The sequence below is a fragment of the Ranitomeya variabilis genome, chromosome 5 (genome assembly GCF_051348905.1).
Source record: "Ranitomeya variabilis isolate aRanVar5 chromosome 5, aRanVar5.hap1, whole genome shotgun sequence".
Taxonomy (NCBI): Eukaryota; Metazoa; Chordata; class Amphibia; order Anura; family Dendrobatidae; genus Ranitomeya; species Ranitomeya variabilis.
This window is the reverse complement of record NC_135236.1, coordinates 664109650-664253828: the sequence shown is the minus strand read 5'-3', so window position 1 is coordinate 664253828 and position 144179 is coordinate 664109650.

Genomic DNA, 144179 nt, shown 5'->3' with positions numbered 1-144179 from the left:
AAAATCAACAATATCCCATACCTTCCGTCGTTTTGTCAGTCCCACGATGTAAATCCATCTGAAGGGGTTAAATCATTTTACAGCCAGGAGCTCTGCTAATGCAGTCGCTCCTGTCTGTAAAATGTTGTGAATGAATGGAATGCAGGGGAATGTCCTGTAGTTACCTTGAGTCGCGGTGATGTGCCCTCTGCTGGATGTCCTCATATGAACTCGAGCCTGGGAAAAATTTGTCATAATTGACGCCTCTCCATTATTAATCTGGCTTAATGTCACCTTACAATAGCAAGGTGACATTAACCCTTCATTACCCCATATCCCACCGCTACACGGGAGTGGGAAGAGAGTGGCCAAGTGCCAGAATAGGCGCATCTTCCAGGTGTGCCTTTTCTAGGGTGGCTGGGGGCAGATGTTTTTAGCCAGGGGGGGGCCAATAACCATGGACCCTCTCCTGGCTATTAATATCTGCCCTCAGTCACTGGCTTTACCATTCTGGCGGAGAAAATTGCGCGGGAGCCCACGCCAATTTTTTCCACGATTTAACCCTTTATTTTACAAGCTACAGCGCCCAAATTTTGCACATACACACTACTAACATTAGTAGTGTGGAATATGCAAAAAAAAGGGATATGAGATGGTTTACTGTATGTAAACCATGTCTCATATCATGTCGGCTTTGTGAAGGAGAAAGAAAAAGCCGGCAATTGAATTACCGGCTTTTCTATAGAACACCGGTGCGTATTTCTCGCAGGTCACACTGCTGGTCTGTGTGTAATCCGTATTTTTCTCGCCCCCATAGACTTTCATTGGCGATTTTTTTGCGCAATACGGTGACAAACGCAGCATGCTGCGATTTTCTACGGCCGTACAAGACCGTATAATACGGATCAGTAAAATACAGCAGATAGGAGCTGGGACATAGAGAATCATTGTACCGTATGCAATCCATATTTTCTGCACCTCTCATACGTCCGTAAAACTCGCTAGTGTGACACCGGCCTTAGATAGGCATTAGGTAGCGTTCACACAGACGATGTAGTTCGGCCCGAACAGGTGCAGTTTTATTGCTGTCATAAATCTCCAAGGGACCAAAAACAGCTTCTTCTGGGCAGAAAAGTGCAAGCTCACCCGAACAGATTACATTTCATTCTCCCAGAGCAACACAGAAGAGGTACGATCCCACCAGTCGTGGTATCCCCTTCATCCCATGCTCCAGAAGCTTCCAGCTCCAAACATAAATGTTCAACTTTGGGAGCAATTCACAATAAACAGGCTGCGACACGGATCTATGCTGCTCCAACACACAGACTGTTCAGCTTTCCTGGCTGACCCATGCAGTCTCCATTCAGAGAGAAACCCTGACATGTCTTTCTCCCAGCTACAGCTCACAATTTGGCTGGTCACTCACCAGAAGCACACTCGACTCTGCTCCATTCAGCAGACTGACTCAGATAGTGAATATTGGCCCTGATTCTAGTAAAAAGCTAGGCTGGTGCATCTCATCAAATCCTGCAGAGCTAGGACTTAACCCTGTCCCAACTGGCTATGCTACAAATGTTATTTCTATTAACTGATGGAAAATTATTGCATGCAACAGTGCCATATAGTGCAAAGAAAACAGTACCATACTGTCTCCTTCACCATTATCCTGTAGAATGTAAGCCCAGAAGTGTCATATAGTAGCTAAATAAAAGTGCCATATAGTTTCCAAAAAGCAATCCATTATGGTGCCCATAAAAATGCCATACAGTTCCCAAATAAAAGTACTATGCCTATATAACATTGCCTTACAATGCAAGGAACGGGCTGCATCATAGCGCATTCAAATACCAATGTCATACAATATTTTTTTTTAAACCAAGAACAGCGCCACCCTTGTCCATGGCTGTGTCAGGTATTGCAGCTCTTCCTTATTCACTCACATCACAGCTGCTTAATGAGAACAAGCGGAGGATCTCCATAATGGCAAATAAAAAGTAAGATTCGGATACTTCTGTCCCTGGCAGGAGCCAGATTCATGGAGGGCAGGAAGATATTCTAAGACACTTTTTTTTAAAATAGCCCCCTTTTTTCTGTTGGGACATTAGACAGTGTGTAATAAGGTTACAGTGAAAACTTTTGAATTTGGGAGAAAAAAAAAATCGAAAACAAAAAAATCGAAAATAAAAAGATTGTAAATTCTATTCATGTAACAAAAGCGGCTTCCATACTCCGGGACAAAGTGGCCATTGTGCGAGGCGGCAAGTGGGCACAATGTAATCGTTATGTGGGAAATTGGCCTCGGAGTGGAAAGTGCCTTGATTCACACGAACTCGTTATCACTATGTTTCATTAGGTAAAAGAAATCATATTTGTGTCTGTATTGAACCCTATAGACCTGGCAAAAAAAAAAAGATTTCTAGAAAAGCAGGGTGACAGATCTACTAACACAGCTGACAAATTGCTGGTATAACAAAGAGCTTAAGAATGAACTTCTGCCCTTGAGTCACATGCAGGGGCTGACTGGCCCAGGTGGCAAAGAGGCAAATGCCCCCCGGGCCACTCCCCCAGCAGCTGTTCAGGGCCGGCTGCCTGGTGGTGGCTACAGCCACACAGCAAATTGTGCGCAGCCATGTCCGCTGTACTGTGACGCGGCCGGCAGCAGACACAGCCGCATCACAGTTAGCACACACGTCTGCGCTGGGGCCAGGAGCTATGCTTGGCTGTCACCTTGACAGTTGCACAGCTTCTGCTCCCTTCATGTTCTCTATACTTCCAGGTTAGGTGTCGGGCATGCGCGATGGCATCCTCACGCACGCGCCGACATGTCCCGAATGCTAGAAGCAAAGAGATGCTGCAGGGGAGCGACTGGTGAGGTAAGTATGAAAAACCTTTTTGTTTTCTTTATAAAATAAATTTAATTGTGGGTAACTGCAAGTGATTAAGTGGGGGGTTGTAAGGAGACTGCACATGATGGAGTGAGGGGGTAAGTGGGGCTGCACATGATGAAGGGGGAGTGGGGCTGGACATGATGGAGTTTAGTGGATAAAGGAGACTGCACATGATGAAGTGGGGAGAGTGGGGCTGTACATTGTGGAATGGGGCTGCACATGAAGTGGGGGGTAAAGGGACTGCACATGATGAAGTGGGGGGTCAGGGGGACTGCACATGATGAAGTGGGAGTGAGTAAGGGGGACTGCACATGATGAAATGGGGGAGTGGGGCTGCACATGATGAAGTGGGGGTTAAGGGGGACTGCATATGATGAATTGGGGGTTAAGGGGGACTGCACATGATGAAGTGGGGAGAGTGGGGCTGTACATTGTGGAATGGGGCTGCACATGATGATGTTGGGGTAAGGGGGATTGCGCATGATGAAGGGAGATATGGGGCTGCACATGAAGTGGGGGGTAAGGGGGACTGCACATGATGAAGTGGGGGGTCAGGGGGACTGCACATGATGAAGTGTGAGGCAGTAAGGGGGACTGCACATGATGAAATGGGGGAGTGGGGCTGCACATGATGAAGTGGGGGTTAAGGGGGACTGCATATGATGAAGTGGGGGGTAAGATGGACTGCACATGAAGTGGGGGGTAGGGGTGACTGCACATGATGAAGTGGGCGGTAAGGGTACTGCACATGATGAAGTGGGTGGGTAATGGGGACTGCACATGATGAAGTGGGGGGAAGGGGACTGCAAGATTGCACATAATGAAGTGTGTCTGAGGTGGGACTGCTCATGATTAAATGGAAGAGGGATAGGGGGCTGCAAATGATGAAGGGGCACTGCAAGTGAAGTGAGGGGGTGATAGGGGACTGCAATGAATGAGGTAAGGGGACTTCAAATTAAAGTGGGGGGACTGCAAATGATGAATTCAGTGTGAGAGACAGGGGACAGCAATTTAATTGAAGGTGGGGGTGGTGAGAGCAAATGATCAATTGAAGAGGGGGTGGGGAGAGCAAATGATGATATAGGGGAAGAACAAATAATGAATTTTAAGGGTGGGGGAGTAAATGATGTATTGAATGTGGGGTAGAGCAGTTGATAATGAATAGAGGGTGGGAGAGAAAGACATGACAATGAATTGGGGCGGGAAGGACATGTAACTATAATGAATCAGGGTTAGGGTTAGTGGTAGGTACATAGTGGGGGGCGTTGAGGATGAAGTGACTGGTAATGAATTGGGGGAAAGAGTACAGGTGCTAATTAATTTATATATTAAATGGGGAAAGTGGCTATTTATAGTTAGTGGGTGCACAGTGGTGGATTATAATTTATATTTGGAATGGTGGGTTAATAATAATCATTATAATTTCTATAGTGCCAACATTTTCTGCAACACTTTACATTTTAGAGGGGACTTGTACAGACAATGGACATTAAGCATAACAATAAACACATAGATCAATTATTATTATTATTATTATTATTATTATTATTATTATCAACAGATACCAAAAGGAATGAGGGCCCTTCTCGCAAGCTTACAATCTATGAGGTTGCATAATAACCAATTATATATTGATTGTGGGTGTACCTCTGTATTCAGATGTGTAGTGTAGAAAAAAGGGAAAAAGTGAGGAATGTGCTCTGGAAGCCGTGCTCTAGGTAACTGTGTTATTTTGTGCAGAGACGAGTCCTGGCTGGAAGAAGTGACGGCGGTCTGTGCTGGATGAAAATGAAAAACAAAGATGAAGGACTTCAGCTAGAGACATCACTAGTGAGTCAGTGTATTACCTATACACTGACACTATACACTGTATATTATATACAAATCTGTGTATAATGTCACTGGCAGTGGTGATCACTGTATTACCTGTACGCCGACACCTTATACAGATCTCCTGTGTATAATGTCACCAGTGATCACTGTATTATCTTTACACTGACAGTAAATACAGAGTTCCTGTATACAATGGCACTTAGTATTGTGCTTTTTTAAATTAATGATCAGTATTGTAGTATACAAGTTGTAAAAGGTGTACACTCCCTGACAGAAGTTATGTCGCTTATCCATGTTATGTAAATAAAAGGTTATAACCTGACGTTAAATTCATCCATTGGTTGTATAAATTATTCTTTTGAAAGCTGAAACCCTCCAAAATGTGGTTTAGCTTAAGAAAATAAATTGTCATCAATGCAGAAATATTGATCAGTTAATGGACACAGAATAGACAGATTTTAGCAAGACAAAAGTTTTGTCGCCTGGTCATATAATGCACCCAATCCTAGTTTACATCCTCACCTGTGTTCAGTAAATGATCGGTTAATTAGTGTGTGTATAAAAAGAAACCCAGCACCCCAGACCTTCACTTGAACTGCAACTTAGGCTCTGACAACATGCCAAAAATCCACCCTGCGACCAAAGCCTGGATTATCAAGAGACCAGATCCACTGCAGAGGCGGCGGGCACCTTTAATGTGTCTCAGCATCAAGTACAAATAATTAAAAAAAAGATATGAAGAGACTGGAGATGTGTTTGATAAGCCCAGGTCCGGCAGACCCCACAAGACAACTGCTCAGGAGGAATGTTTTTTGGTTAGAAAATCCAAAGCAAGCCCCTCTTCCACTGCAGAAGAGCTCCAACAGGCCTGGTCACCTCAAGTCCCTGTGTCAACTAGAACAGTTTGTAGGATGCTGTCTTGAAATGGCCTCCATGGTCGAATCAGTGCCCAGAAGCCAGCACTAAACAAAAGGCAAATAAAAAACGGTGTGACATTTGCAAAGTTCCACAGCCTGCTAAACAGATGGACGCTGGAAAAGTGGCAGAAGGTGGATGATGAATCTTCAGTAGAATTTCACCACAGCCACCGCAAATACTGCAGGAGACCTACTGGAGCCCGTATGGATCCAAAATACACCCTGAAAACAGTTAAATTTGGTGGTGGAAAGATCATGGTCTGGGGTTACATTCAGTATGGTTGTGTGCAAAACGTTTGCAAGGTGGAAGGCAATATCAATAGCCTAAAATATCAAGAAGTATCAGGTACCTCTTATATTCCAAATCATAAAAGGGGTCAAATTCTGCAGCAGGATGGTGCTCCATCTCATACATCCATCTCTACAACAAAGTTCCTCCAGGTAAAAAAGATCAAGGTGCCCAAGGACTGGCCAGCCCAGTCACCAGACATGAACATCATTGAGCATGTTTGGGGTAGGATGAAAGAGGAAGCTTGGAAGACAAAACCAAAGAATCTAGATGAACTCTGGGAGGCATGTAAGACTGCATTCTTTGCTATTCCTGATGACTTCATTAATAAATTGTATGAATCATTGTTGAACCGCATGGATGCAGTCCTTCAAGCTCATGGAAGTCACACAAAATATTAAATATGACTCTAATAGCACCACAACTTCATTCACCAATGTTATGCAACATATATTTGTATTTTAAGTTAATTGTTTGAATATCACATTACTTTCTGTGGGCGTCAAAACTTTTGTCTTGCCAAAATCTGACCATTCTGTGTCCATTAACTGATCAATTTATTTTCTTAACCTAAACCACATTTTGGAGGGTTTCAGCTTTCAAAAGAATAATTTATACAACCAATGGATGAACTTAACGTCAGGTTATAAGCTTTTATTTACATAACATGGATAAGCGACATAACTTCTGTCAGGGAGTGTATGGTGGCATCATTGGTCTTTGTATAGAGTGTAGTTTCATGTAGAGGTAATGGTGATATTATAATATTATGTATTCGCTGTGTAGTGGTGATAGTACTAGGCACTGTGTAGCTGTATTGTTGTATGTACGTTTGTAAGTAAGCTCTGTTATGGCAACATATCTAAGTAAGCTTGGTTCTGGTACTATATCAATGTAGTATTCTAGATTATGGTACTGTGTGTATGTCGTAATCTCGGTTCTGCTCCAGTTTCTATGTAGCAGGCTTGGTTCCATGTAGTAGACTTATTAAGCTTGGTTCTGTTCCCTTATCTCTGTAGTAAGCTGGGTTCTGCTCCCTTATGTCTGTAGTAAACTCAGTTCTGCTGCCATATCTCTGCAGTAAGTTCGGTTCTGCTGCCATATCTCTGTAGTAAGCTCGGTTCTGATCCCATATCTCTGTAGTAAGCTCGGTTCTGCTCCCATATCTCTGTAGTAAGCTCGGTTCTTCTCCCATATCTCTGTAGTAAGCTCGGTTCTGCTCCCATATCTCTGCAGTAAGCTCGGTTCTGCTCCCATATCTCTGTAGTAAGCTCGGTTCTGCTCCCATATCTCTGTAGTAAGCTCAGTTATGCTCCCATATCTCTGCAGTAAGCTCGGTTCTGCTCCCATATCTCTGTAGTAAGCTCGGTTCTGCTCCCATATCTCTGCAGTAAGCTCGGTTCTGCTCCCATATCTCTGTAGTAAGCTCGGTTCTGCTCCCATATCTCTGCAGTAAGCTCGGTTCTGCTCCCATATCTCTGTAGTAAGCTCGGTTCTGCTCCCATATCTCTGTAGTAAGCTCGGTTCTGCTCCCATATCTCTGCAGTAAGTTTGGTTCTGCTCCCATATCTCTGTAGTAAGCTCAGTTCTGCTCCCATATCTCTGTAGTAAGCTCGATTCTGCTCCCATATCTCTGTAGTAAGCTCGGTTCTGCTCCCATATCTCTGCAGCAAGCTCAGTTCTGCTCCCATATCTCTGCAGTAAGTTTGGTTCTGCTCCCTTATCTCTGTAGTAAGCTTGCTCCTGCTCCCTTATCTCTCTAGTAAGCTCGATTCTGCTCCCATATCTCTGCAGTAAGCTTGCTCCTGCTCCCTTAGCTCTGTAGTAAGCTCGGTTCTGCTCCCATATCTCTGCAGTAAGCTCGGTTCTGCTCCCATATCTCTGTAGTAAGCTCGGTTCTGCTCCCATATCTCTGTCGTAAGCTCGGTTCTGCTCCCATATCTGCAGAAAGCTTGGTTCTGCTCCCATATCTCTGTGATAAGCTCGGTTCTGCTCCCATATCTCTATAGTAAGCTCTGTTCAGTTCCCTTATCTCTGTAGTAAGCTCGGTTCTGCTCCCATATCTCCGGAGTAAGCTTGATTCTGCTACCATATCTATGCAGCTAGCTCTGTTCTGTTCCCATATCTGCATACCAGCCTGTTTTTAAAGCCTGTTATCTCTGCTACTTTAATGCAGTGGCCAGATATAAGCAGGGAAATGGGGGGCCACCGCCTTGTGATTGCCCCCCAGGCTGAAAAGTGCCAGCCAGCCCCTGGTCACATGTCACAATTTTCTTGTTAAATAATTTTGCAATTTTTACACTGGTCACTGGTGCTATGTTACATGCATACTGTACTTTCCTGTTTTTCAGGAATAGTTTTCAGCAGTCTCATTCTTATCAAAGACAGGATTCAACAACAGGTAACACCTCTATACACAGCTGATAACACAGGATCCACCATTCACAATAGGCGATGTCACAGCTCACCTCCTCCTCCTGTACAATGACTGATAACACCTCTATATACAGTAGATAACACAGGATCCACCATTCACAATAGGTGATGTCGGAGCTCACCTCCTCTCCTTCCCTTCACAATAGCCTTTGCACACGCTCATTAGATGCTTTAACACAATAGATAGGGGAGGAGTCTGTTCATTGTGGCTAATGTACATATGCATTTCCTGAAACAAGAAAGAAAGAAACAAGATTTCTAATTTTTATTTTTAAGAAAGATTTTGAGATGGGGGAAAATTTTTTGCAAAACTTCATACAAAAATCTGATTTAAAGAACATTGTCATTTTCAAATGACATATTCCCTGTAAAAAAAAATAAGGTACATGCGCTAAATAAGAGCTAAAGTGGAAAATTAAAATCTATCTTTTGCCAGAATGTGAATCCTTGTTCTGCCCTTGTAGAGAGACGTGACCTTCAGCCCATTGGCTGCGACTTATGATAAATGTTTCTGATTGATAAAAGAATTGTGTTGATAATGCTGAGCAGGACGCGTTCTCCCCGTACGGCAAACTATCTGACGATGTCAGCGCTTTAATAATGATGTCAAGAAAAAGTCGACTTTCTTCATTCCAGATAATAAAATGCTGACTTACACAGGACATCATTAAATCTATTACTACTTTTACTTCCAGTGACATCCAATCTCCCTGACAGATACGGGCCCATCTTCCTAAAAGCTGAATTATCCACTAAAAATAAAAGTCGGCGCCATATTTGAAGCCTAATTTAAGGGTATACAAGTTCTCTTAAAGGGGTGTATCCAAATATTCTAGGTATTATGGACGTTCGAGCAGATAAACTCCATATAACAGACAGTATATATGTATGAAATGGCTCAACTGTTCAGCTCAATGCCAGAAAGGCAGCAGAAAGGGATTAAAGACATCTTCAACCCTGGACTGCTGATTAGCTAATAAGATCCCCAGCTATTGTTTAAAGGGGACCTGTCACTTGCCATTAATATGTCTTTTCTTCAACCTATTGTAAAAGCCGCTGTTCTCCTGAATCCGGCGATGTTTTTCTTTTGTTCCTGCGCCTCTCCGTTCCTGAGATATGGCCCTTTTATTTCCTACAGCCAACTGGGCATGGTCCTTAAGAAGCCTTCTACAGAGAAGAGTTTAGGACATGCCCACTTGGCTGAAAAAGACTAGATTTATATTCTGGAAAGAGAAGGCCATATCTCAGGAATAGAGAGGCGTAGGAAGAAAAGAAAAACATCGCCGAATTCAGGAGAACGGTGGCAATCACACCAGGTAAAAAGAAACGTTATGATACTTATTTATGGCAAGTGACAAGTCCTCATTAATTGCCTTATAGCACTCAAAAAAGCATTATTTACAAATTACTTGTCTGTCCATGTTGTGACTGGATTTGCTAAGTTTTCCATAGGGAAAAACATTTTTATAGCTACTGTGAGATAGCGCTCACTAACGGGTATGGGAATACTCACTTAGCAACGGGATTCAAGGTACACAGGAACACTTTTTCACTTAAACAGTATATGCGGTTTATTATAGAGTCATAAACCGTACCACGAACAATCCATTACACACTGTATCAGGACATGACATTAGGTTTTACATCATTAGTTTGCGACAGCTAAACACGCTGGTCCTCCTCTGACCAGTTGCCGTGGGAGACCACACAGTTCATAGAACATAATAGGCACCAACAGTCTGTGGAGGTACCTTACGGGAGCTCCTGCTCCACCCGATGTCTCCTTCTCAGTCCTCTCTCCCTGGCAAAGCTGCCTTACAGGGATCACCAACTTGCCTGACAGGCATACACCAGTCGGTTCCAGACCCACCGAAGGACGGTACCTTCACCAACACATTAGCCATCACCGGCTCTGCAGGTCCTTGGCCTCACCTCATGCTCTTCAGGGATCTGGTCCACACACAGGACCTCCCAACACAGAGGCCACTCAGGACCACGGCCTCACCAGGTGCTCTTCAGGGATTTGGTCCACACACAGGACCTCCCAACACAGAGGCCACTCAGGATCATGGCCTCACCAGGTGCTCTTCAGGGATCCGGTCCACACTCTGGACCTCCCAACACCCAGGCCTTTCCTCTCACAGGACCTTACAGCTAAGACCCATTCAGGTCCATACACAGGAACCATGTGACCCACACCCGGGTCACATTATCAAGCTGTAACCACTCCCATAGGTGGGAGGTGTGTGTGGCTAGTTCAACCCGCCCAGCTCTCAAACTAGCCCTGCCAGCCTCCCTCAAAAACAACACAATTACTATTGGGACTACAGGACCCAGAACAACCTTACTTCAGGCTTACAGCGCAGAGTATCTTCCTCTGTGAAACACATACCGGCCATTCACAATAATGCCGGACTTTGTCTCATCACCATAGTTATGCCTGCGACTGCCATGCATTCCTATTGCCTCAATACACCTCCATGTGTATTCTGTGGAGACCATGCAGCGCCCCCTACTAGTGATGAGCGAATATACTCGTTACTCGAAATTTCCCGTGCATGCTCGGGTGTCCTCCGAGTATTTTTTAGTGCTCAGAGATTTAGTTTTCATCGCCGCAGCTGAATGATTTACATCTGTTAGCCAGCATAAGTACACGTGGGGGTTGCCTGGTTGCTAGGGAATCCCCACATGTAATCAAGCTGGATAACAGATACAAATCATTCAGCTGAGGTGAGGAAAACTAAATCTCCGAGCACTAAAAAATACTCAGAGGTCACCCGAGCGTGCTCGGGAAATCTCGAGTAACGAGTATACCCCCTACCTGTAACAGGGGTCGCTACATCACACTACTTTATGGTTTTCGGATGAGGGTCCTGGATGAAGGATACCCCCTACTACCAATGTTGCCTACTAAATTCCAAAAAGGGCGCATGAAAATGTATTTATTAAACCAGAAAAAAAATGTTCTGGTCTTTGTAAAAACATTACTCAACTTGCAATTGTGTAAATGGGTTACAAAATGTGATAAGTCCGGTACAATAGTTGCCTCATCACCCTTCCGGACCTGCATGTCGTAGAATGCATATCTAGTGAAGATGGATCTCAAGGCTCCTTCCATAGTGACACATACAGGAATCAACAGATGATCTAATATTACCCAATAATGTGTTTCAAACCATTTTCTTTCTCTCAAAAAAAATACAAAAATGTGACTTTTGTGTAGTAAAAATGGGGAAAAAAATATTTTTTCAGCAGAGCCCATTTTCTGTTATGTAAGGAAAACTAGTGGTGACCATAGTATAGTCTCCATGTCACAAGACCCAGCTCTACAGCATGAAGACTACTACCAGTAGCATCTGATATCTGTTATGGGTTTACTGCGACCAGAGTCAGAAGACCGCAGTGTCTGATTTCTCCTACTCCTGCACTGATTAGAAGCACTTCACCTTCACATTAAATGGTGACGGCTTCTTTTAGCAGTGCAGGGGTTAATCTGCTCAGTTGGAAGCTTTCCTGCATTTAGGTTCTCAGCTGTTCACTGTTAGCAACTTCCATCTCACATATAATCTGGGCCCTGGCTAGCACTCATTGTCAGAGCCAGCTTATGCTGCCTGGTTAGGAGTTCGTGGTTTGTGGTTGTTGTTTGAGAAGGCGTTTGAGACTGTTGCTAGGTTTTTGGTGTATGCTAATTCCCTTCATTATCCTACTTTGGTTTTAGCCCATCCTCCACTCCCCGATGTCTTCCTGTGTTGTCTTTGTGAGTATATTTGTATGTTTGGTATTTTTTGTTACCCTTGTTTGTATTACCTTGTTAGTCTGGTTGGTGTATTATGGTACACTACTACTCCCCTCTTCCCTGGGTGGGGGAAGGGTACAGACTGAGGGCGGATTCAGAAATTAAGACAAGGTATGTGGCCCCGGTATCTTCACCATCAGAAGTAATCTGGGGAACAGGGCAAGCTAGGGTCCCCCTAGCATTAGGGACAGGGAAGGAACCCCTGGTGCCGGAATACTTAACGACAGAGTCGTGACAATATCTCAGCTTTTTTTTAACCCTTTGAGTGTACTATATGGGAAATGAAAATTAGGTTGAACGGTATCTAAAATTTCAGGATTTGGGTGGGGTATAGTAAGGGTACTACAAAGAATTTATTCTCAACTCGGAAAGTATTTATAATAATAATTATTATTGATAATTATCAATCCACAGATGATAGCTGTGATTCTGCCTTCTGTATGACAACACCTGGGTCCCTCGTTCCTTGGGTCTCATAGTCACTGGAGCTGCCTCTAAGGCCCGTAAACTTCTGAGCCAAATACATTTTTCTATGAAAAAAGTCATCTCTAAGCTCTCATCCTCCAAATTGAACGGCACATAAATATGTACAACATGTCATATACAAATGGCCCAGATGTCCTTTCACCCTCACAATCCCCGTAAGCCCTAAATGAGTTCCAGCTTTGCTTTCAATCTTTACATTCTCCGATTAGATCATCTTTGGTCATTGTGCCAGGTTCTTCTGGGCACACCCATCATAGACTATTTGTTGTCCTTCATCCAGACCCTTTGCTCCTGGTCCCCCATTACATTGCTGATGGTTGAGGTTTTTCCACCTCTAGACTTGGCCGAAATGATAGTCATAAATGGTCTCATAATCGACCTATTCTGTGTCGTTAGGACCACAAGCCTGAACTTCCCCCAGATGCTTCCTGATGATTAATATAAAGAATTGTCAGTTTAATTCCGAGAGCCATAATTCTACTTCCAAACGAGTCTCGGCCTTCATTTTCTGCTTTTTCTGGTGCACATTGATCTTTTCTAATATGATTGCAGGAAATGATGTGAGGTGTGATCTTCAGGGGAAAATCCCAAGTAGGCTTTAAAACTTTAGACTATTGAGAGTGCAGAGGAAACAGTTGTATTTTGGAGTCTCATAGAGCCCCAAAAGGTCATTTTTGACCCTTATTACCAATTTACTGTAACTAACACCTGATAGTTGGTGGGGGTCTTAATACTAATTTCACATTGGGTCTCCAGGAGCTCCAAGTTACTCATATTCTGGTGTAATAATTGCCAAATACAATCGCACATTCAGGGAATGGAAAATGGAGCATGGCAAAGGTGTGAAATGGGTATGGAGAATAATAGTCAGAAAAATGGTGTGTGGCTCTATGAAAAATTTTCAACAACATGCTGCCCAGCTTTTTTGAGTCTGACTACCACCTCCATTAAAATTTAAGGGATGAGAAGGATTTGACATTGGTTTCTCCAGATTTGAATCTATGGACTTGGTGTAGGAATATATTCATGTTCAGCGTGCAGGTGTGTGACTATAATGGTGGACACAAAGCATGAAGTGGTAGAAGTGAAAACAGAGCTGGAATGGTTGACCAGACAGATTCGGCCTAATTAACTCTCATTCATTGTGTGAGTCTAAGAGGTTTTCCCACCATAGGTTCACCCAAAATAATGTGGGCGTCTTGACCCTGTTTCACCAAGTGGAATGACCTCCTAATTTCTGTTACACTCCTGTCACAAGCTTTGGCTTTGGTCCATCTGCCCGGGCAGTTGAAATTTCTGGTGCTCCATGGCTTTGCTGGTGGCCAGCCATACTTCCGTTTGATGAACTGCCTTGGCCTATTTAAGGCTTGTAAGACACACACAGGTCCTTGGTATTGAATCTGTGACTGAGTTGCAGTTGTGTGTGCCTGGCTGTGAGCTGCAGGACATCTCCTGTATACCAGCAGCTTCCAGAGCTTCTTCCTACTTGTCTCTGGCTTCTAGTGACTCTGGTGTTCTGTCGGCTACCTGTCCCCTGGTCTCCTGAACCTCTTCTTTGTGTCGGCATGTGGTTTTCATGATGTCTTCCTGGCTGTGAGCAACTTCCTTGGTTGCTTACTTTCCTGATACTCTGGAGATTTATCTGCTACCCACCTGCGGTTTCCAGCATTGCACTGCTTTCCTACGGTTTCCTAATATCCTCCACCTGCCTGAAGTTTCCTGAATTCCACCTGCTTTTCTGCTGTTTCCTGATGTCCTCTGCCTGCCTGCGGTTTCCTGCACTCCACCTGCTTGCCTGCAGTCTCATGATGTCCTCTCCCTGCCTGCGGTTTCCTGCACTCCACCAGCTTGCCTGCTATTTCCTGATGTCGTCCACCTGCCTGAGATTTTTTGCATTACACCTGTTTCCTTGCAGTTTCCTGGTGTGTGCCGTTTAACTGTGGTTTCCAGCATTTCACCTGTCTACCTATGGCTACCAGTCCCTCTACTAACCAACCTGCTCCACCAACGCCCGTGGCACACGTGTCCACCTGGACCTTGGGCTTTGAGGATCCACCTCACCCAGTGAGCCCCTTGAACTTCTCGTAGCAATTTCAACCATACATTGTCAAGATATTAAGATCTGGCGTTCTACCTCCTGGTCCCACAGCATTTTTGGTAGAACATAATTTTCTTAGCCCTTTGATATATTGAATGAACACCTGCAATTGCCAAATTCATACACTCTCTACCACGGTGTTACCGCTTAAGAGTTATCAGTTTTTATAAATTAAAATTGGTTACTCACTCTACTGCTTTTTCATATGGAATGGCCGACTGTGCTGTCCTTCTTTCTTCCCATATGAGAATACAAAGGACATCATGAAGCATCGCAACGCTAAAATTATTAATTATTCATTATTCATTCATGCACTATTTTTAATGTACCTACAAACAGGTGATAAAATCCATGATATTGCCTCTTGCTCGACTCAAGTTTCACCTATCCGGCTACATTTGGCCTGACTTTTATCGTTATGTCCAGATGAAGCTGGAATGGTGAAACGCAAGTTGAGAGAGGCAATCGCTTGGATTTTGTGCAAATGACCATATGCCGAGTGCACAGATCAACCTTGGAGTTGCAGTGCTTCATGATGGTGGTCCGTCATTCGGTTCTTCATTTTGTCTTGTAAGATGGAAGGAAGATAGTAATGTCAACCATTCCATATGGAAAAAATCAAGTAACCAGTTCTGATTTTGAACAAGGAAAGATTGGACTCTTCTGTTGTGATTCATCTAAAAAGCGGGAACTCTACCCTGCTGTTATGACCCCAATGGCAGAGGGTCTCAGGAATAATTGCTAAGTCTGCAAACACAGAAAACCAGCTCATAGGGCAGTGGTAACTGGGCTGACCATATATCTAATCCTAGCACCACAAATACCAGCAGCCGGGGAACGTGCCTACGTTGATCCTAGACGTCTCGCGCCAGCCGGAGAACTAACTAACCCTAGAAGGGAAAAGAAAGACCTTTCTTGCCTCCAGAGAAAATACCCCAAAAGTTGGATAGAAGCCCCCAACAAATAATAACGGTGAGGTAAGAGGAAAAGACAAACATAAGAATGAGCTAGGTATTTAGCAAAGAGAGGCCCACTAGCTAATAGCAGAATATAGAAAGATAACTTATATGGTCAGCAAAAACCCTGTCAAAAATATCCACACTGGAAATTCAAGAACCCCCGAACCGTCTAACGGCCCGGGGGGAGAACACCAGCCCCCTAGAGCTTCCAGCAAGGTCAGGAATCACATTTAGTACAAGCTGGACAAAAATGAGAGCAAGCAAATAATCCAAAAAACAAAGAAGCAGGACTTAGCTTAATTTTGCACGAACCAGGACCAGCAGATAGGAGCAAACAGAATGTGTCTGATTACAACGATGCCAGGCACTGGACTAAGGTTCCAGGAGGTTTATATAGCAACACCCCTGAACTAACGACCCAGCTGGGTGCAAACTGAGGGAAGAAAATCCCAGAGTCATATCACTAGTAACCACAAGAGGGAGCCAAAAAGTCTAATTCGCAACAGTACCCCCCCCTTAAGGAGGGGTCACCGAACCCTCACCAAGACCACCAGGGCGATCAGGATGAGCAGCGTGAAAGGCACGAACTAAATCGGCCGCATGCACATCAGAGGCAACCACCCAGGAATTATCCTCCTGACCATAGCCCTTCCACTTGACCAAATACTGAAGCCTCCGTCTGGAGAGACGAGAATCCAAGATCTTCTCCACCACGTACTCCAACTCGCCCTCAACCAACACTGGAGCAGGAGGCTCAGCAGAAGGAACCACAGGCACAACGTAGCGTCGTAACAAAGACCTATGGAACACGTTGTGAATGGCAAACGAAACCGGAAGATCCAGGCGAAAGGACACTGGATTAAGGATTTCCAATATCTTGTAAGGACCGATGAAGCGAGGCTTAAATTTAGGAGAGGAGACCTTCATAGGAACAAATCGAGAAGACAGCCACACCAAATCCCCAACACGAAGTCGGGGACCCACACCGCGGCGGCGGTTGGCAAAACGCTGAGCCTTCTCCTGTGACAATTTTAAGTTGTCCACCACATCATTCCAGATCAGCTGCAACCTATCCACCACAGAATCCACCCCAGGGCAGTCAGAAGGCTCCACATGTCCCGAGGAAAAACGAGGATGGAAACCAGAGTTGCAGAAAAATGGCGAAACCAAAGTAGCGGAACTAGCCCGATTATTAAGGGCAAACTCAGCCAACGGCAAGAAGGTCACCCAATCATCCTGATCTGCCGAAACAAAACACCTCAAGTAAGCCTCCAGAGTCTGATTAGTTCGCTCAGTTTGTCTATTAGTCTGAGGATGAAAGGCAGACGAGAACGACAAATTAATGCCCATCCTAGCACAAAAGGATCGCCAGAACCTGGAAACAAACTGGGATCCTCTGTCAGACACAATATTCTCAGGAATGCCGTGTAAACGAACCACATTCTGAAGGAACACAGGAACCAGATCGGAAGAGGAAGGCAGCTTAGGCAAAGGCACCAAATGGACCATTTTTGAAAAGCGATCACATACCACCCAGATGACAGACATACCCTGAGACACTGGGAGATCAGAAATGAAATCCATGGAAATGTGTGTCCAAGGCCTCTTCGGGACAGGCAAGGGCAAGAGCAACCCGCTGGCACGAGAACAGCAAGGCTTAGCTCGAGCACAAGTCCCACAGGACTGCACAAATGACCGTACATCCCGTGACAAGGAAGACCACCAAAATGACCTAGCCACCAGATCTCTGGTGCCAAAAATTCCCGGATGACCTGCCAACACCGAGGAATGAACCTCGGAAATGACTCTGCTGGTCCACTTATCAGGAACAAACAGTCTGTCAGGTGGACAAGAGTCAGGTCTACCAGCCTGAAATCTCTGCAACACACGTCGCAAATCAGGAGAAATGGCTGACAAGATAACTCCCTCTTTAAGAATACCAACAGGTTCTGTGACTCCAGGAGAGTCAGGCACAAAGCTCCTTGAAAGAGCATCAGCTTTCACATTCTTTGAACCTGGTAAATACGAGACCACAAAGTCAAAACGGGAGAAAAACAATGACCAGCGGGCCTGTCTAGGATTCAGGCGTTTAGCAGACTCGAGATACATCAAATTTTTGTGATCAGTCAAGACCACCACATGATGCTTAGCACCCTCGAGCCAATGACGCCACTCCTCAAATGCCCACTTCATGGCCAGTAACTCCCGATTGCCAACATCATAATTCCGCTCAGCAGGCGAAAACTTCCTAGAGAAGAAAGCACATGGTTTCATTACCGAGCAACCAGGGCCTCTCTGTGACAAAACGGCCCCTGCCCCAATCTCAGAAGCATCCACCTCGACCTGAAAGGGAAGTGAGACATCAGGCTGGCACAAAACAGGCACCGAAATAAACCGGCGCTTCAACTCCTGGAACGCCTCCACGGCTGCAGGAGCCCAGTTAGCAACATCAGAACCTTTCTTGGTCATATCCGTCAAAGGTTTAACAACGCTAGAAAAATTAGCGATAAAACGACGGTAGAAGTTAGCAAAACCCAAGAACTTCTGAAGACTCTTAACTGACGTGGGTTGAGTCCACTCATGAATAGCTCGGACCTTGACTGGGTCCATCTCCACAGCAGAAGGGGAAAAAATAAACCCCAAAAAGGGAACCTTCTGTACTCCAAAGAGACACTTTGAGCCTTCAACAAACAAAGCATTCTCACGCAAAACCTGAAACACCATCCTGACCTGCTCCACATGTGAGTCCCAATCTTCAGAGAAAACCAGAATATCATCCAGATAAACAATCATAAATTTATCCAGATACTTCCGGAAAATATCATGCATAAAGGACTGAAACACTGAGGGAGCATTAGAGAGCCCAAAAGGCATCACCAAGTACTCAAAATGACCTTCGGGCGTATTAAATGCTGTCTTCCATTCATCACCTTGCTTAATGCGCACAAGGTTGTACGCACCACGAAGATCTATCTTGGTGAACCACCTGGCACCCTTAATCCGGGCAAACAAGTCCGACAACAGAGGCAAAGGATACTGAAATTTAACAGTGATTTTATTCAGAAGCCGATAGTCAATACAAGGTCTCAAAGATCCGTCCTTCTTGGCCACAAAAAAGAATCCCGCACCAAGAGGGGAAGAGGATGGACGGATATGCCCCTTCTCCAGAGACTCCTTGATATACGAACGCATTGCGGCATGCTCAGGTACAGACAGATTAAATAATCTTCCCTTAGGAAATTTACTACCTGGGATCAAATCTATGGCGCAGTCACAGTCCCTATGAGGAGGCAGAGCACTGGATCTGGACTCACTGAATACATCCTGATAGTCCAACAAATACTCAGGAACTTCCGAAGGAGTAGAGGAAGCAATAGACACCGGCGGGGAATCAGCATGAATTCCCTGACAGCCCCAACTTGACACAGACATTGCCTTCCAATCCAAGACTGGATTGTGGGTCTGTAACCATGGCAGACCCAAAACGACCAAATCATGCATTTTATGCAGAACAAGAAAACGAATCACCTCCCGATGTTCAGGAGTCATGCACATGGTCACCTGCGTCCAAAACTGCGGTTTATTTTCCGCCAATGGCGTAGCATCAATACCTCTAAGAGGAATAGGATTTACTAACGGTTCAAGAACAAAACCACAGCGCTTGGCAAATGACAGATCCATAAGACTCAGGGCAGCACCTGAATCCACAAACGCCATAACAGGGTAAGAAGACAAAGAGCAAATTAAAGTCACAGACAAAATAAATTTAGGTTGCAAATTACCAATGGCGACAGGACTAACAACCCTTGTAAGGCGTTTAGAGCATGCTGATATAACATGTGTAGAATCACCACAGTAAAAACACAACCCATTCTGACGTCTATGATTTTTCCGCTCATTTCTAGTCTGACTTCTATCACATTGCATTAAATCAGGTGTTTGTTCAGACAACACCACCAGAGGATTAGCGGTTTTGCGCTCCCGCAAACGCCGGTCAATTTGAATAGCAAGCGCCATAGAATCATTCAGACTTGTAGGAATGGGGAAACCCACCATCACATTCTTAATGGCTTCAGAAAGGCCATTTCTGAAATTTGCGGCCAGAGCACACTCATTCCACTGAGTAAGCACGGACCATTTCCGAAATTTTTGGCAATACACTTCAGCTTCATCCTGACCCTGAGAAATAGCCAGCAAGGCTTTTTCTGCCTGAATTTCAAGATTGGGTTCCTCGTAAAGCAATCCGAGCGCCAGAAAAAACGCATCAATATTTGCCAATGCCGGATCTCCTGGCACTAGCGAGAAAGCCCAATCCTGAGGGTCGCCCCGCAAAAAATAAATAACAATTTTAACTTGCTGAGCTGAATCTCCAGATGAACGGGGTCTCAGAGAAAGAAACAATTTACAATTATTCTTGAAATTCCTAAACCTAAATCGGTCTCCAGAAAACAATTCCGGAATAGGTATTTTAGGTTCAGACATAGGACTACTGGTAACAAAATCTTGTATGCCCTGCACACGAGCTGCCAGCTGGTCTACACTTGTAATCAAGGTCTGGACATTCATGTCTGCAGCAAGCACAAGCCACTCAAAGGTAAAGGGGAGGAAGAGAGGAAAGGAAAAAAAAAAAAACTCAGAATTTCCTTTCTTATTATCCCACTTCTGCAATGCATTAAACATTCAATGTCGGCCTGGCATACTGTTATGACCCCAATGGCAGAGGGTCTCAGGAATAATTGCTAAGTCTGCAAACACAGAAAACCAGCTCATAGGGCAGTGGTAACTGGGCTGACCATATATCTAATCCTAGCACCACAAATACCAGCAGCCGGGGAACGTTCCTATGTTTATCCTAGACGTCTCGCGCCAGCCGGAGAACTAACTAACCCTAGAAGGGAAAAGAAAGACCTTTCTTGCCTCCAGAGAAAATACCCCAAAAGTTGGATAGAAGCCCCCAACAAATAATAACGGTGAGGTAAGAGGAAAAGACAAACATAAGAATGAGCTAGGTATTTAGCAAAGAGAGGCCCACTAGCTAATAGCAGAATATAGAAAGATAACTTATATGGTCAGCAAAAACCCTGTCAAAAATATCCACACTGGAAATTCAAGAACCCCCGAACCGTCTAACGGCCCGGGGGGAGAATACCAGCCCCCTAGAGCTTCCAGCAAGGTCAGGAATCACATTTAGTACAAGCTGGACAAAAATGAGAGCAAGCAAATAACCCAAAAAACAAAGAAGCAGGACTTAGCTTAATTTTGCACGAACCAGGACCAGCAGATAGGAGCAAACAGACTGTGTCTGATTACAACGATGCCAGGCACTGGACTAAGGTTCCAGGAGGTTTATATAGCAACACCCCTGAACTAACGACCCAGCTGGGTGCAAACTGAGGGAAGAAAATCCCAGAGTCATATCACTAGTAACCACAAGAGGGAGCCAAAAAGTCTAATTCACAACACCTGCACAAAACAAGCATATTTTTATGACTGTGATTCTTAACCAAATAAGATGTTCATGGCTTCTTCTGGCCTACTACCCAGGCCTGCCTAATTTACGGTCTTGCCCTGTTCCCCAATGTAACAATGCCTCTTGTGTTTCTAAGCTTGGCATGGTGGAGAACTACACTTGCAAAAGGAGAAGTATCCAGCTTTTTGCAAGTCTTACCTAACGTCTGGCAGACACGTGTGAGTCCGCAATTCTCCCTAACTGAAGCTCGTTGAGAGTATCCAACAAGGGTGAGCCGAATTTTCCTGTAGTTACTAGAGAACTACACTTGCACCTGCCAACATGGCAGTCAACACGTGTCCTCCTTTGCTCCATCTTGTAAGAAGGCCATGTTCTCCAGAGATAACATAGCAGGAGAACATAACCTTTCTTCCGCAACCGGACAGGTTTCCTCCACACCTTCAGTGGCGATTCGTCCACAACATATGCTCCTTTCTAATAGTCTTTATTGGTTTCCATCATGCCTTTGTTTTTCTTCTTCAAGAAACGAAGACAAATTCATTATGCCGAACAGTTCTCACATAGCAGTAACGATAATAACTGCTCCACATTCCACTGCCCTCTGTCATAGTCAGTAATCCGCTGGTCGAAAATCCACATCACCAGATATATTAATAAACATTTTTCCGCTAGACAATGTGTTTTACTACAGATCTCCGGTAATGGTGCATGCAGATGTCTTCAACTCATAACCACTTCCCCTATGGTCTAAAATTAGTCTTCATTTAATTCATCAGTTTTAAGCCGAGCATCGGAGGATACTGTCAGATTTACGGCTTCTGGGCATCATTTCAAGGCTATCTTAATGGCGCTAATTAAAAAGGATAGTAGAAATAATGAATTCTGTAAAATGTTAAGTTTTCGTTGACATCGAAGCAGTAGACAGGGCCGGCTATGGCTTCACGGATTTTGAGGTCAAATGAATTAATCCACATGCTCGATTCAGCTTTGGATTCATGTCTTTGTTTTTGGGAAATCGAATAGGTCAAAGTAACCCCTCCACCCCGAACCCTTTCTTCATCTTCCTGAGAAGGCCAATTTTTTCAATTCTGACCAGTGTCATTTTATGTGGTAATAACTCGGGAACGATTCAAGGTATCCCACTGATTCACTTTTTCGTGACATATTGTACTTCATGATAGTGGTAAAATTTGTTCGATACGACTTGCATTTATTTGTGAAAATATCGAATATTTGGTGGAAATTTCACAATTTTCACATTTTCATTTTTATGCCCTTAAACCATAGAGTTGTCACACAAAATAGTTAATGAATAACATTTTCCACATATCTACTTTACATCAGCACAATTTGCGAAACATATATTTTTTATTAGGAAGTTAGAAGGGTTAAAAGTTGATCAGCGATTTTTCATTTTTCCAACAAAATTTACAAAACCATTTTTTTCAGGGACCACATCGCATTTGAAGTGACTTTGAGGGATCTATATGACAGGAAATACCCAAAAGTGACACCATTCTAAAAACTGTACTCCTCAAAGTCCTGAAAACCACATTCAAGAAGCTTATTAGCCCTTCACAGGAATTAATGCAATGTGGAAAGGAAAAAAAATCAACATTTTCCTTTTTTTGTTTTTACAAAAATTTTATTTAGCCCCATTTTTTTTGTTTTCAGAAGGGTAACAGGAAAAAGTGGATCCCAAAATTTGTCAAGCAATTTTTTCTGAGTACATCAATACCATATATGTGGTGGAAAACTTCTGTTTTGGTGAACGGCAGTGCTCGGAATGGAAGGAGCGCCGTTGGACTATTGGAATGCAAAATTGTCTGGAATTGATAGCGGACACCATGTCGTGTTTGCAGAGCCCCTGATGTGCGTAAACAATGGAAACCCCCCACAAGTGATGCCATTTTAGAAACTACTCTTAAGTAACTTAACTAGAGGTGTGGAGAGCACCCTGAACCACATGTGCTTTACAGAATTTTATATAGTTGAGCTGTAAAAATTTTAAAAATACATTTTTCCTACAAATAAATTTGTGCTTTCGCCACACATTTTTTATTTTTACAAGGGTAACAGGAGAAAATTGGCCATACGATTTGTTTTGCAAATTGTTCTTAGCACACAGATACCCTGTATGTGGTGGAAAACTACTGTTTGAGTGCACAGCAGGGCTCAGAAAAGAAGGAGAGCCAACTGAATTCTGGAGCACAATTTTGGCTGGAACAGATTGCGAATGCCCCTGACATGCCAAAACAGCAGAAACCCCCACAAGTGACCCCATTTTGGAAACTATACATCTTGAGGAATATATTTAGTGGTATAGTGAGCATTCTTAACCATCAAGCGATTCACAGAATTGTATAACTTTGGGCTGAGTCAATGGAAAATTACAATTTTTTACATTAAAATATTACTTTGGCCTCAAGGTTTTAATTTTCAAAAATGATAATGGGAGACAATGTGCCACAAAATATGTTATGCAATTTCTCCTGAATGCGCCAATACATCATATGTGGTTGAAAACTACTGTAGAGGAACAGTGCAAAGCTCAGAGAAGTAGGAGCGCCATGTTGTAGCGTACATTTTGCTGGAATGATTTGAGGGTGCCATGTCATATTGGCAGAGCCCCTGATGCGCCAGAACAGCAAACAAAAAAACATAAGTGACCTCATTTTATAAACTACACCTCTCAATGAATTCATCTAGGTGTACAGTGATCATAGTGACACACAGGCGTGTCACAGAACCTTACACCATTGGGCAGTGAAAAAATAAATAAATTTTTACAACAAAAATGTTGTTTTATCCAGATATTTTACATTGTCACACTGGGAAATGGGTAGACATGGCACCAAAAGTAGTCACACAATTTCAGCTGAACATGGAAATACCCCATATGTGTCTGCACAGTGGACTCGGGAGGGATGGAGCACTATTTGGCTCTTGGAGAAGAAGAACAAATTATTGTAGAATAGTTTGCGGACTCCATATACAGAGACCCTAAGTGCTAGAAGAGCAGAATCCCCCCTCAAATTGCCCCATTATGGAAATCACACCTGTCTGGGAATTTATCTACAGGTGTATTGATGATTTTGACTCCACGGGTGTTTGACAGAAACAAGCAGCAGAGGATATTGCTGAGTGAAAATTGCAAATCTGCCATTGTAGTGACCAGTACGACGTTGTAGTGACCACTATATTATGCCCAGCCCATGCTTCTGAAGACACGCACCCGTAAATAAGGAGGGCGCTCATCACTGCAGAAATATAAAAAATGTGAATGCGAAATGTGGTTTAGACACATTGGGGCTCGGAAAGGAGGGGGAATTTGGATTTGGGAGTGCAGAATTCACTGGATTTCTTTTGGGGGGGCGAGGAGCTATAGCGCTTTTCCAGAGACTTTGTGCTACCAGTAACATGGAAGCCCCTATATTTCTGTTAACAGAAATGTTTCTGCTAGGGAACACTAACCTTTCTGCACAACTTAAAGAAGCTGAAAAGCTCATGAAGTTGGAAACTGAAGTGTGGTGGAACTATACAACCCTACAAAATTATGTGGCAAAAGAAATGATTCCGAGAGGCTTGAGAATAAAAAAAGTCTCTACTACCATCTATTCAGATGAATTTAAAAAGGAATGGAATCAAATTCTTACCAATTGTTCTCTGAACCTAATGAAATTAATAATAAAAAACGAAGAATCAAAATTGGAAGAGGTTCAAAAAAATGTTGAAGAAATAAAAAAGAACTTGGAAGAATATAAATTGCAGCCACAATATGACACACTAATGAAACAAATACAAGAAAAAATATCTGCATTTGAGGAGGAAATAACAGACCGTAAGAGACGTAAATTTGAAAGAGATCTCAATGACTACTCTACTGATAATGTATATGAATGGGGAAAATGGGAAAATGCTTATAAATCGCCCAAATCCATTCTCAAAAATAGCCGAGCACGATATAAATTAACCAACAGACCTCGGGTGAATTTTTCCTCTACAGAGCCTGACTCATCAGACACAAATGCCAGTACATCGGACATGTCTACAGTGAGTAACACTTATGAAAACAGAAAAAAATATAACAAAACATCAAAAAACGGAAAAGAAGAGGCGTGAGGAAACATAAAAAATCACCCAGGAATGGTGACTCGGTACAAAAAGAAACACAACTAACGAAAAAAAACAATGTAGTCAATCTTTCGTCTCAAATACTAACACAGGATCATATAGACGTATTGGCTTTGGGTCTCAATTTCGTACCTGACACCGACTTTAATTTGTTTATGACAATCTTGGACATAAATAAATTCATAAGAAACCTTACAATAAAGAAACATTTTTTCTCTGAAAATGAAATAGAACATGAACAAAATAAAAACTCTGATATAAATGAATTTGAGAGTTTAGACTTTAAAGAACAAGTCGCTTTAAACTGTTTAATAAAACTATCAAAAGAACAACAAGAGGAATCAGCGGAAGGATACGTGAATGTCTCAGAAAAATTAAAAACAAAAAATCCTTATTTCTATCCCTTGCAAACAAGAGTAGATTGCATGGAAAGATTCCAAGAATTAATTGAAAAAGATCTAAAAAATCTACAAGATTGCCGTACTAAAAAAACTTGTAATAATTTATCACAACAACAACGAAAAGCATTAGATGATTTGAAACAAATGAAAAACATAATTCTAAAAAGAAGTGACAAAGGAGGCTTAATAATCGTTATGGACGAGGATAAATATAAGGAAAAAATGTATGAACTTTTATCTGATACATCAATATATGAAAAAATAAAAAAAGACCCAACTAAGGAATTCAATTACCAAATAGCAGAACTAATTGCAGAAGGACTAAATTTGGCTGTCTTAAATAAAAAACAGGCTGAATACATCTATGTGCAATATCCTAAATTACCTGTCATGTATGGCCTCCCCAAGGTGCACAAAAGCAGTGGATTTCCAGCTATGCGCCCCATAGTATCAGATATCGGATCAATGTCAGAGCATCTATGTGAGTGGGTGGACTCTCTCTACTACAACCCATTGTATTGAAAATTCCGGGATATATTAAAGACTCAAGAGAAGTTTTAAAGACATTCAATAATCGGAAATGGAATAATAATTCAGCGTGGCTCAGCTGTGATGTTGTATCTTTGTATACAAGTATACCGCATGAAGTAGCAATGAAAGCCCTACAATATCATCTTACAGATTATGGGCAATACTCCCAAGATCTAATTGACTTTGCATTACGGGTCATCTTTTTTTTGATGAAGCATAATATTTTTGCATTTGACAATGAGATATATGTGCAAAAGTCGGCAGTCCCGATGGGGGCTAAATACTCGCCGTCTTTGGCTAACTTGACGATGGCCTATTGGGAGCAGAAATTCATATATTCTGAAAATAACCCCTATATTGATCACATCTCCTGGTATGGCAGATACATCGATGACACCCTCATAATTTGTGGAGGCGATGTGTCTGCCATACCGGGATTTGTTGATTATATCAATGATAATGATTTTGGTATTAAATTTACTTACATTTGGGATTTACAACAAATTTCGTTTTTGGATCTTGATCTATGCGGTATAGCTGACGAAATTATCATCAGCAAAACGCATGTTAAAGAAATGAGTGGGAACACTATTCTACACGCAGCCAGTAATCATCCAGCACACACAATAAAATCTATACCTGTGGGGGAACTTATTAGACTCAAGCGAAATTGCAGTAAGGAAGAGGACAAAGTGAGAGAATTTGGGGAACTTAAAAAGAAACTTAGAGCTCGAAACTATCCTAATTTGTCATTAAATAGAGCCACAGAAATAGTGAACCAAAAATGTAGACAAGAATTATTGACACCCCAAATAAAAAATGCTCTTGACAAAAAGAAACATAATGTTAAACCTTATGTGTGTCTACAATTTAGCTCACAATTTACCCAAATCAAAAAAATCATTAACAAAAGAATACCAATCCTGTATGAGGATTCTATCCTCACGGATATTCTAAAAGACGGAATAAACGTAGTAGCCAGAAGAGGCCACACCATTGGTGACATAATCTCACCCAACTCAATTGCCTCTAAACCCACATCGAATACATGGCTCGAGTGCAAGGTTTTTTTTAAATGCGGCACCACAGCATGTAGTACGTGTGCACATTCCCATTTAGGTAGCACTTTTCAGAATTCCGAAAGGGATAAAAAATATAACATTAACAATTTTATTAACTGCCATACAAAAAATGTTGTATACAAAATTGACTGTTCAGTATATCATACATAGGCTGCACAACGCGCAAATTAAAGACGCGCATCACAGAACATCTTAGGGATGCTAGTAGCCGTAATACTACGAACAGAAATATCTCCATGGCATCTAAACACTTCCTAGATAAACATAATGGTGATACCTCAGCCTTTAGAGTCCACGGTATTGAGAAAATTCACTTTCATAGCCGCGGGGGAGACATCAGGAGACGTCTATTAACTAGAGAAGCCTTTTGGATTTATAATTTAAATACCAGGTTTCCCGCAGGTTTGAACAAAAGGAACGAAATTTTATTTCACTATTGTTAACAGTTTTATGTGTTTTGAATAATTTTAAAATATTCACATTTACACGTGTTTAATTGTTTTATATAAGAGATCGTAGGACCTTTCACTATATCATGTGATCAGTAAATCGTGTGTGATTGGTCCAGGCATGCTATATATGTTATATCCATTTGATCTATTGCATGTGCATAAGATCCCAAGGGATCGGAACGCGTTGCCATCTTCTTGTAATTCACCTGTCTCCACTTGTTACCTGTAAGGATTGTCCTTTTAATCATATGTCGGACGAATAAAGAATTTTTTACCATCTTATTGGAGCTGGAGTATCCACGATTCCCGTACATCTCATGTGGTGGAAAACTACTGTTTGGGTGCACAGCAGGGCTCGGAAGGGAAGGAGAGCCAACTGAATTCTGGAGCGCAATTTTGGCTGGAACAGATTGCGAATGCCCCTGACATGCCAAAACAGCAGAAAACCCCACAAGTGACCCCATTTTGGAAACTATACATCTTGAGGAATTTATTTAGTGGTATAGTGAGCATTCTTAACCATCAAGCGATTCACAGAATTGTATAACTTTGGGCTGAGTCAATGGAAAATTACAATTTTTTACATTAAAATATTACTTTGGCCTCAAGGTTTTAATTTTCAAAAATGATAATGGGAGAAAATGTGCCACAAAATATGTTATGCAATTTCTCCTGAATGCGCCACTGTAGAGGAACAGTGCAAAGCTCAGAAAAGTAGGAGCGCCATGTTGTAGCGCACATTTTGCTGGACTGGCTGAGGGGCAGAACCCCCCATAAGTGACCTCATTTTACAAACTACACCTCTCAATGAATTCATCTAGGTGTACAGTGATCATATTAACACCACAGGTGTGTCACAGAACCTTACACCTTTGGGCAGTGAAAAAAATAATAATTTTTACCACAAAAATTTTGTTTTATCCCAAGATTTTACATTGTCACAAGGGGGAAATGGGTAGACATGGCACCAAAAGTACTCACACAATTTCTGCTGAACATGGAAATACCCCATATGTGTCTGGACAGTAGACTCGGGAGGGATGGAGCACTATTTGGCTCTTGGAGAACAAGAACAAATTATTGTAGAATAGTTTGTGGACTCCATATACAGAGACCCTAAGTGCTAGAAGAGCAGATACCCCCCCTCAAATTACCCCATTTTGGAAATCACACCTGTCTGGGAACTTATCTACAGGTGTATTGATGATTTTGACTCCACGGGTGTTTGACAGAAACAAGCAGCAGAGGATATTGCTGAGTGAAAATTGCAAATCTGCCATTGTAGTGACCAGTACGACGCTGTAGTGACCACTATATTATGCCATGCCCATGCTTCTGAAGACACGCACCCGTAAATAAGGAGGGCGCTCATCACTGCAGAAATATCAAAAATGTGAATGCGAAATATGGTTTAGACACATTGGGGCTCGGAAGGGAGGGGGGCATTTGGATTTGGGAGTGCAGAATTCACTGGATTTCTTTTGGGGGGCGAGGAGCTATAGCGCTTTTCCAGAGACTTTGTGCTACCAGTAACACAAAGCCCCTATATTTCTGTTAACAGATGAAGGACCTGCTTGGGCACTTGCTTTTTTTGCGGATTTATTTGAAGCTTTCGTTGGGAACATTTCACATACCGTTTGGGATCACATTTATCCTGTGCTCTACGCTGAGCATTTACATCGGGGTTTCCATGTAAATCTCTGAGTGACATGATTTAGATGAAACCAGAGGAATCCATTCACTATAATGAGGCAGCAGAATTACTCTAGACTTCGTCTGGTCTCTGTTCAGTGGTGTCCTTCTTTTCCAAAGTGCTTTTACACCACTGGATCATAGGACAGATAGCATCCATAGTGCCTCAATCTGCCTCATTAAAGGGAATCTTCCGCCGGGGTTCAGTCTGAATCACGTGTTTCAGAGTTTTATATGGAAACCCCAGTGTAAGTGCTCAGTGCAGTGCGCAGGATAACTGTGAGCCGAGCCTTACTGCAAACTTTGGGAGGCAGAATGAACAAATCAACAGCAGGTGAATTGATTTTATTTATTTTTTACACTGTTTCTCGTGCAGTATAAGTGATTAGGCGACTTTACTCTTCGGGTCAATGCGATTACGGCGATAGCTGATTTATATCGGGTTTTTCTGTTTGGCTTCTGTCACACACTGACACTTTTTGTTGCAAAACTAGTTTTTGCATCACCACATTTTGAGAGCTATAATTTTTCCATATTTTGGCCCACAGAGTCATGTTATGGCTTGTTTTTTGTGGGACAAGTTGACGTTTTTATTGGTACCATTTTCGGCTACGTGACATTTTTTGATCGCTTTCTATTCTAATTTTTGGGAGGCAGAATGAACAAAAACCAGCTATTCAGGAATTGTTTTTTTGGAATTTTTTCTCATGCTGCTTACTGTGTGGTAAAATTGATAAGGCAGTTTTATTCTTCAGGTCAGTACGATTACAGCAATACCACATTTATATATTTTTTTACATAATAAAAACTATTTTATTTTATATAACTTTTTTATTTTTGCGCTGATGGATCTGTATGGTGGCTTATTTTTTAAGGGAAAAGATGACGTTTTCATCGACATCCTTATTATTTACATTCAACTTTTGATTGCATTTTATTCCACTTTTTGTTCGGTGGTGTGATGAAAACCCATAGTTTTTTTGCCACTTTTTCTTTTTTTATATTGTTTACTGAAGGGGTTAACTAGTGTGACTGTTTTATAGGTCGGGTCATTCTGAATGCTGCGATACCAAATATGTGTAATTTATTGCTTCATTTTTCTTTTTACATAAATACATTTTTTTTTCTTTATTTTATGATTTTTTTAAAATATATTTTCAATAACCTTTTTTTTTTTTACTTTTTTTACCAAATTTTCCTCCCCTGATGGCTGATCTAATACTCTGCAGCACACCAGCTCGCCTGTATATCACAGCAATGCAGCCATCGCTCCAGATCTCTTGCCGCTTATTATCATGCAGCTGCTCCATGTCGGCGGAGATGTGTTTGATCTGTGGGGATTGGATGTCTTCAAACAATCTGATCTCAAACAAAGAACATCTTTTCAAGTTCTAAGTAAACACCTTCCATCTTTTAATTATCGACATATGCTGTGGATATAATTAAGTACAAAAAAAAATTTAGCAGCCGGAGTCCCTGTTAGCTTCTCATTAATGGCCTGTTCATACCAGGCGGTAGTGATGCAGGTAAAAGCCTAAGGCCTGCTGAGGAACACTAGATGGCGGCACATGGCGTACCAGGGAGCCAGACAGTATCTCCGTAGGTAACATATTCTTCTACAGAAACACACCGCCATACTGACATTTAAAAGAACTTATCACTATTTTTTCTCACATACTAATAGGAAAAGATTGTGTATTGTATGACAGTATTATCACGGGGCTGCATGGTAGTTTTACTTGCACACTGTATGACAGCATGAAAATGGTGATATTCCTTAGGGTTGCTTCAACACTGTATGACAGTATTATGATGGTGCTGTATGGTAGGTTTACTTGTACACTGTATGACGGTATTATTATATAATGCTGGTGCTGTATGGTAGGGTTACTTGTACACTGTATGACAGTATTATTATATAATGCTGGTGCTGTATGGAAGGGTTACTTGTACACTGTATGACAGTATTATTATATAATGCTGGTGCTGTATGGTAGGGTTACTTGTACACTGTGTGGCAGTATTATTATATTATAATGGTGCTCTATGGCAGGGAAACTTGTACACTGGATGACAGTATTATATTATGATAGTGCTGTATGGTAGGGTTACTTGTACACTGTATGACAGTATTATTATATAATGCTGGTGCTGTATAGTAGAGTAACTTGTACACATTATGACAGTATTATTATGTTATGATGGTGCTGTATGGTAGGGTTACTTGTACACTGTTTAACGGTATTATATTATGATAGTGCTGTATGGTAGTGTTACTTGTACACGTTATGAGGGTATTATTATATTATGATTATGCTGTATAGTAGGGTTACTTGGACACTGTATGACAGTATTATTACATTATCATGGTGCTGTATGGTAGGGTTACTTGTACACTGTATGACGGTATTATTATATAATGCTGGTGCTGTATGGTAGGGTTACTTGTACACTGTATGACAGTATTATTATATAATGCTGGGGCTGTATGGTAGAGTAACTTGTACACTGTATGACAGTATTATTATATAATGCTAGTGCTGCATGGTAGGGTTACTTGTACACTGTATGACAGTATTATTATATAATGCTGGTGCTGTATGGTAGGGTTACTTGTACACATTATGACGGTATTATTATATTGTGATGGTGCTGTATAGTAGGGTTACTTGTACACTGTATGACGGTATTATTATATAATGCTGGTGCTATATGGTAGGGTTACTTGTACACATTATGATGGTATTATTATATTGTGATGGTGCTGTATAGTAGGGTTACTTGTACACTGTATGACGGTATTATATAATGCTGGTGCTGGATGGTAGGTTTACTTGTACACTGTACGACAGTATTATTATAGTATCATGGTGTTAGGGTTACTTGTAGACTGTATGACAGTATTATTATATAATTCTGGTGCTGTATGGAAGGGTTAATTGTACACAAACCATGTTACAGTATTATTATGGTGCTGTACGGTAGAGTTACTTGTAGACTGTATGACAGTATTATTATATAATTCTGGTGCTGTATGGTAGGGTTAATTGTACACAAACCATGTTACAGTATTATTATGGTGCTGTACAGTAGAGTTACTTGTACACTGTATGACAGTATTATTCTGTTATTACGGTGCTGTATTGCAGGGTTACTTGTACACACACTGTGTTATAGTATTATTATGGTGCTGTATTGTAGGGTTACTTGGACACACACTGTGTTACAATATTATTATGGTGCTGTACGGTAGGGTTGCTTATACACTGTTTGACAGTAAAAGACTACAAAAAAGAGCAAAAAATAAAAAGGCCCATATCTATGGAACGGTATGGTGGTTTAAAAAAAATGTAATACTCACGGGCGCAAAGGGGAATAAAATAAGAGCAATAACGTGCCCCCTTTGACCCGGTGACATCTTTAAAGTTGCTGTCTGGCCTTGGACTTAATCCTTAGATACCTGATATTTATTAGACCGTGGTAAGTTTAGATTGAGACATCATCAGTAATCGGACCCCTTGGCCCATTTTCTGGGTAATGGGCGCTGGATGTTTGCTGTATACTGTAGAGTAGATTAGCTCATTGCCCTAGGGTAGGTTGCAATTTCCTTGACATGATGTTTTGCAGGACGGTCCTGAAAGTAGTTAAGGATATTGTATCTGTCTTAAGTGATACCATATAATGAAATGACTCGAAGGATCAATGCGAAATCAATAAGCAACCATTAACGTGATAAACGATTCAAAAATGGTAATTGTTTTTTTCCGGGGCTTGATAAGATAGAATGACTTAATCCTACGAGAACTGGACGACCCCTAGCGATGAGGATCCGGTATTAATTACTCGAATACAGATTTTCAGAGCTGGTCTTCTTTGTTAAGACAGATGGAAATATCCATCAAGGTGCTAGAGGGAAAAAAGGATGAACTGAAACATTTAGCAATTTATTCCCGAAACGCGTTTCTAAGAATTTTTCCATTAACCCGCTTTGCTGAGATCAGGAAAATTAATGGAGTGTAGCAAGTTGAGGGTTATTTTCTTAGAATACATTATAGGATATTTCACTTGTGGGGGTGTAGGATAATTGCTAAAGTATGGATGTAGGAAGGCACGGTATGTCGTGGTAGTGACGGAAATAAATGGGGGTAGTACTGTAAGATACTGTCAGCTAAAGGTGGGATGGGCTGATGCAGTAGACAGGGATTCCTTTCGATTTACTATATGTCCAAGGTGAACAGATGGTCCCAAAGTACCATACTCTTTTTTTTAACACAAATTTATTAAGAATTCACATGCAGAAAATTTTTTTGGGGGGATGGATGAAATCGGGTCAGCAGAAAGTAACTCATGTTAAGGGGCTGATGAATATTGATGGATTTCCTCCATGTATTGAAAACTCGCATGCAAAAGTTTTGAGCAGAAAAGGAGAAGGTTAAAGGATTTCCAGAATCAAGATAGGTCATATAGAGGAGCTACAAGACCGCAGCATCTGATTTCTCCTACTCCTGCACTGATTAGAAGAACTTAATCTTCATATCAAACAGTGCAGGTTTCTTCTAGAAGTGCAGGGGTTAATCTGTTCAGTTGAGAGCTCCTGGAAGCTTTCCTGCCTTGATGCACTCAGCTGTTCAGTGTTGGTCTGTCCCCTCTCCTATATATACTGGCCTCTTGTAAGCAGGCTGTAATGTGCTGCTGCAGTGCAGTATAGTGCAACCTTCACCAGGGGGTGCTGGTGAGGGAAGAGAGGTTGTACACACAGCATAGCAACACTTGAACAGCAGCACAGGTGCCACAGGTAACGAAAGAGAAGTCAGACAAGCCAAGGTCATACACAGAGAGGTCAGCGCAGTACACAGGGGCAGTCAGAAGAATAGTCAGGGACAAGCAAGAAATCAGAGCTGTTATGATCCGGTGGTAGGATCACAAAACTGACCTGATAGGTAAACCTGAATATTAGGACAAGCTCTGGGGATGTGGGAACTATACTGACCGCAACCCTGATCCTATCCACACACACTAAAGGCAGCCGTGGAGCGTTACCTAAAAACCTAGACGCCTCGTCACAGCCCGAGAAACTAGCTACCCCTAGAGAGAGAGCAAAGCCTCACTTGCCTCACAGAAATAACCCCAAAGTTTAGACAGCCCCCCACAAATAATAACGGTGAGTTAAGGGGAAAATACAAACGTAGTAATGAAAAACAGGTTTAAGCAAATGAGGCCCGCTAACGCTAAATAGACAGAAGATAGCAAGGGATCTGTGCGGTCAGTACAAATACTATCAAAAACTATCCACGCAGAAAATACAAGAACCCCCACACCGACTCACGATGTGAGGGGCGCACTCTGCACCCCAGAGCTACCAGCAAGCAAAAAATCACATATAAGCAAGCTGGACTGAACTCATAATATACTGAGAAACATTTTCAAGGAAATAATGAGCAAAAAAGAACTAGCAAGACTTAGCTTCTCCAGAAGGAGACAGGTCACAAGGAAGTCCAGGAGAGATCAGAACCAGTACTGAATACAACGACAGCAGGCAACAAGTAAAGGTCCAGGTGGATTTAAATAGGGACCAGCATAGCAGGAAATGAGGCAGCTGAGCCCTGCTACAGACCAGCAGTATCGCTAAAGGCCACCAGAGGGAGCCCAGACGGAATTCACAACAGTACCCCCCCCTTGAGGAGGGGTCACCGAACCCTCACCAGAGCCCCCAGGCCAATCAGGACGAGCCGAATGAAAGGTACGAACCAAATCGGCCGCATGGACATCAGAGGTGACAACCCAGGAATTATCCTCCTGACCATAGCCCTTTCATTTAACTAAGTACTGAAGCTTCCGTCTCGAAATACGAGAATCCAAGATCTTCTCCACCACATACTCCAATTCTCCCTCGACCAAGACCGGAGCAGGAGGATCAACAGAAGGAACCACAGGCACCACATATCTCCGCAACAATGACCTATGGAACACATTGTGAATGGCAAACGATGCTGGGAGGTCCAAACGAAATGACACAGGGTTGAGGATTTCCAAAATCTTATAAGGACCGATGAAACGAGGCTTGAACTTAGGAGAGGAAACCTTCATCGGAACATAACGAGAAGACAACCATACCAAATCCCCTACATGAAGTTGGGGACCCACACAGCGACGGCGGTTAGCAAAGCGCTGAGCCTTCTCTTGTGACAACGTCAAATTGTCCACCACGTGGTTCCAAATCTGCTGCAACCTATCCACCACAGAATCCACCCCAGGACAGTCAGAAGGCTCAACCTGACCTGAGGAAAAACGAGGATGAAAACCAGAATTGCAAAAAAAAGGCGAAACCAAAGTAGCAGAACTAGCCCGATTATTGAGGGCGAACTCAGCCAATGGCAAAAAAGTCACCCAATCATCCTGATCAGCAGAAACAAAACATCTCAGATAAGTCTCCAAGGTCTGATTAGTTCGTTCGGTTTGGCCATTCGTCTGAGGATGGAAGGCCGATGAAAAAGATAATTCAATGCCCATCTTAGCACAAAAGGACCGCCAAAATCTGGACACAAACTGGGATCCTCTGTCAGACACAATGTTCTCAGGAATACCATGCAAACGAACCACATTCTGAAAAAACAGTGGAACCAAATCGGAGGAGGAAGGCAGCTTAGGCAAGGGCACCAAATGGACCATTTTAGAAAAACGATCACAAACCACCCAGATAACAGACATCCTCTGAGAGACTGGAAGATCCGAAATAAAATCCATGGAAATATGCGTCCAGGGCCTCTTCGGGACAGGCAAAGGCAAAAGCAATCCACTGGCACGAGAACAGCAAGGCTTGGCCCGAGCACAAATCCCACAGGACTGCACAAAGGAACGCACATCCCGCGACCAGGAAGGCCACCAAAAGGACCTAGCCACCAAATCCCTGGTACCAAAAATCCCAGGATGACCCGCCAACACTGAAGAATGAACCTCGGAAATGACTCTATTGGTCCATCTATCCGGGACAAACAGTCTCTCCGGTGGACAACGGTGAGGTCTATTGGCCTGAAATTCCTGCAGCACCCGTCGCAAATCAGGGGAGATGGCAGACAAAATCACCCCCTCTCTGAGGATACCAGCCGGTTCAGAAACTCCCGGAGAGTCAGGCACAAAGCTCCTAGAAAGGGCATCAGCCTTCACGTTCTTCGAACCCGGAAGGTAAGAAACCACAAAATCGAAACGAGAGAAAAACAGCGACCATCGAGCCTGTCTAGGATTTAGCCGTTTAGCAGACTCGAGATAAGTCAAATTCTTGTGATCCGTCAAGACCACCACACGATGTTTGGCTCCCTCAAGCCAATGTCGCCACTCCTCAAATGTCCACTTCATTGCCAACAACTCCCGATTACCAACATCATAATTCCGCTCGGCAGGCGAAAACTTTCTTGAAAAGAAAGCACATGGCCTCATCACAGAGCCATCAGAGCTTCTCTGTGACAAGACAGCCCCTGCTCCAATCTCAGATGCATCAACCTCGACCTGGAAGGGAAGAGAGACATCCGGCTGACGCAAGACAGGAGCCAAAGAAAACCAACGTTTCAGCTCCTGAAAGGCCTCCACGGCCGCAGGAGACCAATTCGTCACATCAGAACCCTTCTTGGTCAAATCCGTCAAAGGCTTAACCACACTGGAAAAATTAGTGATGAAGCGACGGTAAAAGTTAGCAAAACCCAAGAACTTCTGAAGACTCTTTACCGATGTAGGTTGAGTCCAGTCATAAATAGCCTGGACCTTGACTGGATCCATCTCAATGGTAGAAGGAGAAAAAATAAAGCCCAAAAAGGAAACCTTCTGGACTCCGAAGAGACATTTAGAGCCCTTCACAAACAAGGCATTGGCTCGCAGGACCTGAAATACCATCCTGACCTGCTTCACATGAGATTCCCAATCATCAGAAAAGACCAAAATATCATCCAGGTACACAATCATAAATCTATCCAGATACTCTCGGAAGATGTCGTGCATGAAGGACTGGAACACAGAAGGGGCATTAGAAAGCCCAAAAGGCATCACCAAGTACTCAAAATGGCCTTCGGGCGTATTAAATGCTGTTTTCCATTCATCGCCCTGCTTTATACGCACAAGATTATACGCTCCACGAAGATCTATCTTGGTGAACCAACTGGCTCCCCTAATCCGAGCAAACAGATCGGACAACAATGGCAAAGGATACTGAAATTTGACCGTGATGTTATTTAGAAGGCGATAATCTATACAGGGTCTCAGAGAACCATCCTTCTTGGCCACAAAAAAGAACTCCGCACCCAAAGGGGACGAGGACGGGCGAATATGCCCCTTCTCCAAAGACTCCTTTATATAACTCCGCATAGCGGCATGTTCTGGTACAGATAAATTAAAAAGTCGTCCCTTAGGGAACTTACTACCAGGAATCAAATTTATAGCGCAATCACAATCCCTATGAGGAGGTAGGGCACTGGATTTGGGCTCATCAAATACATCCTGATAGTCCGACAAAAATTCAGGGACTTCAGAAGGAGTAGAAGAAGCAATTGACACCAAAGGAGCATCGCCATGAATCCCCTGGCAACCCCAACTTGACACAGACATTGCTTTCCAATCCAGGACTGGATTATGAGCCTGCAGCCATGGCAGACCCAACACGACAACATCATGCAAATTATGTAACACAAGAAAGCGAATCACCTCCTGATGTGCAGGAGTCATGCACATAGTCACTTGAGCCCAGTACTGAGGTTTATTCTTGGCCAATGGCGTGGCATCAATTCCCTTTAGTGGAATAGGGAATTGCAAAGGCTCCAAGATAAAACCACAGCGCCTGGCAAAGGACAAATCCATCAAATTCAGGGCAGCACCTGAATCCACAAAAGCCATAACTGAGTAGGATGACAGAGAGCAAATCAAGGTAACAGACAAAATGAATTTAGGCTGTACAGTACCAATGGTGACAGACTTAGCGAAGTTTTTTGTGCGCTTAGAACAATCTGAGATAACATGAGCAGAATCACCACAGTAAAAGCACAACCCATTCTGACGTCTGTGATTTTGCCGTTCAATTCTGGTCAGAATCCTGTCACATTGCATAGACTCAGACTTCTGCTCAGAAAATACCGCCAGATGGTGCACAGGTTTGCGCTCCCGCAAACGCCGATCAATCTGAATGGCCAAAGACATTGACTCATTCAGACCCGCAGGCGTGGGGAACCCCACCATAACATCCTTAAGGGCTTCAGAAAGACCCTTTCTGAAAATCGCTGCCAGGGCACATTCATTCCATTGAGTGAGCACAGACCATTTCCTAAACTTCTGACAGTAAACCTCTGCTTCATCCTGACCCTGGGAGAGAGCCAGCAAAACCTTTTCTGCTTGGTCTACCAGATTTGGTTCCTCATAAAGCAATCCAAGCGCCAGAAAAAACGCATCCACATTTAGCAATGCAGGATCTCCTGGCGCCAGAGAGAATGCCCAATCTTGAGGGTCACCACGCAACAAAGAAATAACAATTTTAACTTGCTGAACAGGGTCACCAGAGGAACGAGGTCTCAGAGAAAGAAATAATTTGCAATTATTTTTAAAGTTCAAAAACCTAGATCTGTCTCCGGAGAACAGCTCAGGAATAGGTATCTTAGGCTCTGACATAGGACTGTGGACTACATAATCCTGAATGCCTTGTACCCTTGAAGTGAGACGATCCACACTAGAAGACAGACTCTGAATGTCCATAGCTGCAGCTGAATTCTGAACCACCCAGAGATTAAGGGGAGGAGAGAAGCTAGACACACTGCAGAGGAAAAAAAAAAAAAGAACTCAGAATTTCTCTTATCCCTCTTTTGTGATGCATTAACTCTTTACTGGCCTGCTGTACTGTTATGATCCGGTGGTAGGATCTCAAAACTGACCTGATAGGTAAACCTGAATATTAGGACAAGCTCTGGGGATGTGGGAACTATACTGACCGCAACCCTGATCCTATCCACACACACTAAAGGCAGCCGTGGAGCGTTACCTAAAAACCTAGAAGCCTCGTCACAGCCTGAGAAACTAGCTACCCCTAGAGAGAGAGCAAAGCCTCACTTGCCTCAGAGAAATAACCCCAAAGTTTAGACAGCCCCCCACAAATAATAACGGTGAGTTAAGGGGAAAATACAAACGTAGTAATGAAAAATGAGGCCCGCTAACGCTAAATAGACAGAAGATAGCAAGGGATCTGTGCGGTCAGTACAAATACTATCAAAAACTATCCACGCAGAAAATACAAGAACCCCCACACCGACTCACGATGTGAGGGGCGCACTCTGCACCCCAGAGCTACCAGCAAGCAAAAAATCACATATAAGCAAGCTGGACTGAACTCATAATATACTGAGAAACATTTTCAAGGAAATAATGAGCAAAAAAGAACTAGCAAGACTTAGCTTCTCCAGAAGGAGACAGGTCACAAGGAAGTCCAGGAGAAATCAGAACCAGTACTGAATACAACGACAGCAGGCAACTAGTAAAGGTCCAGGTGGATTTAAATAGGGACCAGCATAGCAGGAAATGAGGCAGTTGAGCCCTGCTACAGACCCGCAGTATCGCTAAAGGCCACCAGAGGGAGCCCAGACGGAATTCACAACACAGAGCCTACCGGGAACGTGGTAACCAAAACGTGAGACGTAAGACGAAGTCGGGATACAAGCCAGAGTTGAAGCCAGTCGGGGAGCGTGGTATCAGAGATGGAAAACAAGGGGCGAAGTCAAGAGATCAGATCGAGTTATACACGGGTACAGGCAGTCAGAGGCACAAGGATCACTAATACAAGTATACAGGTCAGGGGCTCAAGCCGGGGAGCATGAACTATAGCTGACACTGGCCCACAGGCTGCAGAGGACTGAAATAGCCAAGCCAGCTTCAAAGCGAGGCAGAGGGGATTAACTCCCACATGACCAGTCCAGAGACAAGCCAGCTTCAAAGCGAGGCAGAGGGGATTAACTCCCACATGACCAGTCCAGAGACAAGGCAGCTGAAAATAAACTCAGGACTGGATCATGACACAGGTATTGCCAGAGTTAGCTTCATGCTGCATGGTCCAGGAACTGGAGGAGTTTTGTTGCTTGAGGAGGCATTTGGGGGATTTATCTAAAAGCTGTTGCTTCATTTTAGTTTTATGCAAATACTCTTCTCCTATTTTGGATTTTCCCTTCCTTCCCTCCCCTGTGTTCCCCTCTGTTGTTTGTGGGAGCATATTTGTATGATTGGTATTTTCATTTATCCCTTCACATATTCCCTTGTTAGTCTGGTTGGTGTATTTCCATACACTACTACTTTCATCTTCCCTGGGTGGGGTGAAGGAACAGACTTAGAGCGGTTTCAGGAGCTCAGAAAAAGTACGAGGCCTCGACGTCTTCACCATTAGAAGTAATCCGGGAAGCAGGGATAGCTAGGGTGCCCCTAGCACTAGGGACAGGGAAGGAGCTCCTGGCCCCAGGATATCCGACAACAGAGTCATGACATTAATTCTGGCCAATACCATTTTTTTATCCATCATTGATCTTATGTCTGCTTTGGCAGGGCAACTGTAGCAACTCAACTTGGAGGTTGCAGACCTACGCACTGTAGTTCTGCAGCACCCTATCCCATAAGGTTTGAGGACCATGACTCCCAGGCAACCCCTAGTGGAGCTTTTTTATATCTATAAATGTTATAGTCACATACACAACCCCTAGTGGAGCCCAAGATCGCTTTGCCTGACAGGTTCTCTGGGGGGTGAGTCAAGTTTGTTGTTTTCAGGGATACCTGTAAGCTTTAAGTTATGTCCTCACTTTTCAGGAACCGAGGATCAATGGGTGGGGATTGTAATGTCTCTTCTTTAGGGTGACCCCCAAGCCTGGGCATTTTCACTCCCGTCTGACTCTCAGTTGCTCAAAATGGTTAATGATTTATTTCAGACACTAGGTCATATATACGATGACCCAGACCGCGTCTCCCTGGCGAAGTCCACGCTATGTCAGCTTCAGCAGGGAGACCAGCCAGCAGAGGAGTATTGCTCCAAGTTACGGAGGTGGTCCACAGAGTCCACCACCACTCCGTAGCCAGCTCTGTCAAGGGCTATCTGTAAGGGTAAAGGATGATTTTACTTTGTATGAGACTCCGGTTTCCCTTGAGGCGGCCATGTCTGACTATCCGGGTGGATCAACATCTTCACCAGAGACATAAAGAGACACTTCAATTTGCGGGTTGTCTGGGGTCAAGGGAACCTTGGTCTGAGTCCACCGAGGAACCTATGCAGTTGGATGGGGCAACGCATTCTATTGTAATTCGGCATAAAGGGGGAGTGTGGTTTTTTTTTTACTGCGGGTGGTTTTTTTTTTACTGTGGTGGAAAGGGTCATGTTGTGGGTTCTGGTCCTTAAAAACACAGCAAAAAGGCAGAGATGCTTACCTGCCCAGGCCTCCAAACAAATGCACTATCAGGATGTAGTGGACCCATATAGTTAAGATGGTGGCAACACAGGTACAAGAATACCGATGAGACAACTGCTCACAGCCTACCAATCCATGGAGGGGGCGGTTGCTTGGTATATATATGCACAGTGAAGACTTGTATGTGGCGCTGTTCACACTATGGTAATGCACAGCATCCAGGTTACCAGCCTATTAGTTACGCCCTTCTATTAGATCAGGCGGGCTGCCCAGCGCTATCCAAGTGCATCCCATGTGAACAGTCACCACAGTTTACAAGACCAAATGGGCCCAACTGCATTAGTCTTGTAAACTGTGGTGTCTGTTCACATGGGATGCACTTGAACAGCGCCACATAAAAGTCTTCATTGTGCATTTATATACCAAGCAACCACCCCCTCCATGGATTGGTAGGCTGTGAGCGGTTGTCTCATCGGTATTCTTGCACCTGTGTTGCCACCATCTTAACCACAAGGGTCCACTGCATCCTGATAGTGCATTTGTTTGGAGGCCTGGGCAGGTAAGCATCTCTGCCTTTTTGCTGTGTTTTTGAATTTTTGGAGGATTTTTAAGTCCTCTTTTTGTGCTATTGCTGTTGGGTTCTGGTCCTCCCTACCACACTGTAAACAACCGCTGGAAAACTACATATCTCCTCCATGGGTAGATCACATTTTTTTCTACATACTGAGATCCATCTGGGCAAAAATAAGGTGCATATTTCTGGCTTTCTGGACAGTGGGGTGGGGTTTACCTTGACCGATGCTAGGTTCTTTCAAGTCTGTGACCTCAAACCACATACACTATTAGACATATACTCATAATCACTATTGATTCTGCACCCTTGAGCCCAGGAACTGTATCCTCTCCCTCTCATCCCAGAACTCTTTAACCAGATCATAGGAGCAAAATGGTTTTCCAAACTGGATCTCAGGGAGGTATATCATCTCATTCATATTAAGAAGGGGGAGAGTGGAAAACAGCCTTCAATACACCTGATGGACACTATGAAAACCCTGTGATGCCTTTTGGGTTGAATAATGCTCCCGCCATCTTCCAGCACTTTGCAAATGACATTTTAGTCACCTGGCAGGTAGATTTGTTGTTATCTATCTGGATGACATATTAATTTATTTATTTATTTATTTGACCTTGAGTTACATCAGGTACATGTCAGGCAGGTCTTACAGATACTCCGAGACAATAAATTATTTGTCAAACCAGAGAAATGTATGTTATCGGTTGAGGAGATCACTTTTCTGGGTTATGTCTTATCATCCACCGAATTTTGCATGAATCCGTCAACAGAATGGGCAGTACTGGATTAGGATCGTCCTGACGACTTAAAGGTGGTCACAAAGGTTCTTTGGTTTCACCAACTACTGCCGTAAGTTCATCAAAAACTTTTCCTAAGTGGCCAAACCTTTGACAAATATGACTAGAAAAGGGTCAGACTTTTCCAAATTATCCAGTCTGGCCAAGAAGGCATTTGATACCTTGAAAGAGTGTTTTACATCTGCACCGATTCTCATACAGCCAGACGTCAATCAGCCATTTATTGTAAAAGTTGATGCGTCTGAAGTGGTTGTGGAGGCTGTGTTGTCGCAGGGTAAATGGCATCCATGTGCATACTTTTCTAATAGACTGTTGTCCGCTGAGAAAAACTATGACATTGGTATCAAGAGACTCTTGGCAATTAAGTGGGCTTTGGAAGAATGGCATCAGTTTCTGGGGGGGCAGTTAATCCAGTCATGGTAATCACGGATCATAAAAATCTTGTATATCTAGAATCTGTGAAGCATCTAATACCTAGACACCTAGACAGGCAAGGTGGTAGTTGTTCTTCACCAGATTTAACTTTTTTTTAGTTACATATAGGCAGGGAAACATGAACATTAAGGCTGATGCCTTATCTTTTTGTTTTCCTGGGGGTGGAGATAATTGTGAACCAGTTCCTAAACTAAAAAAAAGTGGTGGTTATTGCATCTATATGCTCCGATCTTGAGAAGGAGGTAGTTGAGGCACAGGGGGATGCCCCTGCTGACTGTCCATTAGGTAAACTGCTTGAACCAGTGAATCTCCATCTAAAAGTTTTAAGTGAACATCATTATTCGGTCTTGGCCCAACATCCTGGAAAGACACCACAGATCTCCTTTCTCTGCATTTTTGGTGGTCAGGGGTACACCAGGACTTTCGGAAGTATGTAGCTGCCTGTAGTGTGTGTGTGCACGTTCTTAGACCCCTCGTACTCATCCGTCTGGGTCTTTTCAACAGTTGGCGATTCCCAGTAGACCTTGGACTTGTTTGTTCATAGATTTCATCACTGATCTACCTGCGTCAGCAGGTAATACTGTAATATTGGTGGTGGTGGACAGATTCAGCAAGATGACACATTTAGATTACATGGGATTACTATCAATATTGTTTCTGATCGGGGGGCTCAGTTTGTTGACAAAGAATTTTACAAAACAGAAAACTTTTTGAATTGAGGTCTGGGGTGGGAAAAGAGTCGGTATGATGGATTATGAGTGATATATGGTTCTAAGATGGTGGATTACGGAAGAGGTCCTTACTTGGGATGGCAATTCTCCCTAAATTTCAGCATCAAAATTTTCAGCAGTCTGAAAAATCCTGATCCTGTCCACATGTGAGTGGGTAATTTTTCACAAAGAGTCCACAGTCACATATATCAGAGGAGCAGACGTCTTCTCCAATGGCAAATCACTTTCAAGGTAGCAGTCTAACACACACACACACACACACCGTGGTGGCTAAGGAGGCCCAAAGGTCACCTCTGCCCCTGATAAGACACCGATATTACATACTGACCAACATGCTGGTTGGGAAATCAGGAATGTTAAGCCAGTACCAATCTGAGAACAGCTAAATAAATAGACCAAGATGCCAACTTTAGGACACAGTTTATGTAATCCACAACCAATTTTTGACCTGGGACTTCCCCAAATTTTCTGGGACAGTCTAAGAAAATTTGTGACAGTAATGAACTGAATTTGCCAGGGCTGTCTCGATTTTAGAGATACAATACCAAAATCCATGGTTTATGTAAACCCTGCCCAAAAGAGGGTGGATCAGCTCAGACTGGTGGCAATCGTGGTAAGATTAGGGTAGTCCTCGGTGGAATGGGAGGGGAGACGTAAATGTCCCTATGACACCAATACAAATTTTGGCAAACTGTGGAATTATAGATAGCGTATGGTAAGTTGGGGGACATGTGACAGATTTGGCAACGGAGCCTGGTAACTTCTGGTTAACCCCTATGACTATCATTAGAGGGGTAGATGTGGAAACACAAGAACGCTACATGGCTCAGGAGGAGTTAAAATGTTTTTGTAAATTCTTTGTCACGTCTTTGTCCTCCGGTTGGGTCGCAGGCAGCAGGAGTTGATTGTATTGCAGAAATTTCCTCTGCCAAGCATGGCTGGTTCACTAGAGCAGACAGTCCTAACGCCAGCTTTGTATAGGCCGTTGGCACTATCGGCGCGCTGGTACGGTCTGCCAAGGAATTATTTCTCTGCAGTACAGAGACTGTTTAAGGAAGCTGTTTTACAGAAAAAGATTACGGCTGCAGCAGAGGGGGATCGTTACCAGATAATCATCTTTTACACAGATAGATTTCTTTTCGTTGGACTCTTTAGAAAACACGCATTAAAAAAAAAATGACTGTTACTGGAGAATTTTAAAGTGCCCCCGAGCATCTAAGACGTGGCCAAAGCTATGCAAGTACCAACCATAGCATTAAAACCAGAGGCAAAGTAAATAATATTCACAACAGTGCCGCCTGTCAAGGATGTGATGTATCCAGCAGGATCTGCGATGTAACAGTCTGCTCTTAAAGACAATGCGTTGGAAGCCAGGAAAAATGGGCAAAAGTAAAGATCTGAGGCACTATGGTAAGGGCCATATTGTGATGACTACATGACTGGGTGAGTCCATCTCCAAAATGGTAGGTCTTGTGGGGTGTTCCTGGCATACAGCAGGTCTTGTGGGGTGTTCCAGGTGTACATCAGGTCTTGTGGGGTGTTACCAGTATATGGCAGGCCTTGTGTGGTGTTCCTGGTGTACAGCAGGTGTTGTGGGGTGTTACCAGTATATGGCAGGCCTTGTGTGGTGTTCCTGGTGTACAGCAGGTCTTGTGGGGTGTTCCCAGTATATGGCAGGTCTTGTGGGGTGTTTCTGGTATACGGCAGGTCTTGTCTGATGTTCCCAGTATACGGCAGGTCTTATGAAGTGTTTTGAGTATACGGCAGGTCTTGTTGGGTGTTCCTAGTATATGACAGGTCTTGTGGGGTGTTATCGGTACATGGCAGGTTTCGTAGGGTGTTCCTGGTATACAGCAGGTCTTGCGTGGTATTACCGGTATACGGCAGGTCTTGTATGGTGTTCCTGGTATACGACAGGTCTTGTGGGGTGTTACCGGTGTACCGCAGGTCTTGGGGGGTGTTGCTGTTACTCAGCAAGTATAGTGAGGTGTTCCCGGTATATGAAAGATTTTGTGGACTGTTCCCGGCATAAGACAAGTCTTGTGGGGTGTTCCTGGTATACAGCTAGTCTTGTGGGCTGTTCCTAGTATACGGCAGGTCTTGTGGGATGTTCCCTGTGTATGGCAGGTCTTGTGAGGTGTTACCGGTATACTGCAGGTCTTGTGAGGTGTTAACGGTATACCGCAGGTCTTGGGGGGGTGTTACTGTTATTCGACAGGTATTGTGGGGTGTTTCCGGTATGTGATAGATCTTGTGCACTGTTCACGGTATACGGCAGGTCTTGTGAGGTGTCCCTGATATAAGGCAGGTCCTGTGGAGTCTTCCTGATATACGGTCGGCCTTGTGATGATGTTCCCTGTATACGGCAGGTCTTGTGGCGTGTTTCAAGTACTATGACGGGTCTTGTGGTGTGTTATTGGTACGGCAGTTCTTGTGGGGTCTTCCTGGTATATAACAGTTCTTGTGGTGTGCTTTTGCTATACGGCAGGTCTTGAGGTGTGTTACCGGTATATGGACAGGTCTTATAGGATGTTCCTGGTATTCGTAAAGCCTTGTGTGATGTTCTCAGTATTTAGCCAGTCTTGTGTGGTGTTCCCAATATATGACAGGTCTTGTGAGGTGCTCTTGGTCTATGGCAGGTCTTGTGGGATGTTCTCTGTGTAAGTTAGGTCTTTTTCGGTGTTACCATTCTACGCAGAGGAGTATCTATTAGGGGCAGCTGGGGCATGTGCCCTGGGCACAGCTGGTAGGTGGGGTGCAGTCGGGCCGCCTAATGCAGCGGTCCGAAGTTTCTTCCCTGGTGGCTGCATTTTCCTGCCCCCTGGACTGGGAGTCGGCAGAATAGCGAGTGGAGACAGTATGGGGGGTGGGAAGTGTGAGTGGCCACAGAATAAAGACTGAGTAGTGTCAGGGAGCAGCATGGGGGAACAGTGAAAGGTCACAGCCAGGAATAGATAGTAAGCCAAGGAGAGGGAGTGTTGTGAGGGGGCATAGTATAGACACTGGTCAGTATAAGGGGGACACAGTGTGAGAGGACAGTGTGAAGAGGGGGCACAGTATGGAAAGGAGAGGACAGTGTGGAGGGAAGGTATCATAAGAGGGACAGTGTGGGGGTCATAGTTTGTGCAGGGAATATAGTGTGGGGCAAATATTAATTCAGGGGCTCAGCGTGAGGCAGATATTTTTATTCAGGAGCATTACAATGACACTGCTACCTTTGAGGGTGTTGTGTGGGAATGTGCTGCACAAGACCGGAGAAGATGGAAGTCTGCAGAGACGAGCTGTTCATATGAGAAAAGTCATCATGGCGTGTGGAGAAGATGAAGAAGGAAAGAAAAAGAACTACTCCAATCAGAGACAACGGCAGCTATCAGGATTTAAATATGTAAATTTTTTAGTGATATTGACTAATTCTCATATTTTAATTTGTTAGGAGAATTAAAGGGGATGTCCAGGTTTGTGATGAGTCTGCCGTCATTTATGTGACTGCAGACTTCTGCGTTCTCACAGTGCGCACTGCACGCTGTCAGGATTCTCTGGTGTCGGCGATTTACATACATGCGGTCACGTACTGACTAGACATTCATGACCTCACTCAATGGAAATGAATTCAACGAGGCCGGACAAGTCTAGTCGTAATGTGTCCAGAAGTATACAAATCACATACTTGTGCAAGGGAGAATCCAGAAGCCTGCAGCCACCTAGAGTGTGTGTGTGTGTGTGTGTGTGTGTGTGTGTGTGGGGGGCAACTGAATTCTTGCCCTGAGTGCCAGAAAACCTAGACACACCTCGGGGTATACAATATGTCTTTTGACCTGTCTTCAGTATACAGTAAGTCTTATGTTGTGTTTCTGATATACAGTAGGCCTTGTGGGGTGTTCCTGGTTTATGGCAGGTCTAGTGGGGCGTTCCCAGTATGGTAGATCCATCGATCCATCGCTGTTTTTCTGTTGACACAGCCATATGAGGGCTTCTTTTTTGTAGGATGAGTTGAATTTTTTAATGGCACCATTTTGCAATCCATATACTATACTGAAAAATGTATTATTTGGGGGATATTAGTAGAAAAAAATCCCAGAAATTCTGCCATTTTTCCTTTTTTTTCTTTTACCATGTTCTTGCTTTATTCTATAGGTCAGTACGATTGCGATATTATATACAATATACAGTGGTGCACCACTAACAGCGACAGACCATGAGGGCTATTATACTGTTTGGAGGGTTATGTGGGGGTCGTTATTGTTTTTGACGGGCTGTGTGGGGTCCACTATACTGTTTGAAGGGTTATGAGGGGCCCATTATACAGTGTGGACGGTTGTGTGGGGTCCATCATACTGTAAAGATGGCCATCATACTGTGTGGGAGGGCTGCGTGGGGGCCATCCTATTATGTGGAGGGCTTTGGGGGGGCCTCATACTGTGTGGGAGGAATGAGTCAGGGCCATCCTACTTTGCCTTCCTACTGTGTGTGGGGGACAGTGGAGGCCATCATATTTTGTTGGGGTCACCATGGTGGCATCATTGTGTGGGCCTGGGAATCACTGTTTTCACAAAGTTCTAAGTAAATTGCTGCTTAGTTTTAATATTGTGGAGTTTATGTTTCAATATATCACTTAACTAGAGCGCCATCTGCAGGTCTAAAGTGATTAACACGACATGTTGTACATTTATTTACCAGGCAGCAGTCACACCCGGGCTGTAAACCCTAACAGATCATGTGTATAACAGTATATCAGATGTGTTCCCCTGCTGTATCACAAAACAGCTGGAAACTGCAGCTGCATCTCCCTCCTACCCCCATCATTTTTATATGTTTATAAAAACATTTATGAGATATAAGGTGGAACACATGCAGCGGAATGACATAGACTATTCATTCTTCGCTGTTGGACAACTTTTTAAGATAAAAAACTTAGCAAGTCTGTGCAGAATAGAGAATCAGTCTGATGTATAGCAGACTAGACTTCATAAACTATTTGTATACAAGGTTTTTCTTAGTGGATTTAAGTTATAAATCCATTAAAATGGATCCTGCGCGTCGGCTACTTTTTTTGGGGGGGCGTGCTAAGTAATCACAGCTAGCATAGCTCCCAACCGTCCCGTATTCAGCGATACTGTCCGGATCTGAGGGCTCAGTCCCACCGTCCCGGAATGTAAGTGTTTGTCCCAACTTCCACTTACTTCTCTTTGGCCCCCTCCTGTTATGACCCCAATGGCGAGGGTCTCAGAGAAACAAGTAAGTCTGCGACGTACAAAAATCCAGCTCATAGGGCAGTGGTAACTGGGTTGACCATATATCTACTCCTAACGCCAACACTAGCAGTAGCCGGGGAACATGCCTACGTTGGTCGCTAGATGTCTCGCGCCAGCCGGAGGACTAACTACCCCTAGAAGAGGAAAACAAAGACCTCTCTTGCCTCCAGAGAATAGACCCCAAAAGTAGGATAGTAGCCCCCCACAAATAATAACGGTGAGGTAAGAGGAAATGACAAACACAGAGATGAACTAGATTTTAGCACAGAGAGGCCCACTTTACTAATAGCAGAATGTAGTAAGATAACTTATATGGTCAACAAAAACCCTATCAAAATCCACGCTGGAGATTCAAGAACCCCCGAACCGTCTAACGGCCCGGGGGGAGAACACCAGCCACCCTAGAGCTTCCAGCAAGGTCAGGAAACAGATTATATACAAGCTGGACAAAAATGCAAACAAAAACAAATAGCAAAAAGCAAGAAAGCAGACTTAGCTTAATCAAGCAGGAACCAGGATCAGTAGACAAGAGCACTACAGATTAGCTCTGATATCAACGTTGCCAGGCATTGAACTGAAGGTCCAGGGAGCTTATATAGCAACACCCCTGACCTAACGACCCAGGTGAGCATACAAGGGATGAATGACATACCCAGAGTCAAATCACTAGTAGCCACTAGAGGGTGCCAAAAGGTAAATTCACAACAGTACCCCCCCCTTAGTGAGGGGTCACCGAACCCTCACCAAGACCACCAGGGCGATCAGGATGAGCGGCGTGAAAGGCACGAACTAAATCGGCCGCATGCACATCAGAGGCGACCACCCAGGAATTATCCTCCTGACCATAGCCCTTCCACTTGACCAGGTACTGAAGCCTCCGCCTGGAGAGACGAGAATCTAAGATCTTCTCCACCACGTACTCCACACTCCTACCAGCCTGAAATCTCTGCAACACACGTCGCAGATCTGGAGAAATAGCAGACACGATAACTCCTTCCTTAAGAATACCCACAGGTTCAGCGACTCCAGGAGCATCAGGCACAAAGCTCCTAGACAGAGCGTCGGCCTTCACATTCTTAGACCCTGGTAAATACGAGACCACAAAGTCAAAACGGGAGAAAAACAATGACCAGCGGGCCTGTCTAGGATTCAGGCGTTTAGCAGACTCGAGATACATCAGATTTTTGTGATCAGTCAAGACCACCACACGATGCTTAGCACCCTCGAGCCAATGACGCCATTCCTCAAATGCCCACTTCATGGCCAACAACTCCCGATTGCCCACATCATAATTTCGCTCTGCCGGCGAAAACTTCCTAGAGAAAAAGGCACAAGGTCTCATAGTAGAGCAACCAGGGCCTCTCTGTGACAAAACGGCCCCTGCCCCAATCTCCAAAGCATCCACCTCAACCTGAAAAGGAAGTGAGACATCGGGCTGGCACAAAACAGGCGCCGAAGTAAACCGGCGTTTTAACTCCTGGAAAGCCTCCACGGCAGCAGGAGCCCAGTTAGCTACATCAGAGCCTTTCTTGGTCATATCCGTCAGCGGTTTAACAACGCTAGAGAAATTTGCGATAAAACGACGGTAGAAGTTAGCAAAACCCAAGAACTTCTGAAGACTCTTAACTGACGAGGGTTGAGTCCAATCATGAATAGCTCGGACCTTGACTGGATCCATCTCCACAGCAGAAGGGGAAAAAATGAACCCCAAAAAGGGAACCTTCTGTACACCAAAGAGACACTTTGAGCCTTTTACAAACAAAGAATTTTCACGCAGAATCTCAAAAACCATCCTGACCTGCTCCACATGCGAGTCCCAATCATCAGAAAAAACCAGAATATCATCCAGATAAACAATCAAAAATTTATCCAGATACTTCCGGAAAATGTCATGCATGAAGGACTGAAAAACTGAAGGTGCATTAGAGAGACCGAATGGCATCACCAAGTACTCAAAATGACCTTCGGGCGTATTGAATGCGGTTTTCCATTCATCGCCCTGCCTAATGCGCACAAGGTTGTACGCACCACGAAGGTCTATCTTGGTGAACCACTTGGCACCTTTAATCCGGGCAAACAAATCTGACAACAACGGCAAAGGATACTGAAATTTGACAGTGATCTTATTTAAAAGCCGATAGTCAATACAAGGCCTCAAAGATCCGTCCTTTTTGGCCACAAAAAAGAATCCCGCACCAAGAGGGGAAGAAGAAGGATGGATATGCCCCTTCTCAAGAGACTCCTTGATATATGAACGCATCGCGGTATGTTCAGGTACCGACAGATTAAACAGTCTTCCCTTAGGAAACTTACTGCCAGGAATCAAATCTATTGCACAGTCACATTCCCTATGAGGAGGCAGTGCACTGGACTTAGACTCGCTGAAGACATCCTGATAATCAGACAAATACGCCGGAACTTCCGAAGGCGTAGAAGAAGCAATAGACAAGGGCAGGGAATCTCCATGAATTCCATGACAGCCCCAACTTGACACTGACATAGCCTTCCAGTCCAAGACTGGATTATGGGTCTGTAACCATGGCAAACCCAAAACAACCAAATCATGCATTTTATGCAGAACAAGAAAACGTATTACCTCCCGATGTTCGGGAGTCATGCACATGGTAACCTGTGTCCAAAACTGCGGTTTATTTTTTGCCAATGGCGTAGAATCAATACCCCTAAAAGGGATAGGATTTTCCAATGGCTCAAGAACAAATCCGCAGCGCTTGGCAAATGACAGATCCATAAGACTCAGGGCAGCACCTGAATCTACAAACGCCACGACAGGATACGATGACAGTGAGCAAATCAAAGTTACAGATAGAATAAACTTAGGTTGCAAATTACCAATGGCGACCGGACTAACAACCTTAGATATACGTTTAGAGCATGCTGAGATAACATGTGTAGAATCACCACAGTAGTAACACAAGCCATTCTGGCGTCTATGAATTTTCCGCTCATTTCTAGTCAGGATTCTATCACATTGCATTAAATCAGGTGTCTGTTCAGACAACACCATGAGGGAATTAGCGGTTTTGCGCTCCCGCAACCGCCGGTCGATTTGAATAGCCAGGGCCATGGAATCATTCAGACCTGTGGGAATGGGAAAACCCACCATCACATTCTTAATGGCTTCAGAAAGGCCATTTCTAAAATTAGCAGCCAATGCACACTCGTTCCACTGGGTCAGCACGGACCATTTCCGAAATTTTTGGCAATACACTTCAGCCTCGTCCTGGCCCTGAGACATAGCCAGCAAGGCCTTTTCTGCCTGAATCTCAAGATTGGGTTCCTCATAAAGCAAACCGAGCGCCAGAAAAAACGCATCAATGTCAGCCAATGCCGGATCTCCTGGCGCCAGCGAGAAGGCCCAATCCTGAGGGTCGCCCCGTAAAAAAGAAATAACAATTTTTACTTGCTGAGCGGAGTCTCCAGATGAACAGGGTTTCAGGGACAAAAACAATTTACAATTATTCCTGAAATTTCTAAATTTAAATCGGTCTCCGGAAAACGGTTCAGGAATCGGTATCTTAGGTTCTGACATAGGACTTCTGATAACATAATCTTGTATGCCCTGCACACGAGCAGCAAGCTGGTCCACACTTGTAATCAAGGTCTGGACATTCATGTCTGCAGCAAACACAAGCCACTCAGAGGTAAAGGGGAAAAGAAAAAAAAATGAGAGAGAGAAAAAAAAACTCAGAACTTTCTTTCTTATAATCCCGCTTCTGCAATGCATGTAACATTTAACACTGGAAAATTTGTTAATATTGAGCTGTATTTCAGACTCCGAAACCACAGGCAGATTATACTGTACATATAGATACATTTGTACATAGCAGTACATTTCTATGTCCCTGTATTCTAGAAGTTAATAAGTCAGAATTTTTGTTCCTATAAAACTACTATTTTCTCATCTGTTGTGAGATCTATACTACTGAGGAATTGAACCCACAACTGCTAAAGCTACGAGCCTCAGCCTCTGCTGAAATCAGTGGGAGAATTCTGAATACTTGAAGCTGCACTGCAGGCTCTGATCCCACAAGCAGATTATACTGGTGTCATGATCCAGTCCGGAGTTTAGTCCTGTCTGCTCTTTCTCTGGGTGGATCATGTCAAGGGTTAACTTTGCTCTGCCTCATTCTGGGCTCGGGTTTGCTATTTAGCTCCCAGGTATCCTGAGGGTGGTGTCAGCTATAGCTCTGTCTTTGGCGTGTGAACCTGACTCTGGAAGCCCTTGATTTGTCCTACTGTGAACCCTGACTTGTCCTGTGTCTGTTATCTCCCCCTGCCTGCCCTTTACCAGTGTCTCTTTGTTTGTCTGTATCGGCTTGACTCTCTGGTTCTGACCCCGTTTCAGTTTGTCCCTATTGTACCGTATTTTGCCCGTCCTGGTTTACTGATCCATTGCCACGTCCTGACTATCCATTCTGTCTATATCCTTTTGTACTGTTGTGCTGTCTTGTGTTCTCACTTGGCTTTCCTGACCTCGCCCTCGCCACTAGTTGGCGTCTGTTCAGCTGCTCTCTGTGTGCAGTCTCGCTTCCCTACCAAGCTCCCCCTGGTGGAGGTTGCGCTGTACTGCACTGCAGCTGCATGACAACTGGTACAGAGAGATACATCTGTACGTAGCAGTACATTGCTATGGCCCTGTATTCTAGAAGTTAATAAGTCAGAATTTTTGTTCCTCTATAAAACTACTATTTTGTCGTCTGTTGTGAGATCTATACTACTGAGGAATTGAACCCACAACCTGTATCATTATAGACAACTACTAAAACTACGAGCCTCAGCCTCTGCAGAAAGCAGTGGGAGAATTTTCCATACTTGAATCTGCACTGCAGGCTCTGATCCCACAGGCAGATTATGCTGGTTCATAGAGATACATCTATACATATCAGTGTATTTCTATGTCCCTGTATTCTAGAGGTGAAAAAAAAACTCAGATTTTTTTCTTCCTATTACATTACTAAAAAATAATGAAAACATTTACAATAAAGTCACTTAAAAAAAATAAAAAATAACCATAACGAATCAGCAAATAACAGACATATCTGGGGTCCTGTAATCGTAATGATCTGCACAACACTTATTTATGGTGATGGGTAAGTGGTGTAAAAGAATGGCGTTATTGATGTTTTTTTCTTCATTAAACCCATAAAAAGTGTAATAAAAATGTAGCGTTGCATTTTTAAGTGCAGAATCAAAGCTTTTCTGTAAAGACCAACATTAAAAACACGGCTTCACATTAGTTAATGGTAATACACGTGCAGATTTAATGGAACGGTGAGAGCAGGTTACCTAACGAGCGGTGAAGACTCTGCAGACCATGCAATGAAAATATGACAATCACAAACACAAACTGACGACTATTCCCTGCAAACTAATTACCGGAGCCAATGTTTACATTCCGTGCCATCTGTTTCCTTAGAAAAAAAAAATCCTCTTATTCTTGTATTATTGCTGGAAAATCAACACAAAGGTGGTTTGGGATTGTCTCACTGTGATTAATTTCATCCCGGAAATGTTTGTCACTAATTGAGTCGTTCATCTGGAAATGTAAATATTGGGAGTTATATATTCAGTGCGGGATACGGGAGCGCGAAGAAACTGACCACTAGGCGGCAGCACCAGCACGCGGATGTGCACACACTGGAGCCATATACTGGTATACTGGGTGGGATGAGATGTTAACCCTGTCGTGCCAGGAAAGCGACCTATATAAAAAAAATGGGGGCAGCGCTCCTATTATCTATATATCTATTATCTATATATTTTTCTATTATCTATCTATCTACCGTATCTATCTATCTATCTATTTATTATCTATCTATCTATAATCTATCTATGCAGTGTTGTAACAAGAGTCTGAAGGGTCTGGTGCAAAATTTGGACCTGGGAACTCACCTGCATGTTGGTCAGATATTGGGCTCTGGTAGTATTAAAGAACATATACAAATTTGTGTATTCCCCCATATGATAATGTTACCTGTCTCCTTCCTGTAATATTGTCCCCCTCCTAGCTCTTTCTTGATTTAATGTCCAACGTCCTGGGCCTCTTTCTGCAATAATGCCCCCCGCCATCCTATAAGCATGTCCCCCATCCTGGGCCTCTCCCTGGTTTAATGTCTCCCATCCTGGACCTCTTCCTAGTATGAAGTCCTCGATCCTGAGCCCTTTCCTGGTATAATGCCCCCCCCCATCGTGGCCGCTAACTGGAATTAAGTCCTCCATCTTAGGCCCCTTCCTGGTATAATATCATCCATCTTGGGCCCCTTCCAGTAATAATGTTTATCTTTTGTTCCATTCCAGTAATAATGCCCCCCCCCCCCCATCCTGGGTCCCATCTTAAAACAATGTCCCCTATCCTGACCTTCTTCCTAGTATAATTTCCAGCATCCAGATATAATGTCCCCCTTCCTGATATATTGTTACCCATCCTGGGCCCCTTTCCAATAATAATGTCCACCTCTTGGCCCCTTACTGTAATAGTTCCCTCTTATGTCGTGGACCCCATCCTATAACAATGCCCCCCATACTAAGCCTCTTCCTAGTAGAATGTCCGCCATCCTGGTATACTTCCCCCATAATTGGCCCTTTCATGGTATATAGTCCACTATCCTGGGCCCCTTCCAATAATAATGTCCATCTCCTGGCCCCTTACTGTAATAATTCCCCCTTCCATCATAGGCCCCATTCTATGACAATGTTTTCATGCCTGGGCCTCTTCCTAGTAGAATGTCTCCCATCCTGGGTCTCTTCCTGGAATAATGGACCTCGATCTTCTCCAGCACATGTTAAAAATGGACGGACGGCATCCTCTTCTATTGTATTATTATAGAATTATATAAATTAATGACCAAACCTTGGTTATCCATATGACTGACGGGCAACAAAAAAAGATCAGAAAGAGTATCCCTCTGTTGGTATATGACCAGTGCTGCCTGTAAAGTAGGCTGACTGTCTGCTTATTTCAGTGCCTAACCCAGCCTCCTTCTCTCCCTAGTCATCTTCCATGAGCAGGAGGCTGGCCTAGATATTGAAATGAGCAGTCAGCCAGCCCCCTTCATGCACAACACTGGGCACGTACCGACACCGGATCATGACAGAGATTCTCAAAAAATGATAGTGTTGGCCCCCTAAAAAACTACAGGCTGGTAAGTAAAACCTCAATTGTGGTTTTCTAAAAGACGGGGCTTCCTGGAGTTTCTCAAGAAACATGGGATTGTGAGCGGTCGGTCTCGTCAGGCCAATCTGATCGGCATCTATGAGGAGGTACGTTCCTGACTGGACGAGGGTAAGGTGTGGATCGTAGATGTCGCCTGTTACCTTGTGGGGTACCACAGGGATCAGTATTGAAGGGGTCCCTGTTCCTAGTGGGGTACCGCAGAGGTCAGTACTTGGAGAGGTCCTAGTTACTGGTGGGGTTTCAATTAAGTCAGTATTGGAGTGGGTCAGTTATTAGTTGGGTACCACAGAGGTCAGCATTGGAAGGGTCTCAATTATTAGTGCGGTATGAGTGGTCAGTATTGGAGGGTTCCAGTTATTAGTGGGGTATCAGAATGGTCAGTATTGGAGGGTTCCAGTTACTAGTGGGGTATCAGAGTGGTCAGTATTGGAGGGGTTCCAGTTACTAGCGGGGTATCAGAGTGGTCAGTATTGGAGGGTTCCAGTTACTAGTGGGGTATCAGAATGGTCAGTATTGGAGGGTTCCAGTTACTAGTGGGGCATCAGAGTGGTCAGTATTGGAGGGTTCCAGTTACTAGTGGGGTATCAGAGTGGTCAGTATTGGAGGGGTTCCAGTTACTGGTGGGGTATCAGAGTGGTCAGTATTGGAGGGGTTCCAGTTACTAGTGGGGTATCAGAGTGGTCAGTATTGGAGGGGTTCCAGTTACTGGTGGGGTATCAGAGTGGTCAGTATTGGAGGGTTCCAGTTACTAGTGGGGTATCAGAGTGGTCAGTATTGGAGGGGTTCCAGTTACTGGTGGGGTATCAGAGTGGTCAGTATTGGAGGGGTTCCAGTTATTAGTGGGGTATCAGAATGGTCAGTATTGGAGGGTTCCAGTTACTAGTGGGGTATCAGAGTGGTCAGTATTGGAGGGTTCCAGTTATTAGTGGGGTATCAGAGTGGTCAGTATTGGAGGGTTCCAGTTACTAGTGGGGTATCAGAATGGTCAGTATTGGAGGGTTCCAGTTACTAGTGGGGCATCAGAGTGGTCAGTATTGGAGGGTTCCAGTTACTAGTGGGGTATCAGAGTGGTCAGTATTGGAGGGGTTCCAGTTACTAGTGGGGTATCAGAGTGGTCAGTATTGGAGGGTTCCAGTTACTAGTGGGGTATCAGAGTGGTCAGTATTGGAGGGGTTCCAGTTACTGGTGGGGTATCAGAGTGGTCAGTATTGGAGGGGTTCCAGTTACTAGTGGGGTATCAGAATGGTCAGTATTGGAGGGGTTCCAGTTACTGGTGGGGTATCAGAGTGGTCAGTATTGGAGGGTTCCAGTTACTAGTGGGGTATCAGAGTGGTCAGTATTGGAGGGGTTCCAGTTACTGGTGGGGTATCAGAGTGGTCAGTATTGGAGGGGTTCCAGTTACTGGTGGGGTATCAGAGTGGTCAGTATTGGAGGGGTTCCAGTTACTAGTGGGGTATCAGAGTGGTCAGTATTGGAGGGTTCCAGTTACTAGTGGGGTATCAGAGTGGTCAGTATTGGAGGGGTTCCAGTTACTAGTGGGGTATCAGAGTGGTCAGTATTGGAGGGTTCCAGTTACTAGTGGGGTATCAGAGTGGTCAGTATTGGAGGGGTTCCAGTTACTGGTGGGGTATCAGAGTGGTCAGTATTGGAGGGGTTCCAGTTACTGGTGGGGTATCAGAGTGGTCAGTATTGGAGGGGTTCCAGTTACTAGTGGGGTATCAGAGTGGTCAGTATTGGAGGGTTCCAGTTACTAGTGGGGTATCAGAGTGGTCAGTATTGGAGGGGTTCCAGTTACTGGTGGGGTATCAGAGTGGTCAGTATTGGAGGGGTTCCAGTTACTAGTGGGGTATCAGAGTGGTCAGTATTGGAGGGGTTCCAGTTACTGGTGGGGTATCAGAGTGGTCAGTATTGGAGGGTTCCAGTTACTAGTGGGGTATCAGAGTGGTCAGTATTGGAGGGGTTCCAGTTACTGGTGGGGTATCAGAGTGGTCAGTATTGGAGGGGTTCCAGTTATTAGTGGGGTATCAGAATGGTCAGTATTGGAGGGTTCCAGTTACTAGTGGGGTATCAGAGTGGTCAGTATTGGAGGGTTCCAGTTACTAGTGGGGTATCAGAGTGGTCAGTATTGGAGGGGTTCCAGTTACTGGTGGGGTATCAGAGTGGTCAGTATTGGAGGGTTCCAGTTACTAGTGGGGTATCAGAGTGGTCAGTATTGGAGGGGTTCCAGTTACTGGTGGGGTATCAGAGTGGTCAGTATTGGAGGGGTTCCAGTTACTGGTGGGGTATCAGAGTGGTCAGTATTGGAGGGGTTCCAGTTACTAGTGGGGTATCAGAGTGGTCAGTATTGGAGGGTTCCAGTTACTAGTGGGGTATCAGAGTGGTCAGTATTGGAGGGGTTCCAGTTACTGGTGGGGTATCAGAGTGGTCAGTATTGGAGGGGTTCCAGTTACTAGTGGGGTATCAGAGTGGTCAGTATTGGAGGGGTTCCAGTTACTGGTGGGGTATCAGAGTGGTCAGTATTGGAGGGTTCCAGTTACTAGTGGGGTATCAGAGTGGTCAGTATTGGAGGGGTTCCAGTTACTGGTGGGGTATCAGAGTGGTCAGTATTGGAGGGGTTCCAGTTATTAGTGGGGTATCAGAATGGTCAGTATTGGAGGGTTCCAGTTACTAGTGGGGTATCAGAGTGGTCAGTATTGGAGGGTTCCAGTTACTAGTGGGGTATCAGAGTGGTCAGTATTGGAGGGTTCCAGTTATTAGTGGGGTATCAGAGTGGTCAGTATTGGAGGGTTCCAGTTATTAGTGGGGTATCAGAATGGTCAGTATTGGAGGGTTCCAGTTACTAGTGGGGTATCAGAGTGGTCAGTATTGGAGGGTTCCAGTTATTAGTGGGGTATCAGAGTGGTCAGTATTGGAGGGTTCCAGTTACTAGTGGGGTATCAGAATGGTCAGTATTGGAGGGTTCCAGTTACTAGTGGGGCATCAGAGTGGTCAGTATTGGAGGGTTCCAGTTACTAGTGGGGTATCAGAGTGGTCAGTATTGGAGGGGTTCCAGTTACTGGTGGGGTATCAGAGTGGTCAGTATTGGAGGGGTTCCAGTTACTAGTGGGGTATCAGAGTGGTCAGTATTGGAGGGTTCCAGTTACTAGTGGGGTATCAGAATGGTCAGTATTGGAGGGTTCCAGTTACTAGTGGGGTATCAGAATGGTCAGTATTGGAGGGTTCCAGTTACTAGTGGGGTATCAGAGTGGTCAGTATTGGAGGGGTTCCAGTTATTAGTGGGGTATCAGAATGGTCAGTATTGGAGGGTTCCAGTTACTAGTGGGGTATCAGAATGGTCAGTATTGGAGGGTTCCAGTTACTGGTGGGGTATCAGAGTGGTCAGTATTGGAGGGGTTCCAGTTATTAGTGGGGTATCAGAGTGGTCAGTATTGGAGGGTTCCAGTTACTAGCGGGGTATCAGAATGGTCAGTATTGGAGGGTTCCAGTTATTAGTGGGGTATCAGAATGGTCAGTATTGGAGGGTTCCAGTTACTAGTGGAGTATCAGAATGGTCAGTATTGGAGGGGTTCCAGTTACTGGTGGGGTATCAGAGTGGTCAGTATTGGAGGGTTCCAGTTACTAGTGGGGTATCAGAATGGTCAGTATTGGAGGGTTCCAGTTACTAGTGGGGTATCAGAGTGGTCAGTATTGGAGGGTTCCAGTTATTAGTGGGGTATCAGAATGGTCAGTATTGGAGGGTTCCAGTTACTAGTGGGGTATCAGAGTGGTCAGTATTGGAGGGGTTCCAGTTACTAGCGGGGTATCAGAGTGGTCAGTATTGGAGGGTTCCAGTTACTAGTGGGGTATCAGAATGGTCAGTATTGGAGGGTTCCAGTTACTAGTGGGGCATCAGAGTGGTCAGTATTGGAGGGTTCCAGTTACTAGTGGGGTATCAGAGTGGTCAGTATTGGAGGGGTTCCAGTTACTGGTGGGGTATCAGAGTGGTCAGTATTGGAGGGGTTCCAGTTACTAGTGGGGTATCAGAGTGGTCAGTATTGGAGGGGTTCCAGTTACTGGTGGGGTATCAGAGTGGTCAGTATTGGAGGGTTCCAGTTACTAGTGGGGTATCAGAGTGGTCAGTATTGGAGGGGTTCCAGTTACTGGTGGGGTATCAGAGTGGTCAGTATTGGAGGGGTTCCAGTTACTAGTGGGGTATCAGAGTGGTCAGTATTGGAGGGGTTCCAGTTACTGGTGGGGTATCAGAGTGGTCAGTATTGGAGGGTTCCAGTTACTAGTGGGGTATCAGAGTGGTCAGTATTGGAGGGGTTCCAGTTACTGGTGGGGTATCAGAGTGGTCAGTATTGGAGGGGTTCCAGTTACTGGTGGGGTATCAGAGTGGTCAGTATTGGAGGGGTTCCAGTTACTAGTGGGGTATCAGAGTGGTCAGTATTGGAGGGTTCCAGTTACTAGTGGGGCATCAGAGTGGTCAGTATTGGAGGGTTCCAGTTACTAGTGGGGTATCAGAGTGGTCAGTATTGGAGGGGTTCCAGTTACTGGTGGGGTATCAGAGTGGTCAGTATTGGAGGGGTTCCAGTTACTAGTGGGGTATCAGAGTGGTCAGTATTGGAGGGTTCCAGTTACTAGTGGGGTATCAGAATGGTCAGTATTGGAGGGTTCCAGTTACTAGTGGGGTATCAGAATGGTCAGTATTGGAGGGTTCCAGTTACTAGTGGGGTATCAGAGTGGTCAGTATTGGAGGGGTTCCAGTTATTAGTGGGGTATCAGAATGGTCAGTATTGGAGGGTTCCAGTTACTAGTGGGGTATCAGAGTGGTCAGTATTGGAGGGGTTCCAGTTACTGGTGGGGTATCAGAGTGGTCAGTATTGGAGGGGTTCCAGTTATTAGTGGGGTATCAGAATGGTCAGTATTGGAGGGTTCCAGTTACTAGCGGGGTATCAGAATGGTCAGTATTGGAGGGTTCCAGTTATTAGTGGGGTATCAGAATGGTCAGTATTGGAGGGTTCCAGTTACTAGTGGAGTATCAGAATGGTCAGTATTGGAGGGGTTCCAGTTACTGGTGGGGTATCAGAGTGGTCAGTATTGGAGGGTTCCAGTTACTAGTGGGGTATCAGAATGGTCAGTATTGGAGGGTTCCAGTTACTAGTGGGGTATCAGAATGGTCAGTATTGGAGGGTTCCAGTTACTAGCGGGGTATCAGAATGGTCAGTATTGGAGGGTTCCAGTTACTAGTGGAGTATCAGAGTGGTCAGTATTGGAGGGGTTCCAGTTATTAGTGGGGTATCAGAATGGTCAGTATTGGAGGGTTCCAGTTACTAGTGGGGTATCAGAGTGGTCAGTATTGGAGGGGTTCCAGTTACTGGTGGGGTATCAGAGTGGTCAGTATTGGAGGGGTTCCAGTTATTAGTGGGGTATCAGAATGGTCAGTATTGGAGGGTTCCAGTTACTAGTGGGGTATCAGAGTGGTCAGTATTGGAGGGTTCCAGTTACTAGTGGGGTATCAGAATGGTCAGTATTGGAGGGTTCCAGTTACTAGTGGGGTACCACAGAGTTCAGTATTGGAGGGGTCCCAGTTAACACTGGAGTATCATGGTGGTCAGTATTGGAGGGGTTCCAGTTACTAGTGGGGTATCAGAGTGGTCAGTATTGGAGGGGTCCCAGTTACTAGTGGGGTATCAGAGTGGTCAGCATTGGAGGGGTTCCAGTTACTAGTGGAGTATCATGGTGGTCAGTATTGGAGGGGTTCCAGTTACTAGTGGGGTATCAGAGTGGTCAGTATTGGAGGGTTCCAGTTACTAGTGGGGTGTCAGAGTGGTCAGCATTGGAGGGGTCCCAGTTACTAGTGGAGTATCATGGTGGTCAGTATTGGAGGGGTTCCAGTTACTAGTGGGGTATCAGAGTGGTCAGTATTGGAGTGGTTACAGTTACTAGTGGGGTACTGCGTAAGGCAGTACTTGGTGGGACCACTGTTCCTAGTGGGGTATGGCAGAGGTCAGTACTTGCAGGGATCCTAGTTATTAGTGGAGAATCACTGAGCTCAATATTGGAGTGGGTCAGTTATTAGTTGGGTACCACGTTGTTCAGTATTGGTGGTGTCACAGAATGTGGATACCACAGGTCAGTATTTGAGGGGTCAGTTACTAGTGGGGTATAGCCAAGACCAGTATGAGGGGTCCTAGTGGGGTACTGACGAGGTTAGCCTTTGAGTGGTGCACGTTACTAGTGGCTACCAGAGGTCAATATTGGAGGGGTCCTAGGTACTATTGAGATACCACATGGGTCATCATTGGAGGGGGTCACACAATTTGGATACCACAGTGGTCAGTATTGGAGTTGTTTCAGTTACTAGTGGGATATCCATAGGGGTCAGTATTGAAGAGGTCAGTTACTTGTGCAGTACCACAGGGGTCAGTATTGAAGAGGTCAGTTACTTGTCCGGTACCACAGGGGTCAGTATTGAAGAGGTCAGTTACTTGTGCGGTACCACAGGGGTCAGTATTGAAGAGGTCAGTTTTTTGTGCGGTACCATAGGGGTCAGTATTGACGAGGTCAGATACTTGTGCCGCACCACAGGGGTCAGTATTGAAGAGGTCAGTTACTTGTGCGATACCACAGGGGTCAGTATTGACGAGGTCAGTTACTTGTGCGGTACCACAGGGGTCAGTATTGAAGAGGTCAGTTACTTGTGCGGTACCATAGGGGTCAGTGTTGATGATGTCAGATACTTGCGCGGTACCACAGGGGTCAGTATTGAAGAGGTCAGTTACTTGTGCGATACCACAGGGGTCAGTACTGAAAAGGTCAGTTACTTGTGCGGTACCACAGGGGTCAGTATTGAAGAGGTCAGTTACTTGTGCGGTACCACAGGGGTCAGTATTGAAAAGGTCAGTTACTTGTGCGGTACCACAGGGGTCAGTATTGAAAAGGTCAGTTACTTGTGCGGTACCACAGGGGTCAGTATTGAAGAGGTCAGTTACTTGTGCGGTACCACAGGGGTCAGTATTGAAAAGGTCAGTTACTTGTGCGGTACCACAGGGGACAGTATTAAAGAGGTCAGTTACTTGTGCGGTACCACAGGGGTCAGTATTGAAAAGGTCAGTTACTTGTGCGGTACCACAGGGGTCAGTATTGAAGAGGTCAGTTACTTGTGCGGTACCACAGGGGTCAGTATTGGGCCCTCTTCTACAGATTTTCTGAAACAGAAAGAATATAACTAGTTACCTTTTCGTTAACCAGGAATATATTTGACCCGATATACGACTGTTCTGATGCTTAATTCTTCTGGACTGGGGTTTGCCACTTATTGGAAAGGAAGAAAATGAGAAAGGAACAGAACCTACTCGATCCTTGGATCTTTCCATCATGAGACACAGTTGGGTTGTCCCACAGATACAGACTGTCACACTGAATGGCCTCTATAGTGGGGTACCTGTTTATGGTATTATTCCCGTGCACTGTCTGTCCCTATAAAATAAACCGGGATTTTTATTACATCAGTTTTATCACATAAATGACAAGTGGGCGTACACACGGTGCGATACGATCATGGGTGACTTTCTATGGGACTTCTGTTGATATAAGATTAATTGTTCACATCTCCAGAGGAACCACTGAAAATAAGGGTGGTGTATGAGCAGAGTCACTTTCGCCTCGTAGGGAAAAACCGAACTTATGTTACATTCAAAGATGGTTCAATATAACAAAAGGTGGAGGTCCCCTTTAAATGTTATCATGCTTATGTATGAACCACTTTTCCTCTCTCTAAAAAGTCTTTAATTCTGAATCATTCATGCAGGACTTCAGTAACACAAGAGGCTTTACTATTGGGTTTAAATAACAGAAGGGGCTCCTCCTGCAGGTGTAGTGCCACCATGTACAACCAAAACTTGTACCAACAGTATACGCAGGAAGAAACTTTTAAAAAACTATGAAAAATATAAATAACACAACAGTATATAAAAAAAATGCAGAATAAAAACCACAAGAGAAGCCAAGACTAATGGCCACTATATGCCATCTGTGTCCCTGAGGTGGAGTGGTACCCAGGGATGTGGCCATCTGGACTACTGGCCATAGTCCACTTCATGCCATCTGGGTTCCTGGAGGTGGAGTGGCACCCATGGATGTGGCAGTCTGGACTTCTGGAAAGTGACCACTTCATGCCATCTGGGTTCCTGGAGGTGGAGTGGTACCCAGGGATGTGGCCATCTGGACTACTGGCCATAGTCCACTTCATGCCATCTGGGTTCCTGGAGGTGGAGTGGCACCCAGGAATGTGGTAGTCTGGACTTCTGGCCAGTGTCCACTTCATGTCATCTGCGTTCCTGGAGAAGGAGTGGTAGCCATGGATGTGGCAGTCTGGACTACTGGCCAGTGCCCACTTCATACCATCTGGGTTCCTGGAGGAGGACTAGTAGACAGGGATGTGACAATCTGAAGTCAGGGGGGATGGTCTTCAGGTCCTACTCATCATGAGTACCATGCTGCCGTCTACTAGTTCTGGTTGCCATCCTGGCGTCTACCTGTGGAGTGGAACACAGAGGTATAAGTGGCTGAAGTGAAAGGGCAAAATCTTCGGGTGTGGGCATTGCTACCCGTGGCACCACACTGAGGGCAAACGTAGCTCCTTAGGATTGGGCACATCACTTTTCCATCGCAGTCCTTGAGGCAGTGGGCAGTGTAGATGTCGAGTGCCTCCCCATTTTGCTTACAGAAGGAGCACTGCACAAATTCCAGATCCTTCTTTAGGGTGTGAGGGTCACAGTTTGGGAAAGCAAGATCCTCTGGTGGCAGCGGCCATCTGCTCTGCTTCTTTCCTTTTCTGCAAGGTTCACTCGATGATACTTTCTTGGAGCCTTCCTGAATCTGAGCGGTTTTGGCCACATGTTGCACCCTGCCAGCCCATGCCTTCTCTGCTGTCACCATAGGAGGTTTCAGTGCATCATTAGTAGTGGGTGGTAAAGTGCTGGTCTGAGTTGCTTTCTTGGAGACTTCCTGGCCTTGAGCTCTCTTTAGGATCCTTATATCACCTTGTGCCATACACAACCAGGGCGGCACGGCTCTGGGCATAGGAGGCTTCAGTGCATCATCTGCTGCTGCTTTTTGGCTGCTGGCACCTGCTGACCCATGGCTGCTGGCATTTGCTGGCCCACGGCTGCTGGCACCTGTTGGCCCAAGGCTGCTGACACCTGCTGACCCATGGCTGCTGGCACCTGCTAGCCCTTGGCTGCTAGCACCTGCTGGCCTTTGGCTGCTGGCACCTGCTGGCCTACGGCTGCTAGCACTTGCTGGCCCACGGCAGCTGGCACCTGCTGGCCCATGGCTGCTGGCACCTGCTGGCCCATGGCTGCTGACACCTGCTGGCCCACAGCTGATGGCACCTGCTGGCCCACGGCTGCTGGCACCTGCTGGCCCACGGCTGATGGCACCTGCTGGCCCATGGCTGATGGCACCTGCTTGCCCATGGCTGCTGAGACCTGCTGGCCCACGGCTGATGGCACCTGCTGGCCCACGGCTGCTGAGACCTGCTGGCCCACGGCTGATGGCACCTGCTGGCCCATGGCTGCTGAGACCTGCTGGCCCACGGCTGATGGCACCATCTGGCCCACGGCTGCTGGCACCGGCTGGCCCACGGCTGTTGGCACCTGCTGGCCCACGGCTGCTGGCACCTGCTGGCCTACGGCTGATGGCACCTGCTGGCGCTTGGCTGCTGACACCTGCTGGCCCATGGATGTTGGCACCTGCTGGCCCATGGCTGCTGAGACCTGCTGGCCCATGGCTGATGGCACCGGCTGGCCCACGGCTGTTGGCACCTGCTGGCCTACGGCTGATGGCACCTGCTGGCCCTTGGCTGCTGACACCTGCTGGCCCATGGATGTTGGCACCTGCTGGCCCATGGATGTTGGCACCTGCTGGCCCATGGATGTTGGCACCTGCTGGCCCATGGCTGCTGGTTGGAGCTGTACTGATGTTGGCACTGAGGCCCAGATAGTCTCTCCACATGTTGAATGCCATACTTTGTCCTCTTTGCAGCTTCTGGTGTCCCTACAAGAGGACATAACATTACGTACACCCTGCACTCTCACCTCCTCCCAACCCTCCATCCCACCACTCACCCCAGGACCATTAACCCCAGAACTGCCAATTGCTGTCTCCATTAAACTATTGTTTGCAGAGATAGGATGCACCTGTTACTTTTTTGACCCCTTAATGACGCCCGCGCAATCTCAGGGGTTCACCAATCATCTGGTTATAAACATTGATTATCGCCCAGAAAATAACTTCTTACCCGACGGAGGAAAAGCAGAAAGTGATGATGGGTGTGCAGTACCGCAGTGCGGACACAAGATGGCGCCGGCACACCCCGCGGGAGCGGCGCTGACAGGAGGCTGCTGCTGTTTACATCCGATCCCTGGATACTTCGCGTCCTTCCTGTCAGACTGTGCGGCGGCTGCGGGGTCAGCCCGAGGGCACGGGAAAGCCTGCTGCTACTTGTAGTTCTTCAGTATTTTATACTTTGTGCACATGGTTTTTGGTTTATATTTGCCATTTTATCAATCCCTATTTATTTCATTGTTTTAGAGGTCCTTAAAGTTGTGACCCCCCCAATAATGGCTGAGGCTAAAAATGTGTCCAGTATGGGGGGCTGCTAACCGACCCCCATCTCCCCAGCCTCCATCATACGGCCATGTGCCATCCCATCCCGGAGAAAAGGAAAAACACCGTATGGCGACCTCAGAAAGTGCTCAAGTCGCGGGCCCACCATCCATGTATGAGAAAGAGAACCCGGCCCTCAGCTTCTAGAATGTGCAGCCAGAAAATAGGATAGAAGTTCTCATTATTATCCCATTCCAGAGACGCCACCGCCGCCATTGTGTGACTGGAAGGTGCGCGGCCGCTCTGCACCGTGTGTACTGGGCCTTATATGATGGCAGCCGGGGCCTAATGTCCGGTGTGTGGCCCCTATTATCTCTCTGCACCGTGTGTACTGGGCCTTATATGATGGCAGCCGGGGCCTAATGTCCGGTGTGTGGCCCCTATTACCGCTCTGCACCGTGTGTACTGGGCCTTATATGATGGCAGCCGGGGCCTAATGTCCGGTGTGTGGCCCCTATTACCTCTCTGCACCGTGTGTACTGGGCCGTATATGATGGCGGCAGCAGGGGCCTAATGTCCGGTGTGTGGCCCCTATTACCTCTCTGCACCGTGTGTACTGGGCCGTATATGATGGTGGCAGCAGGGGCCTAATGTCCGGTGTGTGGCCCCTATTATCTCTCTGCACCGTGTGTACTGGGCCTTATATGATGGCGGCAGCAGGGGCCTAATGTCCGGTGTGTGGCCCCTATTACCTCTCTGCACCGTGTGTACTGGGCCTTATATGATGGCAGCCGGGGCCTAATGTCCGGTGTGTGGCCCCTATTATCTCTCTGCACCGTGTGTACTGGGCCTTATATGATGGCAGCCGGGGCCTAATGTCCGGTATGTGGCCCCTATTACCTCTCTGCACCGTGTGTACTGGGCCTTATATGATGGCGGCAGCAGGGGCCTAATGTCCGGTGTGTGGCCCCTATTATCTCTCTGCACCGTGTGTACTGGGCCTTATATGATGGCAGCCGGGGCCTAATGTCCGGTGTGTGGCCCCTATTATCTCTCTGCACCGTGTGTACTGGGCCTTATATGATGGCGGCAGCAGGGGCCTAATGTCCGGTGTGTGGCCCCTATTATCTCTCTGCACCGTGTGTACTGGGCCTTATATGATGGCAGCCGGGGCCTAATGTCCGGTGTGTGGCCCCTATTATCTCTCTGCACCGTGTGTACTGGGCCGTATATGATGGCGGCAGCAGGGGCCTAATGTCCGGTGTGTGGCCCCTATTACCTCTCTGCACCGTGTGTACTGGGCCGTATATGATGGTGGCAGCAGGGGCCTAATGTCCGGTGTGTGGCCCCTATTATCTCTCTGCACCGTGTGTACTGGGCCTTATATGATGGCGGCAGCAGGGGCCTAATGTCCGGTGTGTGGCCCCTATTATCTCTCTGCACCGTGTGTACTGGGCCTTATATGATGGCGGCAGCAGGGGCCTAATGTCCGGTGTGTGGCCCCTATTACCTCTCTGCACCGTGTGTACTGGGCCTTATATGATGGCAGCCGGGGCCTAATGTCCGGTGTGTGGCCCCTATTATCTCTCTGCACCGTGTGTACTGGGCCGTATATGATGGCGGCAGCAGGGGCCTAATGTCCGGTGTGTGGCCCCTATTACCTCTCTGCACCGTGTGTACTGGGCCTTATATGATGGCGGCAGCAGGGGCCTAATGTCCGGTGTGTGGCCCCTATTACCTCTCTGCACCGTGTGTACTGGGCCGTATATGATGGTGGCAGCAGGGGCCTAATGTCCGGTGTGTGGCCCCTATTATCTCTCTGCACCGTGTGTACTGGGCCGTATATGATGGCGGCAGCAGGGGCCTAATGTCCGGTGTGTGGCCCCTATTACCTCTCTGCACCGTGTGTACTGGGCCGTATATGATGGTGGCAGCAGGGGCCTAATGTCCGGTGTGTGGCCCCTATTATCTCTCTGCACCGTGTGTACTGGGCCGTATATGATGGCGGCAGCAGGGGCCTAATGTCCGGTGTGTGGCCCCTATTATCTCTCTGCACCGTGTGTACTGGGCCTTATATGATGGCGGCAGCAGGGGCCTAATGTCCGGTGTGTGGCCCCTATTATCTCTCTGCCCCGTGTGTACTGGGCCGTATATGATGGCGGCAGCAGGGGCCTAATGTCCGGTGTGTGGCCCCTATTACCTCTCTGCACCGTGTGTACTGGGCCTTATATGATGGCAGCAGCAGGGGCCTAATGTCCGGTGTGTGGCCCCTATTACCTCTCTGCACCGTGTGTACTGGGCCTTATATGATGGCGGCAGCAGGGGCCTAATGTCCGGTGTGTGGCCCCTATTATCTCTCTGCACCGTGTGTACTGGGCCGTATATGATGGCGGCAGCAGGGGCCTAATGTCCGGTGTGTGGCCCCTATTATCTCTCTGCACCGTGTGTACTGGGCCTTATATGATGGCGGTAGCAGGGGCCTAATGTCCGGTGTGTGGCCCCTATTACCTCTCTGCACCGTGTGTACTGGGCCGTATATGATGGCGGCAGCAGGGGCCTAATGTCCGGTATGTGGCCCCTATTATCTCTCTGCACCGTGTGTACTGGGCCTTATATGATGGCGGCAGCAGGGGCCTAATGTCCGGTGTGTGGCCCCTATTATCTCTCTGCACCGTGTGTACTGGGCCTTATATGATGGCGGCAGCAGGGGCCTAATGTCCGGTGTGTGGCCCCTATTATCTCTCTGCACCGTGTGTACTGGGCCTTATATGATGGCGGCAGCAGGGGCCTAATGTCCGGTGTGTGGCCCCTATTATCTCTCTGTCCCGTGTGTACTGGGCCGTATATGATGGCGGCAGCAGGGGCCTAATGTCCGGTGTGTGGCCCCTATTACCTCTCTGCACCGTGTGTACTGGGCCTTATATGATGGCAGCAGCAGGGGCCTAATGTCCGGTGTGTGGCCCCTATTATCTCTCTGCACCGTGTGTACTGGGCCTTATATGATGGCAGCAGCAGGGGCCTAATGTCCGGTGTGTGGCCCCTATTACCTCTCTGCACCGTGTGTACTGGGCCTTATATGATGGCGGCAGCAGGGGCCTAATGTCCGGTGTGTGGCCCCTATTATCTCTCTGCACCGTGTGTACTGGGCCTTATATGATGGCGGCAGCAGGGGCCTAATGTCCGGTATGTGGCCCCTATTATCTCTCTGCACCGTGTGTACTGGGCCTTATATGATGGCGGCAGCAGGGGCCTAATGTCCGGTGTGTGGCCCCTATTATCTCTCTGCACCGTGTGTACTGGGCCGTATATGATGGCGGTAGCAGGGGCCTAATGTCCGGTGTGTGGCCCCTATTATCTCTCTGCACCGTGTGTACTGGGCCTTATATGATGGCGGCAGCAGGGGCCTAATGTCCGGTGTGTGGCCCCTATTATCTCTCTGCCCCGTGTGTACTGGGCCTTATATGATGGCGGCAGCAGGGGCCTAATGTCCGGTGTGTGGCCCCTATTATCTCTCTGCACCGTGTGTACTGGGCCGTATATGATGGCGGCAGCAGGGGCCTAATGTCCGGTGTGTGGCCCCTATTATCTCTCTGCACCGTGTGTACTGGGCCTTATATGATGGCGGCAGCAGGGGCCTAATGTCCGGTGTGTGGCCCCTATTACCTCTCTGCACCGTGTGTACTGGGCCGTATATGATGGCGGCAGCAGGGGCCTAATGTCCGGTATGTGGCCCCTATTATCTCTCTGCACCGTGTGTACTGGGCCTTATATGATGGCGGCAGCAGGGGCCTAATGTCCGGTGTGTGGCCCCTATTATCTCTCTGCACCGTGTGTACTGGGCCTTATATGATGGCGGCAGCAGGGGCCTAATGTCCGGTGTGTGGCCCCTATTATCTCTCTGCACCGTGTGTACTGGGCCTTATATGATGGCGGCAGCAGGGGCCTAATGTCCGGTGTGTGGCCCCTATTATCTCTCTGCACCGTGTGCACTGGGCCTTATATGATGGCGGCAGCAGGGGCCTAATGTCCGGTATGTGGCCCCTATTACCTCTCTGCACCGTGTGTACTGGGCCGTATATGATGGCGGCAGCAGGGGCCTAATGTCCGGTATGTGGCCCCTATTATCTCTCTGCACCGTGTGTACTGGGCCGTATATGATGGCGGCAGCAGGGGCCTAATGTCCGGTGTGTGGCCCCTATTATCTCTCTGCACCGTGTGTACTGGGCCTTATATGATGGCAGCAGCAGGGGCCTAATGTCCGGTATGTGGCCCCTATTACCTCTCTGCACCGTGTGTACTGGGCCGTATATGATGGCGGCAGCAGGGGCCTAATGTCCGGTGTGTGGCCCCTATTATCTCTCTGCACCGTGTGCACTGGGCCTTATATGATGGCGGCAGCAGGGGCCTAATGTCCGGTGTTGTGAATTTGGTTTCTGGGCTCCCCCGGTGGTTACTGGTGGTACTGAACTTGTGTGCTTCATCTCCTCTGTTCACCTGTTTCCATCAGGATGTGGGAGTTTCTATTTAGCCTTGCTCTGTTATGACCCCAATGGCGAGGGTCTCAGAGGAACGTGGAAGTCTGCAGAATACAAAAATCCAGCTCATAGGGCAGTGGTAACTGGGTTGACCATATATCTACTCCTAACGCCAACACTAGAAGTAGCCGGGGATCATTCCTACGTTGATTCTAGATGACACGCGCCAGTCGGAGAATCTAGCTACCCCTAGTAGAGGAAAACAAAGACCTTTCTTGCCTCCAGAGAAGGGGACCCCAAAGCTGGATAGAAGCCCCCCACAAATAATGACGGTGAGGTAAGAGGAAATGACAAACACAGAAATGAACCAGGTTTAGCACAGAGAGGCCCGCTTACTGATAGCAGAATAAAGAAAGGTAACTTATATGGTCAACAAAAACCCTATCAAAATCCACACTGGAAATTCAAGAACCCCCGAACCGTCTAACGGTCCGGGGGGAGAACACCAGCCCCCCTAGAGCTTCCAGCAAAGGTCAGGATATAGATTAGGAACAAGCTGGACAAAAATACAAAACCAAAACAAATAGCAAATCAGAGCCTTTCTTGGTCATATCTGTCAGCGGTTTAACAACGCTAGAGAAATTTGCGATAAAACGACGGTAGAAGTTAGCAAAACCCAAGGACTTCTGAAGACTCTTAACTGACGAGGGCTGAGTCCAATCAAGAATAGCTCGGACCTTGACTGGGTCCATCTCCACAGCAGAAGGGGAAAAAATGAACCCCAAAAAGGGAACCTTCTGTACACCAAAGAGACACTTTGAGCCCTTGACAAACAAAGAATTTTCACGCAAAATTTTAAAGACCAACCTGACCTGCTCCACATGCGAATCCCAATTATCAGAAAAAACCAAAATATCATCCAGATAAACAATCAAAAATTTATCCAGATACTTCCGGAAAATGTCATGCATAAAGGACTGAAAAACTGAAGGCGCATTGGAGAGCCCAAAAGGCATCACCAAGTACTCAAAATGACCTTCGGGCGTATTGAATGCGGTTTTCCATTCATCACCTTGCTTAATGCGCACAAGGTTGTACGCACCACGAAGGTCTATCTTGGTGAACCACTTGGCACCCTTAATCCGGGCAAACAAGTCAGACAACAGCGGTAAAGGATACTGAAATTTGACAGTGATCTTATTTAAAAGCCGATAATCAATACAAGGTCTCAAAGATCCGTCCTTTTTTGCCACAAAAAAGAATCCCGCACCAAGAGGGGAAGAAGACGGACGAATATGTCCTTTTTCCAGAGACTCCTTGATATATGAACGCATAGCGGTATGTTCAGGTACCGACAGATTAAACAGTCTTCCCTTAGGAAATTTACTGCCTGGGATCAAATCTATAGCACAGTCCCTATGAGGAGGCAGTGCACTGGACTCAGACTCACTGAAGACATCCTGATAATCAGACAAATACTCCGGAACTTCCGAAGGCGTAGAAGAAGCAATAGACACAGGCAGGGAATCCTCATGAATACCACGACAGCCCCAACTAGAGACTGACATAGCCTTCCAGTCCAGGACTGGATTATGGGTCTGTAACCATGGCAGCCCTAAAACAACCAAATCATGCATTTTATGTAAAACCAGGAAACGTATCACCTCGCGGTGTTCAGGAGTCATGCACATGGTAACCTGAGTCCAATACTGCGGTTTATTTGCTGCCAATGGTGTAGCATCAATACCCCTAAGAGGAATAGGATTTTCTAATGGTTCAAGAGTAAAACCACAGTGCTTAGCAAATGAGAGATCCATGAGACTCAGGGCAGCACCTGAATCTACAAACGCCATGACAGGAAAAGACGACAGTGAGCAAATCAAAGTTACAGACAGAATAAATTTAGGTTGCAAATTACCAACGGTGACAGGACTAACAACCTTAGCTATACGTTTAGAGCATGCTGAGATAACATGTGTAGAATCACCACAGTAGTAGCACAAGCCATTCCGGCGTCTATGAATTTTCCGCTCATTTCTAGTCAGGATTCTATCACATTGCATTAAATCAGGTGTCTGTTCAGACAACACCATGAGGGAATTTGCGGTTTTGCGCTCCCGCAACCGCCGGTCAATTTGAATAGCCAGTGCCATAGTATCATTCAGAGCTGTGGGAATGGGAAAACCCACCATAACATTCTTAATGGCTTCAGAAAGGCCATTTCTAAAATTAGCGGCCAGTGCACACTCGTTCCAATGTGTCAGCACGGACCATTTCCGAAATTTTTGGCAATACACTTCAGCCTCGTCCTGCCCCTGAGACATAGACAGCAAGGCCTTTTCTGCCTGAATCTCAAGATTGGGTTCCTCATAAAGTAAACCGAGCGCCAGAAAAAACGCATCAAGATCAGCCAATGCCGGATCTCCTGGCGCCAGCGAAAAAGCCCAATCCTGAGGGTCGCCCCGTAAGAACGAAATAACAATTTTTACTTGCTGAGCAGAATCTCCTGATGAACAGGGTCTCAGGGACAAAAACAATTTACAATTATTCACGAAATTCCTAAACTTAAACCTGTCTCCGGAAAACAGTTCAGGAATCGGTATTTTAGGTTCTGACCTAGGATTTCTGATAACATAGTCTTGTATGCCCTGCACACGAGTAGCCAGCTGGTCCACACTTGTAATCAAGGTCTGGACATTCATGTCTGCAGCAAGCATAGCCACTCTGAGGTAAAGGGGAAGGAGAAAAAAAACAAAACTCAGAATCTTCTTTCTTATAATCCCTCTTCTGCAATGCATTAAACATTTAATACTGGCCTGGCAAACTGTTATGACCCCAATGGCGAGGGTCTCAGAGGAACGTGGAAGTCTGCAGAATACAAAAATCCAGCTCATAGGGCAGTGGTAACTGGGTTGACCATATATCTACTCCTAACGCCAACACTAGAAGTAGCCGGGGATCATTCCTACGTTGATTCTAGATGACACGCGCCAGTCGGAGAATCTAGCTACCCCTAGTAGAGGAAAACAAAGACCTTTCTTGCCTCCAGAGAAGGGGACCCCAAAGCTGGATAGAAGCCCCCCACAAATAATGACGGTGAGGTAAGAGGAAATGACAAACACAGAAATGAACCAGGTTTAGCACAGAGAGGCCCGCTTACTGATAGCAGAATAAAGAAAGGTAACTTATATGGTCAACAAAAACCCTATCAAAATCCACACTGGAAATTCAAGAACCCCCGAACCGTCTAACGGTCCGGGGGGAGAACACCAGCCCCCCTAGAGCTTCCAGCAAAGGTCAGGATATAGATTAGGAACAAGCTGGACAAAAATACAAAACCAAAACAAATAGCAAAAAGCAAAAGGCAGACTTAGCTGATATAACTGGAACCAGGATCAGTAGACAAGAGCACAGCAGACTAGCTCTGATAACTACGTTGCCAGGCATTGAACTGAAGGTCCAGGGAGCTTATATAGCAACACCCCTAACTAACGACCCAGGTGCGGATAAAAGGAATGACAGAAAAACCAGAGTCAAAAAACTAGTAACCACTAGAGGGAGCAAAAAGCAAATTCACAACATTGCTCCTCAGTCATTTCTATGCCGGCCAACGATGTTACCAGAAGCCTTTCTGTTGCATGTTCCTGCTCCTAGACTACTATCAGGTAAGTTGGACTTGTAGTCCTAAGATTGTTTTGCATTTTTGTTCCAGTTCTCTGTGTTTGAATATTTCTGAGGCTGGAAGCTCTTGTGAGCTGAAATTGCCACTCTGGTGTCATGAGTTGATATTAGAGTCTTAAAGTAATTTCAGGATGGTGTTTTGAAAGGGTTTTCAGCTGACTGTGAAGTTCCCTTTTCTGTCTTCCTACTATCTAGTAAGCGGACCTCAATTTGCTAAACCTATCTTCATACTTCGTATGTCAATTTCCTCTAAAATCACCGACAATATATGTGGGGGCTACTGTCTGCCTTTTGGGGAAAATTTCTCTAGAGGTAAGCCAGGTCTGTATTTTCCTCTGCTAGGGTCAGTCAGTCCTCCGGCTGGCGCTGGGCGTCTAGGGATAAAACGTAGGCACGCTACCCGGCCACTGTTAGTTGTGCGGTAGGTTTAGCTCACAGTCAGCTCGAGTTCCCATCTTCCAAGAGCTAGTCCTTTTGTATGCTTTACTACGGTCTCTTGCCATTGAGAACCATGACAGTTTGGCCGGCCAAGGGTTAAAATAATTGGCAGAAGAAAGGAGAGAAAAGAAGTCTGCAGAGAATTTTTTTTTTTTTTTTTTTTCTGAGTTTGCTCATTAGTTGATTCACTTACATCTCTGCTTACTGCAGCCTTCGTCTCTCTCTCCTTCTAATCCTTGAATGGTTCTGATTTCACCTGATTAAAATGGATCCTCAGAGTTTAGCTACAGGTTTGGATAATCTCGCTATGAAGGTTCAAAGTTTACAGGATTTTGTAATTCATGCTCCTATATCTGAACCTAGAATTCCTTTACCTGAATTTTTCTCCGGGGATAGATCTCGCTTCCAGAATTTCAAACATAATTGTAAATTATTTTTATCTCTGAGATCTCGCTCCGCTGGAGATCCTGCACAGCAGGTCAGGATTGTAATTTCCTTGCTCCGGGGCGACCCTCAGGATTGGGCATTTGCTTTGGCACCAGGGGATCCTGCGTTGCTCAATGTGGATGCGTTTTTCCTGGCTTTGGGGTTGCTTTATGAGGAACCTCATTTAGAGATTCAGGCTGAAAAAGCCTTGATGGCCCTGTCTCAAGGGCAAGATGAGGCTGAAATATACTGCCAAAAATTTCGTAAGTGGTCTGTGCTTACTCAGTGGAATGAGTGCGCCCTGGCGGCGAATTTCAGAGAGGGTCTCTCTGATGCCATTAAAGATGTTATGGTGGGGTTCCCTGTGCCTACAGGTCTGAATGAGTCCATGACAATGGCTATTCAGATTGATCGGCGTTTGCGGGAGCGCAAACCTGTGCTGTTGTGAATTTGGATTCTGGGCTCCCCCGGTGGCCGCTTGTGGAATTGGACTTGTCATCCTCTTTCCTGTTTCACCTGATTCCATCAGTAGTGGGTGTCGCTATTTAAGCTCATTTCTCTGGTGGTTTCTTGCCGGTCAACAATGTTATCTGATGCCTCTCAGTGCTTGTTCCTGCTTCTAGACAACTACTGATAAGTTGGACTTTTGTCCATGTTTTGTTTTGCCTATTTGTTCCAGTTCGCAGCTGAAGTTTTGTTACTGTGTCTGGAAAGCTCTCGTCGATCAGGGATTACTACTCTGGCGTTATGAGTTAATGCCAGAGTTTAAGGTAATCTCTGGATGGTGTTTTGTTAGTATTTTTCTGCTGACCATGAAAGTATACTATCTGTCTTCTGCTATCTAGTAAGCGGACCTCAAATTTGCTAAGACTATTTTCCTGCTGCGTTTGTTGTTTCATCTGAACTCACCGTCATTATATGTGGGGGGCTACTGTCTTCTTTGGAATATTTCTCTAGAGGTGAGCCAGGTCTTATATTTCCCTCTGCTAGCTATTTAGGTCTTAGGCCAGAGCTGGGCATCTAGCTATAAATAGGAAATGCTACCTGGCTATTTCTAGTTGCGCGGCAGGCTTAGTTCATGGTCAGTATAGTTCCATCTTCCGAGAGCTTGTCCCTCTATAGGCTTGCTATGATCTCTGCCTGCAGAGATCATGACAGTTTGACCGGCCACTAAAGTGTTAAAGACCCAGGTTGAGAAAGGAGAGTTATAAGAAGTCTGCTGGAATTTTTTTTTTTTTTTTTTTCCTCCAGTCTGCCTTGCTGCAGTCTTTTTTCTCTCTCTCCTCCTAATCTCTGTATGCTCTGTGTGCACCTGACAATAATGGATCTCCAGAGTGTAACTGCGGGTTTGAATAATCTCATCACGAAAGTACAAAATTTACAAGATTTTGTAGTACATGCTCCGGTATCTGAGCCGAGAATTCCTTTGCCGGAGTTCTTCACAGGGAATAGAGCTAGCTTCCAGAATTTCCGAAATAATTGTAAGCTTTATTTGTCCCTGAAGTCTCGTTCAGCTGGAGACCCTGCTCAGCAGGTTAGGATTGTGATTTCCTTGCTCAGGGGTGACCCTCAAGATTGGGCCTTCTCATTGCCAGCAGGGGATCCTGCGTTACGCGATGTGGATGCGTTTTTTCTGGCCTTGGGCTTGCTTTATGAGGAACCTCATTTGGAACTTCAGGCAGAAAAAACTTTGATGGCACTATCTCAGGGGCAAGACGAAGCTGAAGTTTTCTGCCAAAAATTCCGTAAATGGTCTGTGCTTACTCAGTGGAATGAGTGCGCCTTGGCGGCAACTTTCAGAGAAGGTCTCTCTGATGCCGTTAGGGATGTTATGGTGGGGTTCCCTTTGCCTGCAGGTCTGAATGAGTCCATGACAATGGCTATTCAGATTGATAGGCGTCTGCGGGAGCGCAAACCGATGCACCATCTGGCGGTGTCTATGGAAAAGACGCCAGAAAGTATGCAGTGTGATAGAATTCTGTCCAGGAGTGAGCGACAGAATTTTAGACGGAAGAATGGATTGTGTTTCTATTGTGGGGATTCTACTCATGTTATATCGGCATGCTCTAGGCGTACAAAGAAGCTTGATAAGTCTGTTTCCATTGGCACCATTCAGTCTAAGTTTATTTTGTCTGTAACCCTGATTTGCTCTTTGTCATCCATTGCCACGGACGCCTATGTTGACTCTGGCGCCGCTCTGAGTCTTATGGATTGGTCCTTTGCCAATCGTTGTGGTTTTGATTTAGAGCCTTTGGAGACTCTTATTCCTCTGAAGGGGATTGACTCCACCCCATTGGCTAATAATAAACCACAATACTGGACACAAGTAACCATGCGTATCAATCCGGATCACCAGGAGATTATTCGTTTCCTGGTGCTGTATAATTTACATGACGATTTGGTACTGGGATTGCCATGGTTGCAGTCTCACAACCCAGTCTTGGACTGGAGAGCTATGTCTGTGTTGAGCTGGGGATGTAAGGGTATTCATGGGGACGTACCTTTGGTTTCTATTTCGTCGTCCATTCCCTCTGAAGTCCCTGAGTTCCTCTCTGATTATCAAGACGTCTTTGACGAACCCAAGCTTGGGTCGTTACCTCCGCACCGTGAGTGCGATTGTGCCATAGATTTGATACCGGGTTGTAAATATCCAAAGGGTCGTTTGTTTAATTTGTCTGTGCCGGAACATGCTGCTATGCGGGAATATATAAAGGAGTCTTTGGAAAAGGGACATATTCGTCCATCTTCTTCTCCCTTGGGAGCTGGGTTTTTCTTTGTCTCAAAAAAAGACGGCTCTTTGAGACCATGTATTGATTATCGGCTTCTGAATAAGATCACTGTTAAGTATCAATACCCATTGCCATTGCTTACTGATTTGTTTGCTCGTATAGAGGGTGCTAAGTGGTTCTCTAAAATTGATCTTCGTGGGGCGTATAATTTGGTGCGGATCAGGCAGGGGGATGAGTGGAAGACCGCATTTAATACGCCCGAGGGCCACTTTGAGTATTTGGTCATGCCTTTTGGTCTTTCTAATGCCCCTTCAGTTTTCCAGTCTTTTATGCATGATATTTTCCGCGATTTTCTGGATAAGTTTATGATAATATATCTGGATGATATTCTGATTTTTTCTGATGACTGGGACTCTCATGTCCAGCAGGTCAGGAGAGTTTTTCAGGTTCTGCGGTCTAATTCTTTATGTGTGAAGGGGTCTAAGTGCGTTTTTGGGGTCCAGAAAATTTCCTTTTTGGGGTATATTTTTTCTCCCTCTTCCATTGAGATGGATCCCGTCAAGGTGCAAGCTATTTGTGACTGGACTCAGCCCTCCTCTCTTAAGGGTCTTCAGAGATTTTTGGGCTTTGCCAACTTTTACCGCCGATTTATTGCTGGTTTTTCGGATGTCGTTAAACCACTGACTGATTTGACCAGACAAGGCGCTGATGTTGCTAATTGGTCCCCTCATGCTGTAGAGGCCTTTCAGGAGCTTAAGCGCCGTTTTGCCTCTGCCCCTGTGTTGCGTCAGCCTGATGTGAATCTGCCTTTTCAGGTTGAGGTTGACGCTTCGGAGATCGGAGCTGGGGCAGTGTTGTCGCAGAAAGGTTCCGACTGCTCCGTCATTAGGCCTTGTGCCTTCTTTTCTCGCAAATTTTCGCCCGCAGAGCGGAATTATGATGTTGGGAATCGGGAGCTTTTGGCCATGAAGTGGGCGTTTGAGGAGTGGCGCCATTGGCTCGAGGGGGCTAGGCATCAGGTGGTGGTATTGACTGACCACAAAAATTTGATTTATCTTGAGACTGCCAGACGCCTGAATCCTAGACAGGCGCGCTGGTCTTTATTTTTTTCTCGCTTTAATTTTGTGGTGTCATACCTACCGGGTTCTAAGAATGTTAAGGCAGATGCCCTTTCTAGGAGTTTTGACCCGGACTCTCCTGGTAATTCTGAACCCACAGGTATCCTTAGGGAGGGAGTAATTTTGTCGGCCGTTTCTCCTGATCTGCGGCGGTCCTTGCAAGAGTTTCAGGCGGATAGACCGGATCGTTGTCCGCCTGATAGACTGTTTGTTCCGGATGATTGGACCAGCAGAGTCATCTCTGAGGTACATTCTTCTGCATTGGCAGGTCATCCCGGAATTTTTGGTACCAGGGATTTGGTGGCAAGATCCTTCTGGTGGCCTTCTCTGTCACGAGATGTGCGAGTCTTTGTGCAGTCATGTGACGTTTGTGCTCGGGCCAAGTCTTGTAGTTCTCGGGCTAGCGGACTGCTGTTGCCCTTGCCTATTCCTAAGAGGCCTTGGACACACATCTCGATGGATTTTATTTCAGATCTGCCTGTTTCCCAGAAGATGTCTGTCATCTGGGTGGTCTGTGACCGTTTCTCTAAAATGGTCCATTTGGTTCCTCTGCCCAAGTTGCCTTCTTCTTCTGAGTTGGTTCCTCTGTTTTTTCAGAATGTTGTCCGATTGCACGGTATTCCTGAGAATATTGTTTCTGACAGAGGTACCCAATTTGTGTCTAGATTTTGGCGGGCATTCTGTGCTAGGATGGGCATAGATTTGTCTTTTTCATCTGCTTTTCACCCTCAGACTAATGGCCAGACCGAGCGGACTAATCAGACCCTTGAGACATATCTGAGGTGTTTTGTCTCTGCTGACCAGGATGATTGGGTTGCTTTTTTGCCATTGGCAGAGTTCGCCCTCAATAATCGGGCCAGTTCTTCCACCTTGGTGTCCCCGTTTTTCTGTAATTCGGGGTTTCACCCTCGATTTTCCTCCGGTCAGGTGGAATCCTCGGATTGTCCTGGAGTGGATGCGGTGGTGGAGAGATTGCATCACATCTGGGGGCAGGTTATGGACAATTTGAAGTTGTCACAGGAGAAGACTCAGCGTTTTGCCAACCGTCATCGTCGTGTTGGTTCTCGGCTTTGTGTTGGAGATTTAGTGTGGTTGTCTTCTCGTTTTGTCCCTATGAGGGTCTCTTCTCCTAAGTTTAAACCTCGGTTCATCGGCCCTTATAGAATATTGGAGATTCTTAATCCTGTTTCTTTCCGTTTGGACCTCCCTGCGTCCTTTTCCATTCATAACGTTTTTCATCGGTCGTTATTGCGCAGGTATGAGGTACCTATTGTACCTTCTCTTGAGCCTCCTGCTCCGGTGTTGGTTGAGGGTGAGTTGGAGTACGTTGTGGAGAAAATTTTGGACTCTCGTGTTTCCAGACGGAAACTCCAGTATCTGGTCAACTGGAAGGGTTACGGCCAGGAGGATAATTCTTGGGTCAATGCATCTGATGTTCATGCTTCTGATCTTGTTCGTGCCTTCCATAGGGCTCATCCTGGTCGCCCTGGTGGATCTGGTGAGGGTTCGGTGCCCCCTCCTTGAGGGGGGGGTACTGTTGTGAATTTGGATTCTGGGCTCCCCCGGTGGCCGCTTGTGGAATTGGACTTGTCATCCTCTTTCCTGTTTCACCTGATTCCATCAGTAGTGGGTGTCGCTATTTAAGCTCATTTCTCTGGTGGTTTCTTGCCGGTCAACAATGTTATCTGATGCCTCTCAGTGCTTGTTCCTGCTTCTAGACAACTACTGATAAGTTGGACTTTTGTCCATGTTTTGTTTTGCCTATTTGTTCCAGTTCGCAGCTGAAGTTTTGTTACTGTGTCTGGAAAGCTCTCGTCGATCAGGGATTACTACTCTGGCGTTATGAGTTAATGCCAGAGTTTAAGGTAATCTCTGGATGGTGTTTTGTTAGTATTTTTCTGCTGACCATGAAAGTATACTATCTGTCTTCTGCTATCTAGTAAGCGGACCTCAAATTTGCTAAGACTATTTTCCTGCTGCGTTTGTTGTTTCATCTGAACTCACCGTCATTATATGTGGGGGGCTACTGTCTTCTTTGGAATATTTCTCTAGAGGTGAGCCAGGTCTTATATTTCCCTCTGCTAGCTATTTAGGTCTTAGGCCAGAGCTGGGCATCTAGCTATAAATAGGAAATGCTACCTGGCTATTTCTAGTTGCGCGGCAGGCTTAGTTCATGGTCAGTATAGTTCCATCTTCCGAGAGCTTGTCCCTCTATAGGCTTGCTATGATCTCTGCCTGCAGAGATCATGACACTGTGCACCATTTGGCGGTGTCTACTGAGAAGGCGCCAGAGATTATGCAATGTGATAGAATTCTGTCCAGAAGCGAACGACAGAATTTTAGGCGAAAAAATGGGTTATGCTTCTATTGTGGTGATTCAACTCATGTTATATCAGCATGCTCTAAACGTACTAAGAAGGTTGATAAGTCTGTTTCAATTGGCACTTTACAGTCTAAGTTTATTCTATCTGTGACCCTGATTTGCTCTTTATCGTCTATTACCGCGGACGCCTATGTCGACTCTGGCGCCGCTTTGAGTCTTATGGATTGGTCCTTTGCCAAACGCTGTGGGTTTAGTTTAGAGCCTCTGGAAGTTCCTATACCTCTGAAGGGTATTGACTCCACGCCATTGGCTAGTAATAAACCACAATACTGGACACAAGTAACTATGCGTATTAATCCGGATCACCAGGAGATTATTCGCTTCCTTGTGTTGTATAATCTACATGATGTGTTGGTGCTTGGATTGCCATGGCTGCAATCTCATAACCCAGTCCTCGACTGGAAAGCAATGTCTGTGTTAAGCTGGGGATGTCAGGGGACTCATGGGGACGTACCTTTGGTTTCCATTTCGTCATCTATTCCCTCTGAGATTCCGGAATTTTTATCTGATTATCGTGACGTTTTTGAGGAGCCTAAACTTGGTTCACTGCCTCCGCATAGAGATTGCGATTGTACTATAGATCTGATTCCGGGCAGTAAGTTTCCAAAGGGTCGTTTATTTAATCTATCTGTGCCTGAACATGCTGCTATGTGGGAATATATTAAGGAGTCCTTGGAAAAGGAACATATTCGTCCTTCGTCATCTCCCTTAGGAGCCGGTTTTTTCTTTGTATCTAAAAAAGATGGCTCTTTGAGGCCGTGTATTGATTATCGGCTTTTGAATAAAATCACGGTTAAATATCAGTATCCTTTGCCACTGCTTACTGATTTGTTTGCTCGAATAAAGGGGGCCAAGTGGTTCTCTAAGATTGATCTTCGTGGGGCGTATAATTTAGTGCGAATTAAGCAGGGGGATGAGTGGAAAACCGCATTTAATACGCCTGAGGGCCATTTTGAGTATTTAGTAATGCCTTTTGGTCTTTCAAATGCCCCTTCAGTCTTTCAGTCTTTTATGCATGACATTTTCCGTGAATATTTGGATAAATTTATGATTGTGTATCTGGATGATATTTTGATTTTTTCGGATGACTGGGACTCTCATGTCCAACAGGTCAGGAGGGTTTTTCAGGTTTTGCGCTCTAATTCCTTGTGTGTGAAGGGTTCTAAGTGCGTTTTTGGGGTTCAAAAGATTTCGTTTTTGGGGTACATTTTTTCCCCCTCTTCCATTGAGATGGACCCTGTCAAGGTTCAGGCTATTTGTGATTGGACGCAACCCTCTTCTCTTAAGAGCCTTCAGAAGTTTTTGGGCTTTGCTAATTTTTATCGTCGATTTATAACTGGTTTTTCTGATGTTGCTAAGCCGTTGACTGATTTGACTAAGAAGGGTGCTGATGTTGCTGATTGGTCCCCTGCTGCTGTGGAGGCCTTTCGGGAGCTTAAGCGCTGCTTTTCTTCCGCCCCTGTATTGCGTCAGCCTGATGTTACTCTTCCTTTTCAGGTTGAGGTCGACGCTTCAGAAATCGGAGCTGGGGCGGTTTTGTCGCAGAAAAGTTCCGACTGCTCCGTGATGAGACCTTGCGCGTTCTTTTCTCGTAAATTTTCGCCCGCTGAGCGAAATTATGATATTGGTAATCGGGAGCTCTTGGCTATGAAGTGGGCTTTTGAGGAGTGGCGTCATTGGCTTGAGGGGGCTAGACATCAGGTGGTGGTATTGACCGACCACAAGAATTTGATTTATCTTGAGTCTGCCAGGCGCCTGAATCCTAGACAGGCGCGCTGGTCGTTATTTTTCTCTCGGTTTAATTTTGTGGTTTCTTACCTACCGGGTTCTAAAAATGTGAAGGCGGATGCCCTTTCTAGGAGTTTTGAGCCTGATTCCCCTGGTAATTCTGAACCTACAGGTATCCTTAAGGATGGAGTGATATTATCTGCTGTTTCCCCAGACTTGCGACGGGTCTTGCAGGAGTTTCAGGCGGATAGACCTGATCGTTGCCCGCCTGGTAGACTGTTTGTTCCTGATGATTGGACCAGTAGAGTCATCTCGGAGGTCCATTCTTCTACGTTAGCTGGTCATCCTGGAATCTTTGGTACCAGGGATTTGGTGGCTAGGTCCTTCTGGTGGCCTTCCCTGTCGCGAGATGTGCGAGGTTTTGTGCAGTCTTGTGATGTTTGTGCTCGGGCCAAGCCTTGTTGTTCTCGGGCTAGTGGATTGTTGTTATCTTTGCCTATTCCGAAGAGGCCTTGGACTCACATCTCCATGGATTTTATTTCTGATCTCCCTGTTTCTCAGAAGATGTCTGTCATCTGGGTGGTGTGTGACCGTTTCTCTAAGATGGTCCATTTGGTCCCCTTGCCTAAATTGCCTTCCTCATCCGAGCTGGTTCCTCTGTTTTTTCAAAATGTGGTTCGCTTGCATGGTATTCCGGAGAATATCGTTTCTGACAGGGGAACCCAATTCGTGTCTAGATTTTGGCGAGCGTTCTGTGCTAGGATGGGCATTGATTTGTCTTTTTCGTCTGCTTTCCATCCTCAGACTAATGGCCAGACCGAGCGAACTAATCAGATCTTGGAGACTTATTTGAGGTGTTTTGTGTCTGCGGATCAGGATGATTGGGTTGCCTTTTTGCCCTTGGCGGAGTTTGCCCTCAATAACCGGGCTAGTTCTGCCACCTTGGTTTCTCCTTTCTTCTGTAATTCGGGGTTTCATCCTCGTTTCTCTTCCGGTCAGGTGGAGTCTTCGGATTGTCCTGGAGTGGATGCTGTGGTGGAGAGGTTGCATCAGATTTGGGGGCATGTGGTGGACAATTTGAAGTTGTCCCAGGAGAAGACTCAGCAGTTTGCCAACCGCCGTCGTCGTGCTGGTCCTCGTCTTTGTGTTGGGGACTTGGTGTGGTTGTCTTCTCGTTTTGTCCCTATGAAGGTTTCTTCTCCTAAGTTTAAGCCTCGGTTCATCGGCCCGTACAAGATATTGGAGATTCTTAACCCTGTGTCCTTTCGTTTGGACCTCCCTGCATCTTTTTCTATTCATAATGTCTTCCATCGGTCATTGTTGCGCAGGTATGAGGTACCGGTTGTGCCTTCCGTTGATCCTCCTGCTCCGGTGTTGGTTGAGGGTGAGTTGGAGTACGTTGTTGAGAAGATCTTGGACTCCCGTGTTTCCAGACGGAGACTTCAGTATTTGGTCAAGTGGAAGGGCTACGGTCAGGAGGATAATTCTTGGGTGACAGCCTCTGATGTTCATGCCTCCGATTTGGTCCGTGCCTTTCATAGGGCTCATCCTGATCGCCCTGGTGGTTCTGGTGAGGGTTCGGTGCCCCCTCCTTGAGGGGGGGGTACTGTTGTGAATTTGGTTTCTGGGCTCCCCCGGTGGTTACTGGTGGTACTGAACTTGTGTGCTTCATCTCCTCTGTTCACCTGTTTCCATCAGGATGTGGGAGTTTCTATTTAGCCTTGCTCCTCAGTCATTTCTATGCCGGCCAACGATGTTACCAGAAGCCTTTCTGTTGCATGTTCCTGCTCCTAGACTACTATCAGCTAAGTTGGACTTGTAGTCCTAAGATTGTTTTGCATTTTTGTTCCAGTTCTCTGTGTTTGAATATTTCTGAGGCTGGAAGCTCTTGTGAGCTGAAATTGCCACTCTGGTGTCATGAGTTGATATTAGAGTCTTAAAGTAATTTCAGGATGGTGTTTTGAAAGGGTTTTCAGCTGACTGTGAAGTTCCCTTTTCTGTCTTCCTACTATCTAGTAAGCGGACCTCAATTTGCTAAACCTATCTTCATACTTATAATAATAATAATAATAATTTTATTTATATAGCGCCAACATATTCCGCAGCGCTTTACAACTTATAGAGGGGACTTATACAGACAACAGACATTACAGCATAACAGAAATCACAGTTCAAAACAGATACCAGGAGGTATGAGGGCCCTGCTGGCAAGCTTACAATCTATGAGGAAAAGGGGAGACACAAGAGGTGGATGGTAACAATTGCTTTAGTTATTTGGACCAGCCATAGTGTAAGGCTCGGGTGTTCATGTAAAGCTGCATGAACCAGTTAACTGCCTAAGTATGTAACAGTACAGACACAGAGGCTATTAACTGCATAAAGTGTATGAGAACATGATGGAGGAACGTGATTATGTTGTTGTTTTTTATTAATAGGCCACGCAGGGATAATTAGGTTAATGCGTTGAGGCGGTAGGCCAATCTGAACAAATGAGTTTTTAGTGCACGCTTAAAACTGTGGGGATTGGGGATTAATTGTATTAACCTAGGTAGTGCATTCCAAAGAATCGGCGCCGCACGTGTAAAGTCTTGGAGACGGGAGTGGGAGGTTCTGATTATTGAGGATGCTAACCTGAGGTCATTAGCAGAGCGGAGGGCACGGGTAGGTTGGTAGACTGAGACCAGAGAGGAGATGTAGGGTGGTGCTGAGCCATGGAGTGCTTTGTGGATGAGGGTAGTAGTTTTGTACTGGATTCTGGATTGGATGGGTAGCCAGTGTAATGACTGGCACAAGGTAGAGGCATCGGTGTAACGGTTGGCGAGGAATATGATCCTGGCAGCAGCATTCAGGACAGATTGGAGCGGGGAGAGTCTGGTAAAAGGTAGGCCAATTAGTAGAGAGTTACAATAGTCCAGACGAGAATGAATAAGTGAGACAGTAAGAGTTTTTGCAGAGTCGAAAGTAAGAAAAGGGCGAATTCTGGAAATGTTTTTGAGATGCAGATAAGAAGAGCGAGCCAGTGATCGGATGTGGGGGGTGAATGAAAGCTCGGAATCAAGGATGACTCCAAGGCAGCGGGCATGTTGCTTTGGAGTAATGGTGGAACCGCACACAGAGATGGCAATGTCGGGCAAAGGTAGGTTTGTAGAGGGAGAGAACACGAGGAGTTCAGTTTTTGACAGGTTCAGTTTCAGATAGAGGGAGGACATGATGTTAGAGACAGCGGTAAGACAATCACTGGTGTTTTCTAAAAAGGTCGGCGTGATAACAGGAGAAGAGGTATATAATTGGGTGTCGTCAGCATAGAGATGGTACTGGAAACCAAATCTACTGATTGTTTGTCCAATAGGGGCAGTATACAAAGAGAAGAGGAGGGGGCCTAGGACTGATCCTTGAGGAACCCCAACAGTAAGGGGAAGGTGAGAGGAGGAGGAACCAGCAAAACAAACAGTGAAGGATCGGCCAGAGAGATAGGAGGAGAACCAAGAGAGAACGGTGTCCTTGAGGCCGATGTGTCATGATTCTCAATGGCGAGAGAACATAGCCCAGCATATATGAGAACTAGCTCTTGGAAGATGGAAACTATACTGACCATGAACTAAACCTGCCGCACAACTAGAAGTGGCCGGGTAGCATGCCTACGTTTTTTTATCCCTAGATGCCCAGCGCCAGCCGGAGAACTACCTAATCCTAGCAGAGGAAAAGACAGTCCTGGCTCACCTCTAGAGAAATTTTCCCAAAAGGCAGACAGAGGCCCCCACATATATTGGCGGTGATTTAAGATGAAATGACAAACGTAGTATGAAAATAGGTTTAGCAAAATCGAGGTCCGCTTACTAGATAGCATGAAGACAGAAAGGGCACTTTCATGGTCAGCAGAAAACCCTATCAAAACACCATCCAGAAATTACTTTAAGACTCTAGCATTAACTCATAACACCAGAGTGGCAATTTCCGCTCACAAGAGCTTTCCAGACACAGTAACGAAACAGCAGCTGTGAACAGGAACAAAATGCAAAAACACACAAGGACAAAAGTCCAACTTAGCTGGGAGTTGTCTAGTAGCAGGAACATGCACAGAAAGGCTACTGATTACATTGTTGACCGGCATGAAACTGACAGAGGAGCAAGGTTATATAGCGACTCCCACATCCTGATAGGAGCAGGTGAACAGAGGGGATGATGCACACAAGTTAAATTCCACAAGTGGCCACCGGGGGAGCCCAGAATCCAATTTCACAACACCGATGGAGCGGAGCATAGTGAGGAGGAGCTGATGATCCACAGTGTCGAATGCTGCGGAGAGATCCAAGAGAATTAGCATGGAATAGTGACCATTAGATTTAGCTGTTAGTAGGTCATTAGAGACTTTAGTGAGGGCAGTTTCAGTAGAGTGTAAAGAGCGGAAACCAGATTGAAGAGGGTCGAGAAGAGAATTATCTGAGAGATAGCGGGTAAGACGGGAGTGGACCAGGCGTTCCAGGAGTTTAGAGATGAAGGGAAGATTAGAGACAGGTCTATAATTAGCGGCACAATTTTGATCGAGGGAGGGCTTTTTAAGTAGTGGATGTATGATGGCATGCTTAAATGAGGAGGGAAAAATACCGGAAGTGAGGGAAAGGTTGAATATTTTTGTTAGGTGAGAGGTGACAGCCGGGGAAAGGGACTGGAGGAGATGCGACGGAATGGGGTCGCTGGTGCAAGTGGTCGGGCGAGAAGATGCAAGGAGCCTGCTTACTTCTTCTTCTGTAACTGGTTCAAAGTCAGAGAGTGAACTAGATGCAGTGGGGGAGGGAGGACAGTGCTTGGTATGAAGAGATTGGGAAATGATTTCCTGTCGAATGTGGTCAATTTTTTCTTTGAAGTAATTGGCCAGATCGTCAGCGTGGAGATCTGTGGTTGGGGCCTGCTCTCTTGGGTTGAGTAGGGACCGGAAAGTGTCAAAGAGACGTTTAGGGTTATTGGACAGCGAGGTGATGAGGGTGTTGAAATAGGTTTGTTTGGAGAGGTGAAGGGCAGAGTTGTATGTTTTTAACATGAACTTATAATGGATGAAATCTTCGGGCAGATTAGATTTTCTCCACAGACGTTCGGCGCACCTGGAGCACCGCTGCAGGAAACGTGTTTGCAGCGTGTGCCACGGTTGTCGCCGTCTGTGCCGAGTTGTTCTATGTATAGGAGGTGCAGCTTCTTCCAGGGCACTTTGCAGGGTTTCATTGTAATGCTTCAGAGCAGAATCAGGACAAGAGATGGAGGAGATTGGGGCCAATGAAGACTGCAAGTTCTTCATAAGTTTCTGGGTGTTAATGGCCTGTATGTTTCTATAAGTGTGGAAAGTGGGGATGACCTGAGCGGGATGGCAGTTCTTGATAGAGAATGAAAGAAGGTTGTGGTCAGAGAGCGGGAGAGGGGAGTTTGTGAAATCATCCAGTGAGCAAAGCCGGGAGAAGACCAAATCAAGGGAGTTTCCATCATCATGTGTTGGAGAGTTAGTATGCTGCGAGAGGCCGAAAGAGGAGGTTAGAGATAAAAGGTGAGAAGCAGATGGGGAGAGGGGAGAAGCAATGGGGATATTGAAATCACCCATGATGAGGGTGGGGGTGTCATAAGAGAGAAAGTGTGGAAGCCAGGTGGCAAAATGATCCAGGAACTGGTGAGAGGGGCCGGGAGGACGATACACCACCGCCACTCGCATGGAGAAGGGGACGTAGAATCTGACAGCATGGATCTCAAAGGAAGGGAATACAAGTGAGGGTACTTGGGGGATAACTTGGAAGGTACATTTGGGTGAAAGGAGCAGACCAACACCTCCACCTGCTCTGTTGTCTGATCTTGGGGTATGAGAAAAGTGTAGTCCACCAAATGAGAGAGCAGCAGCAGCGGTGGTGTCTGACTGCTGGATCCAGGTTTCAGTAAGAGCCAGGAGATTAAGAGAGTTAGAAAGGAAGAAGTCATGAATGAAGGAGAGTTTATTACACACAGAGCGAGAATTCCAAAGAGCACAATTGAAAGAGACAGAAGGCATGCATGGAATATTAATAAGGTTAGAGGGGTTTCTGGGTGTAGCAGTTGGGAGGTTTGACTGGCTATAACATGGGGGGCCGGGGTTCGGAGAGATGTCTCCAGCAACTAGGAGAAGGAGGATAGAAAGAGTGAGCAGATGGTTAAGTGATTTGTGAGAGCGTCTCTTGTGTTGGATGGTGGGACTGAATGGATCTGTACTGTTAAGCAATGTGAACAGAGCATGAGTGCTATACATAGGAGAGGCCAGGACAGAGGGGCCAATATGGATGGAGTGTAAAGAGTTGATGCAAGGGCGGTGATTGTGTGTGAAAGCAGCAGCCATGATATAGATTATACAAATACATATGGTGAGTATTTGCTGTGTGCCAACTGAATAGGGAATAGATTTTGATTGTCTTACCTGTCTCCTGCCCTGTCTAACTGCCATGTTATAACTGCTGAATACTTAGAAAAAAAAGTACTTTGAAAAAAAAAAAAAAAAAATGTACACGAATAATAGTGCACGAATGCCCCCTGCATGAATGCTTCCCCAAGCTATATCTACATTTATAGGTGGCCAGCTCTTAGATCTCACTTTTTTTTTTTTTTTTTTTGGTCTTCCCCCCTCTCGTTACCAATCAATCTAACTCAATTGAGACAGCAGGGCACAATAAATGTAGTGATCAGATAAACAAATGTCCAGGTCTACATGGATCATAAACCCCTTTGAAAAACAGTTATGCGAACTCTTGGCATAAGGACAAGCAGAAGAGAATTAAATATCTAGAAACAAAAACAATTGCATAACAAGCTGGCTAACAAATATAGATATAAGCAGGAATCAATGCTGAAGGTAGAAGGACTCTGATACCATTCAAGCTTGCTTGCTGTCAGGGAATGGAGCAATAGACATGCAGGATATTTCAGTTCAAAGAATGAATGATATGTTACCATTCAAGCTTGCTTGCTGTCAGGGAATGGAGCAATAGACATGCAGGATATTTCAGTTCAAAGAATGAATGATATGTTACCATTCAAGCTTGCTTGCTGTCAGGGAATGGAGCAATAGACATGCAGGATATTTCAGTTCAAAGAATGAATGATATGTTACCATTCAAGCTTGCTTGCTGTCAGGGAATGGAGCAATAGACATGCAGGATATTTCAGTTCAAAGAATGAATGATATGTTACCATTCAAGCTTGCTTGCTGTCAGGGAATGGAGCAATAGACATGCAGGATATTTCAGTTCAAAGAATGAATGATATGTTACCATTCAAGCTTGCTTGCTGTCAGGGAATGGAGCAATAGACATGCAGGATATTTCAGTTCAAAGAATGAATGATATGTTACCATTCAAGCTTGCTTGCTGTCAGGGAATGGAGCAATAGACATGCAGGATATTTCAGTTCAAAGAATGAATGATATGTTACCATTCAAGCTTGCTTGCTGTCAGGGAATGGAGCAATAGACATGCAGGATATTTCAGTTCAAAGAATGAATGATATGTTACCATTCAAGCTTGCTTGCTGTCAGGGAATGGAGCAATAGACATGCAGGATATTTCAGTTCAAAGAATGAATGATATGTTACCATTCAAGCTTGCTTGCTGTCAGGGAATGGAGCAATAGACATGCAGGATATTTCAGTTCAAAGAATGAATGATATGTTACCTGTATGAAGAGAGAAGAGATGCTTGTTATATTCTGCCATGTTATAACTGCTGAATACTTAGAAAAAAAAGTACTTTGAAAAAAAAAAATGTACACGAATAATAGTGCACGAATGCCCCCTTCGTATGTCAATTTCCTCTAAAATCACCGACAATATATGTGGGGGCTACTGTCTGCCTTTTGGGGAAAATTTCTCTAGAGGTAAGCCAGGTCTGTATTTTCCTCTGCTAGGGTCAGTCAGTCCTCCGGCTGGCGCTGGGCGTCTAGGGATAAAACGTAGGCACGCTACCCGGCCACTGTTAGTTGTGCGGTAGGTTTAGCTCACAGTCAGCTCGAGTTCCCATCTTCCAAGAGCTAGTCCTTTTGTATGCTTTACTACGGTCTCTTGCCATTGAGAACCATGACAGTCCGGTGTGTGGCCCCTATTACCTCTCTGCACCGTGTGTACTGGGCCATATATGATGGCGGCAGCAGGGGCCTAATGTCCGGTGTGTGGCCCCTATTATCTCTGCACCGCGTGTACTGGGCCTTATATGATGGTGGCAGCAGGGGCCTAATGTCCGGTATGTGGCCCCTATTACCTCTCTGCACCGTGTGTACTGGGCCTTATATGATGGCAGCAGCAGGGGCCTAATGTCCGGTATGTGGCCCCTATTATCTCTCTGCACCGTGTGTACTGGGCCTTATATGATGGTGGCAGCAGGGGCCTAATGTCCGGTGTGTGGCCCCTATTACCTCTCTGCACCGTGTGTACTGGGCCTTATATGATGGCAGCAGCAGGGGCCTAATGTCCGGTATGTGGCCCCTATTATCTCTCTGCACCGTGTGTACTGGGCCGTATATGATGGCGGCAGCAGGGGCCTAATGTCCGGTGTGTGGCCCCTATTATCTCTGCACCGCGTGTACTGGGCCTTATATGATGGCGGCAGCAGGGGCCTAATGTCCGGTGTGTGGCCCCTATTATCTCTCTGCACCGTGTGTACTGGGCCTTATATGATGGCACCAGCAGGGGCCTAATGTCCGGTATGTGGCCCCTATTACCTCTCTGCACCGTGTGTACTGGGCCTTATATGATGGCGGCAGCAGGGGCCTAATGTCCGGTGTGTGGCCCCTATTACCTCTCTGCACCGTGTGCACTGGGCCTTATATGATGGCGGCAGCAGGGGCCTAATGTCCGGTGTGTGGCCCCTATTATCTCTCTGCACCGTGTGTACTGGGCCTTATATGATGGCAGCAGCAGGGGCCTAATGTCCGGTGTGTGGCCCCTATTATCTCTCTGCACCGTGTGTACTGGGCCGTATATGATGGCGGCAGCAGGGGCCTAATGTCCGGTGTGTGGCCCCTATTATCTCTCTGCACCGTGTGTACTGGGCCTTATATGATGGCGGCAGCAGGGGCCTAATGTCCGGTGTGTGGCCCCTATTATCTCTCTGCACCGTGTGTACTGGGCCTTATATGATGGCAGCAGCAGGGGCCTAATGTCCGGTGTGTGGCCCCTATTATCTCTCTGCACCGTGTGTACTGGGCCTTATATGATGGCGGCAGCAGGGGCCTAATGTCCGGTGTGTGGCCCCTATTATCTCTCTGCACCGTGTGTACTGGGCCTTATATGATGGCAGCAGCAGGGGCCTAATGTCCGGTGTGTGGCCCCTATTATCTCTCTGCACCGTGTGTACTGGGCCTTATATGATGGCGGCAGCAGGGGCCTAATGTCCGGTGTGTGGCCCCTATTATCTCTCTGCACCGTGTGTACTGGGCCTTATATGATGGCAGCAGCAGGGGCCTAATGTCCGGTGCGAGGCCCCTATTATCTCTCTGCACCGTGTGCACTGGGCCTTATATGATGGCGGCAGCAGGGGCCTAATGTCCTGTGTGTGGCCCCTATTATCGCACGGCTGTGATAGCAGTGGTCGTGTCATGAAGGCTAAGGGGACCGTAGGGGCTCTAGTGGTGCAAGTGTAGCCCCCACACCTATTATAGTTACACCCCTGTATCTACCATCTATCTATTATCTATCTTCTATCTATCTTTAATCTATTATCTATCTATCTATTATCTATCTATCTGTTATCTATCTATCATCTATATCTATTATCTATCTATCTACACAGGTCTGTGACTAAAAAGCTGTTTGTTTATTTTCATCTAATTTCCATGTATTTTGGTGTGCTGAAAACGAAAAAAATATTGAAAAAATCCTGGACATCAGGATTTGCCACAAAATGCAAAATTCTCTTCAAATTTAGTATATTTTTCTCAATTTTTGGTATTTTTTTTTTAATCTTAGGGTTTTGAAAGTCAAAATTACTATTAATTAATTCACATCAATGCATTGAAGATATACAATGCCAAAAAAATCTATATTTCAAAGAAAAGAACTTTCAGAGTGAGCTAATGAAACCAGCATCAACATGTTGCAAGCTGAACGAGCGGCTCTGACATGCCCGGGCTTGATTCTATTGTTTTATCTTGGTTCTCTCCTGTTCACACTTTTTCATCTCAGTTCGTGTTAGCTTGTCATATTCAACCGTGTTTCCCAAAATTAGCATTATGGCTCAGCGGATCAAGCTGATCAAGAGTTTATCAATACCATGACGCATCCTCAAAAAGAAGGGTGGTTTGCATATAAAGAGGTCGTAGAGAAATTTTTAGGCAATAACAAAGACCCTGACTACAAAAAAATCGTCGGACGAATGCTGAAGGCATTTCAAGCTTTAGGTTGCCTGATGAGTTTGGAAAGTGGATTTCCTCCATTCCCACCTTGACAACTTTCCTGAAAATGTGGGAGCTGAGAGTGAAGAGCAAGGTGAACGATTCCACCAGGACATTAAAGAGATGAAAGAAGATACCAGGGAAGATGGAGCATTACAATGATGGCAGACTACTGCTGGACGCTTCAGAGAGACATTCCAGATGCTCCTCACAAGCGTAAATGGACCAAGAGAAGCCGCACAGGGAAGAAGAATCCATTTTAGTGTGTGTTAGTGAGCTCATTGCAGTTAAAAAATGATTATCATGAAACATTTGTAATAAAAGATTAATTTTATGAGTCTATTTTCATTTATTTTGAGGTATTGTCTTATTTAACATAGTTACTTAAATTGTCAGAAAGCGTGATGTCCTATGACAAAACGGAGGTCATTTTCGGATTCAGCGCACTTAAAAACATAAAGATTACGTGGAATAACCAAAACAGCTCTTGAAAAAAATTTTTTTTTGCAGACCTGTGTTATCTATCATCTATCTATTATCTATCTATTATCTATCTATCTATTATCTATCTATCTATCATCTATCTATTATCTATCTATCTATCTATCTATTATCTATCTATCTATCTATCTATCTATCTATCTATCTATCTATCTATCATCTATTATCTATCTATTATCTATCTATCTATCTATCTATCTATCTATCTATCTATTATCTATCTAGTATTTGTCTATCTATCATCTATTATCTATCTATTATCTATCTATCTATCTATTATCTATCTATCTATCATCTATCTATCTATCTATTATCTATCTATCTATCATCTATTATCTATCTATCTATCTATCATCTATTATCTATCTATTATCTATCTATTATCTATCTATCTATCATCTATTATCTATCCATTATCTATCTATCATCTATCTATCTATCTATCTATCATCTATTATCTATCTATTATCTATCTATCTATCATCTATTATCTATCTATTATCTATCTATCTATCTATCTATTTATCTATCTACTATCTATCTATCTATCTATCTATCTATCTATCTATCTATCATCTATTATCTATCTATTATCTATCTATCATCTATTATCTATCTATTATCTATCTATCATCTATTATCTATCTATTATCTATCTATCATCTATTATCTATCTATCTATCTATCTATCTATCTATCTATTATCAATCTACTATCTATCTATCATCTATTATCTATCTATTATCTATCTATCTATCTATTATCAATCTATTATCTATCTATCTATCTATCTATCTATCTATTATCTATCTATCTGTCTATTATCTATCTATCACATGTCTGGCATGAATGTCATAGTCTTCCTCAGGCAGTTTTGGCACAATCCGCTCCATCTGGCAGGTTCCAAAGAAACCCAGACCTTTACCTTTAACCCCTTCACGACATTTTACATAACTGTATGTCATGATGGGAAGTGGGTTCCCGGCACAATGGCGTACAGTTACGTCATGTCAATCATGCGGGCGCATAAGCTGTGCTCACACTATCACCGCTGGGATCTTGGCTTAAGTGATAATCGAGCTGTGGGGTCCGCACCGCCCCCCCCCTGTTGCTGTTTAATCCTCTAAATTCTGCGGTCAATAGCGATCCTTGGTAGCCCCTATTGTGTATGACGGCCCCATTAGTAGACCCCACGGTATATGAGGGTCCGCTCTGCTGCAGAGTTTACCTGTATCAATGAGCAGCACAGCTGATCAATATGATATTAACAGTGACGTCCCATTGATAGAGCAGAGCGGGAGAGAAGGAACTAAACTTATAGCAACTGCTCGCCAATAAGTGCTTAAAAAATGAAGTCCTGATACCCCCTATAAGCATTTCAGAGTTACGAGTTCGATGAAGCTTTGTTTTTTTCTGATTGAAAATAGTAGTTAATAGTAAAAAAAAAAAAAAAAACTGTCTAAAGTGGTGCAGAGTACTCAGCACTGATGGGGTCTCAGATAAAACTTTTTTGGGAAATTTGCATGCTTTAATAGTCTTTCAACAGGTGATTTCTTCAGTTTCTTCACCAACCACTAGGTGGTGCTGCAGGACTTGATTAAAGAATACACAAAACCCATCTGCACCTTCTGCAAGTAACATGATACAGTATAGACAGCACATAACTGCAGCCGTGGCCACTGCACACTTTTCGGCTCTTAAGACCTTGTTTTTTTATTTCTAAATGCATGTATTTGGGTGAAGACATTTTTTTTTGGTAATTTGGCTTAATTAAAAATGTTGCAACGTTTTGCCTTTACAAGCACAATTAATATGTGTTTGGTCCGTGATCATTATACAGCTGAGAGGAAATCAGAAAAACAAAGATGAAAATGTTGAAACTCTCCCATTGGATTGTCAGAAGGAGCTCGCTAATGGATTCTCCGTTAACTCATTCTGCAGCCAGCAATAGACAGTGCACTACAGAGGCTAACATAAGGTGAATAGTGCAAAATTCTTAACTAAACCCAATTGCAAAAATGATTTTTTTAGCTGAAAATACAGACATTTAAGTAAGAAAAATTGTCCCCAAAGGCAGACAACCCCTTTAAGTTCAATAGTCAGCACTGATTCAGTTTTTAAAAAAATATTTAAAATGATCAGGGTTCTGTTTATTTTTTTTATACAGAGGTCCAGATCCCCTCCATTACCACAAAGATAAATGCTAAAATCCAACTGCTACCACTAGAGGGAGCTAAGAAAGGCTACGTTCACATTCACATTCACAACGCAAATGTAAACGCATGCACAACGCAGCGTTTTGTGACGCATGCGTCCATTTTTGCATGGTTTTGGGCGCAGAAAAAACTGCAACTTGCTGCGTCCTCTGCGCCCTGACGCATGCACCACAGTGACGCATGCGTCACAAAACGCAAGTGCAACGCATGTCCATGCGCCCCCATGTTAAATATAGGGGCGCATGACGCATGCGGCGACGCTGCAGCGCCCGACGCTGCGGCGCCGAACGCTAATGTGAACGTAGCCTAAGTTACTGCATACTGTTTTATTATTGAATTCAATGTATTAACAGCATGCTGCAGGCTCCCTCTAGTGGTGACTTTGAGTATTCAGAATTTCAACAATCCTATCTGTGCCCATGTATAGGATTTGGAGCTGTAAGCCAGAAAAACAAAGTTCTGACCACTATAAAAATATAATATTACTTTGAGTTAAGAATTGATTACACATGAGCCTCCCTATTAACCGCTATACATGGGGAATACACAAATATCACGTAGTGTGTTCTAGAGCCCACAGTGTCAGCGGTTTGAGAACTGTGTACTTGATGCAAATGACTGTTCTGGACTCCACTGCTCTGTAACTTCACATCCATTATTTTTGAATAGGCACTTCCTCTTCAACTTTGTCTTGCATTGAGACAAAGACCCACCCACACTTTGATTAGAGAAAAAAAAACCATTCTCAGTTCCTATAGAGAGAAAAACCCACCCCCACTTCCTATGAAGGGGCAAAGACTCACCCACGCTTCCTATAAAGAGGCAAAGACTCACCCACACTTCCTATAAAGAGGCAAAGACTCACCCACACTTCCTATAAAGAGACAAAGACTCACCCACACTTCCTATAAAGAGACAAAGACTCACCCACACATCCTATAAACTATGAAGGGACAAAGACCCACCCACACTTTGTATAAAGGGACAAAGACTCACCACACTTCCTATAAAGAGGCAAAGACTCACCCACACTTCCTATAAAGGGACAAAGACACACCCACACGTCCTATAAACTATAAAGGGACAAAGACCCACCCACACTTCCTATAAAGGGACAAAGACCCACCCACACTTCCTGCAAAGGGGCAAAGACTCACCCACACTTCCTATAAAGGGACAAAGACACACCCACACTTCCTATAAAGAGACAGACTCACCCACACTTCCTATAAAGAGACAAAGACTCACCCACACTTCCTATAAAGACACAAAGACTCACCCACACTTCCTATAAAGAGACAAAGACTCACCAACACTTCCCATAAAGAGACAAAGATGCACCCACACTTCCTATAAAGAGACAAAGACGCACCCACACTTCGTATAAAGAGACAAAGACTCACCCACACTTCCTATAAAGAAACAAAGACTCACCCACACTTCCTATAAAGAGGCAAAGACTCACCCACACTTCCTATAAAGAGGCAAAGACTCACCCACACTTCCTATAAAGAGGCAAAGACTCACCCACACTTCCTATAAAGAGGCAAAAACTCACCCACACTTCCTATAAAGGGACAAAGACACACCCCCACTTTCTATAAAGGGACAAAGACTCACCCACACTTCTTATAAAGAGACAAAGACTCACCCACACATCCTATAAACTATAAAGGGACAAAGACCCACCCACACTTTGTATAAAGGGACAAAGACTCACCTACACTTCCTATAAAGAGGCAAAGACTCACCCACACTTCCTATAAAGGGACAAAGACACACCCACACGTCCTATAAACTATAAAGGGACAAAGACCCACCCACACTTCCTATAAAGAGACAAAGATGCACCCACACTTCCTATAAAGAGACAAAGACTCACCCACACTTCCTATAAAGACACAAAGACGCACCCACACTTCCTATAAAGAGACAAAGACTCACCCACACTTCCTATAAAGAGACAAAGACTCACCAACACTTCCCATAAAGAGACAAAGATGCACCCACACTTCGTATAAAGAGACAAAGACTCACCCACACTTCCTATAAAGGAACAAAGACTCACCCACACTTCCTATAAAGAGGCAAAGACTCACCCACACTTCCTATAAAGAGGCAAAGACTCACCCACACTTCCTATAAAGAGGCAAAGACTCACCCACACTTCCTATAAAGAGGCAAAAAACTCACCCACACTTCCTATAAAGGGACAAAGACGCACCCCCACTTTCTATAAAGGGACAAAGACTCACCCACACTTCCTATAAAGAGACAAAGACTCACCCACACATCCTATAAACTATAAAGGGACAAAGACCCACCCACACTTTGTATAAAGGGACAAAGACTCACCTACACTTCCTATAAAGAGGCAAAGACTCACCCACACTTCCTATAAAGGGACAAAGACACACCCACACGTCCTATAAACTATAAGGGGACAAAGACCCACCCACACTTCCTATAAAGAGACAAAGATGCACCCACACTTCCTATAAAGAGACAAAGACTCACCCACACTTCCTATAAAGACACAAAGACGCACCCACACTTCCTATAAAGAGACAAAGACTCACCCACACTTCCTATAAAGAGACGAAGACTCACCAACACTTCCCATAAAGAGACAAAGATGCACCCACACTTCCTATAAAGAGACAAAGACGCACCCACACTTCGTATAAAGAGACAAAGACTCACCCACACTTCCTATAAAGGAACAAAGACTCACCCACACTTCCTATAAAGAGGCAAAGACTCACCCACACTTCCTATAAAGAGGCAAAGACTCACCCCCACTTCCTATAAAGAGGCAAAGACTCACCCACACTTCCTATAAAGAGGCAAAAACTCACCCACACTTCCTATAAAGGGACAAAGACGCACCCCCACTTTCTATAAAGGGACAAAGACTCACCCACACTTCCTATAAAGAGACAAAGACTCACCCACACATCCTATAAACTATAAAGGGACAAAGACCCACCCACACTTTGTATAAAGGGACAAAGACTCACCTACACTTCCTATAAAGAGGCAAAGACTCACCCACACTTCCTATAAAGGGACAAAGACACACCCACACGTCCTATAAACTATAAAGGGACAAAGACCCACCCACACTTCCTATAAAGGGACAAAGACCCACCCACACTTCCTACAAAGGGGCAAAGACTTACCCACACTTCCTATAAAGGGACAAAGACACACCCACACTTCCTATAAAGGGACAAAGACTCACCCACACTTCCTATAAAGAGGCAAAGACTCACCCACACTTCCTATAAAGAGACAAAGACTCACCCACACTTACTATAAAGAGGCAAAGACTCACCCACACTTCCTTTAAAGAGACAAAGACTCACCCACATGTCCTATAAACTAAAAAGGGACAAAGACCCACCCACGCTTCCTATAAAGGGACAAAGACCCACCCACACTTCCTACAAAGGGGCAAAGACTCACCCATACTTCCTATAAAGGGACAAAGACACATCCCCACTTCCTATAAAGAGACAGACTCACCCACACTTCCTATAAAGAGACAAAGACTCACCCACACTTCCTATAAAGAGACAAAGACGCACCCACACTTCCTATAAAGAGACAAAGACTCACCCACACTTCCTATAAAGAGACAAAGACGCACCCACTCTTCCTATAAAGAGACAAAGACTCACCCACACTTCCTATAAAGAGACAAAGACTCACCAACACTTCCTATAAAAAGACAAAGATGCACCCACACTTCCCATAAAGAGACAAAGATGCACCCACACTTCCTATAAAGAGACAAAGACTCACCCACACTTCCTATAAAGAGGCAAAGACTCACCCACACTTCCTATAAAGAGGCAAAGACTCACCCACACTTCCTATAAAGAGGCAAAGACTCACCCCCACTTTCTATAAAGGGACAAAGACTCACCCACACTTCCTATAAAGAGACAAAGACTCACCCATAGGGTTGAGCGAAACGGGTCGTTCATTTTCAAAAGTCGCCGACTTTTGGCTAAGTCGGCGTCTCATGAAACCCGATCCGACCCCTGTGCTTGTCGACCATGCGGTACGCGACTTTCGCGCCAAAGTCGCGTTTCAATGACGCGAAAAGCGCCATTTCTCAGCCAATGAAGGTGAACGCAGAGTGTGGGCAGCGTGATGACATAGGTCCTGGTCCCCACCATCTTAGAGAAGGGCATTGCAGTGATTGGCTTGCTGTCTGCGGCGTCACAGGGGCTATAAAGGGGCGTTCCCGCCGACCGCCATCTCACTGCTGCTGATCTGAGCTTAGGGAGAGGTTGCTGCCGCTTCGTCAGAAGCAGGGATAGCGTTAGGCAGGGTCCACTAACCACCAAACCGCTTGTGCTGTAGCGATTTCCACTGTCCAACACCACCTTCGGTGTGCAGGGACAGTGGAAGCTACATTTTTTTTTTTTTTTCTCTCAGCGCTGTAGCTCATTGGGCTGCCCTAGAAGGCTCCGTGATAGCTGTATTGCTGTGTGTACGCCACTGTGGAAACCAACTGCTTTTTTCAAAGCACATATCCTCTTGTTCCTTCCTTTCTGCACAGCTATCTTTTTTGTTTGTCCACACTTTTTATTTAATTTGTGCATCAGTCCACTCCTATTGCTGCCTGCCATACCTGGCTGAGATTACTGCAGGGAGATAGTAATTGTAGGACAGTCCCTGTTTTTTTTTTTTTTTTTTTTTTTTTTTTGTGGGAGATTAAGATTTGCATTTCTGCTACAGTGCCATCCGTGTGTGTGCCATCCCTGTGTGCGCCATCTCTCACTCAGTGGGCCATAGAAAGCCTATTTATTTTTTTGCTTGATTTGGGTTCTAAAATCTACCTGAAAAAAAAACACTACATCCATCAGTGGGAGATTAATACTGTCCTCAGGGCTTGTGTGCCACTCCTGATCCTGACTCCTGTGCGCGCCATCTCTCACTCAGTGGGCCATAGAAAGCCTATTTATTTTTTTGCTTGATTTGGGTTCTAAAATCAACCTGAAAAAAAAACACTACATCAATCAGTGGGAGATTAATATTGTCCTCAGGGCTTGTGTGCCACTCCTGATCCTGACTCCTGTGCGCGCCATCTCTCACTCAGTGGGCCATAGAAAGCCTATTTATTTTTTTGCTTGATTTGGGTTCTAAAATCTACCTGAAAAAAAAAAACACTACATCCATCAGTGGGAGATTAATGCTGTCCTCAGGGCTTGTGTGCCACTCCTGATCCTGACTCCTGTGCGCGCCATCTCTCACTCAGTGGGCCATAGAAAGCCTATTTATTTTTTTGCTTGATTTGGGTTCTAAAATCTACCTGAAAAAAAACACTACATCCATCAGTGGGAGATTAATATTGTCCTCAGGGCTTGTGTGCCACTCCTGATCCTGACTCCTGTGCGCGCCATCTCTCACTCAGTGGGCCATAGAAAGCCTATTTATTTTTTTGCTTGATTTGGGTTCTAAAATCTAACTGAAAAAAAAATCACTACATCCATCAGTGGGAGATTAATACTGTCCTCAGGGCTTGTGTGCCACTCCTGATCCTGACTCCTGTGAGCGCCATCTCTCACTCTGTGGGCCATAGAAAGCCTATTTATTTTTTTGCTTGATTTGGGTTCTAAAATCTACCTGAAAAAAAAAACACTACATCCATCAGTGGGAGATTAATACTGTCCTCAGGGCTTGTGTGCCACTCCTGACTCCTGTGTGTGCCATCTCTCACTCAGTGGGCCATAGAAAGCCTATTTATTTTTTTGCTTGATTTGGGTTCTAAAATCTACCTGAAAAAAAAAACACTACATCCATCAGTGGGAGATTAATACTGTCCTCAGGGCTTGTGTGCCACTCCTGATCCTGACTCCTGTGAGCGCCATCTCTCATCCTGTGGGCCATAGAAAGCCTATTTATTTTTTTGCTTGATTTGGGTTCTAAAATCTACCTGAAAAAAAAAACACTACATCCATCAGTGGGAGATTAATACTGTCCTCAGGGCTTGTGTGCCACTCCTGACTCCTGTGTGTGCCATCTCTCACTCAGTGGGCCATAGAAAGCCTATTTATTTTTTTGCTTGATTTGGGTTCTAAAATCTACCTGAAAAAAAAACACTACATCCATCAGTGGGAGATTAATACTGTCCTCAGGGCTTGTGTGCCACTCCTGATCCTGACTCCTGTGAGCGCCATCTCTCACTCAGTGGGCCATAGAAAGCCTATTTATTTTTTTGCTTGATTTGGGTTCTAAAATCTACCTGAAAAAAAAAAACACTACATCCATCAGTGGGAGATTAATACTGTCCTCAGGGCTTGTGTGCCACTCCTGATCCTGACTCCTGTGAGCGCCATCTCTCACTCTGTGGGCCATAGAAAGCCTATTTATTTTTTTGCTTGATTTGGGTTGTAAAATCTACCTGAAAAAAAAACACTACATCCATCAGTGGGAGATTAATATTGTCCTCAGGGCTTGTGTGCCACTCCTGATCCTTACTCCTGTGAGCGCCATCTCTCACTCAGTGGGCCATAGAAAGCCTATTTATTTTTTTGCTTTATTTGGGTTCTAAAATCTACCTGAAAAAAAAACACTACATCCATCAGTGGGAGATTAATACTGTCCTCAGGGCTTGTGTGCCACTCCTGATCCTGACTCCTGTGCGCGCCATCTCTCACTCAGTGGGCCATATAAAGCCTATTTATTTTTTTGCTTGATTTGGGTTCTAAAATCTAACTGAAAAAAAAATCACTACATCCATCAGTGGGAGATTAATACTGTCCTCAGGGCTTGTGTGCCACTCCTGATCCTGACTCCTGTGAGCGCCATCTCTCACTCTGTGGGCCATAGAAAGCCTATTTATTTTTTTGCTTGATTTGGGTTCTAAAATCTACCTGAAAAAAAAACACTACATCCATCAGTGGGAGATTAATACTGTCCTCAGGGCTTGTGTGCCACTCCTGACTCCTGTGTGTGCCATCTCTCACTCAGTGGGCCATAGAAAGCCTATTTATTTTTTTGCTTGATTTGGGTTCTAAAATCTAACTGAAAAAAAAATCACTACATCCATCAGTGGGAGATTAATACTGTCCTCAGGGCTTGTGTGCCACTCCTTATCCTGACTCCTGTGTGTGCCATCTCTCACTCAGTGGGCACTGGGCCATAGAAAGCTTTTTTTTTTTATTATTATTATTTGGTTTCTAAATTGTCCCTGAAAAAAACAATTTATCTTATTTGGTTTCTAAAGTCTCCCTGAGGAAAAAAAAAAATAAAAAATAGGTGGGAGATTAATATTGACATTTGTGCTTGAGTGACAGTCCTGCGTGTGTGGCATCTCTGTGATTTTGTGCCACAGAAAACAGAGTGTGTAACATTGTGCCTGATTTTCCTTGTGGTCTCACCAACCTGTTAAGGGATATTGAAATCATACTGAAGTTATAGCTTACCGTGTAAGTTGTTTGACAGCAACAAATAAAGACTTTGGTTAAGTTTTTAAAACAATGAGGAAGTCTGGTGCAAGAGGTCGTGGCCGTGGGCGTTCATTGTCAGCTGGTAATGATGGTAGTGGTAGTGGAGCATCAGGTGGTCGTGGGGATAAAAATATTCCACGTAAGTCTGGAGCTGTGGAGCCAGTTTCGTCGTCTGGCTACACAAGGCCTCGAACGCTCTCTTTTCTGGGAGTAGGAAAACCGCTTTTAAAGGCGGAGCAGCAACAGCAAGTTTTGGCTTACATTGCAGACTCAGCCTCTAGCTCTTTTGCCTCCTCTTCTGAAACTGGTAAATGTAAAAGAAGCGCGTCGCTTGTGGATGTCCACGGTCAGGGACAAGTCGCTTCCTTGTCCTCTTCAGCAAAAACTACAACAAGAGAGAAGGATGCAGCAGGCGACACAACGGGTTACTCCATGGAGCTCTTTACACATACCGTCCCTGGCTTACAAAGTGAAACACTTAACAGGCCATGCCCATTACAAGTTGATTCTGACATGGAGTGCACTGATGCACAGCCACAGCCAGAGTACTATGCTGCTCCTTTGACTCAGACCACCACATTGCCCTCTCAGGGTACTGATCCACAATCAGACCCTGATGAGACTATGTTGCCCCGCCACGAACGCTATACCACCGACCGACACAGTGACACAGACGAAGTTGCACACGAGCTCGAAGAGGAGTTAATAGATGACCCAGTTATTGACCCCGATTGGCAGCCATTGGGGGAACAGGGTGCAGGCGGCAGTAGTTCAGAAGCGGAGGTGGAGGAGGGGCCGCAGCAGGCATCAACATCGCAACAGGTTCCATCTGCCGGGCCCGTATCTGGCCCAAAACGCGTGTCAAAGCCAAAACCTGTTGGAGGACAGCGTGGCCATCCGGTTAAAGCTCAGTCTGCAATCCCTGAAAAGGGATCCGATGCTAGGAAGAGTGCAGTCTGGCATTTTTTTAAACAACATCCAATTGATCAGCGCAAAGTCATCTGTCAAAAATGTTCAACTAGCTTAAGCAGAGGTCAGAATCTGAAATGTCTCAATACTAGTTGCATGCATAGACACTTAACCACCATGCATTTTCAAGCCTGGACTAACTACCAAACGTCCCTTAAGGTTGTAGCACCCTCGGCCAATGAAGCTAGTCAGCAACGCAACATCCCTTCTGTCACTGTAAGGCCACCATTTTCCGCACCACCGGCAGTATCTGTGCAGGTTTCTTTGCCAGCCAAAAGCACTCAGGGTCAGGGAATCACCAGTTTTGTAGGAGGAAATATTGCATCTAGGTCACCGGCGGAAACAATACCATCTCCAACCGTCTCGCAGTCTGTTATGTCCACCGGCACACCCGCAAGTTCCACGATCTCCATCTCTCCAGTTCAGCTCACACTACATGAGACTCTGGTTAGAAAAAGGAAGTACTTATCCTCGCATCCGCGTACACAGGGTTTTAACGCCCACATAGCTAGACTAATATCGTTAGAGATGATGCCCTACCGGTTAGTTGAAAGCGAAGCTTTCAAAGCCCTGATGGAGTACGCTGAACCACGATACGAGCTACCCAGTCGACACTTTTTTTCCAGAAAAGCCATCCCGGCCCTGCACCAGCATGTTAAACAGCGCATCGTCCATGCACTCAGGCAATCTGTGAGTACAAAGGTGCACCTGACTACAGATGCATGGACCAGGGACGTTATGTGTCCATCACGGCACACTGGGTGAATGTGGTGGATGCAGGGTCCTCAGGGGACATCAATTTCGGGACAGTTGTGCCTAGCCCACGGTCTAGGAAACAGTTGGCTGTAGGCGTTCGCACCACCTCCTCCTCCTCCTCCTCGTCCTCCTGCAGAAGCTACAGCTCTTCCACAGACCACAGTCGGCCAACCACTCCATCGGCAGATGACACTGTTGCACACCAGTTGTCCCATTATGGGCCAGCTACTGCCAAGCGTCAGCAGGCTGTATTGGCTATGAAGTGTTTGGGCGACAACAGACACACCGCGGAAGTTCTGTCCGAGTTCTTGCAACAAGAAACGCAGTCGTGGCTGGGCACAGTAGATCTTGAGGCAGGCAAGGTAGTGAGTGATAACGGAAGGAATTTCATGGCTGCCATCTCCCTTTCCCAACTGAAACACATTCCTTGCCTGGCTCACACCTTAAACCTGGTGGTGCAGTGCTTATTGAAAACTTATCCTGGGTTCTCCGACCTGCTCCTCAAAGTGCGTGGACTTTGCTCACATATCCGACGTTCGCCTGTACACGCCAGCCGTATGCAGACCTATCAGCGGTCTTTGAACCTTCCCCAGCATCGCCTAATCATAGACGTTGCAACAAGGTGGAACTCAACACTGCACATGCTTCAGAGACTGTGCCAACAGAGGCGGGCTGTTATGTTTTTGTGGGAGGATACACATACACGGGCAGGCAGTAGGATGGCAGACATGGAGTTGTCTGGTGTGCAGTGGTCCAAGATACAAGACATGTGTCAAGTCCTTCAGTGTTTTGAGGAATGCACACGGCTGGTTAGTGCAGACAACGCCGTAATAAGCATGAGCATCCCCCTAATGCGTCTGCTGATGCAAAGTTTGACGCACATAAAGGAGCAGGCGTCTGCACCAGAGGAAGAGGAAAGCCTTGATGACAGTCAGCCATTGTCTGGTCAGGGCAGTGTACAGGACGAGGTAGCGGGCGAAGAGGAGGTGGAGGACGAGGAGGATGATGGGGATGAGTATATTTTTAATGCCGAACCTTTCCCGGGGGCACAGGAAATTGGTTGCGTGTCACGGCCGGGTTCTGGTTTTTTGAGGGACACAAGTGACGTAGATTTGCCTGAAACTGCCCCTCAACCAATCACAACCGGAGATTTGACAACTGGAACTTTGGCCCACATGGCGGATTATGCCTTACGTATCCTAAAAAGGGACACACGCATAACGAAAATGATGAACGATGACGATTACTGGTTGGCCTGCCTCCTTGATCCACGCTATAAAGGCAAATTGCAAAATATTATGCCACATGAGAACTTGGAACTAATATTAGCAACCAAACAATCAACTCTTGTTGACCGTTTGCTTCAGGCATTCCCAGCACACAGCGCACGTGATCGTTATCACACGAGCTCCAGGGGGCAGCAGATTAGTAGTGTTAGGGGTGCACACATCAGAAGTGGCGTTGGACAAAGGGGTTTTCTGACCAGGTTGTGGAGTGATTTTGCTATGACCGCAGACAGGACAGGTACTGCTGCATCAATTGAAAGTGACAGGAGACAACATTTGTCCAGTATGGTTACTAACTATTTTTCATCCCTTATCGATGTTCTCCCTCAACCGTCATTCCCATTTGATTACTGGGCCTCAAAATTAGACACCTGGCCAGAATTGGCAGAATATGCATTGCAGGAGCTTGCTTGCCCGGCAGCAAGTGTCCTATCAGAAAGAGTATTCAGTGCTGCAGGTTCAATATTAACCGAAAAAAGGACTCGTCTGGCTACCCAAAATGTTGACGATCTAACATTCATTAAAATGAACCACAACTGGATTTCAAAATCTTTTGCCCCACCTTGCCCGGCCGACACCTAGCTTTCCTATGAAAAGCTCTTGCCTGTGGACTACTGTGAATTACTTTTCTAATGTCTAATTTTCTGCAGCTGATTGTCCGGCATATGACATGTTTACACCTCCCTAAATGGCCAAACTCCCCACACGGGGCCGTGGTATCGCGACTTGGCGCAAGCACCCGTGAGACTGCTGTTTGTCTGAAGAGGTGGGTGTGCCCGCTTTTGGTCGACGGCATTGGTACTGGGTCCCTCATAGTACAATAAAGTGTCTCTGGCGGTGGTGGTGCGCACCCAACGTCAGACACACTGTTGTAACATGAGGGGCCCTGGGCCTGTACCGCCGGCCACAAGAGAGTTCACCCACCCCCAGGTCAAACATTGCTCTACCACTTCCACAGTTATCTCTCACACTTCCACCAATGTTTAGTCTATGCGCTGACATCCTTCCATACCTGCCACTGACAATACCATTGTGTTGACATGTATGATGGTACATAACATAGTCAGGGGCAGTGTCCTCTATTTACCACAGTAAATACTTTGCGCTAAATTAGTAGGTCTGAAACAACGCAGAGGATCCCACCCCTGAACCTAATGATTGCACCCTTTAGTGTCTTTGTTTTAATGCGAGACATTCACATTTATTTGTTGTTTTTTGACTACTAACTGGCAGACACTCATTACAATCGGCCTCCGTTGACCACACCACTGCTGCCCGTGTACCCCTGGAACCTATTTTACAGTGCCTACAGCCAGCCCATTTTATTATGTTAGGCCTTCGAAGCCTGTCTGCGGTCCCTCCTTCCACTAGGCCTCCACTGACCAGACCACTGCTGCCCGTGTACCCCTGGAACCAATTATAAAGTGCCTACAGCCAGCCCATTTTATTATGTTAGGCCTTCGAAGCCTGTCTGCGGTCCCTCCTTCCACTAGGCCTCCACTGACCAGACCACTGCTGCCCGTGTACCCCTGGAACCTATTTTACAGTGCTTACAGCCAGCCCATTTTATTATGTTAGGCCTTCGAAGCCTGTCTGCGGTCCCTCCTTCCACTAGGCCTCCACTGACCAGACCACTGCTGCCCGTGTACCCCTGGAACCAATTATAAAGTGCCTACAGCCAGCCCATTTTATTATGTTAGGCCTTCGAAGCCTGTCTGCGGTCCCTCCTTCCACTAGGCCTCCACTGACCAGACCACTGCTGCCCGTGTACCCCTGGAACCAATTATAAAGTGCCTACAGCCAGCCCATTTTATCATGTTAGGCCTTCGAAGCCTGTCTGCGGTCCTTCCTTCCACTAGGCCTCCACTGACCAGACCACTGCTGCCCGTGTACCCCTGGAACCTATTTTACAGTGCCTACAGCCAGCCCATTTTATTATGTTAGGCCTTCGAAGCCTGTCTGCGGTCCCTCCTTCCACTAGGCCTCCACTGACCAGACCACTGCTGCCCGTGTACCCCTGGAACCAATTATAAAGTGCCTACAGCCAGCCCATTTTATTAGGCCTTCGAAGCCTGTCTGCGGTCCCTCCTTCCACTAGGCCTCCACTGACCAGACCACTGCTGCCCGTGTACCCCTGGAACCAATTATAAAGTGCCTACAGCCAGCCCATTTTATCATGTTAGGCCTTCAAAGCCTGTCTGCGGTCCTTCCTTCCACTAGGCCTCCACTGACCAGACCACTGCTGCCCGTGTACCCCTGGAACCAATTATAAAGTGCCTACAGCCAGCCCATTTTATTATGTTAGGCCTTCGAAGCCTGTCTGCGGTCCCTCCTTCCACTAGGCCTCCACTGACCAGACCACTGCTGCCCGTGTACCCCTGGAACCAATTATAAAGTGCCTACAGCCAGCCCATTTTATTATGTTAGGCCTTCGAAGCCTGTCTGCGGTCCCTCCTTCCACTAGGCCTCCACTGACCAGACCACTGCTGCCCGTGTACCCCTGGAACCAATTATAAAGTGCCTACAGCCAGCCCATTTTATCATGTTAGGCCTTCAAAGCCTGTCTGCGGTCCTTCCTTCCACTAGGCCTCCACTGACCAGACCACTGCTGCCCGTGTACCCCTGGAACCTATTTTACAGTGCCTACAGCCAGCCCATTTTATTATGTTAGGCCTTCGAAGCCTGTCTGCGGTCCCTCCTTCCACTAGGCCTCCACTGACCAGACCACTGCTGCCCGTGTACCCCTGGAACCTATTTTACAGTGCCTACAGCCAGCCCATTTTATTATGTTAGGCCTTCGAAGCCTGTCTGCGGTCCCTCCTTCCACTAGGCCTCCACTGACCAGACCACTGCTGCCCGTGTACCCCTGGAACCAATTATAAAGTGCCTACAGCCAGCCCATTTTATTATGTTAGGCCTTCGAAGCCTGTCTGCGGTCCTTCCTTCCACTAGGCCTCCACTGACCAGACCACTGCTGCCCGTGTACCCCTGGAACCTATTTTACAGTGCCTACAGCCAGCCCATTTTATTATGTTAGGCCTTCGAAGCCTGTCTGCGGTCCCTCCTTCCACTAGGCCTCCACTGACCAGACCACTGCTGCCCGTGTACCCCTGGAACCAATTATAAAGTGCCTACAGCCAGCCCATTTTATCATGTTAGGCCTTCAAAGCCTGTCTGCGGTCCTTCCTTCCACTAGGCCTCCACTGACCAGACCACTGCTGCCCGTGTACCCCTGGAACCAATTATAAAGTGCCTACAGCCAGCCCATTTTATTATGTTAGGCCTTCGAAGCCTGTCTGCGGTCCCTCCTTCCACTAGGCCTCCACTGACCAGACCACTGCTGCCCGTGTACCCCTGGAACCAATTATAAAGTGCCTACAGCCAGCCCATTTTATCATGTTAGGCCTTCGAAGCCTGTCTGCGGTCCTTCCTTCCACTAGGCCTCCACTGACCAGACCACTGCTGCCCGTGTACCCCTGGAACCAATTATAAAGTGCCTACAGCCAGCCCATTTTATTATGTTAAGCCTTCGAAGCCTGTCTGCGGTCCCTCCTTCCACTAGGCCTCCACTGACCAGACCACTGCTGCCCGTGTACCCCTGGAACCAATTATAAAGTGCCTACAGCCAGCCCATTTTATCATGTTAGGCCTTCAAAGCCTGTCTGCGGTCCTTCCTTCCACTAGGCCTCCACTGACCAGACCACTGCTGCCCGTGTACCCCTAGAACCTATTTTACAGTGCCTACAGCCAGCCCATTTTATTATGTTAGGCCTTCGAAGCCTGTCTGCGGTCCCTCCTTCCACTAGGCCTCCACTGACCAGACCACTGCTGCCCGTGTACCCCTGGAACCTATTTTACAGTGCCTACAGCCAGCCCATTTTATTATGTTAGGCCTTCGAAGCCTGTCTGCGGTCCCTCCTTCCACTAGGCCTCCACTGACCAGACCACTGCTGCCCGTGTACCCCTGGAACCAATTATAAAGTGCCTACAGCCAGCCCATTTTATTATGTTAGGCCTTCGAAGCCTGTCTGCGGTCCTTCCTTCCACTAGGCCTCCACTGACCAGACCACTGCTGCCCGTGTACCCCTGGAACCTATTTTACAGTGCCTACAGCCAGCCCATTTTATTATGTTAGGCCTTCGAAGCCTGTCTGCGGTCCCTCCTTCCACTAGGCCTCCACTGACCAGACCACTGCTGCCCGTGTACCCCTGGAACCTATTTTACAGTGCCTACAGCCAGCCCATTTTATTATGTTAGGCCTTCGAAGCCTGTCTGCGGTCCCTCCTTCCACTAGGCCTCCACTGACCAGACCACTGCTGCCCGTGTACCCCTGGAACCAATTATAAAGTGCCTACAGCCAGCCCATTTTATTATGTTAGGCCTTCGAAGCCTGTCTGCGGTCCCTCCTTCCACTAGGCCTCCACTGACCAGACCACTGCTGCCCGTGTACCCCTGGAACCTATTTTACAGTGCCTACAGCCAGCCCATTTTATTATGTTAGGCCTTCGAAGCCTGTCTGCGGTCCCTCCTTCCACTAGGCCTCCACTGACCAGACCACTGCTGCCCGTGTACCCCTGGAACCTATTTTACAGTGCCTACAGCCAGCCCATTTTATTATGTTAGGCCTTCGAAGCCTGTCTGCGGTCTCTCCTTCCACTAGGCCTCCACTGACCAGACCACTGCTGCCCGTGTACCCCTGGAACCAATTATAAAGTGCCTACAGCCAGCCCATTTTATTATGTTAGGCCTTCGAAGCCTGTCTGTGGTCCCTCCTTCCACTAGGCCTCCACTGACCAGACCACTGCTGCCCGTGTACCCCTGGAACCAATTATAAAGTGCCTACAGCCAGCCCATTTTATCATGTTAGGCCTTCGAAGCCTGTCTGCGGTCCTTCCTTCCACTAGGCCTCCACTGACCAGACCACTGCTGCCCGTGTACCCCTGGAACCAATTATAAAGTGCCTACAGCCAGCCCATTTTATTATGTTAGGCCTTCGAAGCCTGTCTGCGGTCCCTCCTTCCACTAGGCCTCCACTGACCAGACCACTGCTGCCCGTGTACCCCTGGAACCAATTATAAAGTGCCTACAGCCAGCCCATTTTATCATGTTAGGCCTTCGAAGCCTGTCTGCGGTCCTTCCTTCCACTAGGCCTCCACTGACCAGACCACTGCTGCCCGTGTACCCCTGGAACCAATTATAAAGTGCCTACAGCCAGCCCATTTTATTATGTTAGGCCTTCGAAGCCTGTCTGCGGTCCCTCCTTCCACTAGGCCTCCACTGACCAGACCACTGCTGCCCGTGTACCCCTGGAACCAATTTTAAAGTGCCTACAGCCAGCCCATTTTATTGTGTTAGGCCTCCGAAGCCTGTCTGCGGTCCCTCCTTCCACTAGGCCTCCACTGACCAGACCACTGCTGCCCGTGTACCCCTGGAACCAATTTTAAAGTGCCTACAGCCAGCCCATTTTATTGTGTTAGGCCTCCGAAGCCTGTCTGCGGTCCCTCCTTCCACTAGGCCTCCACTGACCAGACCACTGCTGCCCGTGTACCCCTGGAACCTATTTTAAAGTGCCTACAGCCAGCCCATTTTATTGTGTTAGGCCTCCGAAGCCGGTCTGCGGTCCCTCCTTCCACTAGGCCTCCACTGACCAGATCACTGCTGCCCGTGTACCCCTGGAACCAATTATCAAGTTTATAAGCGTGTCCCGAGGAACACTCCGGTATAAAACATCAGAAAATATAAAAATAAGTATTTTGCTTATAATAAAGAAAATACTGGAGAGATATCAAATGCATACATTTTAACATTAAAAACAAAAACACATACAACCAAAAACTGGTACAGTACCAAAATTGGCCACCAGCTACAAAAACTTTCTCCTGCAAGTAGTTAACTGAAAGGTTTTTTCCATTGAAAACACAGATATGGCATCCACCGAGTGTTGTCCTGTCGCGTCTTCTTTATATTATTGCAAAGAAGCTGCAACTGAATAAAGCTGTGCTTCAACCTTCTGGCTTTCGGCCTATAGTATCAGATATTAAACTGCATTTGGCCTTCAACTTTGGTTACGGCCTACTAACGGTGTCTGCCCCTCCCTGGTGTTGTCCTCAACTGAATACAGCTGAGCTTCAACCTTCTGGCTCTCATTAAGTGCTGTGTTTTTAAAAATTGGTGGTTAGGGCCTACTAACGGTGTCTGCCCCTCCCTGGTGTTGCCCTCAACTGAATAAAGCTGTGCTTCAACCTTCTGGCTTTCGGCCTATAGTATCAGATATTAAACTGCATTTGGCCTTCAACTTTGGTTACGGCCTACTAACGGTGTCTGCCCCTCCCTGGTGTTGTCCTCAACTGAATACAGCTGAGCTTCAACCTTCTGGCTCTCATTAAGTGTTTTTTAAAAAACAAATTGGTGGTTAGGGCCTACTAACGGTGTCTGCCCCTCCCTGGTGTTGCCCTCAACTGAATAAAGCTGTGCTTCAACCTTGTGGCTTTCGGCCTATAGTATCAGATATTAAACTGCATTTGGCCTTCAACTTTGGTTACGGCCTACTAACGGTGTCTGCCCCTCCCTGGTGTTGTCCTCAACTGAATACAGCTGAGCTTCAACCTTCTGGCTCTCATTAAGTGTTTTTTAAAAAACAAAATGGTGGTTAGGGCCTACTAACGGTGTCTGCCCCTCCCTGGTGTTGCCCTCAACTGAATAAAGCTGAGCTTCAACCTTCTGGCTCTCATTAAGTGCTGTGTTTTTAAAAATTGGTGGTTAGGGCCTACTAACGGTGTCTGCCCCTCCCTGGTGTTGCCCTCAACTGAATAAAGCTGTGCTTCAACCTTCTGGCTTTCGGCCTATAGTATCAGATATTAAACTGCATTTGGCCTTCAACTTTGGTTACGGCCTACTAACGGTGTCTGCCCCTCCCTGGTGTTGTCCTCAACTGAATACAGCTGAGCTTCAACCTTCTGGCTCTCATTAAGTGCTGTGTTTTTAAAAATTGGTGGTTAGGGCCTACTAACGGTGTCTGCCCCTCCCTGGTGTTGCCCTCAACTGAATAAAGCTGAGCTTCAACCTTCTGGCTCTCATTAAGTGCTGTGTTTTTAAAAATTGGTGGTTAGGGCCTACTAACGGTGTCTGCCCCTCCCTGGTGTTGCCCTCAACTGAATAAAGCTGTGCTTCAACCTTCTGGATTTCGGCCTATAGTATCAGATATTAAACTGCATTTGGCCTTCAACTTTGGTTACGGCCTACTAACGGTGTCTGCCCCTCCCTGGTGTTGTCCTCAACTGAATACAGCTGAACTTCAACCTTCTGGCTCTCATTAAGTGTTTTTTAAAAAACAAAATGGTGGTTAGGGCCTACTAACGGTGTCTGCCCCTCCCTGGTGTTGCCCTCAACTGAATAAAGCTGAGCTTCAACCTTCTGGCTCTCATTAAGTGCTGTGTTTTTAAAAATTGGTGGTTAGGGCCTACTAACGGTGTCTGCCCCTCCCTGGTGTTGCCCTCAACTGAATAAAGCTGTGCTTCAACCTTCTGGCTTTCGGCCTATAGTATCAGATATTAAACTGCATTTGGCCTTCAACTTTGGTTACGGCCTACTAACGGTGTCTGCCCCTCCCTGGTGTTGTCCTCAACTGAATAAAGCTGAGCTTCAACCTTCTGGCTCTCATTAAGTGCTGTGTTTTTAAAAATTGGTGGTTAGGGCCTACTAACGGTGTCTGCCCCTCCCTGGTGTTGCCCTCAACTGAATAAAGCTGTGCTTCAACCTTCTGGCTTTCGGCCTATAGTATCAGATATTAAACTGCATTTGGCCTTCAACTTTGGTTACGGCCTACTAACGGTGTCTGCCCCTCCCTGGTGTTGTCCTCAACTGAATACAGCTGAGCTTCAACCTTCTGGCTCTCATTAAGTGCTGTGTTTTTAAAAATTGGTGGTTAGGGCCTACTAACGGTGTCTGCCCCTCCCTGGTGTTGCCCTCAACTGAATAAAGCTGAGCTTCAACCTTCTGGCTCTCATTAAGTGCTGTGTTTTTAAAAATTGGTGGTTAGGGCCTACTAACGGTGTCTGCCCCTCCCTGGTGTTGCCCTCAACTGAATAAAGCTGTGCTTCAACCTTGTGGCTTTCGGCCTATAGTATCAGATATTAAACTGCATTTGGCCTTCAACTTTGGTTACGGCCTACTAACGGTGTCTGCCCCTCCCTGGTGTTGTCCTCAACTGAATACAGCTGAGCTTCAACCTTCTGGCTCTCATTAAGTGCTGTGTTTTTAAAAATTGGTGGTTAGGGCCTACTAACGGTGTCTGCCCCTCCCTGGTGTTGCCCTCAACTGAATAAAGCTGTGCTTCAACCTTCTGGATTTCGGCCTATAGTATCAGATATTAAACTGCATTTGGCCTTCAACTTTGGTTACGGCCTACTAACGGTGTCTGCCCCTCCCTGGTGTTGTCCTCAACTGAATACAGCTGAGCTTCAACCTTCTGGCTCTCATTAAGTGTTTTTTAAAAAACAAAATGGTGGTTAGGGCCTACTAACGGTGTCTGCCCCTCCCTGGTGTTGCCCTCAACTGAATAAAGCTGAGCTTCAACCTTCTGGCTCTCATTAAGTGCTGTGTTTTTAAAAATTGGTGGTTAGGGCCTACTAACGGTGTCTGCCCCTCCCTGGTGTTGCCCTCAACTGAATAAAGCTGTGCTTCAACCTTCTGGATTTCGGCCTATAGTATCAGATATTAAACTGCATTTGGCCTTCAACTTTGGTTACGGCCTACTAACGGTGTCTGCCCCTCCCTGGTGTTGTCCTCAACTGAATACAGCTGAACTTCAACCTTCTGGCTCTCATTAAGTGTTTTTTAAAAAACAAAATGGTGGTTAGGGCCTACTAACGGTGTCTGCCCCTCCCTGGTGTTGCCCTCAACTGAATAAAGCTGAGCTTCAACCTTCTGGCTCTCATTAAGTGCTGTGTTTTTAAAAATTGGTGGTTAGGGCCTACTAACGGTGTCTGCCCCTCCCTGGTGTTGCCCTCAACTGAATAAAGCTGTGCTTCAACCTTCTGGCTTTCGGCCTATAGTATCAGATATTAAACTGCATTTGGCCTTCAACTTTGGTTACGGCCTACTAACGGTGTCTGCCCCTCCCTGGTGTTGTCCTCAACTGAATAAAGCTGAGCTTCAACCTTCTGGCTCTCATTAAGTGCTGTGTTTTTAAAAATTGGTGGTTAGGGCCTACTAACGGTGTCTGCCCCTCCCTGGTGTTGCCCTCAACTGAATAAAGCTGTGCTTCAACCTTCTGGCTTTCGGCCTATAGTATCAGATATTAAACTGCATTTGGCCTTCAACTTTGGTTACGGCCTACTAACGGTGTCTGCCCCTCCCTGGTGTTGTCCTCAACTGAATACAGCTGAGCTTCAACCTTCTGGCTCTCATTAAGTGCTGTGTTTTTAAAAATTGGTGGTTAGGGCCTACTAACGGTGTCTGCCCCTCCCTGGTGTTGCCCTCAACTGAATAAAGCTGAGCTTCAACCTTCTGGCTCTCATTAAGTGCTGTGTTTTTAAAAATTGGTGGTTAGGGCCTACTAACGGTGTCTGCCCCTCCCTGGTGTTGCCCTCAACTGAATAAAGCTGTGCTTCAACCTTGTGGCTTTCGGCCTATAGTATCAGATATTAAACTGCATTTGGCCTTCAACTTTGGTTACGGCCTACTAACGGTGTCTGCCCCTCCCTGGTGTTGTCCTCAACTGAATACAGCTGAGCTTCAACCTTCTGGCTCTCATTAAGTGCTGTGTTTTTAAAAATTGGTGGTTAGGGCCTACTAACGGTGTCTGCCCCTCCCTGGTGTTGCCCTCAACTGAATAAAGCTGAGCTTCAACCTTCTGGCTCTCATTAAGTGCTGTGTTTTTAAAAATTGGTGGTTAGGGCCTACTAACGGTGTCTGCCCCTCCCTGGTGTTGCCCTCAACTGAATAAAGCTGTGCTTCAACCTTCTGGATTTCGGCCTATAGTATCAGATATTAAACTGCATTTGGCCTTCAACTTTGGTTACGGCCTACTAACGGTGTCTGCCCCTCCCTGGTGTTGTCCTCAACTGAATACAGCTGAGCTTCAACCTTCTGGCTCTCATTAAGTGTTTTTTAAAAAACAAAATGGTGGTTAGGGCCTACTAACGGTGTCTGCCCCTCCCTGGTGTTGCCCTCAACTGAATAAAGCTGAGCTTCAACCTTCTGGCTCTCATTAAGTGCTGTGTTTTTAAAAATTGGTGGTTAGGGCCTACTAACGGTGTCTGCCCCTCCCTGGTGTTGCCCTCAACTGAATAAAGCTGTGCTTCAACCTTCTGGCTTTCGGCCTATAGTATCAGATATTAAACTGCATTTGGCCTTCAACTTTGGTTACGGCCTACTAACGGTGTCTGCCCCTCCCTGGTGTTGTCCTCAACTGAATAAAGCTGAGCTTCAACCTTCTGGCTCTCATTAAGTGCTGTGTTTTTAAAAATTGGTGGTTAGGGCCTACTAACGGTGTCTGCCCCTCCCTGGTGTTGCCCTCAACTGAATAAAGCTGTGCTTCAACCTTCTGGCTTTCGGCCTATAGTATCAGATATTAAACTGCATTTGGCCTTCAACTTTGGTTACGGCCTACTAATGGTGTCTGCCCCTCCCTGGTGTTGTCCTCAACTGAATACAGCTGAGCTTCAACCTTCTGGCTCTCATTAAGTGCTGTGTTTTTAAAAATTGGTGGTTAGGGCCTACTAACGGTGTCTGCCCCTCCCTGGTGTTGCCCTCAACTGAATAAAGCTGTGCTTCAACTTTGTGGCTTTCGGCCTATAGTATCAGATATTAAACTGCATTTGGCCTTCAACTTTGGTTACGGCCTACTAACGGTGTCTGCCCCTCCCTGGTGTTGTCCTCAACTGAATACAGCTGAGCTTCAACCTTCTGGCTCTCATTAAGAGTTTTTAAAAAAACAAATTGGTGGTTAGGGCCTACTAACGGTGTCTGCCCCTCCCTGGTGTTGCCCTCAACTGAATAAAGCTGTGCTTCAACCTTCTGGCTTTCGGCCTATAGTATCAGATATTAAACTGCATTTGGCCTTCAACTTTGGTTACGGCCTACTAACGGTGTCTGCCCCTCCCTGGTGTTGCCCTCAACTGAATAAAGCTGTGCTTCAACCTTGTGGCTTTCGGCCTATAGTATCAGATATTAAACTGCATTTGGCCTTCAACTTTGGTTACAGCCTACTAACGGTGTCTGCCCCTCCCTGGTGTTGCCCTCAACTGAATAAAGCTGAGCTTCAACCTTCTGGCTCTCATTAAGTGCTGTGTTTTTAAAAATTGGTGGTTAGGGCCTACTAACGGTGTCTGCCCCTCCCTGGTGTTGCCCTCAACTGAATAAAGCTGTGCTTCAACCTTCTGGCTTTCGGCCTATAGTATCAGATATTAAACTGCATATGGCCTTCAACTTTGGTTACGGCCTACTAACGGTGTCTGCCCCTCCCTGGTGTTGTCCTCAACTGAATACAGCTGAGCTTCAACCTTCTGGCTCTCATTAAGGCTGGGGTCACACATGCGTGTTTTACGGACGTAAGAGCGCAAAAACTACGTCCGTAAAACTCGCATTACATACGGCACAATGCTTCTCAATGGGGCTGCTCCTATTAGCCGTATATTACGGTTCAGTATTATACGGCTTTCTACGGCCGTACAAAATCGCAGCATGCTGCGTTTGTCAGCGTATTGCGCAAATAATACGCCAATGAAAGTCTATGGGGGCGAGAAAAATACGGATTCCACACGGACCTGCAGTGTGACTTGCGAGAAATACGCAGCGGTGTTAGTGAAAAGTCGGTAATTCAATTGCCGGCTTTTTCCTTCTCCTTCACAAACCCGACATGATATGAGACATGGTTTACATACAGTAAACCATCTCATATCCCCATTTTTTTTGCATATTCCACACTACTAATGTTAGTAGTGTGTATGTGCAAAATTTGTGCACTGTAGCTGCTAAAATAAAGGGTTAAATTGCGGAAAAAATTGGCGTGGGCTCCCGCGCAATTTTCTCCGCCAGAGTGGTAAAGCCAGTGACTGAGGGCAGATATTAATAGCCAGGAGAGGGTCCATGGTTATTGGCCCCCCCGGCTACAAACATCTGCCCCCAGCCACCCCAGAAAAGGCACATCTGGAAGATGCGCCTATTCTGGCACTTGGCCACTCTCTTCCCACTCCCATGTAGCGGTGGGATATGGGGTAATGAAGGGTTAATGCCACCTTGCTATTGTAAGGTGACATTAAGCCAGATTAATAATGGAGAGGTGTCAATTATGTCACCTATCCATTATTAATCCAATTGTAGGAAAGGGTTAAAACACACACACACACATGATTAAAAATGATTTTAATGAAATAAACACAGCGGTTGTTGTAATAATTTATTGTTCTCGCAATCCATTTCCAGGCCCTCGCTTGGCAAAATAATAAACGCACAAGATACATACCTTCTGATGTCAGATCACGTCCAACGAGGTAATCCACACTCACCCACACTTCCTATAAAGAGGCAAAGACTCACCCACACTTCCTATAAAGAGACAAAGACTCACCCACACTTACTATAAAAAGGCAAAGACTCACCCACACTTCCTTTAAAGAGACAAAGACTCATCCACATGTCCTATAAACTATAAAGGGACAAAGACCCACCCACGCTTCCTATAAAGGGACAAAGACCCACCCACACTTCCTACAAAGGGGCAAAGACTCACCCATACTTCGTATAAAGGGACAAAGACACACCCACACTTCCTATAAAGAGACAGACTCACCCACACTTCCTATAAAGAGACAAAGACTCACCCACACTTCCTATAAAGAGACAAAGACTCACCAACACTTCCTATAAAAAGACAAAGATGCACCCACACTTCCCATAAAGAGACAAAGATGCACCCACACTTCCTATAAAGAGACAAAGACGCACCCACACTTCGTATAAAGAGACAAAGACTCACCCACACTTCCTATAAAGGAACAAAGACTCACCCACACTTCCTATAAAGAGGCAAAGACTCACCCACACTTCCTATAAAGAGACAAAGACTCACCAACACTTCCTATAAAAAGACAAAGATGCACCCACACTTCCCATAAAGAGACAAAGATGCACCCACACTTCCTATAAAGAGACAAAGACTCACCCATACTTCCATAAAGGGACAAAGACCCACCCCCACTTCCTATAAAGAGGCAAAGACTCACCCACACTTCCTATAAAGGGAGAAAGACTCACTCACACTTCCTATAAAGAGACAAAGACACACCCACACGTCCTATAAACTATAAAGGGACAAAGACACCCCCTCACTTCCTATAAAGGGACAAAGACTCACCCACACTTCCTATAAAGAGACAAAGACTCACCCACACTTCCTATAAAGAGACAAAAACACACCCACACGTCCTATAAACTATAAAGGGTCAAAGACCCACCCACACTTCCTATAAAGGGACAAAGACTCACCCACACTTCCTATAAAGGGACAAAGACTCACTCACACCTCCTATAAAGAGGCAAAGACACACCCACACTTCCTATAAAGAGACAAAGACCCACCCACACTTCCTATAGAGACAAAGACTCACCCACACTTCCTATGAAAAGACAAAGATGCACCCACACTTCCCATAAAGAGACAAAGATGCACCCACACTTCCTATAAAGAGACAAAGACGCACCCACATTTCGTATAAAGAGACAAAGACTCACCCACACTTCCTATAAAGGAACAAAGACTCACCCACACTTCCTATAAAGAGGCAAAGACTCACCCACACTTCCTATAAAGAGACAAAGACTCACCCACACTTCCCATAAAGAGACAAAGATGCACCCACACTTCCTATAAAGAGACAAAGACTCACCCATACTTCCATAAAGGGACAAAGACCCACCCCCACTTCCTATAAAGAGGCAAAGACTCACCCACACTTCCTATAAAGGGATAAAGACTCACTCACACTTCCTATAAAGAGACAAAGGCACACCCACACGTCCTATAAACTATAAAGGGACAAAGACACCCCCTCACTTCCTATAAAGGGACAAAGACTCACCCACACTTCCTATAAAGAGACAAAGACTCACCCACACTTCCTATAAAGAGACAAAAACACACCCACACGTCCTATAAACTATAAAGGGACAAAGACCCACCCACACTTCCTATAAAGGGACAAAGACTCACCCACACTTCCTATAAAGGGACAAAGACTCACCCACACCTCCTATAAAGAGGCAAAGACACACCCACACTTCCTATAAAGAGACAAAGACCCACCCACACTTCCTATAAAGAGACAAAGACTCACCCACACTTCCTATGAAAAGACAAAGATGCACCCACACTTCCCATAAAGAGACAAAGATGCACCCACACTTCCTATAAAGGAACAAAGACTCACCCACACTTCCTATAAAGAGGCAAAGACTCACCCACACTTCCTATAAAGAGACAAAGACTCACCCATACTTCCATAAAGGGACAAAGACCCACCCCCACTTCCTATAAAGAGGCAAAGACTCACCCACACTTCCTATAAAGGGATAAAGACTCACTCACACTTCCTATAAAGAGACAAAGACACACCCACACGTCCTATAAACTATAAAGGGACAAAGACACCCCCTCACTTCCTATAAAGCTACAAAGACTCACCCACACTTCCTATAAAGAGACAAAGACTCACCCACACTTCCTATAAAGAGACAAAAACACACCCACACGTCCTATAAACTATAAAGGGACAAAGACCCACCCACACTTCCTATAAAGGGACAAAGACTCACCCACACTTCCTATAAAGGGACAAAGACTCACCCACACCTCCTATAAAGAGGCAAAGACACACCCACACTTCCTATAAAGAGACAAAGACCCACCCACACTTCCTATAAAGAGACAAAGACTCACCCACACTTCCTATGAAAAGACAAAGATGCACCCACACTTCCCATAAAGAGACAAAGATGCACCCACACTTCCTATAAAGAGACAAAGACGCACCCACACTTCCTATAAAGAGAAAAAGACTCACCAACACTTCCCATAAAAAGACAAAGATGCACCCACACTTCCCATAAAGAGACAAAGATGCACCCACACTTCCTATAAAGGGACAAAGACTCACCCACACTTCCTATAAAGAGACAAAGATGCACCCACACTTCCTATAAAGAGACAAAGATGCACCCACACTTCCTATAAAAAGACAAAGATGCACCCACACTTCCTATAAAGAGACAAAGGCTCACTCACACTTCTATAAAGAGGCAAAGTCTCACCCACATGTCCTATGAAGAGGCAAAGACTCACCCACACTTAAAGAAACAAAGACTCACCCACACTTCCTATAAAGAGACAAAGACTCACCCCTATTTCTTGACCCACCTCAACTTCCTGTAGAAACAAAATGGCATGCCCCCACTTCCTGTAAAAACAAAGATCTGACCCCAATTCTTGTAAAGTGAAAAAGAACCACCTCGACTTCTGTACAGAGAAAGATTACCACATTCTCTGTAGAAAGACCTGCACTCACCTCCTGTAGAGGGAAAGAAACTATACTACACTTCCTGTAAAGAAGAGACAAATATCTGCTCTCACTTCCTGTAGAGACACAGATACTCTATTTCCTGTAAAGGGTAAAAAAGAAACACCTCCATTTCCAGTAAATAGGCAAAGACCCTCTCATACTTCCTATAGAGACAAAGACCAGCTCCCACTTCTTATAGAGAGACAAAGACCAGCCTCAACTTCTTGTAGAGAAGCAAAGACCAGCCCCCACTTCTTGTAGAAAGACAAAGACCAGCCCCCACTTCATGAAGAGAAACAAAGACCAGCCCCCACTTCATGAAAAGAAACAAAGACTAGCCCCCTCTTCATGAAGAGAAACAAAGACCTGCCCCCACTTCATGAAGAGAAACAAAGACCAGACCCCACTTCATGAAGAGAAGCAAAGACCAGACCCCACTTCTTGTAGAGAAGCAAAGACCAGACCCCACTTATTGTAGAAAAACAAAGATCAGACCCCACTTATTGTAGAAAAACAAAGATCAGACCCCACTTCTTGTAGTGAGACAAAGACCAGACCCCACTTCTTGTAGTGAGACAAAGACCAGACCCCACTTCTTGTAGTGAGACAAAGACCAGACCCCACTTCTTGTAGTGAGACAAAGACCAGACCCTACTTCCTGTAGAGAAACAAAGACCAGACCCCACTTCTTGTAGAGAAACAAAGAGCAGCCCCCACTTCTTGTAGAGAAACAAAGAGCAGCCCCCACTTCATGAAGAGAAACAAAGAGCAGCCCCCACTTCATGAAGAGAAACAAAGTCCAGCCCCCACTTCATGAAGAGAAACAAAGACCAGACCCCACTTCTTGTAGAGAAGCAAAGACCAGACCCCACTTATTGTAAAGAAACAAAGACCAGACCCCACTTCTTGTAGAGAAGCAAAGACCAGACCCCACTTCTTGTAGAGAAGCGAAGACCAGACCCCACGTCACGTAGAGAAACAAAGACCAGATCCCACTTCATGAAGAGAAACAAAGACCAGCCCCCACTTCTTGTAGAGAAGCAAAGACCAGCCCCCACTTCTTGTAGAGAGACCAAGACCAGACCCCACTTCTTGTAGAGAGACCAAGACCAGCCCCCACGTCATGTAGAGAAGCAAAGACCAGACCCCACTTCTTGTAGAGAAGCAAAGACCAGACCCCACTTCTTGTAGAGAAACAAAGACCAGACCCCACGTCATGTAGAGAAACAAAGACCAGACCCCACTTCTTGCAGAGAAGCAAAGAACAGACCCCACTTCTTGTAGAGAAGCAAAGAACAGACCCCACTTCTTGTGGAGAGACAAAGACCAGACCCCACTTCTTGTAGAGAAACAAAGACCAGACCCCACTTCTTGTGGAGAAACAAAGACCAGACCCCACTTCTTGTAGTGAGACAAAGACCAGACCCCACTTCTTGTAGAGAAACAAAGACCAGACCCCACTTCTTGTGGAGAAACAAAGACCAGACCCCACTTCTTGTAGTGGGACAAAGACCAGACCCCACTTCTTGTGGAGAAACAAAGACCAGACCCCACTTCTTGTGGAGAAACAAAGACCAGACCCCACTTCTTGTGGAGAAACAAAGACCAGACCCCACTTCGTGTAAAGGGACAAAGACTTAAAATTACTTCCTGTGAAAAGGAGAAGACCCGCCCCCAACTCCTGTAGAGGGGAAAAGGCCCTCCCCCACTTCTTGTAGAGAAGAAAAGACCCTCCCCCACTTCCTGTAAAGAAAAGACCCTCCGCCACCTACTCTAGAGAGGAAAAGACCCCCCCACACACTTCCAGTAGAGAAATAAATACCCACCCCCACTTCCTTTAAAGAGATGAACACCTGCATCCATGTCTCTGCTGTTGCAGGTGCATTACACTTGATATCAGGCAGTGGACAAGAAGTTACATAGAAGAGAGACCCTTAGTAGCCGCCACTTTGATGTGACAACATAATTAATAAAGTAATTTACAGATCATCCATTTATCACTTTAGCTACAAAATGAAATCTTACCTTCTTTTGGAAACACAGTGAACACAGAAGAAAATAAGGGTTAAAATTAACATTTCTGTATTGTAAGGTAGGTCAATGACGGGGAGGTGCCGGGTCCGGCTCATGACTTGTTTGTATCTACGTTTTACATTAGTCTAATGTCATGCATCGACACTCCCCCTAAACGTACGCACATCATTTACATTGCTCTCCTGCACATTTAATTAGCCGCCATGCATACACCATGATAAATCTTACATTTTCCCGGAACAAGGATGATTTCCGGAGTCATGTGTGTTTTTTACAACGCGCCATTTCTCTATGAATACATTTTTGCTGTAGGCGTCTCGCATGATAGTTTTTTTTCTTTTTGGAATACATTCTATTAAGCCTGATATTGGCAGCATCGAATCGTCCCCTTATAAAATACCATGCTGCTTAGAATATAAACTTCTAACCTCAGCCAAAAGGCAATGTGTCTGTATAGACAAAAATGTAATTTGCAAATACAAAGAGTGGAGAATTTGCATTGTTGGCCTTGGTATGATATATATAAAAAAATCATTACTGGTAGGCTTGGAAAATCCACTTTTTTCCACCAGGTTTAGTAATCTGTGCAGATTAATTCCTTAATATATTTTTATTGTAGTTGCAACAACTCTTTTTCTGATACAGAACTCCAGTTCCACTGCATAAGTTAAAAAAAAAAAATCTGGATTCCTGTAGTCACCACTAGGGGGAGCTCACTGCATACTGATTATAGAATGGCGTAAATAATAACTCAGTATCTCCTCAGCTCCCCCTAGTGGTGGCTACATTTTTTGCAGTGTTTTCAGCCATTCAAATGAATGGGAAAATTTATGCAGCATTTTTCCTGCCAGTTTGGTGCAGAAAATTCTGTTGCAAATACTCAACGTGTGATCTTAGCCTTATTTCTGTTCTGTTTTTTTTTTTTTTTTAAGTTTAATTTTCACCATTGTGAGCAAGGTTCAGATTTTCCAGGTGTTCTATCCTTAGTCATCATTTGCAATCTTTCAAAAAGTCACAAAATGTTGTCGCAAATGTTCACCATTCCCCTCTCCCCGGAGTGATTTTATGTACACCACTTAATTTGGTCCATTTTTTGTGCCATTTTGCAAAATGTGCAAAAAAAGATTTAAGAAAGAAAAGAGCATTTGATTTTGTGTAAAAATTATGAACGGCGGGTGCAATTTTGATGATTTTTGATCAAAAACCATCACTGAATACTACAAAGCCCATTAGCAAAACAGAAAAGACCCTATGTTCTTGTTTGCTTGCCTATTTTCGGAACTCACATGGAAGTGAATAGAGTGCGTCGCGCATGTGCAGGGATGCATGCGCAGCCTTGTAGTGCCAAGATAAAGTGCAAGTGCAGAGAAAAAAAACAGCTTAACAATCTATATAGTAGCATGTCACAAGAGTAATGCAAGGGACAGACACGTAGTATGCACAAGTCCCGGGGACGGAATTCTCACCAACGTGCGTTTCCGCCTTGTCTGGGGGTCTCGGTAAGAGACAGTGTATATCAAAGCAGCAGTTTGTATTTAATTGCACCTGTCGTATTAGCGGACAGGAACATTCTGAAAAGGTCTGAGAAGACCTATAAATAACGAGTGCGAGGAGCTTCATGGTGACATTGCTGCTACATTGTGAGATGTGTGGTGATTAGAGAAACCGAACGGTAATTGTCTTAGACCAAAGGCCCAAAAAATACAAGTCAGTGCTGCTGATTCAGATACACAGAACGGAAAGCACAAGATTCACATCAGTTTATGCTAAAGCTTCTAAAAAAAACCAAATGATAGTGTCATCCCTCAAAACCCAAAAAGCTTGAGGGCTTCGGGCAAACAAGGGCCCACTAGGCCGATAAAAACCTATATAAACCTGCTCTTAGTCAAGTAAAAGTTGTCCTAGTTCAGAGGTTAGGTTTGATTTGTCCTCCAAGAGCCAACATACAAGTCAATCATGTTTCCAACTTACAAGTATGGATCCTTGGGACCATTAGTAGTCATTTGGAGTTTTCTTTAGCCTTATTATTTGGTAAAATAGTAGAAAAATTACTAAGGAATCACCAACTTTCTGTAACGCTAAACCGCATTGGCGGTCCCTGAAGCTAAAACTCCATCGGTGGTCCCTGAAGCTAAAACTCCATCGGTGGTCCCTGAAGCTAAAACTCCATCGGTGGTCCCTGAAGCTGAAACTGCATCGGCATTCCCTTCACCTAAAACCGCATTGGCAGTCCCCGAACCTGAAGATGCATCGCGCGGGTCCCTGAACCTGAAACCACATCGGTGGTACCTGTACTCTGAAGCCGCAGGTGTGGTATCGGAACCTTGAAGAAATACCCACGGTAACTGAACTTTGAAGCCTCACTTGCGGTACCTGAACTTTGAAGTTGCACCCATGGTACCTGAACCCTGAAGCTGCACCCGCGGTACCTGAGCCTGAAACCGTTCTGGTGGAACTTGTACCAGTGTCTGTCCTGGTTAGCTTTCGAGAGTACGTACTGTCAGAGCCTGTTCCAGTATCCGAATCTAGTCTTGCCTGTGGCTCCGAGTTAGTGTTCATTCTGCCTGATGACCCTGAACCCATGTTGTCTGAACAGAGTCCAAACCCTCTCCTGCCAGTGACACCGAGCCCATATCTGTGTCTGTGATCCTGAGCCCTGGGGTCAGCAGCTGCGATACCAGGGACAGCCTAGGAGTGGTACCTGGCAGCTACCTCCAGCTCAAGCCTACCTCCACCATCATGAATGCTATCGAACAGCAGATAGACACTTAGCCATGTCCCTCCTAGGTAAGCCTGGCCCATGGCACAGTGGGTCCACAATTCATGAGTGTGACAGCTTCCCTGTGGAAGTCACTGTTTGCTCCTTGGGGGTGGGTGTTGTGGTCACATGATGCTTAGCTAGCCAATAGTACTGTACATCATTTTCTTTTCGGTTTGTTAATATGCTGAGGCTGGAAGGACTGTCAAAATTTATGGAGATTTGTGGTGCTCCAAGAAACTAGAATAGTTCCCTGAAGTTGGTGGCCCCATCTTCATCGAGGCACTGGCTTAGTCTCGTTATCACGCTGTTTAATCTCTGCAGATCCTCTCAGTGGCATCAGGTGGCATCCCACTCACACTTGCTAAGTCTTTGTTTCCGGGTCTGGTTCTGCTTACTGGAAGGTGACAGGTCACAGGCACCTCTCCCTCAGCACTCTGATCCACTTTAGGAATGTCTTTACTCAAAATATTGTGTCTTGGTGGTTCTATCTAAGGGTCCTGACTGTATTGTTTCATTTGGAGACCTAAGGAGCATCTCCTGCAAGGAGGACGTAGGCTACTTCCAGGATTATCCAATGGCTTCACTCTCGGTGCTTAGATAGTGCCCCTTTTATCTTATCAAGTGTCCACATGCTTCTCGGGGGCTGTTCTTTTGGTGCTTCAGGGTCCTACTGGCACCTCTTCCTGTTGGTGCCCCCCATTGGCCAAGCTTTGCTTTGGCACACACAGGATCACTCCTTTTCCTACATCTTCTAGGGCAAAGATTGAGTCAGTTGCCGATACTAAAGAAGAGCAAATCTACCCATAATAACATTTCTTACAAATTTCCTCAATTTTGGAATCCGATGATTTGGAATTTTTGTGAAATCTGAATATCCCGAATCCAGCCAGTCTCAATTTTACTCATTTAGCTCCTTGCTCCTCATTTGGTTCTCTCCGCACTGTGGTCAATGTTTTGGCTGGTGAGGAATGCCATTGACCAGCCAACGTGCCGTAAGAACCTCATGGAGGGCCGGAGGCAAGAAATTAAATCAGGGTCTAGGTCAGGTGAGTATAAAGTGTTTTATTATTTATTCACTCATCTTCTGCCAATACCCTGACCAAAGTATAGTGGCTGGTTGACGCTCCTCCATAGCATGGCTGGAAAACAATGGCGCTCTCACCTGTACCTGCGCCAAGGTGGAGCCTCACCTTTTAAATTTATACTCTTCATTTTCTACCAACTTCCCTACGCCGGTGATCATAGCCAGTAGCTGGCTTCAGTATAGAACATTTTCTTAACTTTTTTTCCATTTCATTTAAGAATTAATTACAGAATATTAATCAAATGAAATTACTATCGATGTAACGGTGCACTCTATCAAACCCACAGCTTTTTTTTCTCTCCTTCCTCCATTAATTTAATGTACCTGTGTATTGCTTAATTGTTCAGTTTACTCCCTGAATGTTTGTAATTCCATTATTTCCACATCGATTTGTGTTGCGTTTAATCAATTTAATAACTATGCATTAAAAATCTATCTTGGTTCGCTTATTTCACAATGTGAGTTGTTGGCTATAGACACTGTAACAAGAAAGGCGGTATGAAATTATTTTTGACCATGTCGGGGGCGCTCATTTATAGTAGTCATTCATAAAATATAATGTATGGGGAGTAAAGGAATTAAACCATAAATGTACAAAAAAAAGAACACTTTGGAATGGTATCAAGCTGCAATATCAGACAGAACCTTAGGAATTTTGTGGCGCTGTTCGTTGAGGAAAACAGCAATTTTTCCTTCCAATACTTTTCTTTTTCCAAAAACTATATATATAAACTATAACTTTTTCCATTATCACAGCCATACAAGTATTTGTTTTTTCCTTTTGGGGGATAAGTTTTATTTTTAAACGACACTATTCATTTAACTAAATATAACGGTAAAATGAAAAATGGAATAAAAATTGCAAGTGAGATGAAAAATCGCCCCGCACAATTCCGTTATTGTTTCTTGGGTTTGATTTTAATGGTGCTGTAAAATTACCTGTTGTTTCATTATTTTTTTTTTCATTTCCTTATGGAGTCTACGTTATGGAATTAAATAATTTTAGATTTCGATAGACTTTTACTGATTCAGCCCTACCGAATATGTATTTTTGTTTTTTTTAGTTTTGCATGGAGAAAAGTAGAGTACTTCAAACTTTTATTTATTTATTGTTTATAAACTTTTTATTATATTGTATCCCTAGGGGACTTGAATCTAGGATGGTTTGATCAGTTGTACTACAAGTAGAAGAAACAACCAAGATGGCAGTGCCTTCAGGGAGTTGCCAGCCACGACTCCACTGGCGTCTCATGGGGAAGGGACATTTTCCCTGGATCATGCCACTTAAATCAGGGCTGTGGAGTCGGAGTAGGAGTCGTGGAGTCGGAGCCCATTTTGGTGGAGTCGGAGTCGGTGTCATGGAAATTGAGGAGTCGGAGGTTTGGCTTACTGACTCCACAGCCCTGACTTAAATCCCACTGTCAGAGATTAAGTAGTTAAACAGCAGAGATCAGAGATAACTCTGATTGCTGATGTTAGAGGCAGATGCTGGCTGTATAACACAGCCGACATCTGCTCCGGAGCTCTCTCCAGAAGTAAGCGAGAAGAAGTCAATTTTAACAGTTTTGGTTTTTTTTTGTTTGTCACACCATAATCTTGAACGTTATGATATAATATTATTTCGGTCATTTTCTATAAACTCCTATCTCAAATTGTCTTTTACCAGGAAGGCCACATCTGGAGGCAACATCAGGGCTTTATTAGGAGAGATTGTGGCATTCAGAATAGTGTAAGATGCAAGTACTTGGTATACAGAATGGAGCCGGCAGGTCACGTAGATAAATCCAGCATCCCGATGGGAGAGTAACAAAAATACTTTTATCAGCACAAAATCAATACACGTGAAGGAGAAACGTGGGTGTAAGCAGACAGATAATTGCTTTGCTGTGCCGTCTTCGAATCCTGCAGAGAGCATTCTTCTTCCTCCCGGAGAAGATCTAGAAGTTGTTATTGGCATCGATAGTAAACGTCCCCGAGATAATGAAGTTTAAGAAAAATAATTTCAACTTTTATTTATTTTTTTATTTTTTTTACTCCCATAAGACTAAATGTACTCACTTTTTTTTGCCTGGACAGAGATTTTCTGTGCTTAATATACCTTATATTGCAAGATCCTCTTCCAGCTCTAAAGTGGACACAAACTGTAAGAATGGTTTATAACAAGCCATTCTGGAAAAAAAAGACTTTTTTGGTAAAAATGTTATTGGCTTCCGGCAACTTAAGTCGTTAGATTCAATACTTTCTGAATTAATTCCAAAAGTTTCAAATTCATCAGAATTTTGGTAAATTTGTGATGAATTTGATTTGCTATGGATCAATACGCTCATCTCTAATCCACCATTATGCCTATTGCTTAGTCTAGCTGCCATCACGTTGTCAACCGTAATACCTAAGGGTCCGGCTCTTGTTCTTCCCTACTTGGAAACAAACAAAAAAAAGGTACCATGGTCTTTATCATACAGTTCTTGCCAACTTTTCTAAATTTCTTTCTGGCAGATCGGCAAAAGAGTTCAATTTACATACCGGTAAGTACCCCTTCCTTCGCAATTGGTCAAGCTCCATCCATGCCTTCTCTCCACCTCCTGAACGTGAGTCTGATAGGGTTTAGAAGATGATTGTGTGACATCCTTGGAGATTTTCTACCTCTTCCAGTTTGTTCGAGAGGTCTCTCCATTTTCTGGTAGTCTCTTAGATGTCCCCTGAGAGTTGACTCTTCATGCTTGTCCTACACCTCTAAAGTTGCTTGCCAAAACTTTGATGCATATGGAAAGGAAGAACTTGGGTTCACTTTGTCTATATGGAAAGTTATCTTGGCCAACTTGAGTAGGTCCGACACTACACCGTCTCCATTGCCTTTACAATATGCACACCCAATGGTGGTTACGTGGGGGTGGATATAGAAAGTCATCGACAAGTAAGGGTTTTATGACGGAAGCAGGAAGATCATTAAGGATTCCTTTATGTCTTTATGATAGAGGATCCATAACTTTGACATTTGCCTCCGAGGCTAGTTCTATAACTTATAGTCTATAAGCTGAGAGATGTAAAGGAAATGACAGTGTACAGTGCATACACCTGAACAGAAGAACTGATGATAAACTCTTATTTTCCAGCAGTCTTGAATCTAAATTGCTCTGATAAATTGTCTACATTCAAGAATCCTTCGAGTAGTGCATTAGATTGATTACCAGGGCTCCATGTGAGCACCTCTACAGCCATATGCCAGCTTTGATTTCCTTGATTAGATCGGAAAGAATGATTTCGGGTCAGCCTCAGCTGTTCTGTCCTGTGGTAATTCTCCGGCAACTCCATCGTCCTTCATAATGTGATCATTGACCCTTGGAAAGAGGCAAGACAAAATGAAGACAGTAGATAGATTGTTTCTGAAGTCAAGGTGTGGATTAGGACATGACTAATGTGTGATGCTCATGAGAAGGGGGATGAATGAAGATTATTTAATTGTTGAAGTCCTAATCAGTTTGTGCCTTTCCGTGTTGACTGCCTTTTTGTGCACCACAAAGTCTTCGTCTGTCTGATTGTTCATGGCTTAGGTCTAGAGCTGGCCATGTATGTTGCATAAATGTTGGGCAATCTTGGTGCCTTTGCAATGTTTGCCACCAGGGAAAATTAGGATTTGTTGGACATGTTGGGTTTTACCATGTGGAATACTTTGTTCATATGCGAAATAAGCTCCTGTCAGGTATCTGATCCCACTCATCTTCACTCTTGAGAAAGGTGGCCATACGCATTAATGTTCTTGACCAAATCAACCAATTTTGTCGGAACCACTTAATGTTTATAGTATCTTTGCGACTCTCTCTTTATGGCAGCTTGGGCACTTGGATTCCAACATCCTCTGTCCTTTTTGTTCTTAAATGACCGGTTTACCATGTTCTCTTCTTTGTCCCAAGCCTGCTCCTCACATCTTCATCCTGGACACTAAAGATGACACACAAATTAAACTAGTGTCGATGTGCCAATTTCAGCTTGACCTTCCCACCATCTAGTGTGTGGAGGGAGCTTGCCGATTCTCCATTGATGGCAGATGTTGGGAGGGACAAGCATGGGGCAGTTTAATTTCAACATTGCTGGTATTTTTGTTCTTTGGGGAGATAAGCTGCCACCATAAGTGTTTGGCTGTGACTTACATACTTTTTCCTATTCTCAACGCTCAGTTGGTCACTTGCTTCAGTTAATATTATTCTAAAAGTCATACATATTCGATTAATGTTGACCAAACCGGTTGACCAGCTATAAGTAGGTCCCGACTCTCCACCGATCATGGGCAGAGAAGGATTTCAACATATTCAATCTGTTATGGGTTCAGATATTAAGGTGGATTCCTGGAACTGTAGGTCAGAGTGAGCATCAAGGACTGAAGGTAACGGTACAGCAGGCAAAACTTGCAAGATGACATGTGAATCAGTGAGGACTAGGATGGCACAGCATGTGGGATGGCAAATAGACAGGTGGAGCACAAAGCATCAAAAGATACAGCCAGGAGTGTAGATATGCACAAGTTCTGTAGTTAGGAAAACAAATTGTTAAACCCATAGATGTCTGTTATCAGCAGACACGCTGTCCTTGGCAGGGATGAAGATGGCTGAGAAGAGCAAGCAAACTAAATACTTGCAGGTAGAGAATGTACACACAGTGGATGCTGTGTTTGTAGTGTGAAGAGCACCAGTGAAGAGTTTGTAATGCTTACAGCAAATGAAGGGTTAACCAGCAGGTCTGATCTAGGAAGTAAATCCAGATAGTAGAGAGCTACCTAAAGAAACGATTGCCAGCTGAGAAAGCAGAATGGGGAGGAACTTGGGTCTTAAAATGTCTTTGGTGATGATGGGTCAAACTGAGTGTGTGTTTGGGGAGAATAGAGCGGAATAACTGGATGTCGAATGAACATATGAAAATATGGATACCTTCAGACTGTAATGAAGGTAGTGACCAATCTAAATGGAGAGTATTAGGTGTTAGGCTTATTAATGCTCTGTATGGTGCCAAGGTACCTCCAAGTTCCAGTAATGTGCACTCCAAAGCACAAAGCTGCCCTTTAATATATCATCAATCTTTATTCATTTATTCCCCTAATGCAACATTTCAGATCCTCCAAGGCTTTTTCAGCTTGAGAATAGTTCTACGGTGGAGTTAAACCGCTGCATTAGTGACATGGAGACATACGGCGGCTATGAAACGCTGTACTTACTGCTTACATTGCTTGCCACGGAACGTGGCTGATTGCATAAATTCCACTCGTAGAAGCAATTGCCAACACTTATGTTGTACAATATGTTAAATGAAATGGCTCGAAATTACAGATTTAATGATGCGCCGATGCATCCATCTCCACCTGCACGAATCCACAGGGCTGCGCGGTGTAATGAAATAGCGTGTACAGCACAACGCTTACTCTGTGTCTATAATGCACGACACTATGCTGAAATATTCCCAGCATTTAAAGTGACTCTCCAGTTTTCAGCCACATATATTTATATTAGCATGTATACAAATCTATTTTCCAATCCACATAGGATAATTTATGGAGGTGCAAGGTAAGCTCTGGTTAAAGGTCAAGCATGCAAACTTCCACTTGTTTCTGGGACTGACGGAGATAGCCAAGTGATGTACATGGTGTTTCCAGAGGTCCTATAAATTTGGAATGGAGGGACAGGGAACATGTTCAAACAGGTGAACTAGAACCATCAGTGGTGGTGGTCTTAGTGGTTTGTGTCCCAGTTGTCACATACTATGCATTCTACAGATAGGTAGTAATAGGGTCAAGCAGTAGCACAGCTTGTGGGGGGAACAAAGTCAGCTGTCTCTGATACCAAGTTCTATAAGGATGCATAATGTCACTTCCCTCCTTGCCATTTCCAAAGCAGCGCTCTGCATAGACAGCAACAGGGATGACAAAGGTTGAGCAAAACCGTATTGAGCTCTGTTCATCGCACATGTGCTGTTCTGCGCTCCCCCATCTGCTTCTCCTCCCACTTGTAACTTTGGGGTGAGGGGAGATAGCGAGACCTGTTGGAAGAACTGACCAAAATTTAAAGTATCCCCTGTAAAAAAAAACAAAAAAAACCCGCCAGCTTTATAATACATTTTTACAGGCATTTTAAAATCTAACTAGGGTTAAGGCTACAGTTAGGGCTAGAGCAAAGGTAATAAAGTAGTTACATGAAAAATTTAATATAAAATATAAAACACAATTAGAACAATATATAACTTTAATTTTTTACATTTTATGTGGGATTTTATCAAAAAGCAGAAAAACTAGAGGGCCGAAGGGTAAGCTATAAGGACATCAGCGGTGTCTTATAATACAACACACGTACTTGGGGGATAAGAGATTAATACCAGACTAGTGGAAGAGACTCATGGAGTGTTACCAGGGTTGTTATCCACTTTCATAAAACTATGAGTTATAGGCTGCGGTGCTTATAACAAAACAAACTGAGTATAACTAATCCTTCCTGAGTCCAGCGCCCCTGACCTTCTGTTTGTCTGCAGCGCTGCAGTCAATCAGTGATCTCAGCACCTAGTAGAATCTACACCATTGTTCCCCAACTCTGGTCCTCAAGAGCCACCAAAGGTCCTGTTTTAAGGATTTCCCCTTTAATCTTGACCTCAATCACTTAGATCGGTTTTCCAGTGCCTTGTTTCCTCTAACCTGTGGACCATTAAAGGGAATCTGTCAGTAGGATCAGCCCTCCTAAGCCTTCTACATGAAAATGCAGATCATAGGAAGCCGAATAAAATGATACCTTGATATCTGTGATCCGATGTCGAGTTCCAGAGATACGAAAATGAGCTATTAAGATCTATGGGCGGGACATAGATCTCCCAGAGAATCTGCCTCCAGAGCTTAAATTAAATGAAAGAGGGCATGTGAGTCCTATAGATCAGGAGTGAAGACTGTCAGTCATTACATGTCTCACATTGGTAACACCCCCTTTCATTTACAATATGCACTGGAGACAGATTCTCCTGGAGATCTATGTTCCGCCCAGAGATCTTAACAGCTCATTTCCTTATTAAGAAAAACGTGAATTTCTCTGGATTAATATGTCGGATCAGCGATATCAAGGTATCATTTTATTCAGCTTCCTATGACCTGCATTCCCATATAGACGGCTTAGGAGGGTTGATCCTACTGACAGATTCCTGTAAATGACATATGGGTTTGGGAAAACAAGGCACTGGAAACCAACTCTCTGCCATTGTGATCAAGAATCCTACTATGAGGAAAAGCTATACTTATTTATTAACGAGGAATAGAAATTACAACTTTTCTGAAGTTTCAAAAATAAATAAATAAAAATTGCAGCTGTTGATAAAAGCTATAGCTTTTTACCATGCTGGAAAAATAATTCTTATAAATTTGACATAAATTTAGAAAATCTATTATTATGAAGATCATAGAGATCACAATAATATAACAACTAAGCTCCACCCAAAATGCAAATGACGTTAAAATACCACTATGAAGTGATGCATTATGGGGTGTCTCATACATTTAATGGAGTGAAGCTGCAATACCAGACATGTCCATTGGTCGGGGGGGGGGGAGGGTGTGGTTTTACCAGGAAAAGGAACAACCCTCGGATACAGTGTCTGATCCATAAATATAGATACAAGTTTATGTAAGAAATTACAAGCTTATCACACAGAATCCGAAGTGTTGCCTCCATATGGCTTTTAAGTGAAGGTCTCTTTGAAAAAAATCAAATCTGTCCATTTTTGGGACTTTTATAAAAAAAAAAAACTAAGACAATCCAATTCTTCCTTTTTACAGAACATTGCAGGTTGAAAGCGCCCAGAAGAGTCTTTGAGCTATTGCACATCACAAATGGGAACAATACCGTATAAAACATATTTTCCCTCTGGCGAACAAGACTGTAACACTGATAATCTGCTCTAATATTAGTGGAAATACACCTTCATGCTATTCCCATGTGGATCTGCAATTTTTAGCATTTTTTTACATCACTTCCATAAGGATAAAAAATAAAAAAAATAAAAAATTAAAAAATGCAAAAATTGAAACCAGATCTATAGGGTGCTGGTCCTCATTAGACAGATTAAGGTGAAAAATGAAGCAAGCAATGCGCCATGGTAAACGAATATGCAAATTAGCTCAACCCAGAAAAAAACATTCTCCAAACTACTCTTTAAGGCCAGTCTCACACGTCCAGATAATAACGGTACCGGAAAAATCGGTACCGGAGTTATCCATGTCCGTGTGCTCACGTGGCACATCAGTGTGGCACATCAGTGTGGCACACGTGTGGCAGCCGTGTGCCGCTCGTGTGCCCACTGAGGACCACACGGACCGTGCAGGAGACAGCGCTAGAGATAAGCGCTGTCCCCTGCATCTGGTGCTGAAGCTGGAATTCATTCCTTCTTCCCAGCAGCGTTCGCTGGAGAGAAGGAATGAAAAATCATTGTTTTGTTTTTTTGTTTTTTTTTGTGTGGTTAAAATAAAGATCCTTGTCACCATCCCCCTCCCACCCCCTGTGCGCCCGCCCGCTGGAAATAAAATACTCACCCAGCTCCCTCGATGCTTCCTCTCAGCACCGCAGCTTCTTCCTGTATGAGCGGTCACGTGGTACCGCTCATTACAGTGATGAATATGCGGCTCCACCCCTATAGGATGGAGCTCAGCTGCAGTATCTCATAAGACCCAAACTGTTTGATGCGTGTTTCTAATCTTATACAACTCCCCTCAAAATAGACTTCATCCTTAAATAGGGTTGTCCGGAAAATGTATCCTTAAAGGGATTGTCCTCTTATACCTATTATTAGCTCATTGTCTAGAGTGAAGTGTAGAATAATGAGCTGAGGTTTACTTGCCTTCCCCCGGGTGTCTCTGCCATCAGCATGATCCCTTTTGATCATCTGCAGCCTTGACGTCGCACCATCAATCACTGAGTTCAACCATCTACATTGATTGAGCCACTGAGCTCAGTGATTGGCTGCAGCGCTGTCAGCATGACATCGCCGCTGCAGCCGATCAACAGCGTGGGTAGACGAGGGTTATAGGCACACGGAGTCTTTTGGTAGAATTTTCGATGCAGAAACTGAGCGTAAACTCCCAAGATTTCGAGCAGTTTTTGCATTTTCCAAAAACTCTTCGAAAATCTCTGTGTGAACATTCCGGATTTTCCACCTGGAAAATCCAAACCAAATGGGATCATTTACAAACCCGAGTTGTTTTATAAAAATGTTGAAAGGAAAAATAAAAAAAAAATTGTTCTCGACCCTTAGGTTTGGAGGGTTAGGTAGAAAAATGGAGACTCTGACAACGACCCTTAGGTTTGGAGGGTTAGGTAGAAAAATGGAAACTCTGACAACTCAGAGATGCCTTGAGATGGACAATACCCTGGAGCAGTTTTGGGGGATTTGCTCCCTTTTTTTTTTGGCGGGTGAGCATATACAAAGTCCGGTAGATGCTTAGATGTTTGGTTTCTATAAGTCACGGGGGGAAGAAGCCCATCTCTTCATATCTACGTAGGGTTTTTTTAGCGAATTACAAGCACAAAATCAACAGTAAAAGCCTGAAAAGAAGAAACGGTAAAGCGTCACAGGTGACATCCGTCCGCCACCTGGGGACATCTATTCATCCATCTTCTCTTTTCATCGCTTTGTCGCAGCGGGTCCCTCGCAGTTCAGAGATAGCGACGATTCAGCATTCGGATGCAGTGTAACATTGTGGATGATTACGGCTCTGTATATTTGATGAGAAGCATTGATCATCCTCATTCAGAAGTTGGAAGTGAGACCCCCGCGTGCCGTGATTTTTTATCTCATTTTATAAATTGCAGATTATATTTTAATATTTTTTTTCTCATTTTATGGGAATCTATAATCCAGCTGTCGATTACTGATCATACATGTCAATTATTGTAAAAATATATAATATTATATTAGTAGAATAGGATGTTATAATCTATTTCTTTGTAGGACTTAAATAAAAGCACCGATCGGCAGAAGAAAGAGGCTGCACCAGTTGCGGGAGCATTGTGTCCTTCATTCAGGATTTGACACAGCGCCACTCTCCTCCGCATGGCTACATGGGGTACTGCAACCCACCATATTGTTACCACTTTGCATGGTGTCACTGACAACCTGGGTTGCAAATCACATAAACATTTTATTTCCCGTTTTTTTGCCATTTTGTAAGTTTTAAACTACCCTTAGGATGAATTCTAGGATCCTGCCAACACACAGTGCTATGGGCTTACCATTGATGATTTTTAAGGATGACCCTTTTTTGAAGCAATACCGCCATATAGAGCCCTAATAAATAATAGTCATACAATATATAATCAATATAACAATACAGAGCTGTGATAAATTATAAAACCATGCAGCACATAATTAATACCACTATGCAGAGTCTCAATAAATAATACAGACATGCAGCACATACTAAATAGCACTATATAGAGTCCAAAATATGATACATCCTTGCAGCCCATAATTATTATCACCATACAGAGCTCTAATATATAATACATATATGCTGCACATAATTAATACCAATATACAGAGCTCTAATACAGCCATGCAGCACATAATAAATACTACAATACAGAGCCTTAATAAATAATAGTCATGCAGTGCATAATTAATACCACTATATAGAGCCAAACATATATAATCAATCCTTCCAGTACATAATTAATAACACTATAGAGAGCGCTTATAAATAAAACAGCCATGCGGTGTAAAATTAATACCACAATATAGATCCCAGAATATATAATACATCCATGCAACACACAATGAGTACCACTATACAATTAATAAATAATACAGCCATGCGACACATAATTAATACCACCATATAGAGCCCTAATATATAATACATCCAAGCAGAACATAATCACAGATCTCCAATAAATACCATATTTTTCGGACTATAAGACGCACCGGACCATAAGACGCACCCCAAATTTGGGGTGAAAATTGCAGAAAAAAAGATTTTTTATAAGATGGGGGTCCGTCTTATTGTCCAAATTTACAGTATCTTACCTGAGGGCTGGTGGTGGCAGAGCAGGGTCACAGGAGGCATGGTGTCGGCAGAGGTGGGGTGATGCGGTACGGCGTGCACCTGAGCAGGGTCCCGTCCTGCTTAGATGGGCGACGCCATGGCCTGATGTCCATGGGAGGGTGGCAGCAGTGGTTACCGGCAGAGGTACTGGGATGAGGAGGCGCTGGGATGAGGAGGCCCTGGGATGAGGAGGTACTGGGATGAGGAGGTCCTGGGATGAGGAGGTCCTGGGATGAGGAGGTCCTGGGATGAGGAGGCCCTGGGATGAGGAGGCCCTGGGATGAGGAGGTCCTGGGATGAGGAGGCCCTGGGATGAGGAGGCGCTGGGATGAGGAGGTATGGTGTAAGAGGGGTCCCTTTCCCCGGTGAGGAGATGCAGCAGCCCGGTAAGCAACAGAGCCGGGTGAATCCTGTTATTATCTGTGGTGGCGGCCATCTTCCGGGGGCCGCGCGTGCGCAGATGAAGCGCTCTGCTTCCCGGGGCTTTAGGAAAATGGCCGCGATCCCCATCTGCGCACGCGCGGCATCCCGCAGCCATTTTCCTGAAGCCCCGGGAAGCAGAGGCTCCATCTGCGCACGCGCGGCCTCCGGAAGATGGCCGCCACCACCGGTAACAACAGGATTCACCAGGCTCTGCTGCATTACCGGGCTGCTGCATCACCTCACCGGGGAAAGGGACCCCGCTCACTGCGCCTCCTCATCTCCGCACGTCTGCCGCCGCACCTCTGCCACCGCACCTCTGCCACCGCACCTCTGCCGCAACGGGTAAGCCTGCATTTCGACTATTAGACGCACCCCCCATTTTCCCCCCTTTTTTTGGGGGGAAAAAGTGCGTCTTGTAGTCCGAAAAATACGGTAATAGTCATGTAGCACAGAATGAATCCCCATTAAATGTTACTGCCAGACAGAAAATAATTAATACTCCTATACAGAGATCTGTTAACAAATAAAGCCATACAGCACATAATAGAAACTACTATACAGAGCCAAAATACGTAACACATAATACATAATGAATGCTGTAATACAGAGCCCCTATTAATAATACAGCCATACAGTACTTAGTTAATACCACCATACAAAGTGCCTATAAATAATACTGCTATACAGTCCATAATGAAAACCGCAATGTGATCCATAATTAATACCACCATATGGTTCATAATTAATACTGATGTAAAGTATTTTTATTGAAAGCAATGCCGCAACACGGAGTTACCATCCTCTCTATTGGAAGTTAATGGGGTTCATCAGGCATCAGTAGGACAACTCTGGAGGTAGCACTGGGCTAGGCAGTTTTAATAATTAAAATGTAAAAAAAAGTTGTTTTCTATTCTCTACGAGGTAAATGTGTTGTTTGTATAGTATTCTTGGGCAAGAATCATATAGATCATAGAACTGTATAAATTCAATGTCTCACAAAAGTGAGTACACCCCTCACTGTTTTGTAAATCTTTTGTTATATCTTTCCATGGGACAACACTGAGGATATAACACTTTGTATAAATTTAAGGGTGCCCTCTAAATAACTCAACACACAGCCATTAATGTGTACACCACTGGCAAGAAAAGTGAGTACACCCCTAATTGAAAAATGGTCTAAATATGTCCAGTTAGCCATTTTCCCTCTCCGGTGTCATGTGACTCATTAGTGTTACAAGGTCTCAGGTGAGAATGGGGAACAGGGGGGTTAAATTCAGTGTTATGGCTCTCACATTGGTCACCGGAAGTTCAACATGGTGCCTCATGGCAAAGAACTTTCCCAGGAATTTGAAAAAAAAAAATTGTTCTACATCATAAAGATGGCTGATGCTATAAGAAGACTGCCAAGACCCTGAAACTGGGCAACAGCACAATGGCAAAGACCATACAGCAGTGTAACAAGACAGCTTCTACTCATGGTTGACTGTTATGACCCCAATGGCAGAGGGTCTCAGAAGTTATTACCAAGTCTGCAAAACACAAAAACCAGCTCATAGGGCAGTGGTAACTAGGCTGACCGTATACCTGATCCTAGCACCACAAATAGCAGCAGCCGGGGAACGTACCTACGTTGGTTCTAGACGTCTCGCGCCAGCCGGAGAACTAACTAACCCTAGAAGGGAAAAGATAGACCTTTCTTGCCTCCAGAGAAAAGACCCCAAAAGTTGGATACAAGCCCCCAACAAATAATAACGGTGAGGTAAGAAGAAAAGACAAACGTAAGAATGAACTAGGTTTTTAGCAAAGAGAGGCCCATTGACTAATAGCAGAATATAGGAAGATGACTTATACGGTCAGCAAAAACCCTATCAAAATTTCCACGCTGAATATTCAAGAACCCCCGAACCGTCTAACGGCCCGGGGGGAGAATATCAGCCCCCTAGAGCTTCCAGCAAAATCAGGAATCACATTTAGTACAAGCTGGACAAAAAATAAGAGCAATGCAAATAACCAAAAAATAAGGAAGCAGGACTTAGCTTATTTTGCAAGAACCAGGACCAGCAGACAGGAGCAAACAGAAAGGAACTGATTACAACGATGCCAGGCACCAGACTGAAAATCCAGGAAGCTTAAATAGCAACACCCCTGGACTAACGAGCCAGGTGGGTACCAAGCTGAGGAAAGAAACTCAAAGTGTCATGTCGCTAGTGACCACAAGAGGGAGCCAAAAAATCCAATTCACAACAGTACCCCCCCTTAAGGAGGGGTCACCGAACCCTCACCAAGACCACCAGGATGATCAGGATGAGCAGCGTGAAAGGCACGAACCAAATCGGCCGCATGAACATCAGAGGCGACCACCCAGGAATTATCCTCCTGACCATAGCCCTTCCACTTGACCAGATACTGAAGCCTCCGTCTGGAGAGACGAGAATCCAAGATCTTCTCCACCACGTACTCCAACTCGCCCTCAACCAACACCGGAGCAGGAGGCTCAACAGAAGGAACCACAGGCACAACGTAGCGCCGCAACAAAGACCTATGGAACACGTTGTGAATGGCAAACGACACCGGAAGATCCAAGCGAAAGGACACTGGATTAAGGATTTCCAAAATCTTATAAGGACCGATGAAGCGAGGCTTAAATTTAGGAGAGGAGACCTTCATAGGAACAAACCGAGAAGACAGCCACACCAAATCCCCAACACGAAGTCGGGGACCCACACCGCGACGGCGGTTGGCACAACGCTGAGCCTTCTCCTGTGACAACTTTAAGTTGTCCACCACATGATTCCAGATCCGCTGCAACCTATCCACCACAGAATCTACCCCAGGACAGTCAGAGGGCTCAACATGTCCCGAGGAAAAACGAGGATGAAAACCAGAGTTGCAGAAAAATGGCGAAACCAAAGTAGCGGAACTAGCCCGATTATTAAGGGCAAACTCAGCCAATGGCAAGAAGGTCACCCAATCATCCTGATCTGCAGAAACAAAACACCTCAAATAAGCCTCCAGTGTCTGATTTGTTCGCTCCGTTTGGCCATTAGTCTGAGGATGAAAGGCAGACGAAAACGACAAATCAATGTCCATCTTAGCACAAAAGGATCGCCAGAACCTGGAAACAAACTGGGATCCTCTGTCAGACACGATATTCTCAGGAATGCCGTGCAAACGAACCACATTCTGAAAGAATAAAGGAACCAGATCAGAAGAGGAAGGCAGCTTAGGCAAAGACACCAAATGGACCATCTTGGAAAAGCGATCACATACCACCCAGATGAC